Genomic DNA, 133761 nt, shown 5'->3' with positions numbered 1-133761 from the left:
GAGTTTGGCAATTGTTCCATATCACAAAGGCAAGAAGTCAATGTGCTCTGTGAGGGAAAAATACAATTTCACTGTAGTACTTGTCAGGGAGGTAAAGTCAGGACAGACTGGAAACTGTAGGATAGCCATGGGCCGGAAAGGTTGTGCAATTACCTTAGGAAAAAAAAAAGACTATGTGTCAGAAAAATATTCCTTTGGAGTTGACTTCTTTAGAGAACATGCTCCAGCTCTCCAGCCACAGCCCTTGAGTTGGAGGCTTTTGCCCATGCTGTGAGTGGTGCCAGAATGTCTGCCTCAGGAAATGTCAGCTCTGGTACTGAAGGCAGCCTTCTGGGCTTAGAAGTGCTACAAGCAGAGCATTTAACAGAAATTTACTGATCTCTAAGACAGGAAACAGAGAGAGGTTGTAGAGAGGTTGAGTTTCTTCTTGTGGAAGAAACACAAGAAAACCTTTGGAGGTGCTGGAGCAAAAGCATTTTAAAAATCTTATGGTCACCAAGCGCCTCATTTAAAAAAGCAGCAAAGAGAAACCAAAATAGCAGTGGGCAAACTGTGTATGGCCCCATGTGCTGGGCACAGGGGAGGATTGTACAATACCCTTTATTGGTATTGTAAAAGGGGGAAGGAAGATCTCCAGTCTTAAATAAGGACATGAATGTGCATCCACAGTATGATGCTATTCTCTTCCTTTGACTGATGGTCCGCAAATAAAGATAGGCTAAAACAAAGCATTTCCATGAAAAATCATTTAAAAACTCACCTGTATACAAGGGTCAATAGAAAACAAACAAAACAATAAAGCATTGTGTTTTATTGGGTTCATTGCTAAGTTTGGCAAACTGGCAAACTATTCAAAGTTCAAATAGCTTTTTTCTTCTATTCATTCAACTTAAATAGGAATAGGTAATACTAGCTTGTACAGAACTGAAATACAGGTCTAAGTAAAATATCAGTATTTATAATTTGTTCTATTCCTGAATACTGCTTTTCTACCTAAAAAAATTAATAGGGTTTCCCTCAAATAACATTCTCTCTCCTTTTCCCATTCTCTTAACTATTCTTTACACAACACTATGGGTGTATGTTTGTCTTTCCAGGTCTTTAAGCCTGTACAGTCCTGGTATTTTGAGTGGTGTTTGAATCACAAATATGAATTGCAAGCTGCTATGGCAGATTTTCAGGGACAAATTGCTTATCATTTACCTTCACACCCTTTACTGAAATTCTTTAGTTGGACAAAAGCTGCTGTCATCTACAGAACCAGTGAAAGGACTCACTCTGTTTACAGATGGTTCTGGGAAAACAGGAAAGGCTGCTGTGGTCTGGTATACACCCACAGGATGGCAACATGAACTTGTTCAACAATCCGGGTCTCCACAAGTTGTGGAACTCCATGCTGTTACTTTGGCATTTCAACTTTTTCCTCAGCCTCAGAGGGTTTTACAGCAGTAAGAAATCCATTTTGTGAGCCAGAGGTGAACTGTTCTCAATATCAATTTCTCTCTATTTTTATTATTATCTGTGTTAGGAGAGCACTTCGGAGCTTTGGTCACGGACCAACATCTGGCTGCTCTAACCACCACAAACACAGAAAAGGAAAAAAGCTGCTTGGAAGCTCTCAGAGCCATATTCTGACCACAAATAGACATTAAGAGAAAGGAGAAAAAGGTATAAGAAAGTCCACAGGCCTTTGCAATGTAGAATTCAGAAGCTTTGCAAGGATCTCCTTCACTCCAGTGGATTTGAGCAAGTGTTTATTCCCGTACCAAATATTCCTGTTAGCACAGTGGAGACAGTGAACTACAGCATAGTCCTAAAAACTGTTGCTTTCTGGTAGAGTGGAGCATTTCTTGTCAAATCTGAGACCTCATAAATGATACACTAGGTCTAATTTTAATATTTTTTTAAATAAGTAACAAACACTAGAGCCATTGTCCACCAAGTACCATTCTTACACCAAGAGCCTTTCATAATGACAGCAGCATCATAAAAGTGCTTTGATCTATGAAGGATCGAATATCTTTGTTTTCTCTTAACGTAACTTTCTATCCCAATAGAGCACAGAGCATTTCTGATAATGGCACTCTATTATGATAATTAGAAAAAGATTGTTCAGCTCTATTTTCCCTTTAAAGCTCCCTGGCAAATTTCTCCTTTCATGTCACTCAGATTTTCTACCCCAAATACTTCTGTTATAAGGAAAAACTTTTAAAGTTTCACATTTTGTGGCTCAGAAGTTCAGGCTGCCAATGTGACATTAACCAGCCATTAAAAGATTCAGAAGAAGGACCCGGACTAAAACTTAAGCCCCCACTTTTTAAAAATAGTATTTTTTTAATGTGAGTAAGACTTGCAATAACTATGTCACAGTTCTTTTAATAAGGTAGCAGAAATGTGCCCTGGTTTTATTTGCAAGGGAGACATGAGAAAACACTCCAGGAAAAGCTTATCCCAAGGGATTTGAGGGTGTAATATGACCAGAAGCAGAATTCATATAGCAGATGACAGACAGAGGAAGACACTTGCTAAGAGAGTGTTCCCAGACATCCTTTTGGAAACTGAGATTTCTTACTTTATCTTGCCCTGCAATACTCAGCCTTTTGCCTCTTCCATCAGGGATGCAGCTTTGGGGTCACAAGCAGTCAGGGCCAGAGGGAGAGTCAGCCTTGTTTTGCCATCACCTGGTGTATCACGTGCCCAAGTGTGCCTCACTGCTGCTGAGAAACACTCACTTCCCTTTTCAGTTTCTGGTTCAGTGAGTCCTCCCTCTTCTGAAAGGCTCAGAAGGACACTTTGATATGCAAATTTGGGGAATTCTGGCAGAAGGTATGCTCGCAGCCTCTCCCACCTTGGTGGTAGTGGAGATGGACTCAAGGCTGGTAATGGAGGTGGTAGTGGAGATGGACTCAAGGCTGGTAACCACTTAGTCTTCAGTGGTTTTCCATCTGAAACACAGCATCCTTGATCAGCAAGATGGTTGCCACTCACACCAAAACCTTTTAAATGCAGAAGGGCAACAATTAAAGAAAAGATCAACTGAGAAACTGATCAAAGGGCTCCGGCATTATAAAAGAAAAGGATCTCATCAGTCACATGAGGAAAATTATGTCAGGAAAGCCAAAGACACAGAAAGCAGACCCCAAACAAGCAAGATCGGGGGAAACAGTGACTAGGAAAACATGTACAGAGGACTCCCATGTCCATACAGAAGAATGGTCAGGAAATCAAAGAAACTAAGTGTACTGGCGGTTACTGTTATTCATATCTGTGCATTTGGTATTCTACAAAACAAACATGTTCCTGTATGCTTCATCCATCTAAAAAGATAGGCTTTAAATCCAGAGCATTTGGAAGGCTGGAGATGGGACAGGGAGGTCCTGAATCTGTTTAACTGTTACAGTTCCCAATTCCAGAATCTTAAGGGAGGTGGGACATAAGAAGTGTGTTGGAGAAGCCAAGAAAATGGTCAATACTGCAGCCCACTTTAAGAGCCCATGTGCACAACCTAAATATTTGCAGCCCAGCAAGCGTACAGGTGGGCAAATTACAGCAGGTATTTATGACAAGAGTCTTAAACACGCTTCAAAAGCAGAAATGTCCTAGAAAGTACCACAATCTTCACACATTTGGCTGCTCAGTCAAATTGGAATCTTCATTGCCGTCATCACCACCACAGTTTCTATAAGCCATATGGAAAAATAATCATTTTATTAGGAAAGCTTCCCCTCTTTAACCCTGCATAACTGTTTATATACTTGTTCTTTAATCACTACAGTCCTGAGAAGTTTGGCATTTCATGCTAGCTCAGGGGAACTGAAGGAAAAGAGATGTGAGCTGTACTGGAGGGCTTCAGCTGGAAGAGCACTCAGGCAGTGCCAGCAGCCCAGCAGGTGCCTCCAGGAAAAGACATCTTCAACACTCTGGGCACTCAGGACTTCAAGGACCCCAGTTCCATCCAGCAAAAAGCCAGGAGGCTTCTGTCAGTGTGCTTGGTTCTGTGAGCTCCTCTGGTTCTAGAGTACCAGCATACAGCCTGCTATGTGCCTATAGACACAGTGGCTACTTCTGTACTCTGAACTAATCTATCTGGGGATACTGTCCGCCCTCAAAGCATTATCCAAGTCTATACACTTACACTCGCTCCAACCCCTCTTTCCCTCAAAATAGAATTGTCTTGTCCATAAAACATCTTGGGAACAGTGTCTGATCTACATTAATTCACCAAATAAAATTGGGACAGATGCTGTATGAGCCCAAACCATGTCAGGGAGCCTGACACACTGAACTATTAGCCTGAGATAAAGTCTGTATCTTGCCCAATCCAACTAATACAACTAATGTTTTGGAGTTTCTGGCACAAATCAAATGATTTAGAGGGATAGAGTCCAGGTTGTAGGCTTAACATTCCATCAGTGTGTCCAGCAGATTTGGAAGCACAATATCCAGGGCTACTAGGTGGATTTCTTGACTTTGCCTAGAGACTTTCCAATCTGCTCCATTGTCCAGTTGCTGTGACCTAGGAAACACAAAACCCACTGTTGTGTAGTAGCCAGCCTCACCAGTGACTGGATCAAGGCTTCTTGACTCCAGGTTTCTATAGATGATTCTCTATGCAGCCATTTGCACAAATTACAATTTAGGACTTCCACTACATCAAAAATTAGTGTACAATTGTGAGAAACTGGATTATTGTATTAATTATTGGCTCGGACCAACTCAAGTGCATGTGGAGGGGGTGAAGGGACAGGTCAAATGTCAGCCCCTTGGAGCCTCCTTGGGCAGCCCTGGCAAAGCCATCAGTCACTGGACACTGGGAGCACTGCCCACACCCCACCCCCTGGAGCCCCACCCCAGCCCCAGATCGGCTGGAACACCGAGGTACCACCTGGGGAGGGAGGAGTGGCCATAGGGGGCCAGAGCAGATAAAAACAGCATTGTGTGGCGATTCTGTGGGTGTGGTCCTGCCATCTCCTGGACTCCTGGTAGTTGGATCTACGCTGGACCTGGGGTGGTAGCTAATTATCTCTTTTTCTCTCTCTCTCTCTCTCTCTCTCTCTCTCTCTCTCTTTACTACTTCTTCTCCCAGTCTCCTTTCTTTATATTTCAGTAACTTAAAGCTGTTGGATTTTGCTAAGTGGTATGGGTTAGCATGTGCTAAGTCGTTGCCTTGTGGAATGCTTTATTCTGGTTAAATATTGCCCTTTAGACTTTTGCCAAGTTCCCTTATTTTGTAAAGTTTGCCAGTAAAAGTGTGTTATTTAACCTCCTGAGAAAACATGCAGTGTCTTTTCACGTGTGCTCTCTCAAGGTATTTAAAGAACTGAAGGCCCTTTTAATGAATCTGGAGGGCAGATATTTTTGGTGTCTTGTATATTTTTAAAGTAAAACCCCTTCGATGAGCTCGTAGCTCAAAACCTGGGGTCTGACAACAATACACGGAGTGAGCTCAGGCCTTGGTGTTGTACCTCTGTGTTCTGCACCCCTTTACATGCTGATTGAGAGAAGGCCAGGCTGAAACAGTTTTCATTGCTCCATTTCCAACAAATGCTTTTCATTACTTAAAGCCTCTGGAGTGCTTAGCAGAATTGGGCAGAAAAAAAAGCAGAAAGACACACAAAAATAATAATCAAGCCTAACCTTTGATCTTGATTGATCTGATAAAGCCCTGGCACAAGGCCTTCAAAAACAACTCAATATAGCACTCTGGAAGGATTATGCTGAACAAGTGATAAAAGCACATGCTTTATGTTCACTGGCACTTTACAGACACTGACTCACTCATGTGCTGATTTCAGACAGAAAACATTGATTTTTGCCTTCCAAATGAATTCCGCTGGTCATTTTCCTCTCTCTTATCATGCCATTATAAATCCATTTATGTTACATATGGTGTGGTATCTTTCTCTCTCCACGCTAATCTCCAGACAATCCACCAGATTATGCTGGGGCTTTACAACCAGAAAGCATGTGGAAGCAGGACTTCCTACTTAACGAGTCAAAACTATTCCACTGAGAGCTGGTGCACAAGTTCCATGTGCCAGTCCTCCTGGGCATTTCTCAGCAGGAGCAAACAGACACCCACTATAAAAACAAGTTCTTTGCAGTCTGAACAAGACTGTTGCCCATAAATCAGTCTTTGGCTTTGTCTAAGTCTCCTGCTTTTGGCTTCTGACAACACAGCACTGTCATATGTAGGTACCATAGGACTTGGTCTTGCTATGCACCATCTCCTGCATCCATCATCAAACCTTTAGCATACCCTGCACAGCTATCTTTAGACATAGCCTCAGTTATCTTAAGATTTCTGTGGTTTTTTTTTAAACAACTGAGTTTGTCCTCTGTGTAGAGGATTTGTAGTTGATCCTCTCTCAATGACTTTCCAGAAATGATGGTTATCATACCTGTAACTGCACAGTTTAGAGAGCATACTTCAGTCTTCTTCATCTATCTATGGCCATGTAAGGAATGCTCCAACAAGAGATATCAGGCAAAGTTTTGCTTTTCTTGACTGTACAGAGTTCTGAACAGTCAGGTCATGGTGTTAATCTTCCTACTGAAATCTATCCAGTCTATCCCAGCAGAGAAAAGTGCCTTAACATCTCTTCTAGAGAAAGGAAGTTTGCAGAATGTTTCAAAGTCCTCATTTTGGGTGGGATAGAGTTAATTTTCTTCTTAGTAGCTGGTATAGTGTTGTGTTTTGGATTTAGTGTGAGAATAATGCTGATAACTCACTGGTGTTTTAGTTGTTGCCAAGTAGTGCTTATACAAAGTCAAGGACTTTTCAGCTTCTCCTGGTCAGCCAGGACAGCTGACCCAAACTGGCCAAAGGCATATTCCAGCCTGTATGGCATCGTGCTGAACAATAAAACTGTAATTGGCCAGGAGGGGGAGATAGCTGTTCAGGGACAGGCTAGGTGTCAATCATTAGGTGGTGAGCAACTGCATTGGACATCACTTGGGAGTTTGGGTGGAGCTTTTTTGGGAAGTGGGTTATTTCTCTCTTTTTTTCTCCCTTTTCATTACAATTATATCATTGTTATTGTTAGTGTATTTATAAATTATTAAACTCTTTTTACATCAACCCATGGGGTTTGCCTTCTTTCTGATTCTCCTCCCCTTCCGACCAGGGAGGGAGGGGGTGTGAGCGAGCAGCTGTGTGGTACCTGTGGTACCGAGTTGCTGGCTGGTGTGAAACTGCGACACTTCTTTTTTTTGTGGTGTTCACTGTAGGGCAATGAAGGGTTAAATAATGACAAATCTGATTAGAATGAGTTAGAACAAATTTGTTACAAACATTCATTATTAGTAGTCACTGGTCACAATGTTGATTTTATTTGCTCTCAGAGCTGTTGCACTTGTTTTTGGAGTTGTATCATGCTGTACTTAAATGCTGGCTTATGAGAGAATTGCTGGTCATGAAACTACCCTGGTATTTGTACTTAGCATTGCCATCATCTGCGTACTTTGTGAGCCATCTATTGGAAACTATTAATAATTAAACCTTTTACCTTTTCTCCTCGGAGACCCAGGGGAGACAACTCCCATGGGGGAGACAACTCCCATGGGGGAGACACCTCCCTTTGTCTTCCCCTTCTCCTCCAGGCTGGTTACCATAGCTCTTGCACCCAGAGATCTGCCCCACGGTTGGACAGCCTTGAGTGGCTGGGTATGTGGGATAGTATGGGCAAGTGCCTACCAGAGGAGGCACCCTCAGTGTTTTGGAACTTCACCCCTGAAGAAGTGTAAAACTAGTAAAATATTTGGGAAAATGATGTTGTCAGCCTGGTAATTCCAGATAGACACAAATCACTGCAATGTGTTGGGCCCTGGCCCATGCCTACTGAGCCCTGTTCAACACTGTTCAGTATCCTCAAAGGGAAAAGAATCTCCCTGGATCTGATGACAGTGGCAGGCACTGTGGCTCTTCCAACCCTGGTGAAAGGCCCTGCAGCTGAACCAGAGGACCAGCCTGTGCTGGTATCAGTGGCCCCTCTGCACAAGGAGAAATGGACACAAAAGAGCTCATTTAGTAAAGGAGGGCAAAGCAGGACCATCACAAAAACAGGAGGAAGAGGCAGAACAAGAGGGAGCCACTTAATCCCTATCCCGGAGTGAGCTGTGGGATATGCAAAAATGTTTCAGCTGTTGACCAGGTGAGCACATTACCACCTGGCTGCTCTGACTCTGGGGTAAGAGGCTAGTAGCCTGGAATTGAAGGGTATGGAAACCAAGCAGCTGGGATCACCTTCTAGAGAAAGGGGTGTTGACAAGGCAGTTGGAAAAGAGCTCCAAGTCCTCAGCCTCCAGAGGTGACTCCCATGGAGCATGAAGGAAAGGCATCCCTTCAAGAATGATATTTTATGTCACCCAGGGAAGTGAGCTACCACAGAGACAGGTATCCAATACCTGAGGGGAATTAGCTGTGCTAGATATGATTTACTTTGGCCCAAACAATGCACAGTCACCCACAGATCCAGTCACACCTTGGCTGAGTGCTGCCATATTGGACATGCTGCAACTCCAATACGACTTGGAGTCATAGGCTCCAAATGGTTTGCCACAAGAGATATTGCCAATGCATTTCTCTCAATCCCTTGGGCAGGCCACAATTTGCTTTCACTTAAAGGGATGTCCAGTACACCTGGAATCAACTGCCCCAGTGGAAACACAGCCCTCCCATCTGCCATGGACTGATCCAGACTGTACCAGCTGTGGTACCAGTGAGAAATTACATAAAAATCATTCCCTTTTTCAAAGACACATTTTTTTCCCAGGTCAGACTCTTAGAAGCAAGTCACTTATATCACAGCATCACTGTATTTTCTGTGCTATTTTCTGCTAGATCACGCCCTGCTGACTGCACTGAAAGGCTTCTTCCCATTTACTCTTTGTCAACATTTTACTGAGCCAGGATACATTCACTTCTGCCAGTACCCCAGGTGCTGCACTGCAAACTTTATGGTTGCATTTTATGCTGCCATTAACAGAGAGCAAACAGACACATGGATAATTCATTGCCAACAGTTTTACAAGGTTAAGTTTCAGTTACAGGCCAAACTCTTGCTTTATTATCTGCTACTCAGGTAGGACAACAATAAATAGTTGCATGCAATAAAAAAGTAGCAGTTAACATTTATATCCTCTTTTAAGCCATATTTTTATCTTTGGCTCCTTGCAAACATTAGGCCATCCTAAAGATAAGCTAACACTCCTGCTCTGTTCTGGAAAACAAACCTTTTCCGCTCTCACCTCACTCCTGACCATTGCCTAAAACCAATAGTAGGATGCTCCCCAATCTCAGGTGAAATGGCAGGTTGTGTAAGGACACCTGCTGATTTCAGTTTCGATTGCCCAGGCAAGATGCAGCTCCATCTATTTCTGTGCACTATAACTACTACATCAGTAACCTAGTTCAAATTTCTAAAGGATTTGAAAGTGCTGAAAATTTTTGAAGTCAGTGCTGTTACATCTTTCTTCATACTGTATCTAAGCTAGTTAGGAGCATGTACAATTCCTCCCATTAAAGGATAGAGATCTAACTAGTGTATCTTGTATGTGAGATAAAGTAGGTTGAGATAGTCAGTGAACAGTCTCTTCACTGGACACATAACCCACAAAATTATTATCTTGTAACTAAATACAAAACATAGATGCTTACATTCAACTCACTTATAAACTACCTTTGAAATCTTTCAGATGCACCACTATGACACAGCATCTAGCAAAATTATTCAAATTATTTCCTTTTGAGACTCCCAGCACCAAGGAAATAAAATACTTTATTAGCCAGAAGCTGAAAGCCAGGTTTTAAGAACTGATGGGGAAACTCCATAAACATAAATGGGCTTGATTACGGGCAATTTGTTAAGAATTCTGCATTCCTAAAACAATGTAAATATCACACATTCTCCCTATTCACCAAAATCAGCATCACTAAAACAGACTGTGATTTTCTGTGGACCCACAAACGATGTCCTTCAAACCAAGACGATAGAGTACAGTTTGTTACACAACAGCTCAGGAAGATAATGGCCATTGGGAGGGGAAAATGGCTGAAGCTGGAAGGGATCTCTGGAAACCACCTGCTCCAATGCCCTGCTCAAGCAGGGCCATCTAGAGCCAGTTGCCCAGGACTACACCCAGGCAGCTTTTTAATGTCTCCACCACCTCTCTGACCAACCTGGACCAGTGCTCAGACACTTTCACAGTAAAAAAAATGTTTCCCGATATTCAGCCGGTACCTCTCACATTTTAGTTTGTGCCTAAAGTTTCTAGATCTACCACTGGGCACCACTAAGAGCTTGGTTCTGTCCTCTTTATCTCCTTTTCTACACACTGGTAAGCGCTTCCCCCAAGCCTTCTTCAGGCTGAAGAGTCCCAGCCTTTCAATATATGTGGGGTGCTCCAGGATGCATTGCTTCACGTGTGGCTACATCAGTGCTGGTGAGAAGGATCACCTTTCTTGACCTGCTGAGTATGTTCTTCCTAAGGGAGTACAGGAGGGTGGCAGCCACCTTTGCCACACGGGAACATTGCTGACTCATGTTCAACTTGCTGTCCACCAGGACTCACAGGTCCTTTACTGCAGAGCTCTTTCCAGGCTGTACAGGTGCCTGGCATTGTTTCTCCCTCAGCACAAGATTCTGCACTTCCCTTTGTTCCCCTTTTCCTTTCCCCTTAAGTTTAAGAAACTTTCAGATGAATTGAAGAATCATGTAAGTAAAGGGAAACGGACATCACAGGGTTCTGCCACACAATCCCAGGCAGTAAGAGCAGGGCCCCAAACACAAGCAGCATATCGAAAGTGAAATTAATGTAATTCAATGAAAATAAGTTATTTCTAGAAGCAGTGAAAAGAACTGTTTGTAAGTCACAGTGCGAAAACTGTTTCATTTACAGATTGTCAGGTATGTGGCCTGGTAGTGAATCTAACTATAAGAATGTAAGAGCACCAGCTGTCCCCTGTGTGCAGGTGAACACCAAGACTTATGGAAGGCAGCAGGGCAGTGGTAACCTTTCTATCGAAATTTCTTACCTAAACAATTCTTTAAAACTTTCCTGCTTACCTCCCCTTATTGCTTCCCTCTGCATTTAAAACATACCCTCACTTTGTACATCTATAACAAAGTGAGGCTGAAATGCAACTTTTGTGAAAAGTAAACAGCATGCCATCCCAGAAACTGATCTGGATAAGCACTAAAATGACTAATAACAAAAGAGATTATCTTCATGTAGGTCTTCATTGAATCTACTAACTAAAACAAACAATAATTTCCATTTATTTTTCTTCCTAATAAATGCAGCTGAAGGTTTTGTTCAATACTGTGTCGTCTTTGCAAGAGCCAGAAAATTAAGAATACTGTAGTGGGAATAGTTTGGTGCAGTACTATTAAAAATCTAGACTTTTATTTCCAGAAAGATTTAAACTAAAGACCAAATAATCAAATCCCTATTCATAAAGTAACCCTTCTGAGCACAGAATGGTTTTACAAAAAAAATTACTGTGCTTTCCCCCTAAAGTTACTTTTCCTCTTAAGCCGCTAGTAGTTTGCTTGATTAACTGGAGTTATCCTTTATTCCCAGTTCTTTACCACTATTGCTCATAATCAGAAATTTCTTATAGAAGTCCTTAGGAAAGATCACTAATTTGAAAGACTAATATGTAGATTAATACCTTTGGTAAATTCCATTCTTCCTGGTGAAAAATTAAGTTTCCTGAATGATAGACAGAAAACCCCTTTTTTGTTTCAGAAACAGAAATCCCTCTTTATAGTTGTGAGAATACCAAAGCCTAGAGAGGATTCCATGGTAAGTGCAGACCTGTGGAAGCACTAAATTCTTCCTGGCACTTCTACATTACCCAGAAGTGCATTTTATTTCTTGCCTGGTGAAAGAAAATGCTTGTGTTGCTCTAAAAATTATACAGCTTCTTCATATTTCTTCATGTCAGCTCCTACATTAACAACTCCCATTATGGTTAGCCACTTCCATATACCATCAAGCAAAATTGGGTCAAAAGGCCACACTAATAAACTATGAGTATTTTAATCAAAACAATATGGATTAAGGCCAGTGTAAGCCAGAACACTGTGGGTTTTTGGTTCCCCCTGCCCTTATCTTCAGCTATGTGAGAAGCCATTAAGGTAGTGTATCCATGATTAATCCTTGATAGTAATGTAAAGCTTAAGGTCTCTTCAGGAAAAGCCATGAGGCCTTTTGTTATAAAGTCACTGTACAGCAAGGCAAGAAAGGTCACAAAGTTAACAGCTCTAAGTGTAAGACAAGCCTAAGGTAAGGAACACACTGGGCAGCATTAAAAGTGCTGTAACCCTTGACACCTTTTCTGTTTCTAATAGTGGAATAGGTAAAATGGTATCCCACTAAAATAAACACTGCTGCAGAAAAATACCTGTTTATCTGCAAAGTTTTAAAGACAAATTATGAAAAAATATTTGGGCAATATAAGCCAGCACTTACCAAACTTAAGGGGTTTTTAATTAAAAAAAATTAAGTACTACACTTTTGTGGTCTGTGTCATACTACATAAGTGTGGAAAAAAACCAAGACACTACCCTACTACAACAAAGAACAGGTTTGAGTCAGCTTTTCTGATACTGGTTTTGTAGTCTGCATGCTTAACTTGAGCTAAAGTAAGGGGTTTGAAAGCTGCTGGAAGCTGTATGTCACAAACCACTTTGCCTCAAACATGAAGGCCAACCCATTTACTGGCATCTTCATAAATCACCTGTGCAATAGGTACTACAACCATCTTTTGATATGATTCTGAGCAGATGGAAAAACAGGTGGAAAGCCAACCTGATGTGAACAGCCTCATCACTGGTTCAGTGGCCTGACAGCATCTCTCTGCAATGTACATGGAGCAACTTTGGAAAGTGGGCCTCATTTCATTTAAGGCAAAAAGGATAATAGAAAATGCATTTCCCATTACTGAAGTGGTATTATTGATAGGTATAGTCATTATGGGACAAACATCTGTGTACCTGAGGCAAGGGGATGAAAAGAAACCAAGGGATGTAGTTATTCTACATCCACAATAGGCAGAGTTCAACCACATCTACCTACCTTTTGATCAAAATTAAAAAAGATACCAGATTTTTTTTTGAGAAGTCAGTTTGTATTGAGACTGTATCTCTGTGAAAGCACCTGTAATACCCCAAGGTAGTACCAAAACAAAACAGATCAGTATTATTTTTCTTTAAACTGTTAAACTTTATTATAAATTAAAATTTCTTTACAAAAAATTGCACATAATTGACCACTCTTAGGTTCTGATGCACTGGCATTTGCAATAGTTTCTTTAATCTTCAAGTTTAATAGTCTCTGCCATGAGTCCAATGCAGAAAAGGGCAGTAAGCAACCCTCTTAGAGCCTTCAAGTGCAAGAAGCATACTTGTGGCCACGGCAGTTACACTTTCCTTAAGAGCGGCTGCTTTTGTTTTAAATCCTGTAATGAAAAAGTCTCAAAAAAGGTTTAAAAAAGGAAAAACCCAAAATGGACTACTTGCTTTTTACTGTAAACACAGCCCAGTAAATTAATCCGAAACACAGATCTCTCAGGCATCAGCGAGAGTGTCAAGTGAATCAGGAACAGCAAAACAAAGAAAATAGTAAATAAAAAGAAAACATAAAAAAATAAAGTCTGTCATTTTGATTAACTATACTTACGTAGATGACGTTATGAGAATCTGGCAGGGCCCAGAAGCAAGGCCAGACAGGGAGTTCATGTTTCCAGAAGGTGGTCATGTTAATTGCTTCCAGGTTCAAGGAAAGCAGATCGGAGACTTGATATGCTCAGCAATACTCATCTGCCTTACACAGATCTTAGGGCATGGATCAGCCTGAAGAATCATTCAACTGATTTTGGCATTTTATAGGACTTACGGCTGACCATACTGAGTGTTCAGTAATTCTTGTTTTCTGTTCTGTAAGTGTTTAAATTTAAAAGCTCATCTAGGCTGACTCCAACCTCTTGGCACTTGGAAACTAGTTTTCTCAGGTTATCAGTTTTACCTCCTCCTGATGCTTCAAACAAGAGTTGCTGAAAGAGAGGGGGGAAGCAGATATAAGATTTAGCCAGAGCCTGAGCATCACCACATCTATGGATATGGGATATGCAGAAAATTTATATGAAACCTCAAACTGAATCATAAAGAGAAAACATTACATCTTTCCACAGTGTTGCACATAGAGGTAACTTCTGAAGGGCTCTCTGATATAAATGATGGACCTGCAAAATAAAGGCAAGTATTAAAAGTCAGCACAATTTCATGCACTCAAAAGTAATGATTCGAAGCACAAAAATCTCTTGCAATAATTTTTAAAATACTTTTGAAGTAAAGCATTAAATTGCTACTAAAAGCAAAGGCAAGTTTATGTCTGACCTTAATTCTGACCCTTGTATGAGCATGATTAGTTACATGAGTACATTGTATTTTTCTTCACAAGATTCTTGCCTCATTCATTGCACAGGATGGAACACATTCAGAGAATGAAGCAGCTTACTGAATATTTCTCTTTCACCACTCAATATGTAGTCTCAAGGTCTTGTTTATTGCATATCATCCCAATCCTGCAATAAAAATAACTGTTTCATGGGTTTTTTTCTTTCAGCCTCTATGTGTACTTAAACAATCAGTCTGAGTTTTTGCAATTCTCAAAGAAAATGGTTTTACCATTTTATTGTTCAAAATAGAGGACCAAAGCATTTAATGCTAGTACTTACTCAAGTCTCCAACTACTGGTATCTAAAGTACCAGCTTCAATCAGAGTCATTAGGGGTGGTATTTGTTGGCATTTTAAATACTTTTACCCATTTTTATATTCTTTTAACAAACCTTTACGTGACCTCTGAAGAGAATAAGTGACAGGTTCTCCAGGAACAGGAAATCCAGAATCTGAATCACAATTCCATTTTAAACCAATATCCTACTTGTTTACTAGAAAATCTAGTTAATCTGAAACAATCACTGATTTGTGTAAACAGTTTTAAGTGCTCACTACATCCCAAACTAAGACCCTCCTCCCCCCCGCCCAAAAAAACCCCAACTGCACTGCGTGTACCTACTTAAGTGATTTTACCACATGCCGCATAGTTAGTGAGGTGGTTGCAGAAGAAAACCATGCGATTTCTTCTGGGTGTAATCCAGCTACAGTGTTTCACATATGCCTTCATTTTAATTGGTTCATTTTCTTTAAAGGCCCTCTTTTTGATGCATTTGAAATATATTTTTCTAACCAAACAAATCTTTTCAGTCACCAGCCTTTTCAGGGATCTTTTCAGTCACCAGCCTTACTACAGGCAGTGCCTTAAGATGCAGTCCATCTAATACAATGACTGAAGCAGGGATCTGTGACTAATTACAGATTACACCAAACCAACACAGAGACAGAATTAAGGTTGAATAGGCAACCATGCCTTTGATATCTCCTGACTTTGAATTATTTGATCTTACAAACCAAATAACTCTGCTTGGGGATGTTCTTCTTAAACATTCTAGGGGACAGCAAAAAAGGAAAGAAAATATTTCATATGCAAGTCTAACAATAGCCATGCTACCCCTTATGGATCAGTTAAGCTTTAACATGGATTCAGAAGAAAGACCACAGACAAAAAAGGAAGAATGCTAAGAAGTCACTAAAAGAATGACACAAAACAAGACACAGCAAAGGAGCTAGCTCAAAGACACCACAAGCAAATGGTGAGTCACAAATCTAGGCCCTCATGATAACCCCCCAGCCCCAAATACATAGCATCCTTCCACAGGTAGAAGAATATTTTGATAGCAGCAATACCAGGAAGATCATTCTGTTTGAACTGAAATGTGATTCAGCTGTTGTGCCAAAAACCTCTTGTATTGGTATATAGTGATTTTTCCCTTCCCTAAGTACCAGTAAGTAACCTTGTTATTTTTGGAGAAAAAGAACTGATGTCTTTTGGGTGGTCAGGAACTATTCAAACTCTTTACATACACTAATTTGGCAGACCCACTCTTCCAACTACTTCACAGAACCAAAGAATGGTTTGGGTTTGAAGGGACCTTACATATCATCTAGTTACAAATCCCCTGGCATGGGTACCTTCCACTAGACCAGGTTGCTCAAAGGCCCATCCAGTCTGGTCTTGAACACTTCCAGGCATAGGGTATCTGCATCTTCTTTGGGCAACCTGTTTGTGTCTCACCACCCTCACAGTAATTTTTCCTAATATCCAATCTAAACCTGTTAGTTTGAAGCCATTCCTTCTTGTCCTAGTACTACATGCCCTTATAAGAAGTTCCTCTCCAGCTTTCTTATCTACTTGTAAAGACAGTCATTAGCATCTTCCAGCAAAACAAGTCTTTCTTCCCTCTACTGTATTTTAAGTTCTAGCAATTTCCTCCAGGTAAAACAAAAAAAAAAAATTAAAAAAAAAATCAAATGGGAGAAGAATACAGCCCTCTCAGTAAGGGAAACAGAAACAGTATGCCCAAGTACTCATTCATTATACAATCCATTCTACTTTGACTGTCAAAGACATTTCTCACACTTGAGGTAAATGTTGTGATGTTTATAAACAAGAATATTTCAACTACCTAGGAATCTTGGGTTTACAGATGACCATTGCTTTGGATAAAGCCAAGATATGAGAAGTCTTACAGAATTTCGTAATTACTCATTTTAGTACACTGTGTTGACTTACTTCTCTTTGTCCCATTAGAAAGCATTCGGCAGCAATGGCTCTGAGGAAAAGAAATATATACAAACATTTATTCTTGAATTATTTTAAGTGCCATTAGTGGCAGAATATTGACTGTGGAATGGAATTACTAATTCCTTGAGAAGAAACTGACTAAATTCCAATGAGGTTAATCTACATGAAAAGATAAAAGTAGCCATTTTTTAAAAACAACCTTACATGAGCAAGACATTTCAGTTGTTCCCCATTATGAACAAACACTGAAGAAAAAGATCAGTTCAGCATCACTGGATAATGGAGAATACTGCTATTGTGATATATAAAGGGGAGGGGTAGAGAGGGGGGGAGACAGAAGTCAATAGTTGAATTTAAAAAGGCAACTTGTAAATACATAATTCATATTTATCTGCATAATATCCATTCACATAAGTTTCTCCAAGAGGGAAATTTCATTTCTCATTTTTAAGAAGTGACAGTACCTCTGTCTGCTATAACAAACAGTTACTCTCTAAATAATAAGCTAATGAAAGAGAGGCTTCCAGTACAAGCCCAATTGGAATGACATTTCAGATTTACCTTTGTGATGTAAACCTTATAAACAAAAGCAATATCTATGAAAACAGATGTATGATTGTTGCATTACATTTTCCAGATGGCCAGGCATGTTGGGATATTATATGTAAACATCTTGGCTTGTAGTTTCAGAATTTGAACATTGCTCTCCTCCCAGTATCGCAGAAGCAGTCTGTAAAAGGTATTCATGAGAAAGGAACACTGCTCTAATCACTTGGACCATAAAAGCTGTCCAAAGATACAAACACACTATACAAAATCTATTATACCTAATCTGAGCTGAGAATTGCAAGTAGGAAAAAACCCAAGCCACCATATACAATATTAACTGATCATGCTCTCAGAACAAAACAAAACAAAAACGTTAAAATACACTTTCAGAGAATAACTAAGAAGTATGAAATCAGAGAGAAAATATGATCTTGGCACATTACAAGATTACAAGTGGAATACAAATCCACTTTTAGCATGCACAAAGTAACTGCACATTTGAAAGGAGGCAAATTAGTTTTACAGTCATGTGTCTAGAAGTACTGTTTAGTCAGTTCTGCTCACCCATTTCATGCAGTATCAACATTGTTTAAGGGAGCTGCAAGTTCCATCTAGACAGAATCGCAACTTGGTTTAAAATTAAGTCATTCAACTTCATGTGCCAAACGCAGGTGTACTCTCCCCACGCCCACAACCACACACACTCATTTCAAGTCTTGCTTTGAGTTCTTTGGGGTCATTGTTGATGATGAACAGTGTTTCAGGACTTTTCAAAACTACTCAAATACTCATGCGTTCACTGCACCTGAATACAGTAAGACATGGACTCTAATCCTGGAAGAGCGCATTTTGAAATACTGTTCAAGTAAGAATCAGTGCAATGCTTACATTAACTGGTTCTTTTGCCCATAAGACTTTTTTTAAATTATGGTTTCTCTTTGTTAAATAAATATCAAGTTAGGTGCACTGTTACAGACTGGTGTATCCATTTTTGTTTGTTCTATGCTGGAACTGTACTTGTAATAGATCAACAAGTAACAACAAGATTTTAACATATATCTGACATTTCTCTACACACTTGAAATTTTGACCACTTTCACTGATGAGGTACAATGCAGAGCTAATTCCTGTATAATTATAACCTGTCTGTAGATAGAATAGAACCTTGTCAAATACAAGATTGAGATGATGTCAGAAGGCACAATATGCCTCAAGCAACATGCAATAATAGAGGAAGAGTTTTACTTCCATGGCAGAAAGCAAATCATGCACGTCTTACACAAAAAACAGTAGTTATGTTAACAGTCTGTTGGTCTTGATTATAAGTATTTTTACATACCTCAGTGCAAGTCCAGGATTAGTAGGCATGGTAGAACAAAACCGTTCCAAGGTTTTGGAATGCTGAGATTTTGGAATGCAGCTCAAATAAAAAAGAATTACCTGCAGAATTTGAATTATAAACATTAATCCACTTTATAGGTCTTACTTTGCTAAGAATAATGGAATGACAAACTATGAACACTATGACTAAAGGGAGTTGCCACCTTCAAACCTTATCACTCATGGGTACAGAAATCAATTTGTACAATAAAAAGTTAGTGTCAAGTTGCTAGCACCAGTATTAGTCCCTCCAGTCTGCATTTAGTGAGCAAAGAGAAATGCACTGCATGTTAGCAAAATGAGATCCAGGATTTCTAGAAGCTTTATTCCATTTGGGTAATTGCTCAACTTGTTTTTACTCATAACTTTACTCCTTCTGTTTCTCAACCACTGTACTTTCCAAGAAAAAAATGACAGCGTAAATACTGTTTCCATCTGCCAGTATTATAGCTCTGCAGACCACTTGTGCTCAGCCATATCTGCCCTCCCTTATACATTTTCTCTTCTCTCTAGAAAAAAATAATTTGTCATTAACAGCTCTATTCACAGTGTTACAACACAGCATAAAGTTTCTCTTTGCCTTACACACCCTTTATTCAAAAGGTTGCTGCTAGATACTCTTCTGCTCAGAACACTACTACCCTCAGACTGTTGCTTCTTTTCCTAGTAACTCGTAGTTTTCACAGTGTTCATATATTACTGGTGCTGTATTTGAACAAGTAGATTACGGGTACCTGCTAACAGGTCATCAGCCTCTCTGTTTAGTTTAAACTGTCCACAGATGAATTTTTACCTTATTATGAAACTCATAATTGGTCCAGTAATCAGCAGTACTAAACGGAATTGGGTATCGTGTGGGGACTGTCACCAGACATCTGTTCACTAGATCAGTAAAAAGCTTGAATTCTTGAACTTTGTTGTTGGATCCAACAACTTTGCTATTGATAAAAACAAGGTAACTGGAAGAAAAAAGAAAAGAAAATAGATGGTTCTGGTAGCCTTCACTTAATAGCTGAGATGAATTGATTTTCTTCCCTTATGAACTTACTCTAACCAAATGTTCTGAACAGTTTCCTGTTGCATCACTGCCCCCAGAGCTGCTTCATAAGCATCCAGTGCTTCACCGACACTCGCATGAATAGACTGGCACAAACTGTTTACATAAAAAGATAAAGTGTTGTATGTCACAAACAATACATGTTATTGCACACTAAGAGTAAGACACAATGAAGAATTTCCCATCCTCAGATGCAAGAGAAAACAGTGTTTTCAGTTTAGCAGTATCATGGACTAATTTATCAGTCAATTTATTAAAATGGGTAAGTCTCAAAAGCAGGTAACAAGGAATAATAAAGCAACCATGCAGTTTAAAATGCAACCCTTAAAAACAAATTAAATCTTAGGAATTATCTTCTATTCCTGTAAAGTACCCTTTTACTAATCCTTCTAATATGAATGCTCTAACTGCCACAGAATGGAGACAAGTCTTGAGTTTCTGTCTGAGTTCCAGAACAATACATTTCAAAGTCAGATTAAAGCCACTTGAGAAATATTATCAGACTGTGGCAATAAAATTAGTGTTCTGAAACAAGTATTACCAAGATCTGGGGCAGAAATACACTGATCATGTCAGAAAAAAAAAGAAATTTGACAAGTAAAAAAAAAACAAACCACCTTAATTTTGTTCAACAGTTTCTCAAAAAAACATACAATAAGACCAACATACAGTACCTTGCCAAAGACAGAAGTAGACACATTCTTTGATCAAGACATGGTGAACAATCCTTATTTCAAAGTGTAAAATTACAGTGGCAAAAAGGTAAGACTTTCACTAAGTCATGAGGAGAAAAAAAAACCAAAAAAACTAACAACCTCATGAAAGAGATTACAGAAATACAAAGATAGGGCTGATGTTGCTACCTTGCTACAGAACCCTCCTGACTAGGGTCATATAATCAGAGTGGCTGATTCTACTTGTTTTCCCCAAGAACTACGCACTAAATCACCAATTGCTACTCTTTCTAAAAAAGTGAGTGTATACATTTGTGCGCACACACACGTTACACACACTGTGATCTCCCCAAGTAAAACACTCTTACATGAGCTTTGAGGCTTTGCTGATTTCAACCTATTTTATGTTGCTAAAAGTGAACTTTTATGTGTTTTGTCCTCTGTACCTGAAGAAAGAAAGGATATATATGCAGGCCCAGATACCAAGACATTTACTGTAGCAAAACTAAAAGAGAGACACTCTGCAAGTAATTTAGCTCTGAAAGTGATTTAGGCATTTAATACGAGAGCACTAATTTCCCTTCTTAGAAGCAGGTGCTAAAATACAGGAGCACCTGAGCTTAAGACAAGGTCCCTTATGACTAAAGAGTGACCTCAAGTGTCTTAATAACAACACTTCTACTGTATAAGTGCCAAACCCAAAACTGACCTTGTGAAGAGGTACTTTCTGTTAAAAAAAAAAAGGCATTTCAGTTGGTATTAATGGACAATACAAAAAGAAAACATTAAGATAACCTTTACATAAGGTTTAGATTAAGTTTACTTGAAAACCATAGATTTTACCTCTACACTGTCTACCAATTAAAAACTATAAGGAAGAGTGGTGAAGAAGTTCTGAGGAGTACGTGAAGCATTATCATCCTTGCCCCTTTTACATATCTTAAAAGCCAAATAACTACTTGTGAAGACTGACAAACCCAGACCATGAAGTTGTAAACTTCTTCTTAAACAGGCTAAGTCAACACTTCAGTAATCACAGTTATGTAACTAGCATAAGTTATAGATGGCTAGTACTTTGGTGTCTGGCAATCCTGTATACTGCTGCTATCAAAAGGAAGAAACGAAAAAAGAAGATTGTGTATACATAACAAAGATGTGTTCCTCTGCAATCTCTTGCAGAAGACCAGGTCAGTTTACTGTGGAGGGGTTTCTCTCCATGAAGAGCTGAAAAAGCAGGTCAAGGAAGGTGGGGAGACCAGGACTAAACAGAATAGGGAAACTATTGTAAAATAATAGGGAGACAACTGAAAGCCAGGAAAAAAAACAACACTACTAGCAGTAGCAACCTAAAACAAAAGTAAACCAAAAAAATCATTTTGAGATGAACACACCTATTACTGTTCCCATAGGTCTGAATTCCTGAAAGATTTCTCAATAGTAGAATTTGACATGCAATTCAGTTTCATAAAATTATCTCCATTGTGAAGCAGGCTGGTAGATTTTCTAAGGACTGACAGATTCTTTACTGAAAGAACCTACCCCCTTATGCAAATAATAAATACTCTGTTTTTTGAAAATGGAATTTACTCAGACCCAAGAGCTGTTTCTCAGAAATTCTTTACAAAAATCTCACCAGTATATCTGCCACAGATATGGGATTTGCTGGTTAATAACATCATCCATAAGATGTTCTTTATAGAGGGGTGATGTAAATTCAATTGGCATTGGAAAATTCAAGAGATATCTACAAGAGAAAAGCAGTAGTAAATGAGAATATCATCCTACATAGAAGACTGCTATGTAAATGTAACAATCAGTTCAAAAGTCCAGTTCATGAAAAATACTAAAAAATACACACTTTTCCTAGATTTAGTTTAATTCTAACTAGGTACAATTTATACAGAAAGCATTACATAGAAATACAGAAATAGTTAATATAGAAGGTATTTACTCCGTCATTACATACAGAATTAAATGGTGACTTTTATCTGAGACTTTCCCTGGCCTAAATAAATTACATTAGGGCAGAATTGCCTACATACAATCAACTAGACTACATTACCAGTACTAAATTTCAAGTAAACAAATGTAAGCAGGAATAAAATCTAATACCTAACTTAGACATTACAAAACCTCAGCTGCCTAAGCTTTAGCACAAAAGCTTTTTGCTTTGAAGGCCTTCAGAAGCATCTACTTTGATCATAAAAACTTGCATATTTCAAAACTTCAGTAAGTCTCTCAATTAGGTGCTAAAATTCAAGCAGAAAATCATCAGGCTACATATCAATAGTCTTTTCATCAATAATAATCTGATTAATAGCATGCTGAACCTCTGGACTGAGCTCTTTTGCAAGTGCCTAAATAGAGTATTTTAGATATGCAATTTTAGGCTCCCAGCTTTAAGGGTAGGTGGGTGGGGGGAACCAAAACCAACTTTCATATATATATGATTGATTTTCATTGCCTAAATCCAGACTTTTAATTTGCCTTCATTATATCTTTAAATGCTCATAGGTTTACGAATTAGTGTCTATGCAAAAACAAGTATAAACCTTATGAACTACCAAATCATCATTCACTGAAGTTTTGGCAAATCATGCCAAGCTAAAAAACAGAAGAGTTTAAAAGTTCTAGACTATCTTCTTATTCAAGAAAATGCCAGTATTGCCAAAATTTAAATTAAAAAAATACTCTAAATGTACCTTAAGAGATCCATGGGACCATGCTGTTGGCATGTATTCTCAAAGAAAGCTGCCACAAAGTCTTGCAACAGTGGAAGAATACTGCTTGATCTATCCTGTTTTGTTGTTTGGGTTTTAAATAAAAAAAAAATAAAATCAGACATCAATCTGAAAATGGTAAGAACAACTTAACCAAAATAAATAACAAGAGGTGTGCCTATCTCTGCAATGCTCCATTGTTTTCATTCTCTCAAGAATGAAGTCTAACTGGGTCACTCAGCAGGCAGCAGAAAAAAGCTGAAAAAATATTACAGGTTCTATTTTTACTTTCTGTTATTCTTGCTTAAGGATATTACCACTGAATTAGAACAATCTAAACTATAAATTTATGATTTTATATAATTTCTATTATTATCTTTTATCATTTCACTTATCTTCCCAATTATACTTTTCCCATCTACATAAAGGAGCACTAGATATTACAAAAATATAATTAAGATTAATCCATTTGATGAGTATTTCAAACAACACACAAAATCTGAATTTAATAAATCTAGCAGACCAACAAATTAGTTTTGAAGTGGAGTATTACCTGTGAAACAAGAAATTTACACAACCGATAAAAAATTTCTGCATTCTGAGGATTCTTCTCAAAAGCTCCAATCCACACCTTGTAGGCACTGTCACTCTGCTCCATCTGCAAATACAAGGTGGCCAAACTCTCCAAGAGCTGACAGTTGCTGGGACAGAGCTCCAACAAAGACCTGCAAAGTTCTGCAGCAGACTCCCACCTTAAAGAAAAGTAAAGATAAATTTTCAAAAAAACCAGCTGAGTACTCCAGTCAAAATCATCTTGAAACAACTTACCTTTCAAGAAGTTTCAGCAAAGCTATCATGTTTCTGTAGAGAGGAAAGCAGACAGCTATTCTTTTGTCAGCCTCAAGGCTTTCATCAGTACACGTTTTGACTGCATCTTCAAAAGAAAAGCAAAAACGAAGCCTTTAGACCTCACGCAACATCAAAGTTATTTGAAGCTTTAACGTGAAAAAAGTCTCCTTTAACATAATGAAAATATGTAAGTGTGGAAAGACATTACTGAGAGTGCTGCCTTTGCAAATTATTAGAAAAAGACAATCTTTAGAAAAGTTGTCTTTACACTTATCACCATGTTGCAAGGACAAAAATCTTTCAGTTTCATCTCTTATTCATTTTAAAAACAATTTCCTACCAAAGAAACACTAAAGCAATATTACAGACAGAAGCATATAATTATATTTAAAATCACATCCCAGCTATTGAGACAAAATATAGGATATTACTTTCTTCTCTGTATCATAAAGAGTTATCCCCATTATCATGGCTGCACTGCCTTTACTCCCGCAGCTGGGTTACTCCATTGATCCTTGAGTATTTCCACAGTGCATTACCACCTGCAGCACTCAGTGGCAACTCAATACTGCTGCTGGCTAACACACTAAGTACTGACATCTATGCTACATAATAGCATTTGTCTGCTACTATAAAGTCTACCTCTAGCAGCAACCCAAATCAAGAACTCAATTTCTTTTAATATCTTCATTTTAAATCTTAAAAAAACCCCTACTTAAACTCTGAATTGAGATAAACACATGCATTTCTCTGCCTCTTTTATGGAAATACACTAACAACATTCCAGGAAAATAACTTTGCAATAAATACATCCTGTTAAGCAGAGAAAGGGTAAGAAAGAATGATGACAGAAGCTTGGCTTTATGCTTGCTTAAGCCCAAGAAAACTAGCAGTCACAAGCCACTGACTGGTCTTTTTCTCTGAACCATCATATTCTATTAAGATAAGGCTGTAGCTTTGAACCACAGACAAAAAACTCAGTGCATTTGTTAAGGACATGAGAGCATGGAGTTTCCTCACTGCTCCATTTAAATAAAAATTAAATATTCAGTGGATTAATCCAATGGCTTAACGGAGTCATCAGCAATATTGCATTGCCTTGAAATTCTAGAAGTTGGATAATATTTCTTGATTTAAAACATGTATTAAGTAGTTTACCTCCTTAAGCTTACCTTCAAACATAGCTAACAGTACATCAGGATCAGTCTTCACATCTTGAACTGTTTGCCATGGTATTAAAAATGGCTCTTTGTGCACAATCCTTGAAGGACTGACATTTGCTGGATCATAGAACTTGACTGGGAGAATACCAAATTCAATTAAATGTATGTAAGCCAGCCAAGCCAAGCAACGGTCACTTACAGTAAGGTGTTCTGATATCATCTTTTCATTTGTTGATTTTAAAGCATTCTGTAAAAGTTAAAAGAAATACATTACATTTAAGATTTAAGAACAGAAAAGGAAACAGGAAGAGTGAGTTTTAATATTCTCAAATCTTTTCCACAGAAAGGACAGCAACTAATTCTTTACATCAATCATCATCATATTCAGTTTATGTGAATGCATGACTATGCAAATCATATGGATGATTTCTAGGAATAGGTTCAGAAAAAATGCAGAAGGTTGTTACTTTGGAAAGAGAGACACTTTGAAAACATGCATCTCCCAACGTGTTCCATTTTTTCTGATTAATTCCCCAGTTACTTCCAGTTCCACAGAAATAATATATTCGTTCCAGAGACAATTCATCTACAAGCTGGATTCAGCGTAATATATCCTACTAGATTTTGTGGGTTTGGGGTTGTTGGTTGGTTTGGGGTTTTTCTTTATTAAGGTCTAGCTATAAAGCTACTAAGCTACAGTTAGTCAAATCAACTGAATCGACCACCACCTCTAGACATACTGTTTTAAAAAATGTCTTGGAAAACTTTACCAAGAACAAGGATAGTGTTTCAAATTTTTCAACTAATTATACACAAAGATAGAATAGTCCAGTTAAATCTGCAGATCCCACATAAAAAAACTGGAGCAAGCAATTAGATAAAGTCTAAACACAAAGTGTTCCTGAAACAGAACAGAATCTCATGACTAGTGATGTGCCAACATTTTTTTGGCAAAAGGCAGTACGGTCAAAGAGTGCACTTTCAAGGGAATGAATGTACTTGCAAATTTATACAGAATTCAGCAGGACACACATCCTGAAATAGATGAAAACTGATGTTTCAAAACAACTTCACTTATTCACTCTTGAAAATATTTACTTCAAAAAAATTGCTTTCAAGTCTTCTAAAGAGATACACTGCTATTTACTCTGAAGTAACAGTTACTTAAATATGGTTAAATAATCGCTCCTCAAGACATTCTTTTCAACTACACATTCCAGATTAACATTAAAAGAAACAGAAAGTGTCGAAAAAGTGTTTGACTTTGTGATTATGCTTTGCAGAAAGGTAAGGGAAACCAATCTGTGTTATTCTCCCATATACTCCGGATTTCCATCTCAATTTGACTGAGTTTCTTCTCCCTATGTTCTTTTTGGTAATTCAGAGTTACATTTCTCAGTACATTTGGGGGAAGCCATCACAGCATTGCACCTTCCCATTCCAGCTGGAGCCAGACCAAACTGCGAGGGCCTCAAACCTCGAGTAACATGTCAGGCTGCAGCAAACAACAGGCATCACCTGCTGGGAGGAATAAAAACCTGCAACTGAAAGGACAGCAGCTCCCACTTTGGGGAGAGGGTGATGTCAGCACTCCATCTCACCCTCAGCCACCACTTTTATCACCTACACAAAAATAACAAGTCATCTAAATTCTTTCTACAGTCACAGTTTTAGGCTGAGGTAGCTCAGTGACTTTGGAGCTCATGAGAGCAATAAAATCTGATTTAAACAGTCTCCAGATTCGAGAGCAGGGCAAGACTGTTAGAAAATATCATACTATGCTTTTTCCCAAGAACTACTGGTTTGATAATTTCTGTAGTAATTTTGAATACCTGAGGCAATACATTACTCAACAGGGCCTTCACTGCAAAAACTGTTCAATGACTTACTGGAAGTCAGGAAATACACCGTGTCCCTAGGAATTATTTTGAAACATAGTGGTCTAGGCTATTAGCTACACAAACAAGGCAAAATAAATAAAACCCCTAAAGGTATATCCAGATTTTACAATGGCATCATATCTCAAAACAGAATCCTCTATTTGCTGAAGGAATTCTCCTAGTGGAAGAAACAATTCTTCTGAAGTTGAAACTATCAGAGTCACAGGCATTAAAAAGGTAAAGGCATGAAGACACCCCTGAGGTGTAACTCAGGAGTTACCTGCAGCAGAACAAGAGCATTCTGATGTCTTCCTGTAAACAGGCTTAAGTGAACCCTGTAGAGGAGAGTCTCTAGCAGCTGAAAGGACACAAGATTTGGATTTTCTCCTCCCCTTGTCACATCCATTAGGAACTGTAACATCCTCCCACATACATAGTCTTTTCCATCAAAGGAATTCTCCAAATTCAAAAACTAGAGAGAAATAAGTCACATTAATAATAACAATCAGAATACAAGTAAAGCTTATAAGCCAATGTTTAAAAATCACAGAAATCAAAGATTTTGAATAGTGTCCTTCACTATCTTATGAATTGTATTTCCCTCCCTCCCACCAAATTTTCACATTAAACCTCAAAAGATACCACTTTTAACACATGTAAGAACAAATAGCCAATTTTTGCAAAGCCTAAGAAACAAAAAATAAGCAACAAAACATCTTGATTTGAAATAACATTTATTACCTGAGGAAAAGTGATGATTTCTACAAATAACCTGCAAGCAGAACTTGAGTCGCTTCATTTTCTGAGCAACTTCTGAGTTTTCAAAAAGCTACAGTGCTTTTCATTTCACACTTTCCCTGTCATATGTACTGGTTTTGTACAGTAGAAAACACACACAGGAACATTTCACATACGCTTTTTTTTTTTTTTTACTTACTGTCCACCAGATTTGATAAGAAGGAGCATATTCCACTGCTGTTTCACACATTTCCTGTATCTCCTCCTTGGTTCCTCTTTTTGAGAAAAGTCTGAGGTAATGACACCAAATTTCAGGATTTTCTTTGTTGTTCTCAAGGGCTCGAGCCAAAACATTTAAAGTAGAATCTAAACACTCAGATGATGAGCTGTAGAAGTTAAAAAGAAAAGCACTCATATCACCTGTGTTGGTATAATGACTTACACAATATCAAATATGAAAATGAACGCTTTGAATTAGAGTGGAAGTCATACACACTTAGCCATCTTTTTTTTAAAATGTGTTGTCCTTTACTATCGAAGTTTCAGTAGGTTTTCACCCTTCAAAGGTTATTACGTGCAATTATCACAGTGCACAGAAATATGAGTATTCTAGGAAAAGAGTGCCAATTCAAAAAAGAGTCCAGTTTAATGAAAATGGGAAAGATTCATCTGTAAGCAAAGTTCTCAAGTTGCAAGCATATAAAGGCATTTACATTGCACAGGCTTAAGAACTTCAGTAGGAATTTCAAAGGTATAGTAAAGTAAGTTATTATATTTTTGTTACGTATTTACTTTCTACAGTCATTAAACATAAGCATGTCATACAGGTTCTCTGCCTCTAAACCATTTTAAAAAATGAAATTTTAGTTTTTGAGATAACTATCATGAGATGATACTCACAAAGTAATATTTGTTCAAATAACTGACTATACTGCAAACCACAAAGCTGAGCTTTAATTCATAGATAAACTTGCATAAAACCACAGAATGCTTCTGAGGTCACATTTATTCTGAAAACATCTTTCAAAATTATTTTGCACAGACAGAGGAAAAGAAGTCCCAAAATAAAAGCAATAGAATTAACCATAAGTCTGAAGCTTTCCCAGCCCCTTCTATCACGACTTTCACCTACCGCACCACTCAAGTTTCTTCAGAGTACTGAGGAAGAGGAGAATAGAGGAGGTGGTTGTTTAAAGAAAAGGATGCATTGTTTTCCATTAGGTTTTCTCCCTTCTTTTCTTGGTCGTTTCCCAAGAACACTTATATTTAAGTGTGTTCTTCTTACACTGCCACTTGCTGGTAGTATTTTCCTTTGAGTACCAGCCTTTCCAGTTCTATCCCTTCTATTGTTCAGGCACCTACTGATACAGCTAAACTGATCTTTTGCTACCTTTTCCATTATCTACAGTTTAAACGAGGCTTGTAAAGCAGAAATGCTCCTCTCCATTCCCTGTTGCAGTTGCTTAAGTCAGTACCTAACTATTAAAACTGAAGTCAATCAATTGTCATGATGGATGAAACCATCGTGACAGAATTCCCACTGAAATGATGTGACTGCCAACAAAAACGTGGTACCCTGCAGTATAATTTTAAGGAAGAGAAGCTATAGAAACTTAGAAATCCAAAAGTTAAAAAATATAAAATAAGAAACCGAGCACTCAACTGGGCCATTTCTACAGATATAAAAACCACCTAGCAGAACTGTTCTTATAAGAAAGCTTTCTGATGAAAGCAATTTTAAGTATTATTCCAACCATTCGCTCTGTAGTAGAGGATTAACTGATTTGAGTTTATTGGTCCACTACTTGACCACTGGAAGTACCACATTTCACTGTAATCTTAAAACACGTTAAGTTGTGCACTTTTCAAACACAAACAATTATTTCTTCCACACTGCTTTCCATCACCTTCCATTCTGAATCAGAATCCATCCAAAGATAAACCATCAGTGCAATTTATTACTCATATGCAATACTACGTACAGCAGGAAATCTGATCTAATCTATTTTTAACCTGCTCTTAAGTAATAAATTATTTGTGGTGTTGTTAAAGTTTTTTTATATCAAAAAGGAAACTTGATCATAGCAGCATGGTTAAATCAAACCTAAATGTAGCAAGTGTCTAAAATCCAATCTAAAATTCAGGAGACATACCCTTCATTTTGATTCAAGTATTTATATGCAAGTTTAATCCAAAGCTGTACATCACAGGGGTTTTCTTGGACACTTGCTTCCAAGTTGGAAATGTCATCAGTCTCACTTGTAAAATACCGGACATCATCTGGAGTGACCACAGCATCAAGCACTGGAACTCTTTTTTTATGTTCTGTGGGATGTGCTGCAAAAAATATTTTAAAAAAAAAAAAAAGTTTATTTTCGAAACAGAAGCGACCTGTAAGATCAGAACTCACACAAGAGGTGCATTTATACATTTCAAATAGAGCTACTGACCAGAGCAAAAAATTCTGAGTCTCTAAAAATCCTTTTTAGAAGATTTGTTAACAAATCCAAAAGCTCCTACTTGCATGAGTCACGTGTAAACACTGTCATGTTACTGACACTCTAGCAAGCTTCCAAGTCTCAAATGCTGCTTACCAGCAATTTTTTAACTGCTGACCTCACACCAAATTGTAACTCTCACATGAGGTTATCTTAAGGGTTCGGGGTGGAATAAAAATTGAAAAAAATCCTAATGATACATGGACAAAGCTGAAACATTCTACGGAATTAGTTCCTTATGCTCCTTTAATAACAGGTAATTAGAAATTCCACCTTTATTTCCAGTCACATATTACAGGAAAAAGAATCTGGTATAAATACAACCGACTTATATCAAGCTTTACCCAAAAATGTATGGAAAATAAAGTTTGCATGCAGGAAGTATAAAGTCAAGAGAGCTATTAAAATCACTAGTTTTTTCAAGAACTACTTAAGAAAATCGGGTGTTTGGAAGAGGTTGATAGGTATTTTCCTTCAGTGCTCTTTTTCATTCAAGCCACACATCCAGATTACCATATTTAATAGGTCCAACAAACTGCTCCTCTTCACTGCTGCTACTATCTAACAGGGGTTTTCTCCAGTACTTTGGCCTCCATTTCCTTTTCTCTTTCCATGTTGTATGTGGAGGTGCTGTAAACAAAGTAATAGAAATTCTTTTCCTTTTCTGTATTCAAGAATAAAATGGTTTTAGATGTAGATTTTAGATAAAAAGATTCTATGAGTACAACACAAGTGTATACATTTCACTACTACTTATTTAAAATATATTGTGATCAAGGGCATAAGTGATTTCTACAAATTGCACTCCAAAACTATTGCACTCCAAAACTATTACATTATTGCCTTAAAACAAACTTTGCTGCCTTTAACTTACCATAATCAGTATTTATAATACTGAGGTAAACAAAGCAACAAAAAAAAAGTATTCTTGGTTTACCAAATCACCAAGGTACTTACATAGTTTTAAGAAGTTTATATATATTGTATTTCATCTACCAAGTTACTTACTGTGACTTTTACTCTCATTGACATTGCTGGCCAGAAGAACAGCCATCTGATCCACTGACATACGGTCTCTGTTTATACCAAAAAGTTTTTCAACATATTTTTCTGAAACAGGAATATTTGTAGCTTAGGTAATATATAAATGAAAACATTCAAGTAAGTTAACAGCAATTCAGCACAATATATGCTAAATTCATAAAATGTGACTGCTTCAAGGGGTATGGTAATTTAACACACTAGCACAAAAAAATGAAAAAATAACTAAGTTCTCTTTGGCAACTTGCCTATATGGCAAAGGCATTGTTACGAAATTCCAGCTCCACTGAAACAGATCAGTCCAGTAGTTACAAAACTGAGGAAGGAAAGAGGGAAAGATTCCATGCTCATTCCTCCCCAGTCCCCTGAATCCCAGCAACACTTTATTGAGTGAAATATTCCTCAGATTAATGATTTTTTTTTCTTTTTGTAAAGACACCAAGGTTAATTAACACTACAAAGGACTGAACTGGACAACTGAAGAAACCTACTGTTTCACATAGCTGTAACTTATATATTGCTTCACATCAAAATCCTTCTGCTCAGGGTTTTTAATGAAAGCCATTTCCTTCAGAAGCGAAATCTTTGGATACCAAAGTGAACAAAAGACTCTTAAAAACCTGTGGCAGTGCTGATCTCCTCATCGGTGCTTTTTTCTGAGCAGCCAATCAGTTCTAAATTGTAAGACAGAATATCCTGAAACAGCTGCTTGCGGTTGAGAGTGCAATCTTTCATGTGCTGCCTAAAATAAACAAATAAGCAATTAATACATTAATCACAGCAACAAATTATTAAGAAAGTTTGTTTTAGTGCACAGTTGGGTGAGGCATAAAGAAAATGATACCCATAGAAAACACTACAGCTTGCTTTGACATTTTAGTTAAATATGTCTAGGCCTTCTCTAAACTTAAGTTTGCATCAGGAACTTAATCCTAGTCCCCATTATTTCACTTACTCTTTAAAATACATGTCTATACACTCATTTTGCAATAACACAAAACCACAGTATGTAGAACTTCGCAGGCCAAATAAGGTAGTTACAAGAATTACACATCACTTTTAATTTAGAAGAATCAAATGATGGTTTGATGACAACAGCTAAAAGCTGATCCAGAAGAGTTAAAGTTCACTCCTATTATATTTTTCCAGCAATTTTAAGTTTCCAAATTGAGTTTAATCCTAACCAACTGATATCCATTTTTAAGTGCACAACACTGTTAAACAAGTGATTTTTAAAATACCATTTAACTCCAGTCTTCCAAGAAACAAATTTAGCCAGTATTTTCCCAGAAAACTAGAATTACTCTACCTACGATAGTATTATTTTTTTAATTATGTACTTGGTGTATGCTTTTCTTCTCTAGTGTGCTTAACAGTATCAACCACTTCCTAAGGTTCTATGATGGCCTGAAGTTACTACAAAGCTATGAAGTGAGACCAGTCCCATCTGAATTACTAGGCAACCAAAAGATGAAATATTCTCTAATAGGCCATACTACTTTTCTAAATACACATCTAAAGAGCCTCCTTTTTCTTCATGGCTTAGATAAAAGGGGTTTTTTCCCTTCTAACTAAGTATCTGCAAAATAATCTTGCCCAGAACTCGTGCATACGATCATATATCCAGACCTTTTAAAGAAACGAAAACCATGCTTTTTTCAGACAGTCAGAAATCAAGAAGACAAGTATAGTTGAAATGAAGAAAATTAAAGAGAACTCACCACTGACAGTCATCATCATTACATGTGCCTGTTAAATCAAAACGGCAGAAACACTGTTTTGGCTCAATCATATTGCTATACGTTATTGAACTGAGGTACAGTTTTTCCTTGGTTCGAAAATACGGACTAAACCTAAAATGAAACAGCACATTATTGTGATGAAGTATACAAGGCAAGACATCAATTCTCTAAAAAAATAATTAAAGTTCAGTTTCTCTGTATTAAATCTCATTATTTCCAAAACCATGCTACTAACCAAAAGCATCATTAACCTACAAGCTAAGAATAAGGTAAAGAAAAAGTGGAAGAGGAAGCGAACACCACAGTACTTCTCAATCTAAATAAGTTCTGCTCTAGTATTCTCTTCTTTAGGTGCAGAACTTCATTCATACAAAAACAGGAAGTGTAGTAATGACCCAGTACGGAAAGCAAACAACTGAAACTGCATTTCAGTAGTTTCTAGAAAATCTCATGCTCTAAGCAGCCTAAGATCGACATCAAATGAAAATGTAAAGAGAATTGTTAAAGATTAACCTGAAGAAACAGTGAACAGATTTTACAATGTGTAAACAAACAAAACCCAGTCTGAGTTGAGCAGACTAACGCTTATTTTAGATCTTTAGCTAAAGTTTGACTACGTCAACTTTGGGATTTCTAGTTCCTTCAGGAATTGAAGTAATAACCTACACGAAGTTAAAAAGAAGACTCATGTAAAGATGGTATCCTCCATCTTCCTCTACTTAAGAGCACAGAAATAAAAAACCTGAAGCATAAGGTAGGATTCAACTGCTCCATTGTAAATTCCAGATTTTTGTTTTCTCAAAGTTGATGTGTAGGAACAAAATTCTCTTTAGTCAAAAAACAGATGTGCCAAATTGATTACACTTGCAGGTGTTAATGTCAAGTCAGGATGAATCACTGTGCTCATGCCTTTTTCCACTGAGCAGGAATCCAAAAATAGATGGCTGGATAAATCTCAACTCAGACATTGTAAATCCTAGCCAAGTTCAGAGACTGCATAACTGAAATATGCTTCTTGGATTTACATATTCATATTGGATATAAAAATCCTGTTTTCAAATGTTTAACTATTATTTTTAATTTAGTTATATCAAGCAGCATGCAATGCAATGGAAAAGCAGTATACTGCACAAAAACAAGCGACTTGTACATACCAGAAAACATGACTAAAATCATTAGATTCCATAAAATAGACAAAATTGTTTAAGGATAGTCAAGTTTGTCACTATGCCTAGTCTTTCAGTACATGCCTGGGTATCTAGGAAAGAGCAGTGATGAATACTTGAACAAGAAAACAGACACAAGTCAAAGAGCTACAGTCTTCATACCTGTAGGATTTAAATACTAGAAGAGGACTACGATATGGTCCAAATGGAAATGGTTTCACTTCAGTTTGTTTATTTTGAGATGTAAGAAAATCCACGTCCACTGAAATTTCCTAGGAAACAGATAAACAGATTCACAGTAGTTGCAACACCACCTAATAAAGACAAGCTTCATGTTCAGTTGTGAAACACTTACCTGACCACACAACAGATCTTCCTTAGGTACTATAGAGGCAGTACTTGTCAGCAGCAGCTCTTTCAAGCTGTCAGCTTTAGCATAAAGTTTTTTCAGTTCATCAATATTCAACCCAAGGAAGAGCTCAGGCTCCTCTGAAGCCTTTTTAGAAACTTTGTTTATAGTTTCTTGCTTTGGAGTGTCCATGTGTTTAAGATTTGGTTTAGTGAAAGAATTAGATTCTCTGAAAGATCTCCTTCGTTCTCGGTTTGAATTAGACAGAACTTCATCATCAAAGTAATTTTCTTCACTGTCCAAAGTCAACTTGTCCTGTGTAAGGTCATGAAGTGATGGCTGAGGTAATGTAAATTCAGATTCCTCTTCTGCATGAGGTGTAGCATTTGATTGTTCCTTGGTTTGAAGTGCACGGGCTTCCTTCAATTTCTGAATTTTAAGAGCATATTCATACTCTAGTTGTTGAAGTCGTTTTTTCTCTAGTGCGATCAATTCTGCTGAATGCTTTTTCGGACTTGATGCAGGGGAGGTCTCCAATTTCAACATTTTGCTTGGCTGAAAAGAAAAAAATTGCTTTTATTTGATTTTCTCATCTACTGATTATTGACAGGAAGTAAAAAATAGACAAAATGTTTAATTCAGAATTTATAAAAACATTTTAAAAAGTCTTGCCTGAAGATTTCAACAAACAGCATAAAAACCACAAGAGTTTGTCACAATTCAACTGGCAGGTTTCCAGGTTTTGCGATAAAAGTTAGCCTACATAATGTACAGGCTTAAACAGAAGTTTCGGCCACACTTAAAAGGTGAGCTATAAAGCAAGTACATACAGTGATGATGGGAGTGCAAACACAAAAATTTACAAAAATATTTTAGTCTTGTTTTTCCGCATTTTGTTTTCAAATCAATATCAGAGCCCCTCTTCAGCAACTTCGCTTGATAGTTTTAACAAAATCATTGATGCCTATAGACAGCAAAGTACTTCCTGCCTTCCTTCACAGGAACATAGTTCCTCTTATTTATCTATGCACAGCATTCCCCTACCATAGAAATGTAGGCTTTGAACAGTTTTCTTTCTGAACTCATTAATGCCTTTTTTGTTGAATCCTCAAAAATGCACACAACCATTAGGAAGATTCCCTGCAGTGCTTTTGAAATGTTTTCCTGAAATTCCATTTGAACTTTCTTAATCAAAATTGCTACTCTTTTTCAAGTACAGTTTGATTTAAGAGCACATTGACTTACTCCGAGATGATCTTGCTCTAGCTTTCGTTTCCCAATTTCCTTACTTGCCACCGCTTTTGCTCGAGCAAGTTCTTCTCCGTATTTCAGTGCCAGAGCTTTTTTTACTGTGACTCGCTGTTGAACTTTATGAATCTTAAAAAAACAAATAAACAAACAAAATACTACAGTAAGGTGCAAATTTACAGATATGACCACATAATAAAATACAATTAGATGAATCAATGAGATATAACTACATGGGAATTAACGGTTAATTCTAAGAAAGCCTACTGCCTCCAAAAATCAGGTTTCCCATTTCAAGGTTTCCAACTCTAGGAAACAGAAACATTTCAGAGTGCAAGTTACATGTTCCTGAAGCCTCTTGAGAAACGCCTTATTAGCATTCAGGATCTTCTCTGTTGCTTGTAGCTGTTCAGCCAGTTTGTTAATTTTATTTTCAGCAATTCGAACATTCTCTCTCTTCTTGGCCTGTTGTTGCAATAAATTTTTCAAGACAGATTCATCCTTCATCAACAGCATTCTAGAAGTAGAAAAGGCACATAATAAGATTTGTTCCAAAGGGGAGCTGCTCACAGCTATCACTGCTCCTCTGAAACCCCACTTATTTAAAAACACAGCTCTCCTCAAGCATCAAAAAACAACAACTGAAGTTTCTCCAGTCTTAACATCCATAATAAATTCTGTTAGTACATTCAGCAAGTTTCAGCATCCCAAGTTCAGCATGCCAGTATAATGCAGATGAAAACATTCTAGTTACAATGACAAGGGAAGGAATGTATGTATGTATGTATCTTTAATACTGTTTTTAATATTATGACACCCAAAACACATGTTCTTGCTTTCTGTTAAGTAACAACCCAGTTCCTCATTAGGACACATACGCACATGAGCAGATTAGAAGCCATAATATTATGCCACAATAGTAGATAAATACAAAAAGCATTAAATGCATTAAAGGAAGCAAGAAAAACACTTGAGTAGATGGTTGTGGATAAAGGGAGGAGGGAAGACTGTCCTTCAATTGATGGCTGACCACGAATCAGTTTGTTCACAAGACCACATAGAAATAATCCAGTGGCAAGAGAAGCTGAGAACAGGATGCAAAGCACTTATACTTTTCCACAGTAACTTGAAATAAGGGTGGGAAACACGGAAGAGGCATGCTAAAAGAGAAAAGCCACACAGGGAAAGATTCAAACAGCATACTTATTCCGCAGAAACACTCATTCATGTATAAGTATATATATACATATATTAAGCATAACTCACTAACTTCAAAGTGTACCAATAGTGAAAAGAACACTCATATTTTCATATTTCATAGTTATTAGGTGGCACAGATCATATTCTAACCACTGAACACAGTTAAAAACAGTCAGAATGACAAACCACACTTAAAAGTTACCAAACACCACACTGGCACTACCACACAATTCCTTTTGCACAGCAATAGAATTAAAGGCTGTATAGCTTAAGACAACAGGAAACTGAACGTTTGCTGTACTTTAAACTAGACGTTAAAAAATATTACTTACTATTTCCATCCTGCTAAGTAAAGAAGGTAGGACTTATGACAGTGAAATACACACCTGTTTTTCTTCAGCTTTGCTTCTGCTTCTGTGACTTGTTTTGTCACTACTGCTATTCTCCCAATTCCATCAACTTCACCATCAGAATTTGCAGGGGATGAATTGTTCCTCAGTGGATCAGACTTAATTAAGCGCTGCTTCTCACGACTGAAACAGAAATGTTAAAAGCAAAGATTTTCAGTAGCTTCAACACTCATTTTGATGTGTACTCCCAATAACTTTAAAATCTTCAAAAAGAGTAGCAGAACAAGATTTAAAGTTAAAAGAAAAAGTACTTTCCACAACTGCAATCAACTACTGTAAGTCAGTTCATAACCAAGGATTTTCTTTAGACTTCTATGTTGTTCTATTAAAAATTGCATGAGAGAAAAACCTGAAGGTTTTCAAACTCAGATTTTCCTTCCAATTACAAACGTAAACTAGTAAAGGGTTACCAATAATACACATTTTACATTAACAATCAAACTCAGTTGTACCTGGCAATCTCTTCTTTTAAAAGTCTGTATTCTATCTTCTTATCTTCTGGTAGAGCCTCTGGAGTTCTCATTGGATCATTTTCTTTTTCCGATTTTGGAGGGGCTTTGATTTTTGATGCCTGTTACAATGAGATTCAAGTCAATACCAGTCACATTGGTTTAAAATACAGCTACCAACTAGCATTTTTAAGAGGCATTTCAGCACAAACTTAAAACTGTGCAAGGCTAGTAAGATCTTTCAGGTCGTACTTTTTGCTTAAGGATGCATTGAATTTTAATTGAAAAAAAAAATCAAACCAAAATATATTACAAATTCTACCTTCAGGATGCCATCCAACAAAAAATTATTTTGATTAGCTTGTGCAATCCAAATTACAATGTAATTGTCCAGACACAAGTAACATATTCACTCTTGCCCATTTCTGATGTAATCTAGTATTTCTTGACCAAATTACAAAGCAAAATCATTACCAAATAAACTTATTAAAATGCTGATAGTGTTTACCTCAACATTTCTCCTTGCTTCTTTTATCATGGATTCTAGTCCTCCAAACACACTGCTAGTTGAGTTAGATGGCTCTCCATCAGACTCACTATCATCTGAGTCATTTAAGGTAACCACAACAGACTTGTGTTTTGGAAGCTGTTGGGAGAATGTAAAGTTTTATAGAAAGAAGAAAAAGTTAGAGGCACAGGTATAACTGAGGACATATTTACTAGAAGACAAAAAGGAGGTTAACTCCTTTTGTTATGGCACATCAATTCCACATAAGAAAAAAAATAAGCATTTGTACATCTCCACTACAAGAAAGTAATACTGTACGTATTTTTGGCACTAAGATGAATGTGCCAAACCTATTCCCAAGTATCTGCAGCATACTTACATCTCCATGGTCATCGCATACAAATCTCAAATTTCTAACTCCTATACCTGTTGAATTATTTCAATTGTAATTAAAGTTATAATCTGTCATTTGCAAGAAATTTTCTCAAATAACTGAGAGGTAACAATCAATCAAATCTGCATTAGAAAAGTGGCAGACACACCAAAACTCCCTCATCTCTCTGCTACACAGTTGTGATGCCTCTTGTCCCACAGTTGTACTTAGTTGACCTTACAGTGAGACAGTTTAATTGGCAGAACAGCAATAGTATGCAAAGAACAGATAAAACAAAATTAATCACTTTTTGCCAAAATCACTAACTTAAAACACTCACTGAAGATCAGATAACTGCCAATTCCAGCACAAAGAAAGATGCAGAAACAAGCAGATAATTTAGATTAACCTCAAACGCTCTGGAATTACAGCTTGGAAAAAAGGAACTTATTTTGCATTCCCAGGACTGCTCTTCTCATATCTCCCACTGTAGGTCTACATGACTTTAGTTATACATTTAACCTTTACCTCAGGACAGAACCTCTTCAAAGCTCTAAGTGGTTTTTAAAACATTAACCCTATCAAAAAAACCCTGCTTGTTAAAATGAAAAATACTCAATTTCCACATTCAGTTCTTTTTGATAGTCTCTTCCTGGACAATTCTTAAAATATGAGTCATATTTACTACTTCTGAATGTAGTAGAGTTGCATCATTTTTGCACGACAATAGGACAGGTAGGTGAAATCTCAGTTTATGTTGGTGCAAGAAGACAGAACAAGGCACTGGTCCACTCCTCACAAATATTCTCATCCATCCACACTCAGACATGGTAACACTGATGCACACACTGTTCACTGAAAAAACTCAACTCCCCTTAGAGGGAAAGTACTTTTTCCCACATACGGTTAGCTTTCTAACCAGTTTTGCATGTTAAATAATTAAGCAGTGGCACTGATGCTCCAGACCCCACTCTCAAAGAAGGAGTAGGACAAAGAGCAAAGATAGCCAGGAGCACGAGAAAGAGCAAGACTACGTCTCCTTTGGCAACAGTGTCTGTGCTAATCTGGAAAAGAACGTAAGAGAACTGTATTTATGATCTTTTAGTTCACTGCATGCTGGTGTGTTTTGATGCTCTCTTAAGCTATAAATTCTTGCTTCAGTGTCAAATTCTTTCCAGAAGAGCATATGGATTACCTAAGTTGTTAATAATTCAAACATTTAACTGAAGCTCCACTTTTCTGTGTCGTATCACTAGAATACCTAAGTCTGAACTTGTTGTTCAACTGAAGTGAGGTCACCTTCAACTCACAGTCTTATTAGTAGAAAGCACCAGTATTTCCTTACTGTGATCACCGCTCGTGGAAGCCTTGGTACTCTAACAAACTTTGTATTTTGCACCCGTGGCTGAGACACAGTATTAATACTGACAGCAGACAGATTGCTTCTTGGTACAGACTGTAAGTTATCTGGAACAGGAGGGGAAGGTGGACCACTGTTACTTGATGTTTCCTAAAAAAGTAAATCAAAAATACGGTCTTAAAAATACACACCAACACAGTTATTTAAAAAGATGTCAGTATAAATGAGATTCTTTCATATATGCCCTGGAATTTGAAATTGGGATTTAGGCAGACTACCCAAATGTATTAGACAAACATTGCAATTCTGCAGTAATATCAAAAAGGCACACAAGAGTATGCCAATTAATCACAGGTCAGTTGCAAAAGATCACAACCTTTTAATAAGGTCAAAACCAATGTATACTTTGAAAACCACAAACTTAGCTTCTCACTCCAAAAAAAATCCCCAAAACAACAAAAAAGCCCCCAAAACCAGCTAACTTCTCCTAACTCCTCTTGCTAGAAGCCTAAAATAAGCTTATTTGTCTTGCTTTCTAATGAGCAGTTGATAAATAATAAACATTTTCTAGCAGAAAATGCCCATTCGCCTGAACTTACTCAATTTTCAGCACCTTGAAGTTTCATAATTTCTTCAGAAATAAACAGTAAGCTACAATTTACAATTCAAAGGATGTTCCAGGGTAGCTTTTGTTTCAGTTTCTTTTAGGGGTCAGAGGGTGATGGAAATTCAGAGACATTTTGTTGATTTCTTTTTTAAAGTGATGAGAAAGGCAGCATAAAACCCCTGTAATCCTCAATCAGCAAGTCACATTTAAGTATGGGTTAAGACTGCCATCTAGAGGCTTACATTCAAAAACCAAAGAAGTACCTCAGCTCTGAAAGCACGTTTGTTGGCTAGAGACTTGAGTAATTCTTCTCTTAGGAGCATCTCTTCTTCCTCTTCCTCATCAGCAAATGGAGGTTTTGGTGGCTGTTCAGGTTCTTCGGGGGGAAGGGGGGGAAGAGGTGGAGGTGTCTCAAGAGAAACACAAGGAATACCCTCCATGTAGAGATGGCTCAAAGACGGTACAGGCTGGGAAGTAAAACAAGGGTTTGAAACGTGAAAATTACTACTGCTTTATGATTACTTAACAGAGGTTGAGACTTAAATTGTTTCATGGCTTAAAAGTAACAAACTGTGACAGTTTAATTAAAATTCAAACTGCATTTAGATCACAGTCAAAGGTTGCCACTAAACAATTAGTAATTACTCACACAAGTTAATGAAAACAACAAGGTTACATCTGGATAGTGGAAGCTGTGGAGACATACAAACTAAATAAGACTTCTGAACCAGAGAGAGTCTAGCCACACAAATACAGTTGACCAGCAGTCTTTAAACAGTTTTATGAATTTGTCTTAGCTAACAAAATTAGTTTCCCTTGGTCAAAAATTCAGAAGTTGTCATGAGAGGGAATGGCAACTTTCTACTGCTTTACTAAGAAGAGTAACAATCATTCAGCAAAGAAAATTAGTGGGGAAAAAAACCCCACACTAATTCTATTTCCACGTGGACTCTGTGGGTGAGAAGACAGAGATCGTACAGTCAAAAAGCACAAAGTTTGAACAAAGACTGATGAGCCATAGTTTTGGTTTTTCCCCCTCTAGGCAAAAAGTCAGAGAACAAGCTTATCTACACATATGGCCTAGAGATAAGAGGCAAAGTCATCTTATGCTAACAGTTCCAATTCATTCTTTTTCCTTATGTACTTCAGACAACTTTTGCTTTCTGTGCGAAAAAGTACAGCTTCTAACAACAAAAAGAAATAGGGAAAACTTACATTAAACAAGAATTGGATCAGCCAAAAGATAGATTAAAAAGAAGTTTTAAAAAAGCAACTCTAAGTCTACCAGACAGTTCAAGGGAGTCATCAAATAGAGAACTGTATCAAAAACAGAATCTAAAGTTAATCTTTACTTTAGCATTATGAATCAGATATAAAATGAGAATTATCAACATTTTCAAAAGCATACTCCTTTCAAGGTTACTTACTGGAATTGGAGGTGGTAGCGGCAAAGAAATTGGTGGTACTGGAGGTGGAAAATATCCTACTGGACATTCAAAGTAAGGAGGTTGCACTGGGGAAGAAGCTGTAATTTAAAAAAAATATTGAGTGTAAGAAATCTGACAGGTATTTACTAAACAGCAACTCATGCTTATACTTCAACTGATTTAATGTAGCAGGAGACAAATGTTTTCACTATGCACCAATTTCAAAAGTAACACCAGACACAGTACAGTGCATTTATTTCTTACATATATGTACATAAAAAGAACTTTTTCTATTTTACATACAATGTGTAAGTACAGCCAAATAGTACTGCTAAGGTAATGACTCAGCCCTCAAACTGGATTTAATTTGCAAGAATTTACCTTTTAAAACAAGCTATCTCAGTCTCCTGATTACTGGCCACCAAAAATACAACACAATACAAACTAGGACAGAAGCAGACCAAATGCACAGCTGATAAATTCTGAAACATAAAACTAGAGTTTGAGATACTTTATCAAGAAAAGATTAATTTAGCTCACAAAGTAGCAGGTGTGGTACTTTAGCAAAGTAACACACAGGGAAGGCTAACAGGAAAGAAGAAAGAAATAAAAAGGAAAAAAAAGGTGGAAGATGTAAAGCACGAGAATAAAAGTAGTCAATCAAGTAGTATGCTTAGTGACGTTTTCTCAATACTCCATATGTTGAGATGGAACACAGAAACCTTAAAATGCATCTCAAACTCAAGAGTCAATAAATGATTTAGGTTGAAAGAGACTTCTGGAATAGATATACGTCCCAGCACAAGGGCTGCCCCCAAAGTCAGACTGCTAAGGGACTTGTCAAGTTCCAAGTATATTTGAGGATAGAGATTCTTCAACACTTCCAGTAAACCTGTTCTAGTATGTGACCATCTTCTGTGCAGTTTTCCCTTATATCTAACCCGAAGTTATTTTGTTACAATTTAAGTGTTGCTCTTAGTCCTTCTGTTGCCCACTCCACTGTAGACTCTGGCTCTGCCTTCTCTGTAACTGCCCACTAAGTAGTTGAAGACAGGAGCAAAAGCTTTCCCACGCCTTCTTAACACAAATTCAGCTCTCCCGGTCTTCTTCCCATCAGCCAAGTGTTCCAGTCTCACAATGAACTCTATGAAAAACAGGCCTGGAACAGTTTCACTTAGTCAAAAAGGTCCTTTGCTAGGCTCTTTCTAGTATGTCACTCTCTTTCTCCTACTGTGAAACCAGAAAGCTGCCACAGTCTCAGTGTTTAACAGCCCCCCTCCAACCCTTCACAGTCACAGTGCAGGTGACAGTTGGTCTCTATCACCCAAAGCCATAGTGCTGTCACTCAATGTTCACCGGGACACCCTCCTCCCCCTTTCTTGTAAAGTTGCTGTCTATCCAGTCAAGAGCCTGGAACTTCACTTCCTGCAACAGCTGTTTGAGAGTGCACAAGAATAAAACCTACAGCACTACACCCTGCAGACCTTAAAAAATACCACTCCAGCAGAGATGGAAAGAGTCAACATTAAAACAAAACAGAATTAGCTCACCTTAAAATGTCAGTTCTAGAACTGAGACATCTCAAATACCTTCTTTCCAAAAGAATGGTTTATTTCCTGCTTTTAACCTATTCTCACCTATCACTCCAGAAGAAAACTGTAAATCAGTCTTACCTGGTGAGTTAGTTTCACTATCTGTATCCATAGCAACTTCATCGTAATTATCATACTGATATATCCCTCCTGCACTCTCTGTAGACTGCTTATCCAAAGACCATCTCAAATCCGTATCTGAAGACTAAATACACAAAGAAAGTATTTTATTTAGCTGGTCTTACATTATTATGTCAGAACAAACCGCTAAGAAGTATATTTTGGAAAAAGGCCCTTACAATTTTGTCTTTTATTGCTTTATAAATACAATTTATTTTTCCTGTGCAAAAAGAACAAACCTTTTAATCAAATCTATTGCACGTAGTGACTGGACAAATTAACAGTTTCAAAACTAGATCTCTTCCAGGATGATGGGGAGAGGGGGTTATGATGGACAGAAGAAATTTTTAAATACCTATTAGGTAATTATATATTTGGTAAACTGGCAAGGTTATATATTTCTGAAACGCTGCAAGAGAATTAAATGCTTTATTATTTCTGTTAATCTGTCATGGCAACTACCAAAAACACTTGAGCTACCCTTCCTAGAAACAGTTCTTAGGCAGAGAATCTCTTTAGTGTCCCACAAGGAGCCATGTACCACTCTGAGACAAGCCCAGAAACTGTCAACTCATAAATCAGATTATTTAAAGAACTCCTAACACTATATGGATGCCAATCAATGTTCAGCACCAAATATATGCAGAACACCTAAGTATGACTTCGTAGATTCCTCAACTTCTATCTTTCAGAGGCATACAGGAGACACTTGGGTAGCTTTTAGGATTCCTACTGTTTACAGTCAAACATTTTTAGTCTCAATTTTCCACTCAGTATTATTATAATTAAATATTTATAATAAAAGACTCTTCTATATCATGACCTCAAACAGGGAGTCCCAGTTCTCTTAGATGCTGTTTCATTTCTCCTTACAGCATCAGTAGCTCCAAGCACTTCAAGCATCAAGCTACAGCAGTTGTACTGCTTCCATGCTGAAAGAATGCTGAAGAAACACTGTCATTTTTTCTGTAATGTACCAATGTTTTAGAGACAGAACATTAGTTAATCAAGTGCCTTTTGCTAATCTCAAAATGAAAGAATGAGAACAGCCTACAAGTGCAGCATTAGGACCACTGCAGTAACTCTATTACTTCATAAATTTCACATTGTCATCCTGTAGCAGGCCTAAAGTAATTAATTATCTTTTGTGTCTGAGCATATGTTATGCCTTGACAAAATAACTGAAATACTACTATTAAAAAATACTACAAAGAAACCAAACCCTCAAACGACATTTCAAAAGAAGCAGGCCACTGAAGTATAGACAGAAAAAGTTTGAAACTGTGGAGAAAAAAACCCTGCAATCCAAGAGAAGAGAGACAAGAAAGTTTCATGGATCAGTTAGTGTTAAATTACAGACTGTTCCTTGATCACAACATCCAAAGTGTCTCTAGGAGAAACATGCTCTACCATTGACTTGCAAATGTACAACTCAGACAAAAGTGATTTTCCAAACCTAAAGGGAATGCCCATCTAGCATGGGATTAAAACACTGTAAATACTGAAATATTTGGAGCTTTTCTTTCATTGTTCTGGTTTGGTTATTCTGGGGGTAGGGACAGCAGGTAGAAAAAAGGGGGAGGACATAGATGGGATGGTGACACATAGAATCAGGTAGGGCAAGACAGAAATCATTCCTGAATCGTAAATGTAACACCTGAACACTATGTAACAAAATTCGTTACCCTGCTTCTTGATCTCCTCTTTCCTCCAACTAGCTTCATAAATCGATTGTACTGCTCTTCTTGATTTGAGAGGTCTCTAATTTTTCTGATTTCTTCTTCTCTCTTTCTTCTCTCCTCTTCTTCTTCTTGTTTCCTCTGATCTTCCTCTTTCTGACGCCTGTCTAGCTCCTTTTGCTGCTGTATCTTTTTTGATGTCTTTGTCTGTTGTTTCCTCACAGTTTGCTTGCCTTTAAATAAAAAGATATATGATTAACTCCACCTTATCTAATTGGTTCCACCTAATCCTAGATTCAAGAGTTTTGAGTAGATATATGGGAGTTTAAACCAACTAAAGGTTCATTGCTCAAGGTTTCAAGAAATAGGGGGTTTTTTGAGGCCATGCCACTGACAGTCATATCAGTAACATTAAACTTATTACCTGTGGCACTAGGTTTTTTGGTCGAATGTGCTTTTGTGCTGGCTTTGACTTTCTGCGTTACACTTTTCATTTTTGTTAATTTTTCTTTGCTTTCCTTCATCACCTGTTGTTCTTTCTGCTGCCATTTTTTACTAGCAGACTGAAGTGCAAGAAGTCTAAGTTGCAACTCAGACATCTCCTCCTCATCATCAAGCAGCTTCTTGAGAAGAAAACAGAAGAAAGGACAAGATAAAAAGTCAATAAACATCATTTAATAGTTTTTTCTTTACAAGGTCTTTTGAAGTCTTTCCCAAATGTTCTTATCAAAAGAAGACTTAAAAATCCTGCTTTACTAATAAGTGTCATTTGTTAAAAATTAACTGCTTCTATTACTGGGACATTTCTAGACTGCCATTTGGAAAAAGGCATCAGAGTATCACAATGCAATCATGCCTCACCTATGGAGGAATACTTCATTACCTTTTCAGATGTAACATTCGAACTGCTAAGCTTTTGCACTGATGTTTGTTCTTTGTCTTCTGTACCTTTCAAAAATAAAAATACCACACTTTTGAGTAAGCTGTTTCTCAAGAGGCAGAGCCACATTAAAATGATATGCAAAATTTAATCTATACAAATTATTTTATGAGTATAATTGATACATAGTCTAAAACAGAATAGCAGATGTACATGTAAGATCACATTAACAAACATTCCCATAAACTGGGCATGTCTGATGAAATCCACATCATCATAACACCATAAGCTCAAGACAGTATTTGTCAGTTCTTAATAATTCTCTGCCTTAAGGTTGGTAGGTACTTCCCCAAGAGGCAGAGAGAAATGAATTTGGAAAGAAGGGAAAAAGAAGACTTCTTGCCATCTGTTTTATACTACCATCTTGTATCAGCTGCTGTCCTGAGTATCTCATATTCCACTGGCAGCTATTTTGAGTAACTGGTCTTTCTTTTGCAGAATTAAATATAAAGGCCCAAAGCTGCAGTAAGAACACACTTGCTCCATTTCACACCAAATGGAAACAGAAAAAGGTTATCCTATATAAATGAATAGTAAACAGTAATGATATCCCACTAAACATTTAGATATTGACATATTAATTTGTTTGACTCCCCACAATATAACCATTTGATTATTGTAATGTATGTACACACTTATTAACATACTGGTTTATATATAACATACATAATGCTGTATATATTGTAGTGTTACATAATTATTATAGTCAATAATTATTAATATAATTGATGGCAAATATATAATTACATAATTTTATTTAACCACAGATATATATGTTTTATGCACCAGAGGAAGGAATTACACATTTAGGGACGTTTGGTGTTCTTCTCCTATATTAGTCTTTCTTCAAAGAGAGATTCCTTCCCATAATTCAAATTGGTAGAAAATAAATTTGCAGTCTGTACAGTTTTCACTCTTCCTAACATTTTATAAAAGGCACTGTTTAAAACATATCAAGACATTACACCTAAACAAAAATGAAACTCAAAAAATGCTACAGGTCTGTAGAAACATCCAGTACACCATTTAAATATAATAGGAAAATCAAGTTTTGCTGATTTCCCAAAACATGCATAATCATACAGCATACATTTACTTGATACACGTGAATTTGCAAAAACTCAAATCAGATGAGTTTTTCCTTGGAAGGCTGTATTACACTGCCATAAACAGGCACTCATACATAATCTCTCTGCTTTCAGATCATTCACATGTCATGCATTTGAGCAGCACGCAAAAATTAAATGCTCTTAATATGCATCTATTAAAGTATATATAATATACATATAGGATAGTATATAATATATATAGTATATATATTATCTCTATATACTATAGCATCTATTTTCACTATTGTATGAACTGTATTCTCAGTTTCAGTACTGTTACATTTTGAAGTTGGATTTTTTTCTGAGACTGTTTTGCTTTTTAAATAGCTGGTTTACTCCTGCCCTGCTATGTTGTCTTCCCGTAGGCTACTAGTTCTTCTTCTATGGCAAAAATTCATTGGTTTTCTTCATGTCTGCCAATAAAAACTATATTACCTCTTAAAGAATATCAGAATTATTTTTTCTTTTTATTAATAGGAAACACACAAGAGGGAACAATTACCTAGAATGAGGTGGTTTGATTACTAATTATCAGTTTTCTCTTCTTTGCTTTATTGGTTCTGTCTTCCAAATTCTCATTCTGAAGTTACACATAAGTCATTCTGACTTTCAGTGCTCTAGTCCTACCGTTCTTCACATTCCTAATTACACACCAGTGCTCTTAATCCACTCATTCACTGTCTCTTCCCACTCAAATTGGTAGTTGACACACACTGACAAATTACTTAACATCAGATGACAAGTGATATCCACAAGCACCACCCTCAACCACAGCAAACACTTACTAGAACTACATGAAGCCTTAGAGTAGGGAGCTGAAGTCAGCTGTCTTATTTTGCTTCAGACTTCGTAGTAAGCTCAGGGACTTTTACCACAGGTCAGCTGGACACAATCACTTGTTTCTCATGAACTGGTTAATGGATCTGAGCAATTACACTCTTTGGTCTGCAGTCCAGAACTATCTTTGACAAGACACTTACTCTACCCTTTGGCTGCATTTCTTACACAAACCTTTTCTGCTCCTGGCCTATGATTTCTTCACTACTCGTGGACATCAATAATGATCAAAATAATCCTGGTGAAAATATCTTACAAAGACTAAAGAAAGCAAACAAAGATGAAATGCAGAAAAAGAGGTCTCTAAATGTTCTCTTTTCAGCTAAAAATTAACCACATTTTGCTTCTGCAAGAAAGAACAAGGGAAAAGCAGAAGTAAAACTTTCAGTGAAAAGTCAACCATTTCTACCGTGAACAGCAATTAAAACCTTCAAATCTTGTCCTCATGCTTTCTGCCAAACTATCAGTCCAAGAAAATACATTATTTAAAACAAAAAAAAATTAATAACATGCTACCAAGCATGTTTATGTAATTGAAGGAATTACAAAACACAAAAGTACATTAAACCTTTAACTTAGAAATTTTAACATTTTCATAAAGTAAAATCTTCCCCAACACCTAATAAATACTATGATAATAATAGCAAGCAAATAGAACTTTACAAGCTAAAACAACTTTACAAGTATTTACCTTGGCCAGATTCTGTAACTTCAGATTTTTGCAAGGACTGTTTCATTCCTTCTTTGCCTTTTTTTAATCTGCTCCTCTCAGCTGGAGTAGGCAGCTTTTGTCTGAGAGGTTTCAGTTCAAATGCCTGAAAGCCCATAACCGGATTTTTCTCCTCAGGAGGTACTTCTTTTACAGCATCCGTTTTAATACTGTCACTTTCTACAGTTTTTTGGTCCTCAGTGTCCACTGTTTTATCATCATCTTGTTGTTCATTTTCTTCCCTGTTGCTCAAAGCCAGTCTTTCATCTTTATTAATGTGTTCAAGTTCTAATTGTATCTGCTTATACTTCAAGAGCAGATCCTCAAAACTTTCTTCCACAGAGCTTTCATTTTTAGAAGAGTAGTTCTGTTTTCTAGATGGGGACCTTCCAAAAGTTTTGGCTGAATTACTGGTCAAGAAATTTAAGACAAGAACATGTATAACCTTAACACAGTGGTGATAGTACCACTGAAGACTAAATTAAGACAAATGTAAATTAAGATCATTCTATTACATTTTTGTTTTACCTTAAGGCTAGCTTGAAAAATATCCTTTATAAATACAAACAGCATGAAAAACATATAACCATTATTACATATTGACAGCTTAAATAAACATTTTCTCAAACCAACAATTTCAAATATCCTACTTAAGACAAGAAGGTAATGAATTGCTGAAAAGTCTTCTCTTTTGCTCGCACCATCCTCCCAGAAACAACAGCTATAATGCTGAGACTGTTCCCTATCACAGAGTCAGACTTCAAGTGTTCATAACTCAAGTATTGATTCCCCATCTGACATTCTGAAGAAGACTAGTTAAATTCATTCTTATTCATTTTATCCTTTCATAAAATGCTACATCTGGCCATAGCACAATTATACACTGCAGTAAATCTAGCTCAGCAAAAGCACAGAAGAATCAATCAACAACTGCAGGGAACTTAAAGTGACTAGAGACTTGCAGTCAAAACACTCAAAAATGCTAGAGAGGATTGGGAATTACTAATTACTCAGAAAAGATTGCCCACGCATGCCCAAGGGATAGACCTTCTTAACAACGTGCTGTCAAATACAGGCGATGGAAATATTCTTAGGCAATTGTACCCAGAATAAAAGTTCTCAATATTAGAGGTTCAATTCCTCTCACCTTAACCTGACACTTGAAAAATAATCACGCTCCAGAGGAAATCTTTTAGGATACCAAGCCAGGTTTGACTCAATCAGCTTTCAGTATCAACCTCACTGTGATAACTGCTGACTCAGACCCAGTTACGTAAAATGCTTTTTTATCAACATCATCCCTTAAAACAATAAATGGACTAAAACTGAAAGCTAAAATAGGTGTCAGATATGGCAAATAAAGGCACTGAAGAAATGAGGCTGCACACACACACAGAATTTGATTTTGGGATTTCTCCACAGATCTTTTTCAGCGTTTCCCTTTTATTTATATTCTTTTATAAGCAGAACCTGGTCTTGTCTTTTAGTTAAGCAGAATTCCTAAACTAGTGTTTTGATTCCACACATTTACACTTGCATCATGTGGTGGCTGTGTCCCACCATGAGAAAAACATACAGACCATTAAGTGGTTTTCCACTTTGAGAAACACAGCATTTTCTCTGTCAAAACACTTAGCCAAGGTCAATCCAACTTGGTTCCAATTAACTAAATGCAGGTGCAGACTGACTCAGCTTGTTCCCACATCAGACACACTGAATTCTGAAGAAATGAACCTTCTATTTGTCTTCTGCTCATAACATGCATCAAACTACTTGGATGTTTCACTGTGTTAAGTTCTAACATAAGTATGAAGAATCTTGATATGCATCCTACAAAACCAACTTCCGTAATACCAGCAAACGTTTTGTTATATGATACTTTCTCATGTGTCAGCCCAAAAAGGATAAACTACCAAAGATAAACTACATCAAATCCAGAAAGCAATCAAACAATCTATAATTTGGCTGTAAATACTAAAAGCTGTGTGCAGTATAGCACCAAATTATGCAATAACCATATTTGCCAAATTCACTTCCAACACGCTTCTACTTTCAAAAGGCCAGCTATATTAGTGATTTTGTGAGTCACAGGAAATTCAGAAGCTAATTAAGTGACAATATAATTTATAAAAATAAGTAACTACTATTTGATATTGAAATCCTTCAATAGCTTCTAAAGTCACCTAGAGTTGGGTAATAAGACAAAATTTTGCGATGGTTTCTGTGCTCAGGATAATACAATCATTAAAGCTCCCACAATGATGTTAACCAGAAATTCTGTGGTTTGCATATGTAGAAAATTTTTATATGTGGTTCTACACACAGAATGCAAGATTCCATGGAGTGCTGTGAAAGGTAGAGAAGCATATATATATTAAAACAATTGTGCTTCAATCAACTCAAGAGAAACATCATCCTACAACCAAAAAAAAGGACTAACTGAAGAAACTGGGAAACTGGGGGGTTAGAAACAAAGAAAAATGTACACTGTTAAGAGTTCACAATTCAATGCAAATAGCAAGTCCCATTCTGGTTCCATATTTCAGACTCAAATTCCACGCAAGAATTACTGCAGAATGATTATCTAACAGCTTCATATTAAAGTTGCCAGGAATTAAAAGAGAAAAGCCTATTAAAAGCTAAGAATTCTTTAAGTGTTCCACTGTGTCCTTTACTCCACTTACATACATATTCCTACAAAACATTGTGCAAAGCACTAGTTCCAAGGACAAAGCAAGTAAGCAATTTCTGTCTTACCAGACTATGTTGGTTTAATCCCAGCCGGCAACTCACTACCACACAGCCACTCTCTCACTCTCCCCTCCCCTCCATACTGGGGACTCAGAAAAAGCTAATGTGGGTTGAGGTAAAGTGGGTTGAAAAAAGAATGGTTTAATAATAGAAACCAAGTAAAATTATAATTAAAAGAAAGATAACAAAAAGAGAAAGCAGAATAAAGCCCAAGAAAGGCAGGTGATACACAATACAAGTGCTCGCTACCCACTGACAGATGCCCAGTCCGTCCCCAAGCAGACACCAGTGGCTCCCAGCCAGTTTATACACTCGCAATGACATTCTGTCGTATGGAATGTGACTTTGGCCAAGTCTGGGTCTCAGTTTTGCTCACTACCAGATTCTTCTGCATCTCCTTGCTGGAAGATCACAGGACACTGAAGCCCTTGACTTAGTGTAGGCACTACTCAGCAAAAACTAAAACATCACTGTGTTACCAACATTATTCTGGTACTAAATTGAAAACATAGCACTATACCAGCTACTAAGAAAATTAACTCTTTCCCAGTCAAAACCAGGACTCAGCCTCTTAAAACATTTTACTTTCCTGGGGGACTTCAAACACAATTCCGGGCCACGAGCCTCCCTGTGCCAGCTGATATAAAAGTCTCTTCTGAAATCACATTCCAATAAACTACACCCCTACTCCATTAATATTAGCAACACGGAGGTACCTTAACATTTAGGAATTCTTAATATTGACTCCTTTAGGTGGCAAGGATATGAAAAATACAGAAAGGAACCTGTATCAAGAGAAAATCATAGGCCTTCTTTAACTATGTGATCCATAAACTGAATACTTACTTATTAAAGAGCAAGAATATTAGAACATTCTCTACCACGTTTAAACAGAAGACTGCATCTTAAGTATCGGGAACAAAAATACTTCCAATTTCCTCATTTTCTACTTTCAGTTTGAAAATAGAATTAGTAGTTTCTAAAAGTTCTTTTCATTAAAAGTGAGAAGGAAACTCTGTATCAGTATTAACAAATATTGTAGGGTCTGTTTAGGAGAAGAGATATATTTGCCCTGAAAATTATCTGAAAATTACTCTTTAGGCAGAAAAGTAACCATCTTCAGCTACTCAGAGCAACATCGCAAATTACAAGCCTTAAAATCTGTTTTCAGCACTAGAATTATCTTACTGTGCAACCTTGGGCAAATCAGTTCTTCACTTGCTGTCGCTCAAGATAGCATCCTTAAATGAAGAGTTCCAACGAAGACTTCAGTAATGCTGTAACTATACCAGACAAGATTAAATAAAAGCATCTCTATCACTAGTTTACATATTCCATCCACATTTAAACAAATGAAAAAGTTACATGGATAAATAATCTTGTATCTGAAAGAATACAAGGATCCAAGGAGTAGCTTTTAAAGCCTTAAGTGCTGCCACAAGTCGGGAAAACTCCTGCTCCCAGGATCAACCAGCATAGTCAAGCAAACACATATCCTGTGACTATTGGTATGGAGGACAATAAAACACTGCAAAATTCTGGAGAATAGGATTTAACCAGCATCTCTCTGAGTGGTTTGTACACTTGTTTACATTTTCAGTCAGGCAACAATGAAGTTACATCAAGTAACCAGGCTGCCCTAAGCTACACTCAGCATCACTTTTTTCTGTTTCTTCCTATAGTAAAAAAGAAAAAATTTGGGGAGCTTTTCCCAACATTTTCATTCGTAAAAGGACAAAATATCAGAACTCTATTCCTACACAACTTTAAGAATAGTCAGTGGAGAACATCCTACAAGGAACGGTGACTATGGCTTTCCTTTGAACACCCATATAAAACACATCTCGCGAGTGCAGACCCAGTTCAACTTAGCTAATACTGACTAAAGCTAAACCTACGTGTAACAGCCTCTGAAAGGCAGGAAGCAAAAATGAAAAAAAAAAAACCAAAACCACAGTAGATCCTTCATTTCCCAATATAGGAAATTAACAAGCTCAGAGTTTTAGCTTTACAACTGTGACTCTAATTATATACATTAAAACTGCCACACCAAAGACTGACCCCGCTTCACAATATCTGCACTTCGGGCTAGAAAAGGAACCGCCCGGGATCCAATCGACAAAGGCTTCCTCCCAGGCTACGCTTTTTCTTTTTCCCTACACGGGACCGATCGGTCAAGTCGCAAGCCAGGTCACGGCGGTAATCCGGATTCCCAGCAGCCTGGAGCAGGGCTGGCTGCCCCAGCCAAACCCCGGGATTGGCACGGGAACCTCCCTCTCCGTTATCGCCGCGGGAGTCCCCCTCCCAGACCAGGAGGGAAACGCGTCCCCTTCCCAGAGCATTCGGCCACGTAGCGCGGCACCGCCACACCCAGCCCCACCGCAGCAGCTCGGTCTCCCCGCCCCCGCTCCCCCCCAGGTCTCAAGGATACATTTCCGAGGCGAGGGCTCCCTCCAGCCCTGGCTGCTACTGAACCCGGCGCCACTACCCCCTCCGGGCGGCCTTCCCGGAGGGTTGCTTGGCCGGTCGCTGCCGTCTCGGCTCCGGCCCCAGCGCCCGCCGCCCCGGTACGGCCGGCCTCGGAAGCGGAACCGGTCCAGGGCGTTGTGGCTGCGCTCCCAGAAGGAGAGCCGGGGGCCCGGCTCCGAGTGAGAGCCCGGCGGCATCCGCGGCGCAGGCGGGTGGGAGCGGAACGAGTCCTTGGGCCGGTACCCGCCGTGGCCGTGCCCGTGGCCCGTGTCGGGCGGGGGCTGGTGCCGTGATCGCGGGAAGGGCCGCCCGGGGGAGGAGGACACAGAGCCGCTCCCGTGGAGCCCGGGGGGCGGACGGCGCCTCGAGTACGGCCTGCTGCTGCTGCTGCTGCCGCTGCCACCGCCGCGGCTGCCGCCGGACTGGGAGCCGCCGCCGCCGCAGGGCCCGAAGCCGTTGTTGTCATCGTCGCTGATCTCGCCGTCTTCCAGCTCCCCTTCCTCCTTCGGAGAGAGCCCGCTGGGGTCGGGCGCGGTCGCCGCCTCCGCGGCCGCCATGAGCCCACGACAACGGTCTGGGCGCGCCCTGCGCCCCCCTGCCGGCCCGCGCCGGCTCTCGCGAGACCACGCCCCGTTCCTCCGGCCCGGGGGGACAGCGCCGTGCTGCGTAAGAAAAGGGGTGGGGCAACTCCCCCAGCGCGGGGCATCCTGGGTGATGTAGTTCTCTGCTAGCACGGCAAGGCTGTGAGAGGTGGGGGGCGGGGAAAGCCGGAGGTTCAGCCTATAGCGTGGCGGCGGCACGGGGCGACCGCCAATGGGGGTACGACCCGCCATCTTGGTAGAGGAGGCAAGGGGGAGGCCGCCATCTTGTTGAAGGACACCACGCTGCGTGAAGAGGCTTGTGTCACATGGCGGCCGCAAGAGTGTCAATGGCAGCTCCCCTTAGCGCTGTCCGGGCTACGCCAACCACGGTGTTTCGGGGCTTGGGGTCTCCTGGGTGCTCATTGAGGGTGCTGTTTACCCTTTGGTGGGGCCCTTGCCCTCCTGCCCCCCTCCCCCAAACAGAACCCAGGCTTCTAAAGAAGAGAAAACAGCCGATTTTCAGACATTAGCCCCCCCACACCCTTGCAGCAGCTAAACTGCTGTTAGAATATTTAAGAAGGAGTTTTCTGCAAAGCTGTCCAGACCCATAACTGCTTGGAAACTCAGATAGGCCCTAATGGCTTTTGTGACAGAAGTGACAAATGAGCACTGGAGAGGGTAAAGCAATTACATAAACACCTTCAAGCATTTGTTTTATTTTCATATCTCAAAGTAGCATCCTGTTACTCCTCATAACAGAGTTTTGAGAACTAGTACTGCTTGCCACAGAAATGTACCATATGTGTAACCAAAGCCTCCATTTAAAGAAACCAGCCAAGCCAAATAAAGAAACAAGAAGGGAACTGAAGCAGCCAGGCAGGCAACACCAAGTCACTCTATAACCACTCTACAACCCAATTGTCTTGAAGCCTTTCATAAGGCGGTCACTTAGAATTTTGGGGGTTCCAAACAGAAAAGACCTCCAAAGACCCTTGGCAAAGCCCCTCAGAGACCTTATGTGTATATGCTAGTAAGTGTTGTCACAAGTCAGGAATATGTAACAGAAGTGCAGGGAATGAAAATGAATACTCTCGCAATGTAAATTTATAAGGTGTAGTGAAGATACCTCTGTGTGAACATTGGCAAAATGATTACCAGTGCACCTAGCATGATGAAATCATCCAGCACGCTGTAATAAAGAAAGCTTGCCTGCTAAAACTCAATTGAGTTTCAGACGTTTCTTTTAAGTGCCACTTTTAGGCAACACTACCTTGTTGGTTGTTTAGGGATGCAGCATCCTGCCAAGGTGCTGATTGATGGCTTTTTGGCATGGAAGGAGAAACCTAATTTTAAATAAAGCCTTTCTAAGTGGGATTGGTGTCTCCGGGAAAATTCACAAAACTTGACTTTTTAAACTTCTAGCACAGTCCCTGAGAGTTCCTTTTCAATTGTCACGCATGCTAAATGTCTTTGCAGATTTGCCATGGTTCTCAAACTTGGAGAAAGAAGGCTGCCTCTTTGTGGTTTTCCTGAAGGTGAATTATTAAAGTGGTTTGGTGGGGTTTTTTAGTGAATAATGTGCTATAAAATCACAAGCACCAAAATAAAATTTAGGATCATATTACTATTTTTTTTCTTCTTTGCCTTTCTCCCTAGATTTTCTTTAGATCCAACTAGAATAGAGAGAGTGAATAATGTATATGCTTTGTAAAGACCAAAACGTTGTGCCAAGAAAGATTACTTTTCTTTGCTCAAAACACTTTTCACCCTCTTTTTTTGACCTAACTGGACGAACTATGACTTACCTTCATACAGTAAGGGTAGAGTAATGGAATGTGTATCTCATGTTCTAAATTTCTCTAATGTCCTCTGATTAAAAAAGTGTAGATTCTGTGAAGATATTTACAGGGAAGAATGAAGTAAGTTCAAAGTTTGTTGCTTCCGTCCTTCCCCCTTCCCTTCCCCCAGGTATCCATCATTCTGCAGTAGTGTGCTATTTGTGTCAGTACTTCTGTTTAAATAATTGGGATCTCTAAGATCAGGCTTACACTATTTTACATAACCCACAACACTAAAACATATGCAAATATGACACAAGACCTACTGAAAACTTTCTGAAGTAGCAGCTGGAAGTCAAGCAGGTTTCCTAAACATTGCTAGGTGCCTATGTCCGTGTCTGAAATCTAATCCACTGTAGTTACAAAGAAGTTTCAGTATCACTACATAAAGGTGCAGAAATTTCCCTCCCAGCACACATTTCCTACTTGGGCATCCCCAGAACTTTGCATATCTGTTTCCTGTTTCCTTTGTACAGTTGCCTTTATTTCTAAGTATTTTCACACACCAGAAGGAAATTAGTATTAGTATCTTCTAGACTGGGAAGGAAAATTAGTATTGGCAAAACAGCAGCTGTTTATGGGAAATTAACCTGATGTGGGTATTCCCACTCTGTTGTTTCTGCGTATTTGCCTATTGTTCATCTAACAAGTGTGCTGTATTTATTCAACAATGCTATATGATCTGTACTATAAATTTCTTGCTGAGGCACTTAACCGTTTGTAAAAGAAGATCCTGAGAATCTTCCAGTGGTTTTGCATATCCTGTGGTATCATATGTCCCTTCTTTCATTTCAGTCATCTGATACTGCCTGCTTTTTGCTGTCATCCAGGGTTATCAGGCAAGTAATTCTAAATTTTCAGGAAGAAGCAGATTCATCACAGTCAACAGAAAAATTGATAGTTTTAAATTCTTTTCTGTAAAGAGAATAAAATGACACCTGTAAAAAGAATGTGTTTTTCTGATAGTTTTGGTACCTACACATTTGAACAGAGGCCATAAGCATTCAAAAACTGCAAGGGAGCTGCCATTCAAATAGAAAACATTAAGAAACTTTCTTGCTTATGGCATGGATAATAGACGAAAAAATTTTGTAATGTTTCATTATGTCTAAAAATGTGTAAATTTAAAAGAAAAAATTTATTTTAGCTGAATGTGACTTCATGCCTTTGAAACATTATATTGCTGCAGAAGAAGAAATTTTTGTATTAAATACTAACAATTTTTTCAGTAAAGTACAAATTGAATAATTTAAAATATAGGAAAGCATACATTTTAATACTGGAGCATGGAATTTGATTTGTTTCAAAGTCTGAAGCAGAAAATTACTGACATGTTTATCATTCAATTATAAGAAGTAAAGTGAACTTTGTTTTTACAGAAGCCCCATATGAGTTATAAAGACTGGGCCATATTTCAGAATATAAAAGACATTTTGTATCTTTTGGTACTGTAAGGTTTGACTGAAGCTAATTGAATGATTGTTTTTGTTCTTCCTGCATTGCAAGTGTCAATTACAATCATAGGTTCAGGGGGGATCCCCCTGCTGGTGAGGTAATAAAAATAAATGTATTCTTTGCATTTTTGTGGTTGTTCCTGTGTTCTGCCTGTGCCAGCTGATACAATGTTCAGTTAATCCATAATTTGGCACTGCGGTAGTTGCACAACTTCATGTCATTTTGTTGTTCTGTTTCTTCTGGATTTTCTTTTTGTCCTTTTTTTTTTTAACAGAAACCTGTGTGAAATCTTCCAAAGAAGAAAGCAGTTTCTATCCAAGAAGGAACATCCAACTTCAAAATAAACATTAAGTATAAACAAGTTTTATTGAACACAGTTAATTATCTTCAAAGGCATATGAAAGTAAAAAGAAGTAAAAATTAGAGGAAACAGTAAGTTTGAAGAAAAGAACAAAGAGTCACATTCAAACTGCAGGCAGAGCTGCACAGTAAATGATAGAATTAAATACTTGCCTCATTATATGCTTAAAATCAAATAATATTTTACCAAGAGATATATCTGAGCAAATTATATTAAATGCCTTAATGAATATTCCCTTGGATGTGTTAAAATTACAAGGTATAAATATGAAATATTTATATGAGATAGGAGATTAAAATGAGATATTTTGAACAAGACTATTTATAAAAGCTTTTCAAATAAAAAAGTAGACTGTAATCTTGACTTTGGTATTTATGGTGAGTTAATGCTAAAATATGAATCAGTCACATTGATATGCTCTCAGACATTCATTTGGTGATGAGAAAAATCTAATTTTTATGACTGTTCCATTATTCAGTACCTATCAGTTACTAAAGAAGACTTTTTTAAAATCTGGAAGATGTGAGAATGTGATTTTAGGTTTTCACATCAGGTATTAATAGTCTGATGAAAGAGCTGGTTCTGAGAGTTCTGTCTTTTACAAAGTGCATACAAGAAGCTTTTTTCTTTTGGAAGAGACTTTATTTTTAGGAACATAAAATAATCACTGTAGGTAACTTCAGACATAACACACTCAAGTAGCAGTTAACTTCCTCCTGTTAGATGTTGCTGAAAAGAATGGCAGTTTCCTCTAGGGAACCTCAGCACCCTTTATCCTCAGAGGTTTTGTTATAGGTTAGAAATCCGAGGGGGGGAATTTTTCTTCCCCCTGCCTCCACTGTAGGAAAGACGGAGTTTCCGTAGGAAAGACGGAGTTTGAATGGAAAGAGGGGGACAATTAGCTTTACAAAAGAACCTAGCTGGCCGAACGCATTCCTAACGTATGGCCCATCAGAGAGTGGGGGGAGAGGGGAGGAGTTTTGGGGGAGGGGTTTGCTGGCTCTTCTCAGAAGGGAGAGGTCACTTTTGGCTGAGCTCTCGCTCTGGGATGGAGATGGGGGTCTTGCGTGCGTGCTGTTGGAGAGAAGGCCTGGAGGCCGGTCTTTCTGGCTTCTCGCCCTGGTCAGCCGTGACTGCTGACCTTGACTTGTGGGCAGGCTGTCTTTGTCTCCGGCCCGGACCTGCTGCGTTTTCATCGGAGAGTTTTTGTGCTTACTGGGAGAAGAAAGGAGGAGCCTTGGGACACCGTCATCTGAGGACAACAGTGAGTTCCGTGGGGGTGGACTGTTTTCCTTTCCCGCTTCTTCCATTGGGGGAAGGGTCCCCATTCTCTTTTCGGCTTCTCCCACGACCCGAGATCACCCTCCAGACCCCTCCCTCCCCGCGCGGTGACCGCCAGAGCCCAACAGCGCCCCCTGCAGGTCAACACAGAGCACTGCAGGCTCTGCACCTCCAGCGATCCAACAGCGCCCCCCGCCAACCGTGATTAGAACTGCGCTAAAGGACAGAGAAGTATTCAGACCTTTTTCTTTTGTTTGAAGGGGACTTTTTGGTACAGGACTATTGTCTAGTTTTTTTGTGTTCTGTTACTGTTTTTGCCAACATACGTATATCTTTTAAAAAAGGGTTGTTATTTCTTCTGTTTTTCCACACTTCTTCGATTAAAGCCTCTTAATTTTGAATTTACAATTGCTGAGAGAGAGAAGTTTGGCCTATCTCATAACTCATCCTCTTTAGCAAACATACCAGTCTCTTTGAACTGAGACAGGTTTTCAACTGAGGATCCTGTGTTGGTACTGGAGACTCTACACAAGCCTTTCAGTAGGACTCCTAAAAGTGAATAGCATGTTGAGGAGCAGTAAACAAGCAAAGTCAGAAACTGAACCATAGAACTAGTGCCCTCTTTAAGGCAAAGAAGACTGTAGGCTTTTTCTGTTGAGTTTGTATTGTAGTTGATTTGTACTTGTACACCTAGTCCAAGGTGAACCCCAAAAATTGTGGTGTGTAATGCTTTTTTTGCCCTTTAATGGGATGATTTGTGTTCTTTCATTCTTTAAATTGTGTACATGGTTGATTATAGTTATTTATGTTGCTATTTACAGTGTGTGGATGCCACAGCCAGGTTAGAGATACTTAACAGATCAACTGTCTGTGGTAACTTTTTACACTTGGATATATACGCAAGTACATATATAGAAGATTAAGTTGCATTGTTTTCCATGATTTTGATATTTTCATGGTTTTTCCTCAGTGCTTTTTAGATACTTCAAATATTCCTTAAAACATAAAATCTAAACTAAAAGCTCAGAATAGCATGATTTAAAATAATATAAGCAATTGTAACTTTTCTATTTGACAGATAAATAATGCAATGGGTTTGGTTCCATGCAGAACGTTGGAAGGAGAAAGAGTGAAAAAATACACTTCACGTTAATTTCATACAATTATTTTAGGTTTTTTTCTGATGAGGAGTGTGAAATTGTACTGTAGCATTGTAACCTATGTATGAAAGGTAGAGTACCATTCTTTTTGTTAAAAACACTTTAGAAACATATAGAAGCAATATCCTATCATGTCCTGCAGTTTTGAGAATTACTCTGTCCCAGGTGGCATGTTGCATTTGCTTTAAAGTAACAAGTATTCCCAGGTGCAAGTAATCCCAGTTGGTGAGTAGGAGTTAAAGCTTCATGCATGTCTTTATTGTATCAACTTGGATCGGTTCCCAGTTGTTCTCTGTGAGGATGACCTTGGACAAGGAATTTCTGCCCTCAGGGGATTCCAGATTGGTTGTTTTACTGACAAATTACATGCTATGGGAAGCATGATGACACCTTCACTAGAGTGAAGAGGGATATGAGAACACACCCAACATTTTGAAACATTTAAGTCTTTAGTGTAATGGTAGGCCAACTGAAGAAAGCTATTTTAATAGTCTATACGAAGATATAAAGACTTTCAACTGTTGGAGGACAGAGCATCTTCATGAATTCCATGCTGTCTATCTTGAGTCATCTGTGTGGCACCTCAGGGTAGACTCAGGTCTATGGTCCCCAACAGTGTCACATTCAGAGGCAAATTATGGAAGGATTATTTTTTTTTAACCTGTGAACGAATAGTCTTCCCAGTGTAAGAGCCTTGCAGTAATTCAACATAACCTCAACAGTCACCTGTAGCTTGGATCTGTGTGGTGGGTTAGGTGGGATATGCAGTAACCTTATGGGTTGACCCATTATAACCTCAATTGGACATAGCATATGTTTTTATTCACAGTGATCTTGATGTATGTTAGGGCCAAAGGAAAAGTATCCAGCACTTTCAGGCCAGCTTTTTCACAAATTTTGGCCAGTATATTTCTTAAACAGATTTCTTCCTTTCAACAGCTCCACAGTGTAAATGCTGTTGGATTTGTAGGGCTTTACAGAACCCCTGGACAACACATCCTGAGAAATTAGTCCCCTGGTTTCTTTGTAGTACCAGGGGTATTCCACTGTGTGGAATCAAAATGATGCATTCTCTCAAAAGTTTCTTGGTGACAGTAGTAGCATCTGTGTTTCTACATAGGCAGACCTCTACCCATCCTAAGAAAATGTTTATGATTACAGAAGTGTATTTGTAGTTACAGCATTTGGACATCTCCATAAAATCCACTTGCAAATTTACAAAGGAAACCCATGGGTCTGGGTATGCTGCAACTTTGGGTTTGACCCTTTATCTGATGTTATAGACTGAACAAATTGGACAAGTGCTGCAGTATTGTTGTGCTCTTACAGAAACTTTTGGGCAAACCCTGCTTGTTACACTGCTACAATAACCCCACCAGGTGGGTCACACCAGCAAGGTAAGGGAGGAGAACCTGAGGTTCAACAAGGGGAGGACCATAAGGAATCAAGGTGTAACCGGCAGCCCTGGTGCAACCAGTGTTTTCATCTCCCAGGGCTGGGTCGTGTAAAACAGACTGTTCTGAAAGAGAAGCAAGTGGTGACTGCTCTGTGGAAAGGCTGATGAGAGCATATTCAGGAGTGGGCCAGCCAGAAGGGCCCACTGATTGATCAATTAAGGCATTCTCTCATATCATCATGAGGAAAACATAAGTTTAGCATTTTACTATTGCTAGAAGAGCAGGTAATAATAACGCTTGCAGAAGACCTTCAACATAGCAGCAAGGCACTTGTATGAGAGTGCCAAGGGATGTTAAGAAGCTGAGTTGTTTTCAAAGGTACCCACAGTTGTGCATAGCCCCAAAGGCATATCAGAAATCAGTGTAACACAGATGGCTAAGGAAAACCGATGGCTCTTGTGCAAGTACAGAGGTGTGAGTCAGGACAGCAAGTTCTTCGATTTGTACATGGTTGGCAATAATAAGCTTCCACATCTTTGATGTGGAAGCACACTCTGAAGCCGGATCACAGAGCTAGAGCACCTCTCCTATGGAGACTGGCTGAGAGAGTTGGGGTTGTTCAGCCTGGAGAAGAGAAGGGTCCAGGGAGGCCTTATAGCACCTTCCAGTACCTAGAAACAGGGACTGACAGGAGAGCTGGAGAGGGACTTTTTACAAGTGGCTTTAAGCTGAAAAAGGGTAGGCTTAGGGAAATTCTTCACTATGAAAGTGATGGGGCACTGGAATAGGTTGCCCAGAGAAGCTGTGGATGCCCCATCCCTGGTAGTGACAAGGCCATGTTGGATGGGGCTCTGGGCAACCTGGTTTGCCCTGGTCTGAAGAGGGGATGGGACACGAGGAAGGGTGCAAGTAGAATTCCCTATTCACGCGTGCACACTGTCTTTTGTCAGCTCGGGAGGGGAAAGGGCCAGAACATAGGGCAGAGCATGAGACAGACAAGTGGGGGGACAAACCAGGATAGGGACATGGGCAAAAGGGGGAGGAGCGGGGGAAGCAGGGAGCAGGCAGCAGGCAAACTCAGTGACAGGGTTTTCTGGGGCTTCAATACCCATTTATGACACTGGGTGGATCTCTGAAGTCAGGAGAACAAAAAAATAATCTTCAGCAGTACTTACAAGAATTGTTTGTTAACATTGTAAAGGTAAATGTGACATAGTTCTTTTGGTAAAGATCTGTTCTGCTTTAGGCTTGGATAGTTAATTCTCAGTAGCTGGTACAGTGCTGTGTTTTGGATTCAGTATGCCAATAATGTTGATAACACACTGGTGTTTTGGTTGTTGCTAAGTTGTGTTTATCCAAGGATTTTTTTGTGTGTCATGCTCTGCCAGTGAGGAGGTATGCAACAAAAAACACCTGGGAGGGATCATAGCTGGGTCAGGTGATCCAAACTGGCCAAAAGGGTACTCCACACCATAGACCATCGTGCCCAGTGTATGCACTGGGGGAGTCACCTGGAAAGGGAGCCAGTGAGGGTTCAGGGATTGGGTCTGGCATTGGCCAGCGGGTAGCGAGCCATTGTATTGTGCATAACTTGTTTTACTTTTTATTATCATTATTATCATTATTATTATTATTTACTATTATTAATATATTTTACTTTGTTTCAATTATTAAACTGTGTTTATCTCAACCTACAAGTTTTGCTCCTCCCCATTCCACCGGGGTTGGGGGTGAGGTAAGCAAGCAGCTGCGAGGTTCTTAATTGCCAGTTGGGCTTAAACCAGAACAGGATCCTAAAATTGAACTATGATCTATGTGGAAAAAATATATATGTGCATAGTTCCATCACTTCTTCTCAGTCTGCCTAAACAGGTCAAACTGCTGATTTGAATCATTATGTATTACAAGTTACACCCATGTGTATTGAGGCAGATGTGGAAGGACATATGTTTTCACAGTATAAAAATGTATGTAACTTAATGATTCTGAATCATTTAAAAGTTATCTAAATCTAAAAGCCAGCCAATCCTGTTCTCTTGCATAGCTATTATTCTGTCAGCATAGACTATGCTCTCTGCCTCATACATTGATAAAGAGCCAAGATGCAGCTTTGATGCCAGTCAATGGTATTCTGCCAAGCAGATCCCCAAAGAGCCCAAAGTCTGCTCTCCTGAAGTCCAGAGCAGTGACCTTGCTGTGTGCCCTCCTCACAGCCCTAAGGATCTTGAACACCACCATTTCATGGTCACTGCAGCCAAGGCTGCCCTCGAGCTTTACGTGATCCACCAGGTGCTCCTTGTTGGTGAGAACAAGGTCCAGCAAAGCACCTCTCCTTCTTAGCTCCTCTATCGCTTGGAGAAGGAAGTTATCAACACACTTCAGGAATCTCCTGTATTGCTTATGCCCTGCTGTGTTGTCCTTCCAGTAGATACTGGTATGGTTGAAGTCTCCCATGAACATCATGTCGCTCCTGTCTGTCTATGGAGATGTCATGGGTTGAGGTGGCTGGTTTTTTTCTGGTAGTGGGGGGGGGCTACATAGGGTGGCTTCAGTTAGAAGCTACTAGAAGTTTCCCCCTCAGTGAAGCCAATGATAGCTGGCTACAGGAGGGACTTCCTGCTGCTTCCCAAGGGAGAGTCAATAATTGCGCCTCTGTGATAACATATTTAAGAACAAGTTTGTTGCACAGAAGAATTCTCGAGCCAGGGGAGAGCTGATCGAAGCTCCTGGGCAGCCCCACTGCCTCCCCCACTGCGAGGAGGGCAGTGGCAGCCCAACCCGGGCCTCTCGGCACCTAGCCTGGAGCAGGCACCGGCGGCCTCTGTGAAGGGGTGGCCAGGGCTGGGGCTGGGGCCAGGGCATGCAGGAGCGGCCCTGCAGCCCCTGGGCCCGCCCCACAAGCAGCCTGTGCTGGAGCCCGAAGGGGCGGCCGGGGCCAGAGTGTGGGCCCGCCCTGCGAGCAGCCCATGCTGGAGCCCGTCCTGCCCGAGGAGCCGAATAGCACCGACAGCACCAAAGCCCCCAAGGTGAACTGTGAGAGGTGTGTGGGGGTGTCCTGTGGGCTGGGCCAGGGCAGCAGAGTGGCCCCTGCCAGCAGGCACTGACCTCCCTCTCCTCCGGCCGAGTTGAGCTGGGCCGGGGCTGGAGTGGCCCGCCGTGGTACAGCCGAGCCCACGCTGGAGCAGATGGATGCATGGAAGAAGGTTGTTATCCCCTGTGGAAGGCCCAGCACGGAGTGGAATCCTTCAAGAGACTTGTGGCCCATGGAGAGGAAAATCCACGCCGGAGCAGGTTATTCCTGGGTAGGACTCATGGCCCTGTGGGGGATCCACATTGGTACAGCTCACACTATGAAGGTCTGCATCCTTTGAAGGACCATCGGGGTGTAGAGACCCCCCCCTTGCATCCCATGGAAAAATGACCCTAGGGACAGTAGGTATGGAAGAACTACTGCCTGAGGGATGGACCCACATTGGAGAGGTCCATCAAGGACTGTTACCAGTGGGAGGGACCTCATGGAGTAGGGGAAGGACTCAGAGCTGTGGTCCCCCCTGTAACTGTGGTGAGGACCATGGTGAAGCAGGCTGTCCCCCTGTAGCCCATGGAAAAGTGACCTACAGGACAGCAGATTTGGAAGACCTGTTGCCCGAGGAGGTGGACTTGTCTCCCTGCCCCACTGCGGGGGGGAGGAGGGAGAATATGGAAAGAAGGAGGGGTGGATGGAAATTGTGTTTAAGACTGTTTTATTTCTCACTCTTTAGATCTTACCTTGATAGTAATAAACTTTAGTATTAACCCCACATTGAGTTTGTTTTGCCTGTGTGACCTCTCCCAGCTCAGAGTGACTTTAGTGGGTGCCTAGAATCCAGCCAAGGTCAACCCACAACAGGAGAGATGCATCTACTTGGTCTTCCTGGTCAGGTGGCCTGTAGCAGACCTAAACTATAATGTCACCTGTCCTTGCCCTGCCTTTAATTCTGACCCATAAGTTCTCAGTCAGCTCCTTATCTATCCACAGGTGGAGCTCCACACACTCCAACTGGTCATTGACGTAGAGGTGTTGCACTCCAGATTAAGCTATAAACTGCCCAGAGCAGTTACATTTTTATTTAAGACTTTTTTAAAAGCCTTTTAGTTTGTTATAACCTCTAATTAGCGTCCAGAGAAAGAATCACACACTCTTCTCTAAGATAAGTTCTTTTTAATATAGTGAGAAAAATGAGAGATTTTGGCAAAAGGTTTTTACAGGAGTAAAATAAAGCAAGAAAAAAAGCATATCACTAAAACATGCAGCACAAAGACCCATTCCACAGGAAACACCCACTAAAAACAATCCATATACCAGCTTTAGTAAAAGAGTAACGGAAGAAAACGGATTAAGAGGGGTAAAGAAAGAGAGAAGGAGAAAAAGGAGAGGAGAATAGTTACCAACAAGATTCAATGATTGACATGCTGCCAGCTGGAGAGGGAGAAGAGAGAGAGAGAGACACCACATGTATTTATAGAGTTCAGGATCCCAGCAGGATATCTGGTCAGTGCCTTCCAGGCCAGAGTGAGCTGTGCTGTAGCCAGTCAGAGGCTGCAGGGGTGTGGTGTGGGTTGGCTACCAGGCAGGTCTGCCTTGACCGACAGCCCGGCTGCAGGGCCTTCAGCTCTGCCATGTGCTCTGCGTGGGCAGCAGGTCTTGCTTTCCAGCTCTGCCCTGTGCCCTCAGCACAGGCCTTATATGCAGGCCTTCCGGCTCTGCTACGTACCTGCAGGTCCAGGCCCAGCCCGTCCCTAGATACACACACATACAGTGAGTTGGTTCCAACCCATATCAATAATTCAGTGAGATTCAGATCCAGGATCTCACAAGAGGGCAACACCACCTCTTCATCTCCCTTGTCTGTCCTTAAGAGTCTATATCCTTCCATTCCAACACTGCAGTCTTGTCTCCACCATATCTCCATGATTCTAGTAAGGTTGTAGCCCTGCAGGTGAGTGCACGTCTCTAACTCCTCTTGTTTATTCCCCATGCTGCGAGCATTTGCATGAAGCCACATCAGTTGGACCCCTTGATGAAGCCAACTCTCTGGCTGGAGTGTCTGGAATTCCTTTGTGCTGCTCTTCAGGTGCTCTCGTGATGACTTATGATCCTTCTCCAGACTCTGGGCATCTCTTGCTGGCACTGGCATCAAACTGGTAGGAGTAGGATGGATAGAGGTTCCCCTCTCTCAGCAACTTTAAAGCCTCTTTACCATCTTGGCAAGCCTATGACTGAAGATGGTGATTCCTTGTGCATCATCCTTTCAGATCTTTACCTGCCTTACTTACTCTTCTCCATTACTGAATTACCCATTGCTGAACCTTTTTTCTTTTCATTATCTTATTTTTACAATCTAGATCAATCTCTTTAACTTCCATGTGTAAAGTAAAAATATACTAGAAATATGAGAAGCCTGAACACCTGCTGCTTTCAATATATTGCTCCTTTCCTGAATTTATTACTGAAGTAGAAAAATACAGTGTAAACAAATAGTAAAAAGGTAGGTCATGTGTAGTAAATGACCAGAAAAAAGACAATCTTGCTTCATCAGAAAACTATCCTGTGTAGTCTCAGGATATATAATGCCATCCTAAAGTATTTCCAACTGAGAAAATGTGAGACCAGAAGGGATGGATTTATATCCCTGAAAGTATCCCAGAATCTCAATGAGAAAAGATTATAGAATTGATTTCATCTAATCACATGAACTGAAATAAGTAAAACACTATCCTGGTTTTGGGTGGGATGGAACTAATTTTCTTCTTAGTAGTTGGTACAGTGTTTTGTTTTGAATTTGGGATGAGAATAGTGTTGACAACACACTGTACAAAATGCTTAACTTGAAATAAAATTGATATACCCACTGAAATACCAAATCAATTTTGGAAGGCAAAGTAATACTTTGGATACTCTGAAAATGTCTGAAAACATTTTAGGCTACTATGAATAAATTTAATTGGTGTCATTGATAAACTGATTTGACACAAAGCTAAAGCCTGTCTACACATATTTAATAAATATAATATTTAAAGCTTCTTTCTGTGTTCTGTTCTTTTTCAGTGAGACAGTTGTATATTTACTCTTCTTTGCTGCTTTAAAGTCCACAAATCCTGCTATGAATAGTTTCCCTATAGTGCTAATTACAGACATTTTTGACTGCCTCAAAAATGTTATGAATTCATCTGTATAGCAACTCCTCTGGAATGAAAATTACTGTTTGCAATTTCATTGGTATTTTCACAGGCGACTACTAATTATGGATGCTCTACTTAAGGCAAATATTTATCTGCAGTATTACTTTTTCCCTTCTGTTTTCTGTAACTATCTAATGATACTATAAGCATAAAATTTTACAGTCTTACTATTTTTCTTTTCTATGAGTGTGAATATTATTCAAGGCTGTTGCAAACAGCTATACTTAGTACAATGTTAACAACATTTACAGATTTTTAATTTCATGTATTTAACAGTGTTTTGTCTTCAATCACTTGAAAAGACAAGTTTAACAATGGAGAATAGAAGATGTTTAAATTAGTATTTTACTTTCAATCTATATTATTCATAATGCATTCTATCAAGCACAAATATGAATAATGTTTTAAGCAGTAAAGAGAAATGGAAAGTACTATCTCAGAGATAAAAAACCAAACCAAAACAACAACAAAAACCCAAAACAAACAAACAAAACCCAACCAACCAAATAAAAACAAAACAAAAACAAAAAGAAAAACAAAACAAAACACACCAGAAAGTCTACTTCTAAGATCTTTGTATCTTCATGAAAATTTGGAATTGTTATGCTGTATTATGGCAAATCAACTAAATTCTAATGTATTCCTGGGAAAAGAATGTGTATAAAAGAGTGATTAGCATGGTCCGTGCAGTAACATGTTATTATCTTCATTTTGTCATGCTGCTTTTAATCATCTCACATTCCTGTCTTCTTCTAGACTGCGCTGGTCGTGCTTTGCATCCTGTACATTTAGGTAAAAGGTAGGAAGAAACTCTTCTAAATATTGAGCAGCTTATAGCTATGACAATCTTTTTCTTATTTAATTTCTCAGATTTTTATTATTCCAAGTATGTATTTGTAGGGGAAACTGTGAGGAAAAGCTTTCAGGTCTATTTGTCTCAAGCAACTTTTACTTGCCATTTTTTTAATTCTCAAGCTTATCAATATTATTAGGTATGAATGAGGATTGTGGAGGGTTATAAGTAAAAACTGATTATGAAATGTACATATTGCATGTATTAAATATACACAATACTCTTCTTACTGATTTGGGATGGTTTTTTAAATACATTAATTCCGAATGCACATTATTGCAAGCATCTAGATTGCCATTTAAATTTAAAAAAACCCCCAACTTTTACCTATTAAAAGTGTTGTGATATTATTCTTATTATAATAATACAGGACCTAGTAAAAAAAGGACAACATCTAGAAAAGATGACTTTAAACACATGGGCCAACTACAGTAACTGCTGTAGACATTACTTTTAAAACCGTGGCTACTTCTTTCAGTTTCTAAATGCAGAAAGAAGTCTAACTTAGAGTTCCTTCCTTTTTCGTTTTCTAATATATTTGTAACATTTAATGTGTACTGAGCTACTGCAGGAAAATTTATTGGCAATTAAAAACACTGGAAGAGGAATGTGTGAAGTCACATTTAACAAAAGACTTAGAGCTGAGAAAGGAGTCAAAGCCAACATTATTCATGCCATGGATGTTAAAGATTTCATGACCAGAACCACCTTTCTCACACCGGGCATGGAGAGCAGTACTCCCTTTTCCTTTTCTCACTTAGGTAAACTCCAGCAGCAGCAGCAGCAGCACCTTTGGCTTTAAACCAAGATGCAAGGTCTGTGGATAAACCAGTACAATAGTCTGGCATATCCCTGACTCAGTGCCAAGTGCTACTTTACAATTTATTGCAGCTAAGGGTGTATTTGAATTAATAAGTTTATGGGAGTTGGTTACACCTGAACAAGCAGTTACTTGTTCAGCCATCAGTCTAAATAGAGTTGATCTTGGCCTGATTGAAAATTTCAGATAATTAGATTTTGGCAGGAGTGTCTAAGCAATGTCATGTCAGTGTTATGCTACAAAAAGTGTCCTGTTCTTACAAAGTAGCCCAGCTACTTAGTCTCTGATTTGTAGGTCTCAAATTCAGAGCTCAGATAGAAGTTTAATAAAAATTTGGGAAGTGAGAAGGAAGACTAGATATACCAAAAGTTAGTCCCACTACATTAGTATTAATGTTTTAGGGATCTCTAGTTCGGATAAAATTTGGTTGTTACCTGTCTTTGTTATCAATAAATACAGCAGAAATAAGATAAAGCCTTGTCTAAAGCACCTCTTCCAAGTTTTGGTTCTAATTCCCTGGAGAAAATACATTGTAAACACACAAGTGTTAACTTTTATCTTTGGAATAGGCCTACTGTCTTCAGCTAAAATCAGATATCTGAAAATCTTTGCAGAATATGGTCCTTAGTTTAGGTTACATCTGAAGAAGCTCTGAGTGATAACTGAGTATTTTTTCACACAAACATATATCGAAGTTTCTGTTGCAAAAGAATCCACAACCTGGACTGCGTTCAGATCCTGTTAGAAACCTACTCCAGAGGCTGAATGAAAAATAATAGAACATGCCTCATAGATAAATGAGTGCCAACAAGCCAGAAATAATCTTAAATTCAGTAGGGAAATTATCAACTCTTAAACTAAGAATATTCACTTGAATTTTCTAGTTTAAAAACTATTCCTGTTGTATAAAAAAGATTTTTTACTTCCCTTTTTCCTATTACTCTGCCTCTCAATGAATACTTAAATAAATATTCTATTCTGCTGCTGCCACAAGTCCACAAACAAAAAGCACCTGAGGTTGGTGATGTTCATGACTCATCTGTACCAGTGTTTATAAACTTGAAGGTTTTGGTCTACCTTCCACTGAACAAATCCTGAATACATAACTGCTACGTCAACATTATCTTCTGTGATACCCAAAGTCTTGAGTATTTCATTTATTTCTTATTTATTTTTTGTTTGAGACTGCTGCCTCAAAACAATGGAGTTTTGAAAAGCTGTGGAGTTTCACCTCATTCTGTGCTTTGTTGACAAAGCCTCTGATGTGTTCAAGTGGGAGCCTTTCCTGTAACTACTGTCAACTTATTTACAACTTGAGCATTTTGAGAGTAATTCTGGCATGCCCCAAGAAAAGCCATCAGGCAGATTTGTCATGTTTTCATCCCAAGGCAACTTCAGGAAACGTTTCAAGTCTCTTTCTTCTGGTGCTAATGAACTTTGCAGTGTTCATTAGTTTGAGTTTCAAACCTCATCCAGACACTCATTGGTACTGACTCAAAGGAATCAACCAACAAATGGTTTGTTCGCCAAAGACACAGGGTTAACCCCACAAATATGTCTTCTGCCTTTTCACAATTTTGGTGGATCTATATAGCAGTTTTATCATAAATGCCATACACTCTTACATTTCTATGGTTAGAAGCTGATAAACTAAACAGTTAAGCACACATTACAATAGCATTTTATTTTACTTAGGCCTTAGACACATTTTCTGGCTTTCTTTCTAACACCTGTCTTTGTGCCTAAAAGCAAGGGTTCATTACCTATTTATTTCTCCAAGCCTGTTTATGTGTTTTTGAAGCAACAGTTAGTTAACTATCTGTCTCTCGCACAAGGGCAGTTCCCTATTTGCAGTTAGCAGTTTTGCCTATTTGTTTAAGTGTTCTAATTTGCTAAGTCACACTAAACAAGGCCTGCTTATGCTAAGTCCAATTACAATTCTTTGTTTCAGTATCGACAATTTTCAACAGATTTCATGCTTTTCATAAGTGTCATTGCTGGTTTTATTTCGCAAACTGGATCTATATGGGCAGCGCCTGGCGAAGACCCCCATCTCGATACCAGAGAGGGGAGAAATCTCCACAGAGAGGCACAGAACGCAGGCACCACCTGGGCACGGCCGCGCCGCCCGCAGGCCCGGCCAACGCCCGGGCGACTCCCGCTCTCTCCCGGCGGCGGCGGCGCGGGCGGGGCCGGGCTGGGGCTGTGGCGGCGGGCGGAGCATGCGCGGCGCGGGCGCGGGGCGGGATGGTGGCGGCGCTGGCGGTCGGGGGAGCAGGTCAGTGACGGAGCCGGGCGGTGCGAGCGCCTCCGGCCACCCATCGCCCAGCCCGGCCCCGAGCCGAGCAGGGGGGCCCGCAGGAGCCTCCCCATGAGCGCCTCGGTGCCTCCTGGCAGCGCCGCGGGGGCGGTGCGGGCCGGGCCCGGCCGCGGCTCTCGCCGGTCGGCAGGAAGAGGAGATGGTGGTGGCAGTAACGGTGTCGCTGATGTGCTGCGCCTTTTGTTTTCCCGTCAGGTGTTCTCCCCCTGGCTTCCCATGCCCTATTACCAGGAGGATTTCTTCAGAGAGTACCTCAAGATGATGGCGAATATGGTCATCCTGAACTTGCTCATTTGTATTTCGCTGGCGTTCTGGATCGTGTCCATGACTGCAAGTACGTACTACGGTGAGTCCAAAGGCCGGGGAGAGGCCGGCATGGCATAACCAGGGGCGAACCCTCCCATCCAACCCCTGCAGGCTTAACGTAAAAAATGGGAAGAGAGGTATGCACAGCCCCGTTCTTTGTCAGTAGAACTGAAAATCTCACCGCTGACGGTACGTGACAGTGGTTTAGAAGGTGCTGACAGCCACGTACTTGCAGCTCCGCCCATGGATCCGGTAGAATGTAAGATGTTGGTATCCTTTGTGATTTCTTTCCCTAAAAGAAAACAAATAAAAGGTGAAAAGAAAGAGCGAGCTGACAGAGGTCTTTCTGGATGAGGGAAAGTATGTGACAGCACGGGAGGAGTGTACCAGCCTGTTCTAGGAATGCACATGCAGCAACGTGCAGAACAGGGCATGCAAGAAGAACTCCTTGGTCAAGGAACACAGAAACAGAGGAAATAGTATAAGAAGTTGGGGATGTATGCATGGAGTGGCTACCATGGGTGTGTACTGTCAGCTCAATGTTCTGTTGAGGCAGCTGAGGCTTAGTTGTGTGTAGTTGCAGGGATGCAAGTGCTCTTTGTGGTGTGTCATTTTGCCTCTAGGGCCGTTCTTAAAGCAGTGTGTGAAAGGAGCAGTACAGCCTTCAGTATCAGTTCAAGTCTAGAAGAGTTTAACTGCTTTTCAGGGCAGGTACTTAAGACCTCAGCCAGTTTAATTCAGGAAGAGCTCCAGTGTTATTGCAGTGTTGCTGGGAGTGCTTAGGGATGCAGAATGAACACCCTTGACTACCCAGTGTCACTCTGGATCCAGAAGAAGCTAGAATAAATATACCACCAGTATAAGTTGATTTTGCAATGGCAGTTGGATGTCTCTGCTCGGTGTTTTTCAGTGCTTTGGGTTTTAGAACGGAATATTAGTTCTGGTACAGCATTAAACCTGTGTTGTCTGGACACTTCTTTGGCTTGTAATGAGATGCCACATATGCAGAAGACAGGCAGAAATGGGCTTCACAACCTGGCTTTGTTGTGTCATTTAGAGCTAACCAAGCTCTATTTAAACATGCAACTTCATTTGTGTATGTCCGCTCTCTAAAGGTATAGCTCTCTGAGTTTTTCTGATAATTAGGATATTCCAGTCCCTGCTATCTGAGGTGATTGGCAGTGGAGAGTGGAACACCCGGTATCAAGTGAATCAAGATATAGGGAGTGATAGAAAGGAGGGGACTGCAGACTAATCCTCCTGTTTGTAGTGAATGATACTGGAACAAGAAGGACATACAGCTTCTATTGTTCATTTGCCTGAGACTGTGTAAAGACCTTGGCTTGAGGAGGTGAATGAAATGTATAATAGTTAGTAGGCTTAGTAGATTAAGCCCATACAAGTGATGAAATTCACAGTCTTTAACATAAATACAAAAATATTACAGACATACTTTTATTAATTTACAATTTATAGTAATGCTTAAGCACCAAACAGTAACCAAAATATTGGTAAAGTGGGAGTGTCAAAGAATCCATAATAAACCAATGAATGTGTTCTATCTTAGTCCTAACTGCTTATATTTAGGAGTAATTTAATACCAATACTTTTCTCCCCTTCAATGAAATACAAAAAGGTTAGTTTAAAAATGTCCTTGAAAAGATGAAAATTCTATTTGTTAGCCAAGGAAAAAGAAACCTTTTGATTTCCAGTACTGCTCACGCTGAAGTTTACACTGAGAGCTGCCTTGGTCTGTGATAAGCAATACCAGGCTACAGCACTGGAGGTCTCTTCATACATAGCCAGTGCTTGTCTTCTGAATTCTTGAGTCAGCCCTTGTCTGCAAGACTCCCTTGCTCACCTGCTATAGGACTGGGGCTTTTCAGTACACAGAAGAGAAGTTTTTGTCTTGTGAATCTGCACTTGCAATTAGTGTCTTACTGTGATTTCACAGACGTTTGTCCTGCTTTGCACCAAGGAGCCTGTGTATGTGCGAAGGTTGGGACACAAAAGTTCTTGTTGAAAAGCATCATATTTAGCTCTCCAGCAAGCCAAGCTGTGCCTGTGTGAAGTCTCTATTTTATAAGATTGAGACTTACTTCAAAGCAACATCTGTGATGTCTTGTATTTCTATAGCATATGTAATAAATAACTTCTAAAGATTTTTAGCTCAAAACTAGATTAACTATTGGCTTTACGTTTTAAAAGTTTGTGGGTTTTTCAAACAAAAACTGTAACTTGAAATCTTGCTATAGTCATCAGCTTAAAGGATATTTTTAAGAGCCTTAAATCAAGCTCAGAAGAACTGATAGTGCCGATGTTTATCATAAAGTGGTCACCCTGCTTTCACTTTCACCTCATGGATTGTCTTTCTTGGCTTTTTTTGGTATTGAAATTCTATCACAGTAAATAGTGTAGTTCAGGATATAATCAATAGCTTCCTTGTCTCTTAAGACAACAAGGGTGGAAGACTTCTAAACTTTAGTATTAAGGAATAATTTCTTTTCGGACTGTTAAATTTCAGTGTTTTACAAGATGTACTTTTGGCATCTTTTGCAATGAACTTTGTGTCTTCCAATTTAAAGTCAAAATGAGGTGCTAAAATATAAAGGCTTTAAGGATCTTTCTGCTAAGGCAGTAATTTATTGCATCTGCAGAAAAGGAAAATAATATCTTGCTTGGCTCTTGTAATTCCACACCATTCCATAAAGCACTAGTATCCACAGCAACTGTCTTCTAAGGAGACAATTTATTATCAACGTCCTAAATGTATTTATTTCCTTCTGAAATTCCAGAACACTCACCAAAATAAAAGATGTTAATAAAGGATTTATTATTATCCAATTAAAAGATATGTTATTTTAAACAGAAAAGACTCAATAAATTACTGCCTTTCTTCTAGAAGGTAAAAAGTTTTAATCTCTATTAAGATCAGTCTTTTAAGTATATACTAGAAGATAATTTTTTGAGATATGAAGGCATTGAAAAGGCTTATAAGGATCATCTGTAACCCTGTTATTTGATTTATCAGGTACTTTACGACCCATTTCTCCATGGCGCTGGCTTTTTTCAGTCTTGGTTCCACTAATTATTGCTGCACAGGGTTTTAAGAAGAAGAGTCTTGATCACAGTGGTGCATTGGGAGGTATGTTTTTTCTGAGACTATTAAGCTAAACATTTAGTAAACGAAGTTAATGTTCTTTTTGTTGTTTGTGATTTTTAAGCCTTTACTACTTAGTTCTATTATAATAAAAGTATAAATATAAGCATATATACCTTAAATTCATACTGATTTTTTCTCTCAGACCTGTTTAAACAGGGAAGCTAATTTTGTGATGCTGTTTGTAATCTGATTAATATTGTCATTAGATTTATGTAAACCTAGAAAATTCTTTTAAACTTCAGTACAGTATGCACTTAAATCACATGTTTTGGTTTAACATATAGATGGATTCACAGAGAATTAATGAAATGGCAGAGGTAGTGGTAAAGAAATACCCTAAAACTGATCCATGTCAGCACCCTACCTGCCTGGGGGGAAACCAGTTAAGAGAACATGATTCTCCTTACTGTAATAGAAGCGGTTCTAGGCATTTTTTGGCCTGCCAAAAATAAGAAAATGAAATTTTACTTTAGTTCAAACAAATGAACAATAAAGTTTTCTTGACCGCATGATAAAAACTGCAGCACAGTGTACAATAGTGTGTATTGAAATTTGATGCAAGATTTCTGGGTGATTCACCCTGGTCTTGTGACATTTTCTAAATTAAAAAAACTCTTTTTCTCTTCTTTGTTTTTACCTCTTAATGTAACGGCTCTGCTAGGCGGTTTATATTGGCGTCTGCCCTAAGTGCAGCCAATTTTCTTTCAGTCATTTAGAATTGTAATCTCATGATGGGGAGTGAAATGAGACCTCCTTTGTAAAAGGGGACATAAAAATTCATCACCTCCAGAAGCTCAAATACCTAAAAAAATTACAGAAATTAAAAGATGGCATGAAAATCAGAAACGGAAAAAGAAAAGAACGGAAGGGAGAAGTAGTATCTGCTAAGATATTGAGGAGGGTTATAGTGGTTATCTTAGAGACCTTGGACATGGGATTTGATACCTAAACTGATGATAAACTTGCTGATAAAGTCACAGCCACAGCTCTGTATCTGTTCCTTATACAAGTAAGAATATTCTTCAGGCAGAGTTCTTAAATTTCAGTTACATATCCTCTGGATTTTGCTTTGTGCTTTTTTATTGCTGTGTCTTTTGTTTTTGTACAGTATTACTGATTTGTGGCAAAAGAAGGTCTTAAAAATCACACAAGCAGTAGCAATTAAATTAGCAATTTAGCAGTAGAATATGTTACTGCATGATTGTCTTAGGTATCATGAATATACTCTTCATATTCAAAAAAAATCAAAATACTTAACTGCTTTGCAAAGCAAGCATTGTTACATAGAGAAACTTGATATATTTCTTTTTTCTTCCTAGGATTGGTGGTTGGATTTATCCTTACAGTTGCAAATTACAGTTTCTTCTCTTCTTTGTTTGTATTTTTTGTTACTTCTTCAAAACTTACTAAATGGAAAAAAGACAGAAAGAAGCAAATAGATTCAGAATACAAAGAAGGTAAGCCAAAATACTTTCATGCTTTTGGATCCCTTGTGGAGAATAAATACTGCATATTCCTTTCAAAGGGTCAGACAAGCTGTAACATCCACAGTAAGGAACCCTGTTGTTGTGACTCCCTTCTACCCTTATCCCTGTAACATTAGCAAGTGACTTTGCTTTTGCTTCTGTTCTGTTTAATAAATTGCCATATTTCTGTTTGAAACATGTGTCTTTTTAAATTTAACTTTATATATGTGTGTTTTACTTTTGTCTCCTGCTGTTGCTTGTCAGTTACTGTTGCCTGAAATTACTGAAATTTATTTTTTATTAACTTCAGGTGGACAGAGGAATTGGGTTCAAGTATTCTGTAATGGTGGTGTTCCTACTGAGCTGGCTCTCTTATATATGATAGAAAATGGGCCAGGTGAAATTCCTATTGACTTTTCAAAGGAATACACGGCGTCATGGATGTGCTTATCCCTTTTGGGAGCTTTGGCATGCTCTGCTGGTGATACATGGGCTTCAGAGATTGGCAGTGTTATGAGTAAAAGTAAACCAAGATTGATAACAACCTGGGAACAGGTTCCAGTAGGTAAGGTGTTACCTATTCTACATGTTCTGAATATTTTGTTAATCTGTTTCGAATTATGCATCCAACTTGAGTAGTTCCAAGAAAGACTGAGAAAAACGTCAGAAATCTGGGATTGGTTGGGATGCACCAACACAAGATCCACAGAGCTAAAATCATTCTGAATACTGTCATTTCTCCTCTCTATTAAAAGTGTTTATGTTGCTAATAATATAAAGAATACAAGTTATCAACTCATTTTTCCAGGCATTCATATTTTAATAAGTAGAATATATATATTCAACACAGACAATGCAGAAAATTCACTTCTTAACCAAATCACTCATTTCCTTTAATATCTTTCCAAGGGTGTGCAAGTGAACTTTTTGTCTGTCAAACCTTGTCTCCACAGTGAATGTCATTGCTGCCTTAAAGCAGTGTGTCTTATCTTGAGTCTTGCCGGCATATTGATCAGTTGCAGATCTTGTTGGATAGGATTTAAATGCGTGGGAAGTATTTTTTTACCTTTATATGCATTCTTCAGATTTTTATTCAATGAGCTGTCAAATATCTTCCTGTCTGTGGATTTTCTTCTTTTCTTTAAATGTGTTGGTGAAATATGTCTGTCTATACTACTTCTTAGAGAGGTATTGCTTTAATAACATGCACATCTTGAGGTCTGTTTTTTGGAGCAAATCTCTTTTTATTATCCCACCCCCACCGTGACCTACAACAGAAAAGTACCAAGTGACATTGAAAGGTCTGCTGTTTGGTTTTATTTAATTTAATGCTAGTGAATATTTCTAGATAACTAGCCCCAGAGATAGGAAAAGAGTAGTAATAGACCATAATGGTTCAGGTTAATCTTCTCAACGGCACATTGAGAATTGTAAATTAAAGCTGCAGTAGTGGAGTCTTGTGGATAGAAGGGGAGAAGGTCAGTACAAACAGTTTTGATGTTATGTAAAACATTTGAATAAATATAAGTCTTTAAAAAAAGGTTTTAAATCAGCTTTGTTTTGTTTGATTTAGGTACTAATGGAGCAATTACGTTAGTAGGCCTGCTCTCAAGTTTGCTTGGGGGCATGTCAGTAGGTATAGCCTACTTCATAACACAACTCATTTTTGTGACTGATCTGGAAATATCTGCTCCACAATGGCCCATTATTGTGTTTGGTGCAGCAGCTGGCCTACTGGGATCAATTGTTGATTCATATTTGGGAGCTACAATGCAATACAGTGGTAAGATTCTTCTTTTCTTCTTTTTTTCCCGCCCCTTTCCTAGTGTAACCTAAAATTGGATTTGAATTTCAAGAAGGGTTGAGGGCATGATTTTTAAATGGAAAAAATACAGAAGTAGCAACACGAAGGACAAAGGGAGTAAAAGTAATGGACATGATAATGACAACCAGCAAGGGCAGTGGCTCCTTTTCCAAATTTTGATTTGTTTACTGTAGCTTAATGTCTTTCTGATTACTGAAAGAGACCAGAGATCTCCAACATGTTACCTTGGAAGAAGTCATTGCTGCCCTCTCTTTTTCTATTGTCTAATTATAGTAGCATTTTACAAGAGAAAATGTCAGTTTAATTTTATCCATTTACTTGGATTAAGTTGTCACTGCAGAAGCTCCATTCCTAACTCTGAAGTCTTAGCAATAGTCTCAGTGTTAACAATTAAATAGGAAAAACTCCAGGAAAATGTGAACGTTTTATGTTCTGAGTTTTCTTCACTGCTTCATAGAGTACTGTTTCCTATAAGTTAAGCTTATCATAAACTAGTTGTGACTGTAAATAAAAAAAAGCATGTCTGTTTTTTAAAAAAATTGTTGGCTGGCTGATTCTGAATTATTTCAGTGTTTACTCATTGCCCTGAAGGATCATTGCCTGTCAATAAACACTACAGACAACCTTTAGGCTAAGCTGTAAATTTACCCTACATTTAAAAATCATTTAAAAACCATATCTGACACTGTTGTGTTTAACAGCTTGCTTACAGAGAGAAATTAAGTTTCCAGGTTCTGTTGTTGGATACTTATTAGTTGGAAGTCAAGGTGTGAATGTGCAGGTGAACTGCCTGAGATACACAAGGCCCTTAGATCTACCATTGCAGTGAGAAGTACAGACTGTTGTTGATGCTCTGTATTTGGCTTTCCAGCATTTTTTATGCTCTATTCCTTGTAATTCCAGGAAAGACCAAAGTGGAGTGTTCAATCATTTGCTGAATTTTTAGATATTTCTCTACTAAAGAGAAAACACTTAAGCAGTCAGACAATGTTTCAAGCTCCTAATGAGGCAGATGCTTTAAGAGGGTGGGGTAAACCTAGCTAATGCATGTGTGCGTTTATCAGCATCTATTTCTTCTTCATTTCATGTATTTTTTTCATGCTCAGCAACTTCCTTTGCTAGCTCCATCAGGGACAGTATACAAGTTCCACAGTTTCTTTTACAAGTTCACAAGGACTGCTGGAGTATGTATGCTATATTATACACATAAATGCTGTGGTACATATATGCTGTGACATAGATGAAATTGTGCTGCTCATGTCATGCATGCTGTTCGGTTTTGTGTGCCTCCTCACTTGAACCTACTTTTCCAGTCTCTTTTCTCTAGTCTCTGCAGCATCTTGAGAAACAAAAGATATGACAGTGGTGATAAAGAATTGTGTCTTTTTTGAAAACATTAACTTGTACTGCTATTTAGTTCTCTCAGTGTTTTTCCTTTGGGTAGTATTCCTGGATTTGTGTATCTAATAGCCTGTGGTACCTACTGTTTCTAAAAGAAGGTCCATCCCTGCCCACACCTTTGTTAATTAAAGCTTTGAATAGCTGTACAGAATTAGATTAAAATTTGCCCATGTTATCAGTCTCAAGCTATACCTATTCTGTAAGTAACAAAGCTAATGGAAGGACTTGCTGTTACTTTACCTACTTGTTTAAGCTCTGAACCTACACTTTATGTACATTTGAGGGATATATTTAGAAAAATTTATTCCCTGTTTTTCCCAAGGAAACTTACTACTTTCTAAAATATAGCAAGTGTTAAGGGTTAAACTGTTAGTCTTTGAAGTTTGATTTTTCTGTAGCTTTTTTGCATTATCTAAAGCTAGATTTAACTGTATGATTCAAAGGTAACAGTAACACCAGCTATATACCTGCCAAGGAGGTTTGTGGTGTGGGGTTTTTTAAGTTCAGTCTGAGGTGCTGAATTTTATTTTTTTTTAATAAAGCAGCAACTTTATTTTGAAATTTCCAGGTTGTGAGTGTTGGCAGATATTCAAATCTAAGAAGAAAAAAAAGTTAATATAAAATATACTGATTTAGTTCTTTCATATGAACCTTAAATGTATGCATGTGCATGTACCCAGGTATACTTCATTACAGTGTGAGTTGGCATTAAAAATCAATCATTCTAGAATGGTATCCTTATATCAGCATATAGAGTAGTACAGCTGGACAAAATACAGGATAGTGGTGTGTGTACAGTAGTAGCTAATGAAGCTCAATACTAGAGTATTGATAATATAGAGGCAGAGCAAGAAATTACCTACGTACTAGGGGAAAAAACCCAGCTGCTGGTAGTATAAAACTGCTCTGTAAATTATAAGTTCAACCTTTGGAAGGAACTTGCTTTCTGTCAGATCAAGTAATAATGTTGTTTCCATAATTTTCCTTTGAAAACAAATACATCTTGACAGGAAATACATATTGCTAATCAGTTGTTTCTGTTCAAAACAGCATCCTTTGCTTTAGAATGACTCTTGGAACAGCTTTTTCTTCTTCTGTTTTAGCTTGTTTCATTCATTTCTTTGCAGGGAAATTGCATAAAGGGAAAGTAGATTTGACAGAAGTGTAACTTCTCAAAAGAAGTAACTTCAAACATAAAGTATTGCATTTATACCCCATTCTTTGAAGGTACCAAATTAAACTGACTGTAATTTAGTTTAGTCTGATGACGTCTTCTTACAGAAGTTTAACACCATAATGGTAAAATAAATTTAGGAAGCTGCATATACTTGGTTACTAAGTGTCTTTTTAGCTTGGTTGGCATTGTAAAATGAAGTCTTTGTCTTTTCCCAGGTTTTGACCAGAACATTGGAATGGTTGTTAACCACCAAACAAAACACTCCAAGCACATATCTGGAAAACCTATATTAGACAACAACGCAGTAAATCTTTTTTCTTCTGTAATCATTGCTTTGGTGCTTCCAGGCATGGCATGGTTTTTCTGGCCAAGGGGTTGAAATGGTCTAAGGTTTTCTGCATGTGATTGATGTATGTTCAGTCTTACTCAGAGACTCTAAGGGATTCTACTTGAATTCTGTTGAAGAGAGGGATCTGGAACTTTCAGAGAGCCAACTTACTAAGGCTGTAAGCCTCGTGTGGCAATCAGCATCTCTCAGGACTTGGAAGGCACTTTGTCAATATGCTCTTGCTGCTCTTCAGATGGATGTAGGTCATTGCCAAGTGAATTGAAGCATTTGCTTCATTTATCTTCATGGAGCTGAAGTGTTGGCATCTGTGTTCTCTCCAGTCTTCAGCATCTGGAAAGGCAAGAAACTGGAAATAGAAATATCATCCGTATCAGTTGGTGTGATGGAGCATTGTGGGTATTGTCCAAACTAGACACAAAGTACACTGCAGCTTTATATAGGCAATGGCAACATGGTTGAAGTGGGTGAGTTCTATTTCCCATAGTTTACAGTACATAAGATCTTCTGGAAGTATTTGGACAGGGAAGAGAGAGTTAAGCCTTGTTGTCTGTTCGGTATCCTGATAATATCTCCACTTCCCAGAGAATAGGATTCATAAAAGTGCTGCTGCTCCATAATGTCAAGCAACAATCCAAATTTAAAATAGAAACTGACTAGCTGTTCCAGTAAGAATAATAAATTTTTCTGTGCTTTTTTGGCATCTTTATTTCAAAACTAATGATATTTATGAAGATTGTCAATACTGTGGTAGTTATTAAATAATGTAAAAATAAAGATAACAGTTGTGAATTCACATTCATCTCTTTAGAAATAGAACATTTTTTCTATAAGCACAGAATTGTTCCATAACGGTTACCATTCTGACCAAACTATACTCCTTGGTTATTTCTCAGCAGTGGAAATGTTTCCCATTTTGTTTGGGGCTTGTATCTAGAGATGATGGCCTCAGCCAAAGAAGCTACAGAGTTTATCCTTGTAGCAAATGGTGGAAGTCACGTTTATAAACCATTTCAAAATGGGAATTTAATTTTTGATGCTCATGCTCCTATGTTAGGTGATTGTGTCTTCCATCATTCATCTGTAAAAGAGGTAGAAGTAATTCAGCCAGTACAGATGGTATTTAAACTTCAGCGATACCTTCATAATAACCTCTCACTGTCGACATTCAGAAACTGGGGCCCATACTGTTAACTTATAAAAAGCTTTTTATTTTTAGAGATAGGTGAGTATTTTGTACTGAACATCTGGGTTTTTTTACAAATATCTTGTGTATATTGCCTGTCTTAGTTCAGTTGAATTGTTTATTATGTCACCTTTGGTGGGAATATTAAAAAAATTTTAACACCTTGAGTTTAGAAATCAAGTCTATATAAATCTGGAATTCATCACTGGAATTAGTTCACTATATTACCCAGTTATAAAGATGAGATTTCAAAGTACTAAAGGCTTTCTGAAAAGAACAAATTCTGTAGCTGCTCTTTGTCTGTTCCTGTGAAAAGGCACAAAATTATAAAAGGAATATATGCACTTAAACTGTAACAATAAACCCTTGGGAATTTTCTGCACTGTTTGGATTTATGCTGCTTCTAAATAAAAGCTGTATTAGTTGTCTTTTAAGATTTTATTAATACTGTTGTGGTTTCTGGAATTGAGAGAGATACAATTTTTGTGAGATACTTTTTTTTCAATTAAATGCCTTATTTTTAGATTCTTCTGTTTCCTGACGTGAAGTATATTTTCAGACACTGAAGTGGACTATTTAATACGAGTCTCATTTGAAAACCAGCTTGCTATAGTGAGAAGACATCTGTGATTTCAAATTCATCGCACCATGAAATCCTTTGATCTGTGATCATATGAATGAATGTGATCTGAATGAACTCCTGTAGTTAGGATCTTCAAAGGCCATTATTTTGGATTTTTTTATTTGTCATGTCTTAGTGATGACACTTGAGTTGCTTTTGAAATTCTCTCTCATATGTGTCCAGTATACAGAAAGACCTGAGCACTCTTGAACTCGGGAAAGGACAGTTACTCTGACAGTTAACTCTGGGTATATAATATTGAGTGGAGTATAGCTTATGGAAATAAGGTTACATTTAACTGTTTAGTAGCTGACTGATAGCTTCAAGAGGAGGTAGAGAGGAGAGTATGGGATACAGGGGAGAAGTTAAAGAATGTGACAAACTGCCTCTAAATTGACATGTGTCACTAAGAGCAGTTCCTGGGCTCAGAAGGGAGCAGACAGAGATACCACCTGTCCATGTGCTACTTGGAGAGACAGATAATGCAGGAAGTAAAAAGGAAAGGGATAAAAAGAAGAGGAGTTAGAAGAAAACCAGAGAAATTGGTAGATTTGGAATTACAAATTAAGTTACTGCAGTTAGCAAATTTAATTCCATTCTTTAAGCACTTAAATAATTCTTTTGCTTCAGAACCATCAGTACCAATAGTATATTCCTCTGTCATTGATTTTCCATTCATATTGAAGTGACACCAATATTTTCACAGCACCAAGAGTGTACAGTCAAAACTTTTTTAATTGAAAAGGTTACAATTGTGAATTATAGGTACTCATGCTTGCCTTGATTTGTGGATGTGATAGATGTTCAAGTAAAATTTTGGCATAATTGAATACAAGAAATCTTTAGGCAGGTCTCGCTCAGGCTTGGTGCCTTGATTCTGGCTGTTGAAGTATACTGGTGTCAGAGTCACTAGTATGCACTTAGTTTTTTTATTTCTGTTTTTTTGTTACAGCTATAGCTTGTCTTGGGTCTGTGCATGCTGCTGTTGAGTGGTCCATCATTGCAGATATAAACCATAGTTCTCTGGGACAACAAAAGCAAAGGGAATATATCACTTCTCTTGGTGAGAACATCACTAGCTGATGTTCAGCAGACTGACTTTTTCTGACAATAAAGGGCTGAAACATGAACTACTGTTGGTATTTTACAGCACCAACTTTGGCACTATTCACATTAAAATCTCTTAGGGTTGGGCATCTCAGATTTGTAAGTAGGATTACCAGAAGTACCAGCAGTACTTTGGTCCCCACTCAGCCTTTTTTTACATTTCATTATCTAACATTTCAAATCGACCTTAAGTAGCTGTTCTTCAAGCAGGAATTAACCTGTTTTTTACAGAAAATTTATTCACTTAAAGCTTTGTAGGTACATTACAGTCTCTGCTTCTGGCTATTGCTGTAACTGGATAATAATTTTCAATTTAAATAGTGCTTCTGTTGGGGGATGGGGTGCAGCTCTCACAGTTATGGTCCTGTTTTAATGCATTAATCAGAGAAGGTACATGAATTCACTCAGACTATGTGGATCCCTGCAGTGTTCCCAAGCCTGCAGCCATCTTCAGTAAATATTAATGCCAATAAAGGAAGATGAAATTCATAAATGTAGAAACAAAGCTGCTGAGCAAATTGCAGCTTGTACTTAGGTACTCCTACGTCTGTAAAACTTGATTCCAAGTAAAGAAATTCCACCAGGAATATTCAGTAGCTTTTCTACAATATTCATCCCACAGGAGAAGATGGGTCAATTTTACTGTCTTGCCACTACAACCACTAACTAAATCATAGAATCACAGAACCACCCAGGTTGAAAGGGACTTTGACAAATCATCTGGTCCAACCTTTTGTGGGAAAGGGATCTTGAGTGACATTATGTTGCAATAAGTGATCTGACCAATGGGATTTGAAAACCTTTGGTGATGGCAGTCTACCACATCCTTAAATGTCAGAGTTTTCCTTGAAGCACAAGACGGTGGATGCACAGGAAAGTAGGTGACCACCATTATGTGAGTTCTGACCAGGAAACCTTCCACGTGACTGACTGATGATATGAAGCAATAATGTCATACACTATCACTTGGAAAATATCTTTAGGATAAATGTATCCTCCCATAGCAGACCACTTAGCAGGAATGTTTGCTCTGTGCTGCTCTGGGATTTGCCATCTTAGAGCAGGGGCAAGTGATGTTTCCTGATCCAGCTGGTCGACTGCAGAAGAGAAGACTGGATTTAGCTGAAATGTGGAAGAACCAGCCTGACCCGTGTTGAGGGAAGGGGTTTTGGAAAGGGGAATACCACCAATATGGAAAGAACTGCCAGTTTGCAGGGAGGTACCTGGCTGGACCTGCCAAGTCACCTGTGAAGCCTTGCATAACTTGTTTGCACCTCTCTTGCCTGGTAGCTGCATTTTTGTGGCTTTGTTCAAACAATCATAAAACAGAATTAAACATTGCAATGTGATCACTGTCCAAATTGGCCTTGGAGGTTCAAACCCACACCATTAACAAGTATGAGAATGGTTTAAAAAATTAGGAATGTATCCTGCAATTAGAGGAAACGTCAGTAGAAAGCAGTAAGAAAAGTCTTCTGGTGCTCATTTGTTAATACGTTTTAGTACCTTCAGTAATTAGTTTTGTAAGGTCTTTATAGCTGCAGCCATTGCTGCAAAGCTGAGAAGATAGAAGGACATCATATAAAATCGTGTGACTGTGCTCTGATGTTTCTTGCTGAAGAGCTCTTGCTGCAGTGACTTATGCTGAGTTTAGCCCAGTATTAGAAAAGCAATGACTTCTGTCATCCTGCTCTTTTTGTTACTACTACTTGTTATCCTGATATTTTATTATTCCACTTTTTGACTTTCTAAGTCCTGAAATCACTCCACTGTTGAAAGCTGATGTCATCAAATGCTCCCCCAAAGCAGCAGTAGTTTTGGTCTGCCTTAAACTGCCAAATACCCCTGGTTATGGCACTCCCAACAGATGTGCATCACCTCATTGCATTCACTGTCTCATCCTAATATAATTTAAAATGAAGAAGTGAAAGGAGCTAATTCATGATGTATGTATCAGGGCTTAATTAGATGTTGATACTTTTGGTCTGTGTTTGGCCCAGCCACCTCTGAGAGTTTATCTTTTTCCTGCCAATTTATGATAAATGGGAACTTCGTCCTTAAAGGAAGAGTTTGGTAGAAACTCTAATTAATTGGTGTCTTATTATTGGCTGACTGCCTTCCAAGGGCATTTGAAGGAGAAAGTGAAGAGGAGGATGATGAAGTAAGCCCCCAGACTCATTTAGAAAAGACCCCTGAGGTTTAGTGCGCAAGCGCGGGGGGAATTCCAAGGTACCCACACATACACAGAAGAGATGCCACTTGCTTAACGGGGGGTGGGACTGAAGGCCTCTAGCTGGGTGGTGCTGGCCACACCTGCCCAGGTAGACATCAGTAATTAATTGTATAAAAAGCAGATAGCTCATGCTGGGATGGTTGCAAGCTTCACATCAAAGGACAATGTTGCCTTTTGCGGGGACGCCCGCTACCTTGTGAGCCTGCTGACACTCTGAGGATGCAGCTTCTGCTATGGGTAATTCCAGGCATTCTGGGTCGGTAGGATAACTTCATAAGCAACACCTGGGTGACTGGAGGAGTCGTACCAAGCACTTATTTTCCTCCTCCTTCCTCTTTCTCGGGTTTTCATTTTGTAATAAATATTGGGGTTTTGTTGAGTTTTCAATGGTGTATGGTTTCGGTTTCAGCATCCTTCTGAACTCTCTCTGTTACAAATGTACTAGGGTAAGAAGCATGAGTGTTATTCATTTCTGAATTCTGGGAACCTTGTGTCTTTTGGTAGGTGCCATAACAAAGTGAAACAGGTGTCAGCATGTGACATTGCACTCAGTGGTGTCTGCCCAAGAAGTAGATTTTAATCTGTGAAAAGCTATGCCAGAAAAGAAAACCCACCACCAACCAAACCCTAAAAAGTACCTGAAGCCATTAGCACAAGACAAAGTAGAAGCATAATTTGATTTATTGAGCTTTACAGTTTGAAGTTAAGCAAACAAAAATATTCTCACACTGGTTTGCCTATAAATTTGAGTAATAAGTCACTTAGATTCAGACAGGTTTTGTCTGGTTTGATTTGCTGTGGATTAACAAATGCTTCCCTTGAGTTCAGAACTCACCTGAAATAAGAAAGTAATCTAGAGATTAAGCTTAGATGCCTTTCCTTTTTTGTTCCTCTTTAACAAAGACAATTTCTTAAGATATATTTTCATTTTTCCCCCAATGGAAAAAATGGATGTATGTGTATCAGTCTATCTATCAGTCCCACCCCCCGTTATGCAAGTGGCATCTCTTCTGTGCATGTGTGGGTACCTTGGAATTCCCCCCGCGCTTGCACACTAAACCTCAGGGGTCTTTTCTAAATGAGTCTGGGGGCTTACTTCATCATAGAATATGCTGAATTGGAAAGGACCCATAAGGATCATCAAGTCTGACTCCTGACCCTGTGCAGGACACCCCAAGAATCACACCATGTGCCTGAGAGCATTGTCCAAATGCTTCTTGAACTCAAGTTTGGTGCTGTGACCACTTCCCTGGGGAGCCTGTTTCAGTGCCCAACTACCCTTGAGTGAAGAATTTTATCCTGATATCCATCCCCCAACTCACCTTCATCCCATTTTCTCGAGTTCTGTTGTTGGTCACAAGAGTGAAGAGATCAGTGTCTGCCCCTCCTCTTCCCCTCATGAGGAAGTTGCAGACTGTGGTGAGTTCTCCCCTCAGTCTCCTCCAGGCTGAGCAAACCAAGTGACCTCAGTCATTCCTCTTAAGGCTTCCCCTCCTGACCCTTCACCATCCTCATGTCCCACCTATGGACTCTCTCTAATGGCTGAAATCTTTTTTATATTGTGGTGCCCAAAGCTGCACACAGGATTCAAGGTGAGGCCACACCAGTGCAGAGCAGAGCGGGACAATCCCCTCCTTTGACTGGTAACAGGGAACAGCCTGCCCTGCCCTTGCCATCCCAGCATCTCCACTGTGCCACACAGAGCACACGTCCCCAGGCCCCTGGACACAGCATATGCTGCAGACCCCTGCCCAAGGGGTAGGCGGGCACAACACTGCAGCTCACCCCAGGTTTCTTTCTACTTTGCAGTTGTAATTATTAAAGGTTTTCAAAAGTTGTTAAATATCCTCTCCTGTTTATTTTCTGGCATTATCTTAAGAAGCCAAGTGTTTTTTTTAATTCCAGTTTCCTTTATCTATTTTACTGCCTTAACTCCTAGACTGGAGTCCTCAGATCCTCTCTGGTCCTGACTGAATTATAGGGACCACAGAACAGTGACTCTTTTCATTGCAGCATCTATGAAGTCAGTGTCTACTGTTCAGGGCATGACACGGGATTGATCTGTTTTGTGCAATTATTTTTCTTTGCGAGTGCAAATATTCATATAAAACTATTTGATGTCCTCTGGGACCTATGATGTCTCCCTTCCCATCCAGGTTTAGGGAAAAGTGAAATGTAAAACCACAAAAGCTGACAGCTAGTGCTGCAAGTTGCAGCAATCTGAGCTCCACTTCTACATTAAGGATGCTGAGGAGTGCTAAGGTACCCTCATCTGTATAGGAGTTTAATGCAGAATTTACCTTTAGATTTGAAGGCAATTCTAAAAACAGTTCAGTGTCTTCCCCGGAATCAAAACATCAGTCCTGTGTGAGACCATATCAGGACACATTTTATTTCTCTTCCCTAGAGCTCCTAGAATAGGTATCTTCCCAATTTTTTTCAGACAGGAGAGCTGAAAAGCAGAAAAGTAAATTTGCCTTGCCACACCACCTGCACTTATATTATTCTGTCTGTAATAAGAAATGGTCTGCTTAGTAATTTTGGTAAAGACTTGTATCAAAGCTTGTATCAATGACAGCACTTTTTGTCTCTAATATGCTAAAGCATTCTTAGTTTGAAGTGACACAGATTGATCAAAACTTTTAGCAGGGTTGTTTTCCTGTACCTTGTTTTCAGCACAGCATTTGTACAAATCTTTGCAGAGTCAGTAACACTGTCATAGTTGTACCAAGGTCAGGGTGGCATCAGGCATTCCAGCGCAGCTCTACTTCATTACTGTTTGATCCCACAAAGTGGAGAGCAGCAAGATATTAGCCAGCAAAATGTCGACCACACAGTTAATTTTAAAGCCAAGAGTAGTCACGCTGAAGTGTTAGTAACCAAGTGTTAGTAAACAAACGTAGTGTTGTTTAAGGTTAAGCAGACTCTAAACCTCCTTGCTCAACTGCAGCCAGCATGCTTCTCTGCATCACCTGCAGCAGGTGGGCCCTGCTCATGTCAGTAAAGTTCATTAAGTGCATGCACAGTTGCAGGATCGGATTAATCAGTTTTGTCTTTGATAAATTGTACTTAATCTTCAGATATCAGGTAACTAATTCAAAATGATTGTATTATTACTGCCATCAGTTCAGATCCTCCCTACCCTGGCACTTATTTCCAGGCTCAGAAAAACCATTTCAGTAGTCTTCAAAGGAGGTTTTAAAGAAACGGATGTGGACAGACTATTTAAAATTGTGGCACCAGAAATTGAGTGTAGTAAAACTCCTTTAAATTATATAGTGCTGAAGCAATACAGTGCTGAACCAAAAGTTCTCCAGGTTCAAGCATTTAGAGTGTGACTGTAATTACACAGATAAAAAGCTGAAACCATGATTGAATATTTGTCTAAAAGAGAAGCTCTAATTCATGTGAGAATTAGCCAGGGAAGGCATCAGGAAGTGAGACTAGCTGATGGCAACAATATGTTTTAGCTTGATGTTGTGTAAACTTTGTGAACTGACCACTTACATGAGCCTAAAAACGTATCTGAACAAGCAGTGACTCTCAAAATGGTGTGCCTAGTTTGTGAGTGACAGTATTCTCATCAATGTTGGTGTGGGTTATTAACGCATAACAGCCATTTAACCACACACTACTCATGTGATAGACAAGTGACATGAATATTCAATTATAAAGTTTTATTAAATGTCCCCTCAACTAATTAGACAATTAAGGTAATCAATATTTCAGTCATATCCCACTGAAGACACCGGCATCCCTCAGACACCAGGAAGTGTCTTTCATGCTGTGCTGCTTTATCAAGAAATCTGTCATCTCTATATAGTGTTGCTTCCTGAAGCACTGAGATTTGCCCAACAGGGGGAGAGCAGTGTGAAATGGCTTAGTTATGCTCACTCACTTTCACCATGTGTTATCACATCACCAAGCTACAGCAAAGTAAATGCATGATAGGCAGCAATCTAGGATCTATCCTTAACATTTCACATATCTTGTATGATCTTTTGATCAGCTTGTTATTTTCATACAGCTATGCAAATGTATTCTGCCCTGCCAACTTAGTTCATCATTGTTGTCTGTTTTGCATGAAGAAAAAAACAAAATATTTTTCTTTTACAAAGAGCAAAGTCATCAGCTGATGCTTGTTGACAGAAGCACAATTTACTATCAAAGGAAGTATTTCTTTGCCTTGAGTTTGCCATTAGATACACACAGTTTCTTCATCTGATAGCACTAAGACATTTAAAATTTATTTGAACAGAAAAATACCTAAGCTATCTAAAAGTGTTCGGACCCAAAACAACTTGCAAGCCTTTGATGGTGAGCAAAAGTTACACTAAGGGAGGTTTAGATTGGATATTAGGAGGAATTTCTTCACTGAAAGGGTGTTCAGGCATTGGAACAGGCTGCCCAGGGAAGTGCTGAAATCACTGTCCCTGGAAGTGTTCAAAACACATATAGATATGGTCCTTGGGGACATGATTTAGTGGTGGAGTTGGCAGTGCTGGGTTAATGGTTGGACTTGATGAACTTAAAGGTCTTTTCCAGTCTTAATGATTCTATGATTCTATAAACATGATGCAAACTCAAGAGATTTTGGATGGTTTCTTGATAGCCTCATTCCTCAATACTGAATTTATTATGCTGTTTGTAGGGATATGTCTGATACTGGTGCCTAAAGAAAACTCAGGGAGAAAAAAACTCCAGGGCAACTTAATTTGGAGGGAAGGGAAGGTTTTAATGATGCCTCTCAGCCATTGGGGTTACAAGTCACATGCGTGCCACCCCTGACCCAGTGTTATTACAATTTTATAATAATGTCCATCCAATCCCTGATTTGTCCACCCCCTGGCCTTTGCCCCATTCCACCCCCAACCCACCCCTCGGGAATTGGGTCTGGGGTCGTTTTGGGACCGCTTCTTCCTCATCTTGGTCTTCTTCAGAGCACACAGTCCTTGGTTATATCTTGCAGTTCAGGCTAGGGAGCAGATGTTCTTAAACAGAAGGCGGCCTACCTTGAAAAGAAGACTAAATATGCTAATGGAATTTAGGGGGGAATTGATATGGGGAACATGGAATAGAATAAGAGGGTTGGGGATATATGTAGCTACTGTGCTAAAGGGTGAGGGAATAAATACAGCTGCTTCTAAAACCTACATTTACTACATAACTACTTCTAAAACCTATAAAAATCAGAAAAATCAAAAAACCCTAAGGCAACATACTAATGACATGTATGAGTTGTTGCAATGGAAGATCCTATGGAGTTTAGTGGAAAGATCAGAGATTGGCAGTGTCTCCTAGACGACTTGCATGTGGGATTACTACAGTCTGTGTCATTTGTAAGTGTTTTGGTGAGTTTAAAATTTATAGCGTTGTTTATTTCTTTCTCCTCAGCTTTCTGCACTGGATGTTGTACTCTAGGTTACTTTCACCATGCTTCAGTCATGTCTGCTCATTTTATCTGCTGGTGAAGTTCCCTTGTTTTTTACAGAAGCCTCTATCAAAGATGAGGAACAGCCACGGAATGTTTAGTGAAACACATAACCTAAGAATCAGTCAACCTGTTTTCGATACTAACCTCTAGAGAGTAGTTAATTTCATTTTTACAAAATAAAGGCCATTTCCTGAAAAGCTTCTTTAAATTATTTCCCCCCTTGGTCGCTATGCTAAAATCCAAGACCTCCCAATGCTGTGAATGTTTTTCAGCTCTGGTTCCTGATCTGCTCAGATCCATGATCTCCATTGGCAGCACCTCTTCTGTAGTGCTGCTCCCCAGAGGTCTCACTCTGTAGGTACAGACGTTGTTGCCTTGAAGACAGGAAGGCAACACTTTTGGTCAGAGAAAACTCATACACAGAACAATGCATAGAAAAGTGTGGAGACTGAGTGATATTATAGCATACTTTATGCATGAGAGAGACTGGCATTGTGTTAAAGTCCATAACCAATTGTTTTATGTTTCCCTGTGGAACAAGTCAATTCAGATACACAGATAATTTCAGCCTTCACCTTTCAAACAAGTTATTTATAGTAATAGATGATTTCTTTCACACCTTCCTTTAAGGTATTAATAGAATATGGGGGAAAATGGGAGTCCAAGAAATTGCTCACATTTCCTTGGAGAATTCACAATTACAGCTCAGTGTAACTGAGAAGTAGAAAACTTGTCATCACCTGCAAGGTCAGACCTTTTTCTAGAATGCCTCCACTGCAATATGATCATTCTCCAACTCCCTCAATCTTTTCCTTTTACACTAGCAACAACTGTCCTGTGCAAAAGTGAAGTAGGGAGCCACCAAAACGGACCCTCAGGCTTCAAGGCACTACCTTGTTGCCTGTAATTCTTGTATCCCAGTCATGTGAAAGTACTCTGTTTCCCTTCTCTAAATTCTTGTATCTTGTATTATTCCTTTGTCAAACACGAGTAGAGACATCAACTTTTCTAGGAACCATCAAGTGTACCATCAAATCAGAGGAGAGGTCTCAGCATGCCTCCTGGAACCTGGCCAATGCTAGATGCCCACAGGAAAAATTAACATAAAGAGAATTGGACAATTAGGATCTGACCCATTGTGGATATTTCTTAACTGACCTTAGACGCTGAACATCCTGAAGCTTTAGAGTTCAAATGTGCAGCAGTACTTCAGCCCCTGCTGGGGAGCACAGGAGTCAAGAAGTGAGACTTGACAGAGCTGGGAGCTCAGAGGTGTCTACTATACACCATTTTAAAACTGCTGTCAGGCTTTCACACCTGAAAGGCGAAGCTGACTGAATCTAGCCTTATGCCTGTTGTCCTTGGAGATTCACAGCATTCCTCTTGCAGTGCAGGGAGATAATGACATAAGGACCACTGTTCTTACCTCATGTGGTAAGCACAAGACAGATGAGAAAGGGCCACCATTTAAACTAACCTTTGCTGTTACACAAGACAAGAAGGTGCAGAAGAGCCAAGACAATACCAAGCTGTTCAGCTTTTGTTTGAACTGGTATGCATATTTGTAGTGGGTTGACCCTGGCCAGATACCAGGTACCCACTGAAGCCGCTCTCTCACTCTCCTCTGTGAACCGGACAGAGGAGAGAAAAACTAAAAAAAAAACCAGCTAAGGATTCATGAGTAGAGATAAGAGCTGGGAGAGGTCAGTGACTGATTATCTTCATGGGCAAAGCAAGACTGAAAGTGGGGATAGGACTTAACTTTATTGCTAACAGGATAAGAGTCAAAGAGTGAGAAATAAAACAGTCTTAAAAACACCTTCCCCCACTCCTCCTTCCTTCCATGTTCTCCCTCCTTCCCTCAAGCAGTGCAGGGGGATGGGGAATGGGGGCTATGGTCAGCTGTTGTTTCTGCCCCTGCTCAGGGAGAGGAGTCCTTCCCCTGCTCCCATGGGGTCCCTCCCACGGGAGGCAGTCCTTGATGGACCTCTCCAGTGTGAGTCCATCCCTCGGGCAGCAGTTCTTCCCAAACTGCTGTTCCATGGGTCACTCCTCCATGGGGTGCAGTCCTTCATGAATGAGCTGTACCAATGTGGGTCCCCCACAGGGGCCACAAGTCCTACCCAGGAATAACCTGCTCCAGTGTGGCCTTCCCCCTCCCCGGGCTGCAGGTCTCCGGCAGGACCCTGCTCCATCCTGGGCCTCCTACGGGGTCACAGCCTCCTTCATGCATCCACCTGCTCCACCATTGGTTCTTCCATGGGCTGCAGGTGGGTGTCTGCACCCCAGTGGTGCTCCATGGGCTGCAGGGGCACAGCTGCTCCCCCATGGTCTGCACCACGGGCTGCAGGGACCTCAGCTTCGGTGCCTGGAGCACCTCCTGCCCCTCCTTCTGCACTGACCTTGGTGTCTATGTTGTTATTCCCATGTTCTCACTCTGCTCTTCCCTGACTGGAATTTTCTTCTGCATGACAATCTTTTGTTCTTAAATGTTATCACAAGAGCTGTTACTGTCACTTCTAATTGGCTTGGCCTTGGCCAGCGGCAGGAAGTCCATCCTAGACCCGGCTGGCATTGGCTCCATAGGACAGGGGAAGCTTCTAGCAGCTTCTAACAGAAGCCACCCCTGTAGCCCCCCCTCCGCTACCAAAACCCAGCCACAAAAACCCACTACAATATTCTAAATGAATGAACAAGTTGAAAACAGCTTGACTGAAAAACAAGAATTAAATAAAGTTTTATTAGTATATTAATACTAATGCTAGTCAAAATTTCTGTGCTTTTTCAGGTGAAGCTATTAAGCAACTAGTTCTGATCAGTTAGCAAAGGCTATTCTGTGAGAAAATTCAATATGTGAATGCGATCCTGATAGGAATTTTTATTATGAAGAAGCAGCACATAGCCCAAAGTAAGTCACACACACTCCATGTCCCTCTGGCTTGCAGCAAACAAACCCTCCTTCACTGCCTGTAGTACTTTTTGAATGGAGCAAACAGAACTCCCAGTGAGCATGGTGGGGTGGGGAGGAGAACACCTGGCTCACTTATCCTGCCTCCGCCTGCCTGAGCAGGGATTTCCTTCATTGCTGGAAACAGATACTGGCAGTAAAGTACTTCTGGTCAATTCACAACTAATAACCAGAGTTATAAATACAAAAACACCTTCCCTCCCTTCTTCATGTTTTTATTTGTAATAAGTACTGTTTGGTAAACCTTTCCAAACTCCTACCCCTGTTAATGGAAAAAAAGCATTAACCAAGGACAATATTTTGAATCAAAGTATTTGTAAAGAGGACTTGGAAAACTGGATCTCCAACAGAGGGTTTGCTCTGGTTGATTTTGTTGGGTTTTTTTCTTTCCTGGATCTTGGCTGTTCTAGTTGGCAAAACCTGTTGTTTGCTAAAAATCTGTTAATAAATCTGTGTTGGGTTGTTTTGGGTTTTTTTTAATGAACACAGTATGTCTGGTAGCCATCAGTGTCTCCCCAATGGAAAAAAAACCCCAAACCCTACCAAAATACTGCAGAGAATCCCTAACCATTGATCCACTCATCCTAAAAAATGTAGTTCTCAGGAGAACTGCTGTTTATGTTCTTATTAGTTGTTTTTTCTGAAGTACCTACGACTAACATCTTACATAAACTGTTTTATTCCTCCATATACATTTGGGTAGAGCTTCAGAAGAAGGAAGTAAAGGGAATATGCTTTTTGTATTAAGCATTTGATTAAACAATATAAAAAGGAAGCTTTCACCTGTTTAATTATGCTAATGTTAAAATGTTGAATGATGGCTAACTGCTACCTCAAGCTTCTGTATAAATTTACCTACATGGTACAATGCCATGAGGACTATCTACAGACTAGAGAGGACTAGTCTTCCAGAAATCCTCATTCAATAGAAGACAAGGTCTGTTTGGAGGTTTATCATTTCAGATCTTTCCTGTGAAACTCCCATGAACTTACGAAGTCTCAAAGGTCTTGCTCCAGAAGTAAGTTTCAAAGCAAGCAGCTTACCAGAAAAAGAAACACTAAAGGTTTGCATAATTTATCCTTGGAAAATTGTATTGAGCAAACTGGGTTGAGGCCCAAGACCTCAACGTGGGTTGAGAGATGTTTTGTAGTAACGGTATGAGGGCTATTACTATAGGGTTAAAATAAAATCTAAACCCCAAAGCAGAACACAGAGAAAAAATCGGTATGGGAAACCGTGCGAGTTCCATACACTGATCTGTGGCTTCATCTTCATTGTGTGTAATGGCATATTTTCTATTCCCAGCACTACGGACTGCTATCTTTGCCTCCAGGCCTGTTCTCCCTGTTTTTGTTTTCAGGCCTGAGGAGTCTGTAAAACCCATTTCTGGTTTGAGGATGCAGCCTCAAGCACACAACCAGCAGAGGAGGGGGCAGGTGCCCCCACATACAAGAAAGAGCCATAGCAGAGCAGGCTGGTGCCCACTGCAGACCCTCTGCCCCTGTGATCCACGCCAGGGAAGTGTCTTTCCCACGTCCCCCTGGGCTGAGGCCACTGGCTCCAACACTGTTGCAACTGGGACAGGGGAGACACCAGCCAAGCTGCCACCCCTGAAGGACATCTTGCATTACAGTGTCAAAGTTGCTGCTGGCTAGGTGTGCAAGCCTGCCACAGGGATGTTTTTTACTGGTTAACGAAGAAACTGTTTGATATAAATAATGGCTTTTCAAAGGCCATCCCACTTGAAGAGACATAGATTGTTATTTGAATTACTATAATGAGCTTAATCTTACTCTTAATCTCACCTTTTATATGCACAATATATATACATATACATATATTACATACCTATCTGTCCATATATACATGCACACAGTGTACATACACCGCTGCATTTACTCTCCGGAGGCTGTCTAACCCTGTGCTGGCAGGTAGCCTGCTCAGGGTACAATGGAACAGCAACTTGGTGTAGTGCTGTCACTCATTGGTGAGTGGAGGATTTTGGCCAGAAACACATCACTCCTGTCACTTGTTACAGCATGGTTCTTAAAAATGTAATCCTAATCTAATCAGGCAGCCTGAGACCCCATGGGACCGTTAATGTCAAGCTTCTTCTGACAGCACAGAAGATTTGTTTCCTGCAGAACAGAAAAAACAGATGTAACCCCACAGTCCCTCATAATGCCCTGGAGCATCACCTGCTTCATGTGTGGGGGCAGGAGTCACACTTAAGCATTTTTCTAGACAGAAAGTGAGACCAACATTTCTATCACTACAGCTCTCCACTTCTAATAACAAAATGCAAACATTTTAAAAGAAAATACTTCATTGGTCAAAGCAGCAAGAAGATTATTTTTTTAATGGGATGCATTCTGCTGAAAGTAATATGCAGTTGACCTTGATAAAGCAAACTCTTTTTTGCATTTTGTCTATGTGACTTTCTTGAAACTAGGTTATTCAGTGAAATTAAAAGAAGAACTGGCATTAATTAGAAATTTCTAAGGGAAGAAATTATGAAGGAAAGGAATAGGCTGGCAGATTCTATTTTATTTGTTTGGTCAGTAGAAATGAAAGCACTTGCCTTAAGAGTTTGCATGATAATCCTGGTGTCTAGTTACTTGTCCTTTATACAATATTTTAAAATGCAGGACCGAGTAGGAGTAGTAATTGACCATGTAATTATTGTTGCTGGTTTGTTTACCTGCTCATTGACAGTATCTGCACAGGAAAGTGCTTCAAGGAACACTTTACAAAGGAAAATGTCTATAAAATTAATATATTGTGAGAATAGTAGGAAGTTTTATATCAATTTATATTAATGGTGATATTAAATTTTTTTCTTGTTTTGAGGACTGCTTTAGGATAAATTGCTTCAATTTAAACCATACAATGTAGTCCTGCGGTTGCTCCACACATTCCCATGAAGTATATGTTTAGAATACAAGTTTTCCTCCGAATTTTAGAAGTCTTAGTTGAAGGCACTACATTTCAGTGAGATGTGGTTTTCATTTGAGCCATTAATAATTCTGACTAGTTTTTTTTTCAGCAGTAAATATGATGAATACATTATAAAAAGAGAAATTATTTTAAAATTATTATTCAGTTTCAGAGCTAGTAGAGATGGTCAATCTCCTGTGAACTGGGCCTGATGACTGCCTGAAATACAATATGTGTCTGGCCAAAGTCATGTCATTGGGCTACCCATCAACCCTCATGCAAAGCTGCCAGAAGATGAGGAATTGTTTGCTTCACTTGATAATTTGTCTTTGTTTTAACAACTTTTGTTTCATTTTGAATCTGAATGCCCTGGCTTTAGATTCCTCCTATTAGTTCTTTCTTTGTGCCTGTTCCTGCTACAGCACTGATGAGCTGACCAAAGTGAGCCTTTTCCTGCTCTGTGCCCTATTTTTAAACTGCATGCCAAATTCCAGTACTAGTTTTATCGACGCTATGCACTGAGATAAAATAACTTCTTCATTACTTCCTTATTTCATATCCAGAAATTACCTCCATCCTTTTGCTGAAGTGGTATACTTAGATACCTGTTAGGTTTTGATTCTGTAATTCTTTACATCAACTAAGAGTTAAAAATTTTACATTCTGTACAATGTTTCTACTTTTCAGATGACAGCATTTCATACAGTTTTTGCTGGCTACCCTATTCTTATCACTGTTTATCACACTGACAGTGCCACATCAAGTTTGATTAGCACTGATTTTATATTTACTTTACAGGCCATTTAGGAAACCCAAAAAGCCCTAAAGGAAACATCAGTTTTCAAAGACACCTGTCTCACTGATAACTACTCTGAACCACTCATCCAGTTCTTGACGCAGTGAATTTGTGGTTTATTGCATTATAAAGCAATTATTTTTTTGATTGTTAACATGTGGTGCTAAGTCAAGAACCAGAAAAAATTAGTACAGCTATGACATTACCTTTGAACAGTCAAGTCTGTACTCTCATCTCAGTTTCTTTTGATCTGACCTGTTTTTTCCTTTAGATTTTGTTGACTGGCACTCATAATATTTGAATGCTTCATCTAAGTATTAGTCTTTCTTTTGCATCATTACTTTTCTTCATGTCATCATCTGCTCCTCCCCACAGGGGAAGGTATGAATGCCGTGGTGAAGATGGGTGTATCAAGGCTTGTGTGTGTACAAAAGGCTGTGCAAGCCTATGTGCAACAGGCAATTATCATTACCAAATAGTTGGTCAGCAAACAGGCTGGTTGCTGTTATACAGATGATGATTTGGATGAAGATATATAGTTGATTAAGTAAGCCTTCCATGATTCAAAACAGATTTGCTCAGAGCAGCTCATTCCTATCCTCTCAGATAATCACTGCTTAACTGAAGCTCAGTAGCAGTGAAACCAGTAGGCTTTAGGATGTCCCTGAGGAACTCTGTTGGCTCCCATGCTTCAATTCCATGTTCTCATTCCTGCTATAAGACCTCTTGGAAAATTTACTGGCTTATCAACCAGTAAATAAAACCCTTTCTTTTACCATTACTGCCGTGACTGACTCACAGTTAGCAAAATGCAAGATTTCACTGCGAATCTGCTCGCACACCACTGTCACTGAGCAGAGTCTGAGCGAGCCCATGGTGCCACTGACTTCCCTATCTCCTGCTGCACCATGCAGCAGCAAGTTACTCTGGTAGAAAGTTTCATCTGTTATACACTCCAGGAAGTAAATACAGCTCTGTGGGTCTGTCCTTGAAAGTGTCTGCTTCTGTATTTGAAAACATTGTCATGATTGTTTAAATAAGGTTTGCCAATGCCTGGTATTACTCTAGATAGTTTATGATTGCATGGGTCTCATTTTTACTTTTTAAATTTTGACCAGTTCTGCCTTCCTCTGGAATTTCCCTGGTCTGCCAGCATGTGTTTAATGTGTTTAAAATGAGCATTTCCACTTTTTCTTCTTCCTTTTTTTTTTTAATGTTTTTATTCTTAATATGGTTATAACATAGATCTAGTAAACAGACTTCTGTGGGAGGGAAGTTTTCTCTTTCTAACTCTGACACTTTAAAACTTATTAACTTTGTAAGCCATGGGTTTACCCTCTCCTAGAGGGTTACGGCCTCTCATTTAGAGCTGAAATAGAGCTTTTGCCCCTGCAAGTGAAAACATCAAGAGCAAGGGGTCAATGCACGGTGGAGCACCTGTTCTTAGCACACATCCACTTTTCAGTGAGGGGGTCTGTCACAATTGCATGGGGATGATATTTGGCATTGCCATATGTGTTGCCCTGTATGTATGAAAAAGATAATGCAAAGTGGCAAAGAATTCAGAACTGCTTACCCCGGGGGAATAACATTTACAGACAATTCCTATTCAACATGGAGAATTGAACTTTTAGAAAATACTAATCTTTTTTGTTACAAGAAAAAAACTCAGTTATTCCTTGTTGGCATTGTTTCTTAGCCAGAAATTAGATTATATGTTTTGCTTATTTCTAAATTATAAATTAATTTCATGCTGCACAAAGCCTCTAAGGGCACTACTGGACCTGTCAAATATATCCCTGTGGGTATATGAAGGCTCTCAGCAGTCAATGAGTGGGTGAAACACGTTCAGAAAAGTCCCTCTCAGTCAAGATTCTTTCTGAATTATTTGGGTTTTTTTCCTCTTCAGGTTCACATGGATTACTCTTCATCTTTATTCTCTGTCTTCTGAACCTGAATACTCATCTTTCTTTTTGGCAATACTGCTAACTTCATTTTAAGTGGATCTTTGTTGTTGTTGGGCTGAGGTTTTTTCCCTGTTCTGATTTCTTGCTTTTTTGGACATCTTGTACTCTTGTGGAGATTGATCTTATACAACTGTACATTATTTGGCAGAGATTTTGTACTATGTTTCTTTTCCAAGTAAATCTGATAAAATCAGAACATTTTACTGCAAGTATGGCAAATTATGCTCAAAAATATTTTCCAAGGGAAAAAATGGAAATATAAGACTGACATTATTTGGAAATCAAGTGCTACTTTTATAATTTGCAGGAAACTTATAATTATCCCAGAAATCAGTTATGTGTCATCCATGGCATGGGAGGTCCTGCTTATACTGTTATAGGTTTGACCAGCTAGAGTATCTCCTCTGACAGCTACTGCATGCACTTCAGTTCACAGTGGAATTAATACATCTAATATTTTTATAAGGAGATCTAATAATGAAAGCTGGAAGTAGCACATTATTTTCACTTTCAGAGATGACACCATCTGTGAAGTAAAAGACTTGAGTAAAATCACAGAATCGCAGAATATTCTTAAATTGGAAGGGACCTACAAGAATCATTTAGTCCAACTATTACCAAGAATGATAAAAGGTCATGGCAATGGATACACTGGTGTTATTTGTTTGCACCACTTAATAACATACAGAATATTGTAGCATCTTTGTGAAATATAAAATATGTCTCGAAAGACATTTTTCATGCAGATGTAATCAGCAACAGTTAACACAGAAGGTCTGTAAAAACATTTTTTGGAAATTGTGTAAAAAGGAGAAGCGCACTAAATTAAAGGAAAAAGAGCCATTCTCTTCTCAAATTCGCTGAAACAAAAGAAACACTTTCCAAGTTAAATTAACACCATTAAAATAACTTGGTAACTGTCACAGATATTTAAACCTGCAGATTACAGTGAAATGTGACACTTCAGGTAGCTCTGACAGAATTTTCTATTATCAGCCAGATCAGCCTTCTAATTTCATTTAGTACTGGTGGCTGAAGTTTTGGAAAGTACAGGACTTCTCATACAACAAAATCAGTAATCGCAGGTTCCAGACAAGAGAAAGGAGAGCAGAAATGTTGGGATATTGTAGTTACTTGCAGCAGCCTACTGTCAGTGCGAAATGCATCGTTTGCCTCTGCACCACAGCAGAGGATTCTTAGAGAAATAGTCAGCCAGAACTGAGCTTCAGTTGGTGCCTTATGTTTTGCTGTGCCCTCAGTTAGAAAAATGCTGTCAGGTGCATTCAGCACATAGACTTCATACAGGGTATGTCTTGTGCAGCCCTTTCCAAACCTTCAGGTCTCTTTCTCATTAGGAGATAACCTCTGTTTCAGCCACAGTGTTCAGTATAATAATACACTTAGGATTGATTAAAAAACACCCATGCAGAAAGTACCTTTTTAAAGAATAAGATGTAACAGATATGTGGGTTGCTTCCAAAAAAGAACTGAAAAGTACAAATGAGGTCAATTCTTCAATTTAATCCCATGTATTTATAAAGAATGTATGTATGCTCTTTTTTTTGTTTGTTTGTTTGTTTTTGTTTTCCCAGATCTTCGCTGGCGAAGCCTAGCCATGATGTATGCTTTTGTTGACAACAGTAAAAAGCTGTAAGCACAAGAAGGTTTTTAAAGACAGCATGTCTGTGTCTCAGCAGGTGCATTTGCCAGCAGTTACCCAGGAAAGTCTCAACCTGCTGGGCCCTGGAAGCAGCTTGTGCTCATGACCATTGATTTCCATTGTCTCTGGCAATCTTAATCTGAACTCCATTTTGCCTCCTTCTTCTGTTCAGCCTGAAAGAATAACTAACACGCCAGTCAGTTTTATTGCCTATATACAGAAGGCACGACTGACAGAAACAAGCATCACTTTCCAGCAAGGCAGTATTTTTATAGTAACTTGCTGAAAGTACTTACATTCTAATAAAACTGGAAATGTATTTAAAGAAAAGATATGCCTGAAGATTGTGTGTTCATTGATTTTTTTACCTGGTCCCATTTCCTTAATTTACTAAAAAGGTTTATTTTCTTTACATCTGGAGGAAATAAAACCAATCCATGTTGTGTGTGAATGTATTGCTTCTTGCTGCAGGAAATCTGATCTTTGTTCTCCTGGACGGATTCTCTGTTCATTCCTCCATTCTTTCTCACACAACAGAGCATTAATACTATCTGACAAAGGAAACTGCACTATGGAGCCTTTTCATAGGCATTATTTTTCTCGCCACTACGTGATCACTAGAGAAAGACCATGCCCCCCGCAGTCGTTTGGATCGGTTGGTGAGGATTGCTTTTAATTAAGGAATGATACCCACTTTTACAAGGCAGTTATCCGATTCTTGTGTATGGAACAGTACCGGACCCCTACAATCAAGGAACTCGACGGAAGAACGTTTTTCTCGTGTCTTTTTCCTTACCTGCTCCCATATATCTGTTTTAAAGTACTTTACTATGGACTTTTATTTTGCAAACATTTACGGACCAGTGTAATAGACTAGTGTAACTTAATCCACTGGAACGGGGCCTTTGAAGCTGGAACAAAATCCGTGCCCGTGACGTTTATAGCCTGTTTGTTAGGGGCTTTTCGTTTCCACGGGGAAACGCTTGGCAGGTACGTTCGTTGCATAAGAAAACCTTAATTTGACACTTAAAAACAAATCCACCCGCGCGTGCGACACCCGCCCGCCTTTCCAGCTCCGAGGAGGAGCCGCCCCAAGCCCCGCCCCAAACCCCGCCCCGAGGCTCCGCCCCCTCCCTCGGGCCCCGCCCCGCCCCCTCCCTCCCGCCGCCGCCGCGTCCCCCCCTCCCATTGGCGGCGGGGGCTGCGCGTGACCGAGCAGCGCGTGACGTAGGAGGAAGGAGCCGCCATTAGGGGCAGCGGGGCAGGTTTGGTTGTGTTCCTCCTCCGCCTCCATCCCCGCGGCTTCGGCGCTGCCTTTGCGTCCCCACCAGTCCTCCTCCCGCTCCCCCGGGGCCTCCCGTCCCGGCGGGCGGCGGCGGCCCGTTGATGTGAGGCGCGGCTCGGCGGCGGGGCGCGGATGGCGACGGGGGCCAGTGCGGCGGCCGGGGGCCGCAGCTTCTCCTTCAAGGTGGTGCTGCTCGGGGAGGGCTGCGTGGGGAAAACCTCACTGGTGCTGCGCTACTGCGAGAACAAGTTCAACGACAAGCACATCACCACCCTGCAGGTGCGGGCCGGGGCGGGCGGGGAGCGCCTGCCGGGGTGGCCGGGCCGGGGCGAGGGGGCAGTGCCGGTGAGGGGGGTCCCGTTGTTGTTCTCCCCTCACCTCGCGTACCTCCCAGGGCTGCCGGCCCATGCCTTGTTTACAGCTTAGCAGAAGCCAGAGTAACCATCTCCGCTCGCTAATGGTGGCTGTCCCAGGCCGTGTTCTCTGGAAGCCAATTTTCTAGTTCTTTTCACGACTCAGATCTAAGCTTTCAATACTTTAAGGCCTCGTTTCTACTCTGCATGCTAACTGCTCCGTTTTTTCCAGTTATGTATATGAATGTCTTCATGTGAGTCCTGGGAAGTATGATGCGAAAGTAATTTTGTTATTGTAATCACTGTTAGTGGACTGATGACTAAGTGTTTCATATGTGCTGCATGTCTGTTAATCATAGTCTTCCCCATGTTCTCAAATCCCAGCACTGGAGCTGTCTAAATGCTACTGTTTAAAGAGAAAAGCTTTCACAAAATGATTGATAAGATTAAGGCTTATGATTTAATAACAGGAAAGATTCTTAAGGCTTACTTGCTTGTCACAATAGCTCCCTGAATTATGGTCAGATTATCAGCAGTACGGTCTGCTAATTTATAAAGAACTGCAAAGTGATGTTCCACTTATGAAATGTGGCAGGGTGTCTGCTTGAAAACAATGTTTTCTTCATGACCTATTAGTGATGGATGGCATGGTACAGAATAAATTGCTTATATTGTGCATGGTGTCAGAAAATATGTTTTGAACTTAGTGCAGGGGTGGTATGTTAAGTCTTTCAGGATGTGTCAGCTTGCTTAACCTTTTTATTTGTGGTTACACCAGTTGCACAGCATCTTTCTTAGCAGTTGTGAGCATGTGTGTGGAAGTGTGGGGTTTAATACATACTGCTCTTAATATTTTTTTTTTTAAATAAGGAAACAAACCCTGCCACTTGGTGGGCCACTAGTGGGTTTTGAACTACTTTTGAGGTTCTTAAAGTACAGAAGAAATAGTGGGCCATGCCAAAAAAAAAAGAACATTAGGGTAGTTATGTGCTGTTCTCATGCATTTAGGGGAAAATTCTTTAATTGAGTATCTCAGAAGTATTTAATAGTGAAACCTTCCCTAAAACCAAAGAAGCATTATGGAGGCACTAGAAACAGTACAGTGAATGTTTCCTAAACAGATAATGTTGTTCCAGTTTTGCTCTGAAGAGCTAAAAAGAATATATTTTAAACTCTGTTACCCTGTGCTTATACTTAGCTTTTGGGTTAATCTGTTGGTAGGTTTACTAGGCATGGTGTGGCATTTATGGCAAGCTGACTGTAGCTCTGATGCCACAGAAGATATTTGGAATGCTACAGATGTGACTAATAGCTTGTAGGTGTCAGAGGTGCAGCTGAAGTGCAGCACTGAGCAAACAATCATTTAAAGTGCAACAAAATGATGTGTAGCTGTGAATTCTCATATCCCATGTAAAATGAATAGGGCTGAGGAGGTTGTTGTGATGTAGCGTGTTTGTTATTTGGGTTTTTGTTCTTTAAATCTGTAGTGGAAACCCTTAAATTATAAGCAAAAATGGCTTGAAATACAGACTTGGGTCACAAATGTCATAAAATGAACTTTAAATAGCTCCAGAATGCTGATAGGAAAATATCTGTAGATAGTGTGGCTCAAGAGCTTCTGGTTTTGACTGTCTGGAGGGGTGTGTGTAAAGGAGTGAAAGCATGTGCTCACATTCATACTGAGATTTTGTTTCTCCACTGTTATTAGGTTTCTGCTTGCTACCTGTGTCTTCTGACTGATTGCATGGTGTTTCTCAAGTCATTTGCTTTTCTGTTCTGAGCCTCCTTAGGCACTTAAATCATAAGATTTTATGATCTTATTGATCATAAAATATAATGTCAGTTGCTGTTGAACCTTACCATGCATCATGTGCTCTTGTGAAGCATTATCTTTTTTATTCCTATTTTCCTACATCATACAGTTCTAGAACAAAGTTGAAGTACATTCTTCCACTATTAAATTAAAATATTCCTTAAAAATAAGAGAAACTAGGTTATCTGATTAAGCAATGAAGTATCACATTTGGAAAGCATCCTTGGTTTGTTTCGTTTTAAGATTAAAGGCTTAATCTGATAAGTTTGCTTTGTTTCATGGAAACAGTTCAAAGTATTGCAACAAATTTGTTTTGTTCCAATAAAGCCAAAATTAGATAAATGCTTTGCTCCTGGTCCAGCAAAGGAGCAACAGCGATGAATCATATGAAAAGATGACTAGATATTGAGACAAGAGGCTCTCCATCCATAGTTTTCTGACTTAAAAAAGGAAAGTATTGCATAGTGCTTTATTCCAATATGCTTGCAACAAAAAGGGTGGTGAGACTGAAGCCTTCTGGAAACTTCACTTAGGATGTTACTCTACTGTGAAGTTATTCTGTGTACACCAAACAGGAAAGTTTCTTTTGTACAACAGAAGACTTTAACTAAAAGGGAGCAGTTTGTCTTCTCTCCACACCCCCCCTCTCTAAATGCTAGCTGGAGTGAACTGGAACTTCCTTTGACATGTTGCTGTAGTTGTGTCAGGTCATGTACTTAAGATATTGATGACCTGCAGATGGAAATTAAGGTAGCTACTGATTGACGTAAGAAAACATCTAGGTGGAACAATGTGGAAAAGCTGATGCAGGAGAGGTAGGGGTTTTTGCAAGCAATGAATACAATCCATAACATTGTGGTTATCAGATCTTGTGGGACAGTTAGAATTGGTTCCCATTGTTTGAAATATTGAGGTCAGTGCTCTCATATTGACAGAATAATTCTAAGCTATGAGTTGATACCAGGGGAACTGTGCTAGAATTACTCCAATAATAAACTTACTGTCAAACTTTTTTTTTTTAAATCAGGTAGATACTTCATATTAGTTAGTTACTCAATATAAATACAACTTCTGAGTACTGATCTCTCAAATGTGTGGAGGACTTCAAAATATCCAATCCAAGAGAGCTGCTGATATAATCATACTATAGAGATCCCGATGGCTTTGCTGGACTTGCATAAACTGGAAAAGCTGTGTTGGCTTTCAAGATACTTGGGGACTGGTAGAAGACAATGCAAGGAAGTTCAGTGCTGTATGCAGTGTTTGTGTGCCTGGCCTGCTGCTGTTGAACATGAAACAGTCAGGGGCAGGTGACATACACCTGCTTTTATTCATCGACTTCCAGGAGAATCTCTTCCAGCTGGGTCTTCCTTGTGTTCTACTCAAGCCCCTTTGTCAGCTCCTAACAGGGCCTGGTGGACATGTGAAACTGAGCTCTTAGAAGTAAGAATTAAAAGAAAGAAAAGATTTCCTACAGAAACATAGAAAAATTGGAATTTTAACTCTTATAATTGCGTTATCCTTATTCTTTTAAGTGCCTAAGTATTCTTCAGACCAGTCATAAGACACTAGAGTCAAAATACCAAAGTTAGTAGCTTCCTTCAAAGGGTTGTTTGCAATTACTTATCTTTGAATTAACGGTGGTTTTGTATATCCGTGAGTTTTTGAAAGTCATAGCAAAAATTAATTTTGATAGTAATTAAATCAATACAGAAAGGAGTTACTGATTGTAAATCAAGCCACAACTTAAACTTAAAACGGCAGTACTCAATTTGGTAATTTTTTGGGAGATTGGAGAAAATGTTGAATCCTTTTTGATGTGTAATTACTCAACACTGTGTAGACTGTTCTGATTTCAAAGACTTTGACTTTGAAACTTAGAAAAATTAGGAATCTTGGCAACTGACTTTTTCCCTAAATTATCTCAAAATAGAAGTTGAGACTCTTCCTTACATGTTGGGTTCCCCAGATTTCTAAAAGCTGCATAGTCCTGCTGTTCACATGGCTTGGATTTTTTTGTTGGTTTTTTTTTTTCCTCACCTCAGAATTGAGTGAAGGGGGTGGATATGTGTTTGTTAAAAGGTGGATATTAGTTGATTTGTCTTCACTACGTTTGCCACTGTGGATATAAAATGCATTTTACTGGTAGTAAATGAATCAAACTTACCCATACCTATTAAGGGCAGAGCCTGCTAGCTGTATTCTGCCAGTATATGGACACAATAAAGAAGAATGAAGCATTTAATCTGTAATGTAGAACTGATGGTTTCTTGCAGCATGTTCACAGAGCTTTCTGCTCATTACTAATGATGACTGCTTCAAATACTGGCTTCCAGTCTTGTTATCAGACAAACATGCTTGTAATCAGGGTATCTGCTATAGGATCCTTTTTTGACTATAGGCCTAAGACTTTAGATAGACTAAAACTTAATTAGTACAAATTCATCAAGTTTTAATACAGAGAGCAAGTACAGTAGCCCAAAAGTAAATACCTTGACACAGTCTCCTGTGGTTATGGATATTTTTGCAGGAGATACTAAAAAGCCTTACTTGTAGGGGTCTTCTAGTACTGGGGTGTATAGAAAATGGAATATTCTACTCTTAGTGGTAAAAGACAGTATTCCTATCAAAAGCTGTAGTACCTGAAGGATTGGTGATAGTGAAGCAAAACTTAGGTATGCAGATGAACCTACTCTGATACTCGTGCTGTTAATTGGGTCAGTGTAACTACAATGATATAAGTTCATGCATACTGAGTTCTCTGCGTTTTTAAATATAAATCCTGTTTATTTTTCTGGATTTTTCTGCCTTTTGGTGCCAAAATGTGGTTCTAAACCCTGTGTGTGAAATTCATATCATCTAAGCAGATTTGGATTGCTGATGTTGTGACAAAAGCAAACAGTGCTCAGAAGAGCTTTTCCTTTGAGATTTGCAATAGAATATTGAGTACTGTAGTACAGCAGATCAATAAAATATTGGCAGGTAAGCTTGATTCGTTGTGCCTAAACATATCTTCTCTCCAGAAGAGAAGATATGTTGCTGAATTAAAACTTCTGAAGTCACCTCTAAGCCTTTGGCTTTTAAACTTAGAACAAATTATGATATGAGGACTTGGTACTGATCAGATAATCCTCAAGGACAGCTAGCTGAAAGCTATCAGCTACTTTCTGTAGAGGTTTTGATGAAGGAATTAAATCTTTTCTGATGTTTAAGATTTGCTATTCTGCTGTTAAGCTGTTTGTTTACAGCTGGGCTAGAGGATCAAATCCATTTAACATGCTGCCTGGAACTTTTTCCAGACTCTTGACTTATGTCCTCTTACTGTATACTGAAGGGGTTAATGGTTTTGTTATGTTGAACACAGGGGTTGTAGTGATAGCAGTTCTTTGCTATCTGCTCTTGGGAAATATCTGAGTGTTTTTCTTCTGGTATGTTCTCTCTCTGTCTATTCTGTTCATCAGACTTCATGGAAAGCTTTGGTGGAAGGTACAACTTAAATATGAAAAGGGGCTTTGTTTTAATCATCTCACCTTAGGTCGTACAGATGCCAGAGTTGATATTAGGAAAGCATCTGAAGAGCAGGAGCTGCTCTAGCTGTTGAGTGTTGGATGACTTTGACTGTAATACAGGCAGCCCTCCGAACAGGCACTTTGACAGCAGTTTAGGTTGCTGTAAATTGAACTGTTGTGGTCTTCTGTGTATGTACTGGTTGCTTGTGTAGCTGAGCAGCAAGCTGGTCCAAGCACCTCATCTGGCCCACGACACTTTCCACATATGTGACTCTGGTTCTATGGCTGGTCAGTGTTCATACAGAGAACTCCTCTTAAGCTGCTACAGTCCAGCCTAAAATAATCTGTGATGAGTGTATCGTAAAATACCATTGTACTTGTTTGAACCCAGATGCAGGTTGATGTGAAACTGAAAGGAAAACTAAATATAATTTAAGGCAGAAAACAAAAATTAACCCTTGGCAACTGAATTGTCTGATGTTAACATGTTCTGTTAGTCTTCAGAATGGGGGGACTGGGTTCCTAATGCATCAATGCCTTCAGACCCTGTTCTGGTCCATTAAACTGGTATTAAATTATATCCCTTTTTAGCCATTGAATTATGGACTGGGTAACAGAGGTGGTATTTGAAAATGTAGATCATGTGAGACAACCAGATCTACTCAAGCTACTGAAATTAGACTAACCTTGCAATATGCTCTGGACCTGTAAAACATTTCTAGAAGTTAATGTAGTGGGATTCTGAAGTAGCTTGTATGCTTATTCTGAGGCTTTTCACCTTAAACAAACAAAAGCACAGAACCAAAAAGCAGAGGAGGATAAGCTGTGGGCTCACTTTAGAGGAAAAAAAAAGGGAAAAGATATAGACAAGGGAACTTGGGGAATACTAGTGTTCCAATATGTTTAGTGCTTAACTCATACTATTTTTTTGTTCTAGTAGCTCACTAATAGTGAAGTGCTTTGCCCAATTCCTGCAAATTAAAAGTCCAGTTAGGCTGGTTCCTACCCAAACTTCATGTACTCCTGTGAAATGCTTTGATTTCAGCTTAGACTTATCAGTGTTGTGAATTCAGACTCTTCCCACACAACTCATCCTCTCTAAATCATTCAAAACAACAGCAAAAAGATGTAGTAAATGACTGGCTTAAGCCAAATTTATTTAGAACAGACTGTTGGCAAACTATAGTAAAATGACTAACTGGCTTAGTATTGACTCAGCCTTCTGGCTTACAGAGTATTTTGATCTGGAAATTTGTCTTTTATTGATTCAGATGTTTTTATTAATAAATTAATATGAAGTCAAATGGAGCATTTGGTATGTAAAACTTAACTCTAATCTGTTTTGCTTTCCAGGCATCTTTTCTTACAAAGAAGCTAAATATTGGTGGAAAAAGAGTAAACCTTGCAATATGGGTATGTTTACTCCCCTATTTTTTCTCCCATAGCTAATTAGAATATTTTTCTGAAAAAAAATACTTAGGCTTACTATAGCTCAAATGTTAGGCACTTCTTAATAAAGTAAAATTTGTAATTATTATGAGTTCCTTGAAGTATTGTTTGCTTTGTCTTAAATGCTAACAAGTGTATTTTAAATACAGGATACAGCTGGTCAAGAAAGATTTCATGCATTGGGGCCTATCTACTACAGGGATTCCAATGGCGCTATTCTAGTATATGATATAACAGATGAAGACTCTTTTCAAAAGGTACTGGACAGCTTTTTACATCTGTGTGAGATGTAAACTGATTAAAGGGTAATCTGTGATATGTGTAAATGGGAATCCTCTGTTTTCAGCAATATATATTACATTTGCAAATTTAGACCATAGAATGGAAGTATACACATTATTAGTATTCTTTTGAAGGCTGACTTTTTCAGTCTACTGATGTTCTAACAGGGTCATTCAAAGAATGCCAGAGAATTAGCTATGTGATTTACCTGTGGCAGGCTGTAAACATGAACCAGTGCTGTTTTTATAGTATACATACTGATCTCTACTGTATAAACCAAATTACTAAAAGATATTAAGTGACATGACTTCTTACAGATCTGAGAACACTGAAATTGCAATACAACAACACTATGTTCTCTGGGATAATAGATATTTGTACTTCAAATCCTCATCAAAACCTGAAATTTGATAGCTAATTATTTAATAGCATTTATTAGTTGATCAATTTGAGCTGTGAGTTTTTTACAGTCCTGTGTCAAAGCTGTGCTATCACTCTATAGGATGTTCCAGCTGAAAACTAGTGACACTCTTTTCTAAAGTTTGTCTCTGATTAGATTGTGGCAAAACTCATGGAACTTCTGTGTAGAGAGGTAAGAAATTGTGGTTTTGTCAGCAAGGCTTGGGTTAGCAGTGATAGAAATAGTGTAAGGGTGCAGTTCCACAATGGTTGTAACTATTTTAAATAGCCTGGTGTAAGGCAAGTAAAGCAGTTGTGCTAGTAGTTAAACACTTGCCCCGACTGGCAGAATTGTGACTTGTGAGTTTACTTCAACTTGTGCCTTTTCATGCTGAGCCCTACTTAGTAAAAACTCTGTCATACCAAAACACTTAAGTTTGCAGGAAAATCTGTTCTCTCAGGAAACAAACATCTGTTATAATCTAATCTCAGTTCAGGTGCCTCTACTTTTAAAGTATCATTTGTGATCATAGAATCAGCTGGGTTGGAAGGGACTTGTTGGCCTTCCCCCTGATTCTGATCCACAGGCACTCAACCTTATTGTTACTGACTTCAACTTCTACAGAGTCAAGAGACTGTCTAACATATAGAGCTACCCCTCCACCTCTCCTACCCTGCCTGTCCCTTCTGAAGAGCCTGTAGCCACCCATGGTAGCACTCCAGTCATGCGACTCATCCCACCACGTTTCCGTGATAGCGACTACATCACAGCTTTCCTGCTGCACGATGGCTTCCAGCTCCTCTTGTTTGTTATCCTTGCTGCGTGCATTGGTGTATGTGCACTTCAGCTGGGCTGCTGATTTGGCTCTTAACTTGGGCTGTCCACCCTTGGGCTCCTTTCTGGAGAGCCCGGTTTCTACTCCTTCCCCCTTCAAACCTAGTTTAAAGCCCTCCTTATCAGCCCTGCCAGCTTATGGGCTACAGTCCTTTTGCCCTTGCTAGATAGATGAAGCCCATCTGGTTTGAAGAGACTAGGTATGTTGGAATTTGCCCCATGGTCAAAAAACCCAAAGTTCCACTGGTGGCACCAATCCCTTAGCCACCTATTGATAAGATAGGTTTTCTACTCTCTTCGTTCATCCCTGCTACTGCAGGAGCTGAGGCGAACACCACCTGTGCTCCTGTCTCATCAACTATTCGACCCAGTGCCTTGAAATCCTTTTTAATTGCCCTGGTACTTCTTCCATTAATGTCATCACTGCCAGCCTGGACTACCAACAGTGGATAATAATCTGAGGGCCGAATTAGCTGAGGGAGTCTCCTACTAATATCCCTCACCTGGGCCCCAGGAAGGCAGCAGACCTCCCTGTGGGATGGGTCCGGTCGGCATATGGGGCCCTCAGTTCCCCTCAGAAGGGAGTCACCAACTATAACTACCCTTCTTTTTTTCTTTGTAGCTGTAGTTGTAACCTGTCTGGTAGATGAGGTGCAAACAGGAGACCTTCCAGACAGATCTTCCTCTGTCTGTCCTCTGCCTGATTCTCTGAGTCCAGGGCCTCATATCTGTTCCCTAAGGGCACCCCAGGGGGATGGTGGGGGTTGGGAGGGGGTTCTTTTACCGCTCCAGTGAGGGACCTGTTTCCATTCCCCTCCATCTACCTGGTTTGCTCCAACTGCCTGATGGCAGGAGGGGCAGGGCTTCACTGTCTCCTGCTGGATTTCTTTTGGGGGCAAAAGGGTGTGACTCCACCAGTTAATTTCCCTTTCACTTTCCCTAATACTTCTTAGTCTCTCTCTCGTGGCAGAGCTCAAGGAAGAGGTAGAGAGACTAAGTCATTCACCTGCTCGCATCGCACACAGACCCCACTCACACTGTCCTCTGGTACTAACACCAGGCTCAAACACTCTGTGCAGCCAGAGGCCTGAACAGCTGCATCTGTCTTGGTGTCCCTCTTAAGGGGTTCCCTCTGTGTGGACACACCCTTTGTCTTAACAGCAGCAGCAACAGCTTTCACTTTTTTGGAAATCATTGCTGGCTTAAGCTGAGTTATGACGGGGAAAGAAAAAAAGAAAAAGCTCCTCCAAGAGAGCTGGGAGGCGGCTGGACCCCTCCTGCTTGCCCTGCCTGCACGAACTTCCTTGCTAACTGCCATGCCACATTCCTGTATGTGGCGGTGTTCTGGGTCGCTGGTGCTCCCAGCAGCCATTTAAATCCCTCTTGGGTGCTGGGTGCCGCCCCCTAGTCAGCTGACTGACCTCACCTGAGACCTCCAGCACTGTCAGTAAGTGCCTGCTGATAAAAGATCTCATGCCTGACCTAAAGTGGCACATGCAGTGAACTTGTTCTTTGGAGTGGGGCTAACACGAGTGTGGTGAGTTATATTTCTGGAGTAATTGAACCATTTTACCCAAGTCACTTGCTCTTAATTTCACCTGTGAACTAAAAGCTGCTGAACAAGAGACATGTTTTGCATCCATGTTGCTCTAAACATGTTTGGTTCAAGTTTAGAGTAGACGGTTAATGAAGGAAGTGGGATAGTTCTGCATAGCCTAAGCTAGTAGTATATCCAGTGAAAATAAACGTGCCTCTCTTCTTTTTGCAGGTAAAAAACTGGGTTAAGGAATTAAGAAAAATGTTGGGAAATGAAATCTGTTTGTGTATAGTAGGTAAGTCTTTCAACATGAGATTCTAATGACTTAAGTGGAAACATCTCTTTTGATTAACAGCATCTTCCAAACACTGCTTTGACAGCTTGTACGTGTGAAGAGGTAAAGCTTAATTTGATATTTGAAATTAAATTGGAGCTAGAAGCTTCAGTAGATCACATGGAGGAAAATAAGTGTTCAGTTCAAAACAATAAGCTGTTTAATGATGCTGTCAGAAGTGCATGGTACGGACACCTGCAGACTATAGTTTAATAAAGAGAAACCTCAAATGTGTATTATCCTTCTTTCAAATACTCAGACTCATGGTATTTACTGTTCTCAGTGCCATAGACTAGGTGCTTGTCTGTTCTCATAATCAAGTGCTTGTGGGGTGGAGATAGTCTTAAAGCTTGGATATTTCAATGTAAAGGAATGCAACAGAAATACTGGGTTTAGATTTAAATCTGATCTAATTATTAAAACACTTTCATGAGGTTAGGTATAAGGATATTCTATACAAATTATGTCTGCAGCACAGGGAAGCTGCCAGTAAATCAAAGAAGAAAAGCAAAAGGTTGAATTAAGTGGCTTATATGGAGGTATTTAGCTATCCTGATCTCTCTACAGAAGTAGCACTTCATTGTCTGTAAACACTTGTGTGAAAGGATATTCTCAAATCATATCATTGTGCTCCAGATTGAGACTTGGAAAAGAGCTGGTTTTTACTGGGGCAGCTTGTGAGAAAATTGTGGGGTACAATGGTTACATGTCTGCTTTATTTTGGGGTAATTTTGGAGTACAAAGACTTGAATTATTAACTTGTTTCCAACAGGTAACAAAATAGACTTGGAAAAAGAGAGACATGTTTCAGTGCAAGAAGCAGAAATGTAAGTCACACCAATTATTAATGGAAACAGTCATTGCAGAGTTATGCTAGAGTAATAAACTTGTTATGCTGCCCAGCTAGGCACTGCTGGTTTATGCTTGCTACTTGTTAAATGTTCTGTTATTGTCAGAGTCCCAGTCCCCTTATTGACCAAACTGTAACTTGAGAGTTGTATCTGATTACAGTCAACATTTGTGCTTTAAATGCATTTCTAGGTATGCAGTTTTCCTAATTTCATCTAGTGTGTTGCATCAGTCATGGCAGTTCTAAACACAACTCCTTTTTTTATATAAAATCAGCATGTGTAGATTAACTCTGAGGTCAGAATAAAACCTCTTGTGATCATCTTACTGCTTCATGTAAAGTGGATTAGGAAGATTGAGTCCTTTTACTACAGTGAAGATCCGTATCTGCTTTTCTACAGGTATGCTGAATCTGTTGGAGCAAAACATTATCATACTTCAGCTAAACAGAACAAAGGAATTGAAGAACTGTTTCTTGACCTTTGTAAAAGTAGGTATTATCTAGTTTGTTGGTACAGAGCTCGTTCATAAAATAAATTCAGAAAAGCTTTTAAGGCCATATAAAAAATGCTTGTAAGGCCAGAAAAGTTTTAATGTAAACTACTGCTAAGAACTGACTTCATTTGAGTCTACTTCAAGCCACTTGTATACTGTAATAGCTCTGGAAGCTTGATGTGTGGATGCTTACAATATTGCAAATTCATGCTGTCATTTGTTGGAGCACCAACTGCTGTTACGTTTACCATGCGTAAATAGCAACCCAGATCGAACTTCATGTGACTGCCTGCTTCAAGCCCTCTGTTTCAACCTCTTTCAAAGATCTTCTCAGATGCTGCCAATTACAAATCATAAACTCAAAGCTGTAATGGTGCAAATTTTACACAGCAGTCTAGGCAAATGGTAAAGATGGTATGTGGCATAAAAATGTAACAAAGGGAGGTTGTCCTATTAATTGTGTTTCTATGATAGAAGAACTTAAGGAAAACTTATCCTGCATGTCTGAAGAGTTGTTTGGGGTTTGGTTTTTTGTTTTGGAGGGTGGGGTTTCTTGTCTTTTTTATTAGTGGGAGCTTTGGTTGGTTGGTTGGTTTTTTAACAGAATGTTCTTGATATGGGTGAGTAAACCTAGCTTTTGAAGTTGCTAACTCCAGAACATCTGAGCATCATAAGGTCTCCCTTAGTTAACAGGAGCTGCTGGATGTCTGATGCTTTAGAAAGATTTTAATATGTTCTTGCAGCTATGCCATGTGATACCTGAGTACTTAGTTCTGCATAGCAAATAGGAGAACCAGTCTTGCTGAACTTTGTGCATGTAACACAGACAGATTAAGATCTCAAAGTCTTGTGTAAAAATGCAGTGGAATGTCATCTAATACATTTCTTTCTTTACAGGAATGATAGAAACTGCTCAAGTGGATGAAAGAGCAAGAGGCAATGGTTCCAGTCAGTCAGGAATGGCAAGGCGAGGTGTACAGATCATTGATGATGAGCCACAAGTACAGAGCACTGGAGGGTGCTGTTCTTCTGGATAACTATAAAACTGTGCATCACTGCCCTCTTGATATGAAGACTGCCATATTCCAAGTCACGCATTCTTTACCAATGGAGTAATAGAATTAACAGTATTTAAAAATAATCACATGTAACACTGCAGAGACCTTAAGTGCTAAACTAGTGGCGTCTGTGACCAGAGAATTGGCATTTTCTACAGTGGTTAACAAAGCAATTACCAATGGCCTTTTTACATATTTTTCTTTAATGAGGAATAATATGCATGTAGAAAAGACCTACTTAAAGGCTTCATTTATATTCTTTTAAATCAGATCATTATTTAATAACTTATATACATTGTTGTTGGAATGGTATACGTTTTTGCAGCTCTTTGTATTTTGTGGTAGATGGAATTGTATCACTTCTAAAATGCAAATTGATTTTTTTTTTTAATTACCAAATATATGAAGTAATATTTTTGCAGGGCCTCCACAAGCCTATAACTCAACTACTTTGATATATTCTGTTCATCCTGTATGCCAAGCTGGTAAAATACATTGTAAATTACATATTAAATATTTTATCTGCTTTTACAATTGCAGGTGCAGAAATATGTACATCAGTCTTGTCAGTGATTGTGAAGTGAATAAGTCAGTGAAAGATGCAAGCTTTTCATGTGTACTGTTGAATTGCTCATTCTAGTCCCCCTACCTGAAAACAGCTTTGTTTTGGGTACATTCATAGGTACAGCAATTTTTTTGATCCATTTCTGGCAAGCAGCAGTATTTAGAGTATCCCCTTATTGGGAAGAGAATGTGTCTTTGGACTGCTGTTTAACATTGAAGTGTTTGACTCCCAGCTAAAACAGTTGGTGCATGCATATACCTTGCCTCTGCAGTTACTTTGCCCTCTCAGAATACCCCTTGAAAGTCAAAGCAACTTTAGCCCTCATCTGTCTGGTAACCAGTAAACCAGATGCATGGGAAATTCTTTAGCTGTTTTAATATGTTTGTGTCCCAAGACAGCATCATAAACTATTTGTGAACATCATTTTCCCCCCTGTTTTGCAGGGCTTGAGTGAACAAATTAATTGGCATTAACTAGAACTGCTTCTGATTTGGAGTGATTAAATGGAAGATGTGAAACTTGCCAGATGTAGCTGTAACTTTGGGGATTCTAGGCAGAATTGAACTTATTCCTGACTTACTCTTTCTCCTGTGAAGTGTTTTGAAGCCTACTTAAGTCTTGGGAGGACGCTTTTCAGGAAAAAAATGTATGAACTACTATCACAAAGAAACACAAGATGGTAGTAGCTGAAACTTCAAAATGTTTTGTGCTCTGACTTTTTTTTACTTAAGTTGTCATGCTTGGAGAAACAGTAAAGGTGATGTCTATGACAAAGCAGAATATCCTTGGCCTTCCTTTTCCTGAAAGGTGGAATTAGTATGGCATATGAATGCATTGAATGGTGTGGGTATGTTCTGATACACAAAAAGAGTAGTAGTACCAAGTTAGTCTGTGTAAGAGAAGTGTGCTGTCTTGAATCTGATTTTATTTTCTCTGAAATAATAGATGGCTTTCATACAGACTGATCCTGGTGCATTTTTTCCCTTTCTGCCTTAACTGTGGTGTAGATGCTTTCTCTTAGACTACCACTGTTGTGCTCTTCTGACATGATTGTATGCATGATGGAGAAAGGTGATATGTTCGTGCTAGTGAAGGTCAAGTTTCTTGACTGTACAGAGCTTTGATGTAAATCTAAAATTTGTGATTATATGTGTGTATATGTAGCAACACAGTTAACATTCTCATCTAACAACAGTGAACTCTGACAAATTGAAAAACGGGTCAGTTTGATCTAAAATCAGTATCTAACAGTCAGTCTTGTAAGTGATAAAATAGTGATATGAGGAGTGAAATTGGCAAAACTCGATGTTCAAGACTGGAATCTCGTCATTATAGGAGTTCCATATTTTTTGATTCAGATTTAATTTTTTTCAGTCTCTGCAAAAAAGCAGTCAAACAACCCAACCTCAGCTAGACTTAGTTGAAGCAGTGTATAGAATACATCTTTCTGCCTGTAGCTAAAAGTATTTAGTGTATTCTGTGGTAGGGGTGTTCCATGTGACTTCTGGCAATTACAAAACTAACAAAGATGTGTTGATACTGTCTCTTACAGAATTAAAACCATTACTGCTGAAAAGTTAGGTGGGAGTAAGGAAGCCTACAATTTTGTAATGCTAAAAGGGTTCTGGTTGCTACTAGGAAAATATTTTTTAAAATAAATTCTCAAGTTACTTTTCTTCTACAATATAAGAAATACTCACTGGAAACCTTCTTGTCTAAGCTGCAGTTTGGTTGGATTTCATTTATGAAACTTATCCTGCAAAACACAGGTTTTATTGTTATATAACCTTACAAAAGTATAGCTTTGCAAAGTCAGGGAAGATGGTTTCCAAGAGAGAAGTGAAACCATTATGAATTGTTCATACTGATTAACGTAAGACTTCAGCTATTCCTTGTCAGCAGACAAAATACAACTGCTCCAGGAAAAAGCATTTTTACCCAAGATACTGAGAATGTTCTTTGCATTTGATATATAGGAAAGCACAAATAGCTTGGGTTTCTGTATTTGAGCAGGATCTTACTCAGGTAACCTGGTGTTACTGCTATGTGGTTTGCTTTCTAGGAGTCTTGCATTTGATCTAGATTGCCTGGTTTGTACATCTGAAGGAGAACTGTTTTCTTTTGCGGACTTCTGTGGCTGAAAGCAAGTAAGCTATTTTTCATTCTTCTGAGAAGAGTGCAAGAGAACAAGGCCGTCTGTCTTTAGAAAGTACTTCTGTTGTGGGACAGATAGAACCATCCAAGTACCCACTACAGCATATGTAAGTCAACACTGAGCACACTTCCTCAGAGTAAATCTTGATAAAGATTACTCACATACTAAAATAAAGTGGTCTGACTTGCTACAAATACTAGAACAACTTTTAAGGACTTGCTCGCAGTCTTGATGCTGCTGTTATGAGTACTTGAGCTACCTATGAAACTTTATCACTTGCTGAAATAAAATTTAACAAACCAAAGTCCAACCACTTCAATGGAGCAGTATGTGCCTCTGCTAAGAGTTATTTATGGACACTATATACTGCTCTTAAACCATAGTTCAGAATTTATAAAAGACCTGATAGACTGGTTTAGACAAGGACACTAAAAAATTCAGATGTGTAGTACCTGGAGGTGAGTGTAACTAGCTGTAAAGATTGGGGATGATGACTTCATCTTTTGCATTGACCTTTCACAGGATTCCAGGATGGGGATATCTAATGTCTGAATGAACTGTATTGGATGATCTCTTGAAGCAGTCAAGTAATCGAGTGTTATCTTGATTACATGCTGTTCTTCAGTTTTCATACATTGGGGACAGGTCTTCTTGCTTCCTACCACATTGAAAAGTATCCCTTAGTCCTTTTTATTCTACTGCTTATATTGTTCAGGTGTTTTAACTTTTATTTCTGCCCACAGCTCTTGAAGAACTTAGTAATTAAATTTCTACTTAAGGTTCCCAACGAGATGAAAAAAGCTTTGCAGAAAGGTACGAGGTTATGGAATGTAGTTGGATCTCAAATGGAGTTCTCAGCAAATGTTAGATGCTGTCAGGAAAAAAACAAAACAAACCACTCACACTAAATAAATAAATAAATAACCACCCTCACAACACCCCAAACACACACAAAAAACCCCCTCAAAATAAAAAAAAAAAGGAAAAACAAACAAAAGAACAAAAATTCCCCCAAAAAGACAAAACCCAAACCCAACAGTTTAAAGAAGGTAAGACGAATGGGAATCCTGCTTGCGGACAAATGCAGGTCAGGAATCTCCACAAGTATAGTATGGGAATAAGAGAGTTAGAAGCAGCCTCCTCTTGTTACTTTACTGCTTTTAGTGGAAGGAAAAGGAGAAGTAGGAAGAAAAAGGCATATAGGAAAAACTGAGGGTGCTGGCAGTAGGCTGCTGAGTAAGGTGCTGAGTTAACCATTTCTTTGAGTTGCTAGCAAGTCTTCTCATCAGTGATAATGCCTAATTCAAGACTTCTAAGGTCACTTCCTAGGTTGTTTTTCCTTCTGTGAAATACTATTTTTGCTTCATTAAAGAGAGTAGAACTAACTTCGAACAGGCTTGCAGACACAATACTAACCTACTTAAAACTTAATTAGAATATGCCAAATTATGAACTATTTACAGTTCACTGACTTTGTTAATCTTAGTTTGCATCAAATCATAGGATTTCTTTTTCCTGAGAAGTCAGGAAGTATATCTTGATATGAGGGTAACTTTAACTACAGTTGCGTCCAGGAGTTCCAGATGACCATAGTTTATGGCAGTATTTGCTGTGCAAGCTCAACAAGGCCCCAAAGCTAGCTCTTAACTGTGCTGGGCATTTGCTTATGCTATTCTTTGGAGACTCTGCTCAACACCAGGATTTTCTCTCTATTTAGACAAGCCTCTATGTCTCAATGATGTAGGTGTCTACTAAATGTAGGCTTTTTCTATCAAATAGCAATGTATACTCTTTGCTCCTGCATTTTTGGAGCTGTCATTTGCCCCTGTATTGAGCAGAATGAGATGGAAATGGTGTTGAGAGTTGTGGAGAATCGGGAATATTTCTTGTAAGACGGCTTGAAAAGTGGGAATCTTTGAACCTTTCACCATTATGACAAAGTATTATTCTGTCCAAGAGAACAGAAAATACTTTGGCTTGGAGAAGTTTTTGTTGTAATCTGATTAAAATGTTAAACTGCTCTACTTCCAAAATGAAAACTTATTTCAAGATGATCTTTCGATTCTTAATCTTAAAATTTTAAGACTTAAGTTTACTAAAATTGGCCAAAGCCTAAAATTGAATGCCATGTTCTACAGCCATAAAATAATCTTTGATTGTAGGGAAGAGCTGGGTGCTCACTCATATTCCACTGGCCAGTTTCGAGCTTTGATTGTGTTTATTCAATACCAAGATGTTGAATGATAGATTGCAAAAATTGTTTTAATCTACTTCCAATGCTTTATACACTCAGGCAAGTAGCATGGACCTAATGCAGCTGCAGGGTTACTGTGAAAAGAGGGCTTCTTGCTTCCTGGTTGTTGGCTGCACTGGTCCTTGTTGTCAGTGAATTACTGCTACAGGAAACTTTGGGTGCTGGGGATCCCTATGTACAAGAAAGGAAACACGTGTTCTCAGCTTGCTTCTCTAGATCTTCTAGACAGTGATAGGTAATAGAGCAGTAATACACAGTTCCCCTCAGTTTCAGAACATTGGGTTTGTCTCTCAAGAGGAGCTTTTCTTGCATCTTGACAGGTCCGTTTTTTTCAGCGTATCTTGTCTCACTGATCCCTTCAAGGGGTTTTAATTCTTCGTGTTAGGTTACCCAGAATATGCGTAATCTGAAGGCGTGACAAGGATGGATGATGAGTAGCAGTATTACAGCAGTCTTCCCTAGCAATTGGTCATATCCTGTTTCCAAATCAGTGAAGAGAGAATATTGGAAGTTTAATGTTGAGTCCTTGCAACATCTGTATCTGACTCCTGGTTCTTGGATAGTGGAAGTCGTGTGTAAGTAATCCAAGTTCAGAGGATTGGAAAGAGCAAGGACTCCTTTCTCCTCTGTTGCCAAATAGTTGCTATTCTGTGACAGATCCAAACTCAGACGTTTTTGAAACGTTGAACCTTATTTGCAGGCCCTTTTTCAAGTTAGCTATCACTGCATTCTGAAAAATCAACAAATTTGAGACTCACAGTGGAAGAGAACAAGTAATTTCTTTTTCAGAACAGAAAACTTACAGCTGCCTAATCAGGCTTGTCTTAGTAAAAAGAAGAGGAAAACACATGATACCTAAATCTTTAAGTGCTGTTAGTGCTATTTGATCATACAGGCAGTATAATGATTTTTTTACTGGAGTTTTCTCATTAGATAAGCTCATTAAGCTTAGCAGGCTCAGTCAATTAGAAAGAAAACTTTAGCAGATCAAAAGCAAACACCGAAAAGGACACAGCATTTTTAATGTCAAGTAACTTGACATTGTCAAATGTAGGAATATGGAAAATTTGAAAAATCATATTAAAAAATAGTATCTGACAGAGGCTTCATAAATCTCAAATTTCCCAGTGCATTGCTCCAGCTAGAGTTCTGAAATAAATCTTGGAGTATCCTACATAGAAGGAAGATAGTCCTGTGATAAATTAATTCCAAACGATAAATTGACTACAAAAAACAGAGCTTCTTTATCATGACTGCTAGTCTATCAATGCCTAATGTTAGAAGTGATCAATTCATGCAAATGGATCAATAGAAAGGAGGAAAAAAGGTGTACTGAAAATCAATACAGAAAGAAAACACTGTCACATCTAAAAATTGTTATATCTTACATTTTTTTATGTTACAGAATTTGAAACTTGATGACAGTCTGTAATAAAGTCACCCTGAAAGTTACTGGATGTTAGGGCAGTGGCCTAGCTTACAAAGAGATTTGCTAAAAAACTGAGACCACAGGTTTTTTATGTTACAAATACAATATTTCTGAACCCACCTGAGCATGATGTGATGAAAGATGGCACTGAGATGTCAAACCAGGCTCAGCGAGGTGGCTCTAAATTATGCTATCATACACCCCACAGAGTGTAGTGTGAGCGTAGCCCCAGTAAAATGCAGCTTTGATTCTCAAAGCTGGTCTTTGGCAGTTCAGAAAAGTTCATGAGGAAGAAACAGTTGTTGTTGAACCACATTTGTCAGTTTAGCAATAGCTCCAGGGCTACTGCATATGTGCAGCAAAACGAAGTCAACCATGGAACCAAGACTAAGGGGAATTTTCTACCAGCTATGTGTTTGTCCTGCCTCCACAATGAACGCTTGTTCATGCTTCCCTAGTGAAAACTGCTGTTCAGGTGATGCTGTGGATTTGAACTGAATGGACATTCTGAGTGAAAATGGCAAGCAACAGGAAAAGCAAGGCAAGATGAGAGGAGTTTGCACAGTTTTTGTTTTGGCTGTTCTTAGCCCCTTCACTTGCACTTTTAAAAAAAGTCAGTAACTGTATCCTACTGTCTTTGTGTCACAGAGTCACAGAATGGGTAAGGTTGGAAGGGACCACAGTGGGTCTTCTGGTCTGACTTCCCTACTCAAGCAGGGTCATCCCAGAGCACATTGCACAGGATTGCATACAGGTAGTTCTTGAATATCGCCAGTGAGTGTCTCCACAACCTCTAATGTTTTCTGTCAGAAGGCATATTTTCTAGTTGGTGAGATTTTTTTCACCAAGAAACTAAAATCTAGAGGTTTTTAGAGTAAATGTAGTTACTTCACAGATTTAGTCTTTACAAAGTCTGTTAGCATCTCATTAAAGGGGCTGTATTAAGTGGTGAAGAGCAAGTGTACTACTTGTAGTTAACACCCTGCAATCAGAGTCCTACGGTGAATATTTCAAATAACAAGAGACAGCAGAGTATCCAATGCATCTCTGATGGCAAGTCTGCTCTCCCACTGTTTTCCAACATAAAATAGTTGCAAAACAATCCTCAACTGTAAGATGTGCCCATACCGAAGTTGGTTTGAGGCTTAAAATTACTCCAGCGAAGGTGCCTTCAAGGAATCTTGACCATTCTTTTAGTATGTGTATACCGCAATACTTAGCACCATGGGACACCGATTCTTTTTCAAGGACTTAGGGATTTCAGCCTGTATGGGAAATGAAGTGGTCTCTGAAGTGGGTTATGATGACGAATTAAGTTCAGGAAGTAAGTATTGCCCGGCCCCTCCTCCTTTCTGCCCTTTCCCCGCCCCAAACAATTGTTCCTTTTGTTTCCTACTCTTTCCAGGAAATATTGCTTGTTGGTATTGTAATGCATATGTAGAAGCGGTGGGCTATTTGTCTTTCCCTCCGCATTCCTAGCTCTGGCAATACTCAGGTGCCAATCAGCAAACAATAGATCAGTTTCTGTTTAGTCATCACTCTCAGATAGCTTCCAACTACCTTCTGTGGAGGCTGATGCAACCATGAATCTTTCCTTGCATGACAAATGTAGAGCATTCATGTCGGTATCTGCTCTGCTGCTTTTATATTTTAAAAAAAAAAGTCTTGTCCCACTGAGAGAACAAAGCTATTGTAAGCTGGTGATCAGTTGTACCAACCATAATATCTGCTTATGTGACAACTTCTCTATGTTTTGCATGGATTCATATTCTGGAATTCTATTGATACACAGATAAAAAAAAAATCAAGTACACAAACATGAACTCAGAGCTGTGGTTATGGATATACAAAATGCGATGTAGTGCAAATACTTCAAGAAAGCTCATCATCCAGCATACTGCCTTCATGTCTTTTTACATCTCCATGCCTTTACAGTCTAAATACAAATAAGTGCTGCTGGGGAATGGCATTTCCTTCCTTTTAATTTTGGTCTAGGTGTACTTCATTTGTTTGTCTGTCCCCTTGTGCAGGTTAGGGGTTTGTTATGTTTTCTTTGAGGAACAGGTTAGAAAGGCTCTCATATCTTCATCTCTCAGTTTCTGCTTTGAGGTAGAAATATTTGGTGAGTAGAGAAGATCCTAGGCTAGATTTTTTACTGACAAATAAATTAGGCCAGGGTGCATAAGGAGCTCTTGCCTTGAGAGCAGATGGCACAGTAGTACAGCTTTAATCCATGTGGTTAAGTCCTCTTCTGCCCTTTAAATCATATTTATATGCTGCTTGCTTGGAGTGGCTGTGCTGTTCCTTACATTGTCTCTAGGCATTAGTCTGAGAAGCCTTAAATGGTATGGGCCATAATTATATAAAAGAGCAGGCTAATGATAAAACAGAAAGGCTGACTGTAGGTCAGTACTCCAGGCTTACTTGGTTGACTTGTATAGATGTAGCCAGGGCCTGATCTCCCTCCTGCTCTCTTCATTCTGGAGTAGGATGAGAAGATTCTTTTTTTAACCTTTTCCTCTTCTGTGTGGAGAATAAGAGCATTTGACAGCTAAATCCTTAGACATTTCCTTTACTGTCTACAATACAATTCATTCTGAGGACTGGTACCTCTTAAAATATGGAGAACTTAAAAAGCCTGGTCTGCAGCTATCTCCTGGGTGTCTTACTGCACCCAGAGTCCAGGACAGCACTCCATTTACTATCTGCTTATGATCTGCAACAAACTGGAGTAGCCTAGAAAAACTGTGAGTTGCATCTGTCAAAGCAAGGCTTGGAATACACCCATTTCTTGTGAGGAGAAAAAAAGGTCAAAGGGAAAGACATTTTTGGCACTATTTGTCTTTGTTCCTCTGCTGTGGGGTTTTCGTTTGTATAAATTAAGCCTGTGATGAAAGGACTTGACAGAATCTGCACTAGTCTTGTGTGGGCCAGGTTTTCATGTGGTTGAGCATGTGGGCAGCTGACACTTATGAATACAGGAAAGTATCTTGGAACTCTGCTGAAATAGCTGTGTGAGCAACAGCAATAGCAGCTGCTGCAGCTTTTGGCACAGCAGTAATAGCTATGCTTGCAGCTGTGACAGCAACAGAAGCCACGGGAAAGCCAGGAACACTCTGGCTGCACACTCAGTGCTGGCTGGTGTGCTGTGACTACCTTTATGTGACAGAAGATTCCTTATTAGAGCAGATGGTTAATTAAAATCCAGTGAAGATTGAGCCCCTAGGCTAAAGATACCTTCCTTCTTAGATTCCCATCTGTGTAGTGTGTGAAAGATGGGACTTTAGGATAGTGCTACTGACTGTCCTGTTGTTTCATTAATGGGCTTATGGAGAAGGGAGAGGAACCTGCTAACACTATATTGGCCTATGGAACTTGATATTCTATATCATTCAGGTTTGTAAACTGAAATAATGTAATGCATCATTACAGGCTGGGAAGCAGCTTTGCACAGATGTATCTGAGTGTCACAGTGCACAATAAGTTAGTGATGAGCCAGAAAAGAAAGCCATCCTGAGTTGCATCAGGAAAAGCACTGACAGCAGGCTGAGGGTGATGATAACTCCCCCAGCCCTGGTGAGAGACTTCTGGAATGCTGGGTCTACAGCTGAGTTCCCTAGTACAACAGAAACACTGACATCCCGGAGTGAGGCCTGTGAAGGGCTATCAAAGATAATTAGCAGACTGGACATCTGTTATACAAAGAGAGGCTGACAGAGTGGGGACTGTTCAGTCTCTAGAAGGCTCAGAAGATCTTGTCAATGTCTAAAAATACATTATGAGACAGAGCAAAGAAGGTGGAGCTGATCTCTTCAGTGGTATCCAATGAAAGAACATGACATAATGGACCCAAACTGAAATACGAGAAATTTTATTTAAGCATAAGAAAAATGTTTTGCATTCCAAAAGTGGGCAAACACTGGGGGGCTGATGGGATTCATCCTCAAAGAGCTGGCTGATGTCATCGCAAAACTTCTCTTCATGATTTTTGAGTGGTCTTGGGAATCTGGAGAGGTCCCAGCTGACTGGAAGCTGGTGAATGTTGTCCTGATTTTCAAAATGGGCAAGAAAGAGGACCCTGGAAACTACAGGCCTGTTAGTCTCACTTCAGTGCCTGGTAAAGTTATGGAGAAGATTATTCTGGGAAGTATTGACAAACACCTGAAAGACAACACAGTTATTGGTCTCAGCCAGCACGGCTTCATGAGAGGAAAGTCCTACTTATCCAGCCTGATTTCCTTTTACGACAAGGTAGCCCACCTAGTTGATCAAGGGAAGCCAAGTGATGTCATCTTTTTGGATTTCAGTAAAGCTTTCGATACTGTCTCTCACAGGATCCTTCTGGACAAAATGTCCAGCACACAGCTGGATAAACACATCATGTGGTGGGTGAGCAATTGGCTCACAGGTCAAGCACAGAGGGTAACAGTGAATGGGGTAACATCAGACTGGTGACCTGTCACTAGTGGGGTTCCACAGGGCTCATCTGGGGCCCTGTGCTCTTCAACATCTTCATAAGTAACTTGGACACAGGACTGGAAGGGATACTAAGCAAGTCTGCAAATGACACAAAGCTGGGAGGAGCTGTTGACTCCCTCAAAGGCAGGGAGGCCCTGCAGAGAGACCTCGACAAATCAGAGGACTGGGCAATCACTAACAATAGGAAGTTTAACAAGGGGAAGTCCCGAATTCTGCACCTGGGATGGGGCAACCCTGGATGTTCATACAGACTGCAGAATGAGACACTGGAAAGCAGTGCCATGGAAAGGAACCTGGGGCTAACTTTGGAAAGGTAAGAATTAACTGATGTCCAGTAGTAATACAAATGGGATTTATCTTTTAGTTCTTTACTTAGTTGACAGCTCCAGGAAGGTCAGCTTGGGGAAAAAGCCTTCCACACAACTTCTGGAATGAAAATTTTACAAATAATAGGCAAATCTAGCACTGAGTTGACTTGATATGGAAACGGGACCTTTGGCAGTGAGTGAGAGTGGAAATTGTCCTTAAAATGAGTAATGGCATTTTATGTTGGTCCCTGGAGAAGGGTGAGAGTTAGTAGATAGATAAACGGCCGAGAAAAACAACCCTACCCTTTGCAAAACAAGAAAGCATTCCCCCCACAACCCCGCCCCGGGGGCGGAGCGATCCCGCCCCAGCCCCGCCCCGCCGCACTAGCCCCGCCCCGCCCCGTAGCCCCGCCCCCACCTTGGAGAGCCCGTCCCGCGTTTCCCCGCCCCGACTCAGTGCGCATGCGCGGGACGCGGCGGGTGACGCGTTGTTGTGGCGCGGCGGGGAAGCACGTGAGGAGCGCGACGTCACCATAAACACTCGTGGGCAACATGGCGGCGGCGCCGCCGAGCGGACAGGTAACGGGGGCGGGCGGGGGCCTCGCCTCTCCCACCTCTCCCCGCGGGGGTCGCGCCGGGACCGGCACTGGGCCGCCCCGGCTGGTGGGCGTCCCAGGGTAGCGACAGTCGTGCCGCTGCATGGCCGGGCGGGGGCATTTACCCCCCCGCCGTGCGGGGTCTCCTCCTGGGGCCGCCCTTCGGGCACGGGCCGCCCCGGCCTCGGGCGGGCCGGGCCCTGACGCGGGTCTCTGGCCTTGTGCGCCGGAGGGGGCCGCAGTCAGCGGGCGGGACTCGGGCCCTTCCCACACCTGTGGCCCGGGCCGCGTCCCGCGGTACCTCGGCTCTGGCCCCGGTCCTGGGTTGTCAGGGCACCGCTCTCCGCCGGAGGCGGGCGGCCCCGCGTCCGCGCTGGCGCTGAGCCGGAGGTGGAGGAATGGAGCTTGTCCCGTCTACGTGGCCGCGTGTCCCAGCGGTGCTCAGGGACCACGGTGGCCTTTCCCCCGCCGGCGCGCTGGCAGTGTGCGGGAACCCGCCTGGCGCGGGTACAGAGCCTTGGCAGTCGAATGGTTTGGTAATTGAAAGGTTGTTATGTGCCGCGGACCCTTGCCGACTATTCCTGAGTGAAGCAGTAGACCATGACAAGGATTCAGATCGCAGGAGGTGGAAGGTACTGGCAACCCTCCCTGCCTCCCTCCTCCCCCGCCAACAGGCACGGGTTGTGTCTGTATTGGTTTATTGTAGAAATATTTTTATTTCATTACTGTCTTCTAAGTGCGTTACTTTGCAGTGCCGGGCTCCCGAGCACGTGGATCTTTTATTTAGGATTTAAAATCTCAGTGTCGTCTGTGTATGTAGCCACGGTGAGTGTGTGACAGGCTGTGGAATCACTTTTCCAACATAAGGCAGAAAATGATTGTTTCAGCTCATGCTGATGTCTGCACAAGAGAATATGTATAATTAGGCACGTTGGCACTTGTCCGAGGATGCTGAACAGTGCACCCAGCTAGTGTAAAAATTCAGTAGAGATCTTGCTTTGTCCCAGTTTACCATATCTGTTTCAACCAGAACTCGAGGAGCAGGCAATTCGTGCATCTGGAGTTGATCCAGTTTTATTTTTATGTTCATTACTGTTGTTAGATGCTGTAAATATAAAGATAGCCTTACTGCCCTCCCAGCTATTTCTAGCTACGCACATCCAGTTTTTATGTATACAGAGAATTTCCTTTTCTGATTTTGTATATTTTAAGCTCAATTCAGAAGTTTATGGGATGATGGGAAATACTTTAATTTTTGCAGGTTGTTTTTTTTTTTTCCCCCTCCACTTAGGCTTTTGTCAGGATCTTCTTCATGATGTTTCTCCTGAAAGCAGGTATACTGTCATAGTTTATATGAGAGGCTAAAACTACTGTGGATTAGTTGCTTGTGAATTTGCTATATATTCATTGTCCCTCTAAAAGAAGCCTGTTTGCATGAGATTAAATCTCTTAAGGCATTGCAAAACTCTGTTTCAGTTGTTCCACATCCACAATACTAATGCAACTTGTTAATGCAGCTTCTAATTCAGTAACATTCTTTGCCTCTTTTAATGCAGAGGAAAAATGACTTGTATTTTCTCAAAGCACATGAAGTGGATGGGCTGGTTTGAAGTTTCACTGCTCTTGGGAACAGTTCCATCCTTCTCTTTATTTCCCCACCTGTGTGTTGCACTTCTGCTTTCTTGGATACTGTACTAATTTGATTTCTCGGTGGCTTTAGTGAGCTGAAATAATACATAAAATTGATTGTGCTTACTTTTGTCTGCATTGCTTTTCTGTTGGGAGCACACTGGACCACAGATTGGTCCTTTGGATGGCAGCATGTTCTTAGAAGGGCTCACAAACTAGTGGAACTTCACTCCAGCTGAAATAAACACCGTGTAAGTTGGTACAGCATTCTCACGTCAGGCATTTTGTATTTCAGCGTGTTTCCAAGCTGTTGGTGTCGTGAATCAATTACACTGTTCATTATGATAGTGTGGTGTTGTAATGAGGTGTTTCAAGTGGTACCTTTCTGCAAGAGTAGTAGGCATTAGTTTGTGGGGTGCTTTAGTCTCACTTGGCAGATCTTATCACATGGAAGTGATGTATTTTAATGTATGGGTTATTTTCTGCAAAATATTACACCAGGTAATTCTATGGAATGTGCACGACAGTATATTAAGCAGCTGGGAGAACCTTCATTGTCTCAGCTTTCATGAAGTTTTGTTTTAGCAAACTATATAAGATTGTGGTTTCTCTTATATTTTTACTCTGTTTGCCTTCCTCTTCCTCATTTTTTTTAATTCCTAGACATGATTAGTATCAGTGGATTCAGAACTTGGCTATTTAATATAGTCTCTGGTTTCTGCTCTATACATTAATGGGATATGAATTATAAATTTGGTTACCTCACATACTACTTTACCTGGATTTTTGTCCTGTTATTTTTTTCTTACTGTTTCCTGTCTCAGAACATTCTTATCAGTGTTTTTTCTATATGGATGGTTAACTCAGTTCAGGAAAACTTAAGTTAATGCAGTTGAGTTCTGGAGTCGTGACTCATTCTTTGTTAATGACCATCTGCCCTAGAACAGTGTGCTTCAGTTTTTTGCCCTTTCTTAGAGTTGCCATTTTTTTCTGCACGTAACTTGGCAATAAGGTCTTTTGTTTTCAGAGCTTTTGACTTCATGCATGAAGACAGGTATATTTTTTCTCTTTTTGTTGCTTAGCAAATGGGAGTTTCTTTACTATATTTTGGAGAACTGACTGTGGACTCACACTTATAACAGGTAACCATGTTAGAAAATGTGGCAAAAAGTTGTGTATGGAGAGAAGTACAAACTTCAATTTTAGCCTGTCATTGTATAGGCTATTATTGCAACTGGTCTAAAGACAGTAACAATTTTTTTTTTTTATGTTCTTGGAGTTCAGAGTATCTTCAGCACAAGTGCTGTTAGATCTTTCTCAAATTACCAGTTGACACGTGGGCTGTCAGAGAAGTTATTTTGCACTTGACTATGCTCTTGCTCTTGGAGTTAGAGTTCAGAGCATTAACTGGCCAAACGTCTGAGCTTTAGTTCTTAAGCTCAGATGTTTGGCCAGTTCAGGAACTAGAAGTGTTCAAGTGGTACTGTAGCTGTTACTAAACAATAATGTTCTAAGTGCTGTATTGTTGGGGGATGGGATGTGTGTTTACAGTTGAGTTTGGTTTTTTTTCTTATAACCAGGACTAGCCAAGAGATTTAAAATGTGGTATGTTAAAATTAGCTTTGTATCCTTCAGGTAGTTTGTTGGTGCACATACAGTGAATTATTTTAGGTGTATATGTATTCTGTAGTATAGGCAGTTTCTTGCTCCACCTTGTACTCGTTAAATTTGGGTGCACAGAGGCTGCTATAATATGCTTGTTTGTTGTAACTTTTTCAGCCTTTATAATTTACTATGTATACAATCATTATTCTTTGTGTTTATATTGTACTTTGTAGGTTTTATTTGAACAGAATTTAAATTTGAATTTAGTTAAGGGTCATTATGCTTGAACGTAAAGCAGTTCAGTGATAATTGTGAAATTTCTGTATCTTGTTTCTGTTTTCTATTCATTAAGGATTTCTCTTCACAAAAGTGCTCACAATAGGAACAGCATGTTACCACCCCAAGCTCTTACTCTCGGTACCCTGAATAGACTTGTATTTGCACTGATATCCCACTATTAATGGATATTGTAGTAGGTTGACCCTGGCCAGATACCAGGTACCCACTAAAGCCGCTCTCTTACTCTCCCCTCTGCAACTGGACAGAGGTGAGAGAAAACAAAACAGCTGAGAATTCCTGAGTAGAGATAAGAGCTGGGAGAGGTCAGTGACTGATTACCTTCATGGGCAAAACAAGACTGAAAGCGGGGATAGGACTTAAATTTATTGCTAACAGGATAAGAGCCAAAGAGTGAGAAATAAAACAGTCTTAAAAACACCTTCCCCCCACTCCTCCTTCCATGTTCTCCCTCCTTCCCTCAAGCAGTGCAGGGGGATGGGGAATGGGGGTTACGATCAGTTGTTGTTTCTGTCCCTGCTCAGGGAGAAGAGTCCTTCCCTTGCTCCCGTGGGGTCCCTCCCACAGGAGACAGTCCTTGATGGACCTCTCCAGCGTGAGTCCATCCCTCGGGCAGCAGTTCTTCCCAAACTGCTGTTCCATGGGTCACTCCTCCATGGGGTGCAGTCCTTCATGAATGAGCTGTACCGATGTGGGTCCCCCACAGGAGCTACAAGTCCTACCTGGGAAAAACCTGCTCCAGCGTGGGCTTCCCTCTCCCCGGGCCGCAGGTCTCTGGCAGGACCCCGTTCCATCCTAGGCGTCCCATGGGGTCACAGCCTCCTTCATGCATCCACCTGCTCCAGCATGGGCTCCTCCATGGGCTGCAGGTGGGTCTCTGCACCCCAATGGTGCTCCATAAGCTGCAGGGGCACAGCTGCTCCCCCATGGTCTGCACCACGGGCTGCAGGGGCCTCAGGTCCAGTGCCTGGAGCACCTCCTGCCCCTCCTTCTGCACTGACCTTGGTGTCTATGTTGTTATTCCCATGTTCTCACTCCACTCCTCCCTGACTGGAATT

General features: G+C 39.5%; 4 protein-coding genes across 8 annotated transcripts in view; 3 read left to right on the top strand and 1 right to left on the bottom strand.

Moving 5' to 3' along the window:
* Window positions 1-13209: 13209 nt before the first annotated feature.
* Window positions 13210-54895, bottom strand: ZFC3H1 (zinc finger C3H1-type containing). Of its 3 annotated transcripts, none has more exons than XM_027655810.1 (35): window positions 54268-54895; window positions 49068-49487; window positions 46374-46438; window positions 45915-46113; window positions 45497-45723; window positions 43773-43896; window positions 42100-42197; window positions 40936-41139; window positions 40051-40215; window positions 38333-38470; window positions 37828-37946; window positions 37352-37498; window positions 36108-36282; window positions 35763-35894; window positions 34524-35072; window positions 34331-34440; window positions 32982-33113; window positions 31881-32002; window positions 31228-31329; window positions 30733-30849; window positions 29875-30058; window positions 27921-28107; window positions 27264-27455; window positions 25113-25350; window positions 23920-24025; window positions 23645-23843; window positions 23074-23168; window positions 22005-22115; window positions 19689-19793; window positions 19434-19599; window positions 18600-18700; window positions 17340-17441; window positions 16700-16739; window positions 14186-14248; window positions 13210-14059 (listed from the first exon to the last, which is right to left on the bottom strand). In XM_027655810.1, exons 1-35 carry the CDS (start codon window positions 54860-54862, stop codon window positions 13922-13924), a joined length of 5967 nt encoding a protein of 1988 aa, XP_027511611.1. In that variant the 5' UTR covers window positions 54863-54895; the 3' UTR covers window positions 13210-13921. The 3 variants fall into 3 exon arrangements, with proteins under 3 accessions (XP_027511611.1, XP_027511622.1, XP_027511633.1); XM_027655821.1 differs by having other exon boundaries at window positions 45915-46110; XM_027655832.1 differs by having other exon boundaries at window positions 13950-14059; window positions 14155-14248.
* Window positions 54896-69379: 14484 nt separating this feature from the next.
* On the top strand, window positions 69380-83897 carry TMEM19 (transmembrane protein 19). Of its 3 annotated transcripts, none has more exons than XM_027663096.1 (7): window positions 69380-69399; window positions 72789-72939; window positions 75931-76044; window positions 77382-77519; window positions 77839-78093; window positions 79102-79311; window positions 82147-83897. In XM_027663096.1, the coding sequence occupies exons 2-7, from the start codon at window positions 72810-72812 to the stop codon at window positions 82308-82310; spliced, it is 1011 nt and encodes a 336-aa protein (XP_027518897.1). In that variant the 5' UTR covers window positions 69380-69399; window positions 72789-72809; the 3' UTR covers window positions 82311-83897. The 3 variants fall into 3 exon arrangements, with proteins under 3 accessions (XP_027518897.1, XP_027518888.1, XP_027518879.1); XM_027663087.1 differs by lacking the exon at window positions 69380-69399 and adding an exon at window positions 72503-72551; XM_027663078.1 differs by lacking the exon at window positions 69380-69399 and having other exon boundaries at window positions 72630-72939.
* A 20531-nt stretch (window positions 83898-104428) lies between these two features.
* Window positions 104429-118731, top strand: RAB21 (RAB21, member RAS oncogene family). Its single transcript, XM_027654841.1, has 7 exons — window positions 104429-104752; window positions 111502-111561; window positions 111747-111854; window positions 114882-114945; window positions 115757-115811; window positions 116235-116323; window positions 117226-118731. The coding sequence occupies exons 1-7, from the start codon at window positions 104606-104608 to the stop codon at window positions 117363-117365; spliced, it is 663 nt and encodes a 220-aa protein (XP_027510642.1). The 5' UTR covers window positions 104429-104605; the 3' UTR covers window positions 117366-118731.
* Window positions 118732-129045: 10314 nt separating this feature from the next.
* Window positions 129046-133761, top strand: part of TBC1D15 (TBC1 domain family member 15) — a 39182-nt gene continuing 34466 nt past the window's right edge. Inside the window, exon 1 of the mRNA XM_027654825.1 lies at window positions 129046-129155. Coding sequence (XP_027510626.1) covers window positions 129129-129155 — 27 coding nt within the window. The 5' untranslated portion in view covers window positions 129046-129128. The remainder of the gene's footprint in view (window positions 129156-133761) is intronic.

This window comes from Corapipo altera, unplaced genomic scaffold (assembly GCF_003945725.1).
Source record: "Corapipo altera isolate COAL_440 unplaced genomic scaffold, ASM394572v1 1, whole genome shotgun sequence".
Lineage (NCBI taxonomy): Eukaryota > Metazoa > Chordata > Aves > Passeriformes > Pipridae > Corapipo > Corapipo altera.
Note: the sequence above shows the minus strand (reverse complement) of the source record. Positions and strands in the feature narration are given on the sequence as shown.

Bases quoted from the DNA above. Each gene is read 5' to 3' on its own strand.
- TMEM19 (XM_027663078.1), top strand. From the start codon at position 72,645: ATGAGCGCCTCGGTGCCTCCTGGCAGCGCCGCGGGGGCGGTGCGGGCC. The intron at 72,940-75,930 runs GTGAGTCCAAAG...TTGATTTATCAG, and splicing joins GACTGCAAGTACGTACTACG to GTACTTTACGACCCATTTCT. The intron at 77,520-77,838 runs GTAAGCCAAAAT...TATTAACTTCAG, and splicing joins AGATTCAGAATACAAAGAAG to GTGGACAGAGGAATTGGGTT.
- RAB21 (XM_027654841.1), top strand. From the start codon at position 104,606: ATGGCGACGGGGGCCAGTGCGGCGGCCGGGGGCCGCAGCTTCTCCTTC. The intron at 111,855-114,881 runs GTACTGGACAGC...TTCTTTTTGCAG, and splicing joins ATGAAGACTCTTTTCAAAAG to GTAAAAAACTGGGTTAAGGA. The intron at 114,946-115,756 runs GTAAGTCTTTCA...TGTTTCCAACAG, and splicing joins AATCTGTTTGTGTATAGTAG to GTAACAAAATAGACTTGGAA.
- ZFC3H1 (XM_027655810.1), bottom strand. From the start codon at position 54,862: ATGGCGGCCGCGGAGGCGGCGACCGCGCCCGACCCCAGCGGGCTCTCT. The intron at 35,895-36,107 runs GTAACTTGCACT...TGTTTTTTTAAG, and splicing joins TCAAGAGGCTTCAGGAACAT to ATTCATAAAGTTCAACAGCG. The intron at 31,330-31,880 runs GTTTTTAAGAGT...TTCCTGTTTCAG, and splicing joins GGAGATCAGCACTGCCACAG to AAAAATATGTTGAAAAACTT.